The sequence below is a fragment of the Pinus tabuliformis genome, chromosome 3_1 (genome assembly GCF_031772625.1).
Source record: "Pinus tabuliformis cultivar Carrire ecotype Pingquan chromosome 3_1, CPIR1, whole genome shotgun sequence".
Lineage (NCBI taxonomy): Eukaryota > Viridiplantae > Streptophyta > Pinopsida > Pinales > Pinaceae > Pinus > Pinus tabuliformis.
Window position 1 is genome coordinate 705,575,034 of NC_142301.1, and position 144,179 is coordinate 705,719,212.

A 144,179-nucleotide genomic window follows, 5' to 3' on the forward strand; every position below is an offset into this window, starting at 1 on the left:
TAAACCCAACATTCGTATAACCAAATATAAATATTACAAAGACTAAAATAAACATGATTTATTTTCATGGTGAGACAATCCTTGTCAGAATGTGACATTTAACCACGGACGACCATGGTTGACCATGATTGATATTATATACCTAAGGGAATAATAAACCCAAGTGATTGATATTAAAACCCCAAGGGATTATGAACCAAAGGGAATAATATTAAGCTCAATAAACCCAAGGGAATAATATAAACCCAACATTCGTAAACCCAAATATAAATATTACAAACACTAAAATAAACATGGTTTATTTTCATGATGGGACAATCTTTGTCAAAATGTGACATTTGACCATGGGAATAATATTATAAACCCAACATTGGTAAGCCCAAATATAAATACTACAAACACTAAAATAAACATGGTTTATTTCGATAGTGAGACAATTCCTGTCGCAATACAACATTCAACCATGGTTGACCATGTTTGGCTATGATTGACAATGGTTTACCATGATTGATATTATAAACCTAAGGGAATAATAAACCCAAGGGATTGATATTATAAACCCAAATGAATAATAAACCCAAGGGATTAATACTAAAACCCAAGGGATTATGGACCCAAGGGAATAATATTAAACCCAAGGGACTAATATTATAAACCCAACATTTGTAAACCCAAATATAAATATTACAAAGACTAAAATAAACATGATTTATTTTCATGGTGAGACAATCCTTGTCACAATGTGACATTCAACCACGGTTGACCATGATTGATATTATAAACCTAAGGGAATAATAAACCCAAGGGATTGATATTAAAACCCAAATGAATAATAAACCCAAGGGAGTAATACTAAAACCCCAAGGGAGTAATATTAAACCCAAGGGACTAATATTATAGACCCAACATTCATAAACCCAAATGTAAATATTACAAAGACCAAAATAAACATCATTTATTTTCATGGTGAGACAATATTTGTCAAAATGGGACATCCAACCATTGGACTAATATGGTAAACCCAAATATAAATATTACAAACACTAAAATAAACATGGCTTATTTTCATGGTAAGACAATCTTTGTCAAAATGCGACATTCAACCATTGGACTAATATTATAAACGCAACATTGGTATACCCAAATATAAATACTACAAACACTAAATTAAACATGATTTATTTTGATGGTGAGACAATCCTTGTCACAATGCGACATTCAACCATGGTTGACTATGATTGATAATATAAACCTAAGGGAATAATAAACCCAAGGGATTAATACTAAAACCCCAAGGGATTGTGAACCCAAGGGAATAATATTAAACCCAAGGGACTAATATTATAAACCGAGCATTCGTAAACCCAAATATAAATATTACAAAGACTAAAATAAACATGATTTATTTTCATGGGAGACAATCCTTGTCACAATGTGACATTCAGCCATGGTTTACCATGGTTGGCTATGATTGAGGGATTAATATTGAACCCTAAGTTTAATATTATAAACCATATGCTTAATATTAAACTGTAGGAATATAAACCTTATGAACAATATTAGAAACCCTAGGAACAATATTATAAACCTAATGGATTACTAAGCCCATTGGATTAATATTAAAAACCCAAGGGATTAAAAACCGAAGGGAATAACATTAGACCGTGGGATTGATATTATGAACCTTAAGATTATTATGAACCCTAATTTAATATTATGAACCTTAGGATTAATATTATAGACCCAAGATATTATTACTATAAATCCAAGAATTTAATATACATAAAGGATTAATATTATAAACTAAATGGATTATAAAGTGAGGGGAATAATTTTAAACCCAAGGGATTAATATTATAAATCTAAGGGATTAATAAACTCAAAATATCAATATTAAAAATCCAAGTGATCGATAAACCCAAGGGATCGATATTAAACCCTGTGATTAATATTATAAGCCCTACTATCACAAATTAGAAAGCCAATATTAAAAATTTAGTATTATAAACTAAATATTAAAAAGTCCTAATATTATAAACCTTGGCTATGATTGAATATGGTTCGCAATGGTTGCTTTTCATATTAAGACAATCATTGTTAATTAAATATCATTAATATCAATAATTAACATTAAAATTAATATTTATAAATACTAACATTATTAAAAGTAATATACATATACATATTAATTAAATTTAATATCAAATTTTATTAATATTATGGTTAACGTTATTAATAATATTAATATTATTAATTAAAACTAAAATCATAATTTAATTAAAAATCCTATTAATAATTAACATTTTTAATAATGTGATTTAAATGTTATTAATTTTATATATTTAAATTAATTATCTTATACTTATTTATTATATTAATATTATTAATTTTGTAATTGTAAACAATAATTTTATAAATGTATTGTTATTTTTTATATTATGATTAAGTTTTTATTGTTATCATTAATTGTTGACTCAAATTTTTTAAGTTAATGTCAATATTAATAAATATAAATTACACTTAATATTAAAAATTCAATATAACCCAATATTATAAGTTCTAATATTGAAAACATGCAATATTGAAAACATTAAATAATCTAATATTAAATTCTAATAATACAAATCTAAAAATTAAAACATAATAATCTAAACTTAATATAATGTCAAAACATATTAATACCTAATATAACATAGAAAATATTAATATTAAAATAATAATATTTTATAAAATTAGATTTTAATTTTGTTATTAAATGTAGATATTTATATTAATATCATTATGAATATAATTAAGTATAACATTAACAAATGGCAAGTTTATTATCCAATTTAACGAAATAATTAAATGTTGTCAAAATAGAAAATTGTATGTTTTAAGAATATCTTAAATAAAAATATTAATAATATAAATATAAAATTACTCATTTTCTTATACTCATTTGCTTATGGCCCCTCTCAAATTTAACGTTTTCTTTAAGCTACATTTCATGCTACCATTATCTTGGTTTCCTGTTTATGAAAACAAAATATTATATATTTTAAGATTTAGTAAATTAAAACAAAAAAAAATATTTTTCAATTATTATTACCTTATTATATTATTAATCACTTGAATATAAATAAACCGAACATTAAGGAGTAATTGTGAATTGTGGTTGTTTAAATAAGTTTGAAACATAATTTTACATGTTCAAGTTGTAAATTGGTTTAAAATGATTAGTTTTTACCATTTTAAATATTATTATGTATTTGCATTGTTATTTTTTTTATATTTTTAATTTTATAATTAAGTTTATATATTTGTAAGTTTTCATGAATGAATAGATTAAAACATAATAATATAAATTTAAAATGGTTCATTTCATTATTTGTAATTGTGTGGTAATAATTTTTAAAGTACTCGTGTGAATTACTACAAAGATATAATCAGAAGCATTTTGTAAAGGATAAAGGCAGAGGTTTCAAGCACTGTGTAATATTCAAGCAACCTTATTTCAAGTAACCGCTTGATACGGCTTCTGCACAAATTTCTAGGTTTCACCTTTATCGCTAATTGCAATCACCATAGTCTTCGATCACATTAACATCTGGTTCCCATCTCCTCCGACATGCGATTAACCTCAGAACTCAAAACATATTAACTACACCATATAATACCATCGGGTCCGCTCCTTTGTATGTTGGATTACTTCTCTGTCGTTGATCTTCTCCTGAGAGATCCAACCATTCACAGTAGATTTCAGGTTGACAAGGCACACGGGGGTTAACTACCCGATAGAGTGGTTTCCCCACACTCCTCCGCTGCTACGTGTCCTCCAATTTGTGCACTCGGAGCCAAAACTCTTGATATTGCTTACCACTGCGTTGTCGCCAAAATACCACTCGAGGTTGTAAACTCACAAGCAACCTTGTTTCAAGATATTCAAATTATGAATAATATTGATTACTACCCTGTAGCATATTTAATTTATATGTAATTTTATAAATATATGGAAAAATATATACAAATTGATTACTGCCCTGCAGTAATATATCGGCGGGTCCTCAAACTGCGGTGCTGCCAACCCTAAATAGACACATCAAACAATTTTAGAATTAGTAACAAACTATTAGATTAATTTTTATGATGTAATTGGATCAAAATTTAATTTAACCCTGGTCAAGGTATAAATTTCAACCTTACTGAAAATATGACCCTAATATCTGCTTTTTGTTTATTTTTTTCCTTCCATAGTATAAAATCTTACAAGAAAGATGAACGCAAGAGCATATAGAGGCGTACTTTTTGAGAGCAAGAGCATTTGGAGGTGTAAGTTTCTAAGAAAATACTTTAAAGTGAGAAATAAGCTAGAACCCTAACCTGCAACTGAAAATTCTAAAACTTCTCTTGGGAATTAGCAGTGTTGGAAGCCCTATTGCCACTGGTGTCGATCTCCCACCGTTGCAGCTTGCACACGCAGTTAGCAGAAATGTCCATCCATTGTCTTTTTGCAGCCACGATGCACCACCATTGTGAGGTGGAGGGCTAGCCACAACCCATTTCCCCTCCATATTCAAAGTCGAACATAACTATTCTCCCTTGGCAACAAACAACAACGTCAAAGGAAGCCACCGCGTCGCACCATCATAGCAGCAAATATTACACAGATCGAACCAATTCGTTTGCATTTCTAGACTACTTGGGTCATTTTCTAAATTCAACAAAAGAGATAGCCTCTGGATCTATGACAGACCCTTGATTTCCAAGCTCGTAAATTGATTCGTCTATGCCATTCACATGAATCGAATCACATCCTGGATTGGAGAAGAAACCAAAAAAACAATCAGAAATGGTAACCCATTAGGTCAAAACAACAATGAAAAAAGCGGCTAAAACTAAACCCTAATTATTTTCCTGTAGCTCTGCAGCGATTCGTTCATGGCCTCGAGCTGCGCAAGTTGAGTAAATGCTGACGATCCATCCCTACAACTTGGGAAAGCATTCAGAGAACGACAGGGAGGAGCATGCCAGCCAAGGTATCTGTATACATCTTCATATGAAGGGGGAGGAGGAATGGTGAGAATGCCAAAATTCAAGGGTTTCATGATTAAATGATGGGATAACTACATGTTGCTAGGTTGTGCATATGTAAGGAAAATTGTTGTTCCATACTATATTGTTTCATATTCTTTTTATTTTATTTTTTAATATTATTTTTGTTAATCCTTATACGTGGAGATAAATGAGAGGCACAGTAAAATTTTAATCTCATTTGGTAAAAAATTAATTTAAGTAGGGTTTAAACACCCCTTTTAGATATGCAAGGAAGTTATGGCTTTTAATTTCAGTCATTGATCTAGTGGAGACTACAAGAATATACTGGCATCTTTCAATTCAGGCCATTCGATCAAAAAGATTAATTAAGAAAATGATTAAGTTGTCAATTCATATAGGGGGGCCGCCTATCGGCGTAATTATTATTATAAACTAATATAAATTATAAATTATAAATTATAAATATAAATATTTATATTTTTCTAAAAAAAATAAAAAATAATTATTTTTCTAATCAAATAAGTAATTATTAAATTAAATTTTATAAAAGATGAAATAATAAATGATTATTATTACCATTATTTATATTTAATTGAATACTATTATTATTATTATTAATGGTTTGTACCATAGATGAAAATGAAACCTTATACCTATATCAACCATATTTACTAACCTAATTATTTTTATTAAGATGAAAATAAATCATGGTCAACCATGTTTATTTTAGTATTTTTAATATTTATCTTATGGTTTATAGTATTAGTCCCTTGGTTTTAATATTATTCCATTGGGTTTATTATTCCCTTAGGTTTATAATATTAATCATGGTCAAACATTGTCAATCATAGATGTTATCGGGAAATCTAATGTCCATTCAGAGCTGTTGGTCCCACTAAGATGGGTAGCTATCTTAGAAACAAACAAACTAAAGTTACTTATGTTTTCCTTTATGAGAAGTAGATGAGAGAGAAGCAGAGAGTACCAACCTCAGTCTTTTGCTTGGTTCCTTGCTTGTTTCCTCTCCCCTTTGACAGATCTTTTCCGCTCTTTTCTCGCTTGTCCCACTTCAAAGAACACCTATAGAGTCAAAGTAGCATAATACCATCAAAGCATAGAGATCTACAATCATAAGCAATATAGGATCAGATATATATTGACCACACAAATGCATATATCAACTCAAACATATAAGAATGTGGAGGAAAACTCAAATAGCTTTATTGATAGAAAGAGTAGAAGAGATGATTACAACCCATTGATCTGACCCAGTGTCATCCTTCCAGCATGAAAGCCCTTCTTCACCCCATGAAAAAGCTATATCACCCAACACTATGATGTTCCACAAGAAACCAACAACACTTCCTTACAAAATACAAGATTCCAGCCTCTGGATCTTTGGGATGAGGGATCCATATATAGATGTTTGCAGGTGGGTGAGTCAACTTCTGGGATTTTGATTAGTGTTCTCTCTTTGATAGTTCTTGGTTCCACTTGGAGATTCATGATCTCTTACTCATCCCTTGGCGAATTCAGAGAGGCAAGTGTCAAATGGGTAGTTTCTAGAAGATTCTCTGGGTTTCCACCTAGCCAACTGCTTCTGCCATTTGTCTACTCTCGCTCATCGCACCCCACAGAAGGGCTTTCTAGTATGCATTGCACTTTTTGCATGTGGCAAGTGAGATGCATCGCACCCTTAGAACTGAGCAGTCTGTATGGTCCAGTTTTGACCCGTTTTGAGCAGTTTTTCATGGAGAGCTTCTGGGAGATGATGTAATCAGCTGACCTTGCTCCTTTAGGGTATGAAACAGAACTTTTAGGGACTTAGAAGCCCTTGGTTTATGGACATATGTGATTGGGGTTGCAGTTCCCAAATATGTCTATAACAGTTGCCCCCTAAAGCATGAGGTCGTAAATCTTTTAATGTCGGGCGAAATGCTTTATCATGAGGATCCAAGGTTTTTTCAAACTAGAAGGTGACCTGTAATAAGATACAATACAATACATTATCTTCATAATATTTTCATGATCTAGCTGAGGCGGGCATTCCCATGCTCAGCTTTATAAATTCATTCTCATGTACATAGGACAGACAACCGTTTGTGTGGCAGACTGATGATTCTGGTAGAGACATCATCCTTTGGTTTGGATGATTATCTGCGCAGCAATGATGTACATTTGATTTCTTTATTTTCCTGAATATATCGCAGCCTGGATGGATGAAACTAGATCCAGGTCTTCAAACTCATTCAATCTTCGCCCAAAGTACAATTCGATCCATGTGAAAAGATGTTTTGGAGTCGAACATGGAAATACATCACCTGATTACCAGCCAATGATGAAAGCTGTTAACAGGCGTGAGAGGAATCATTGATGATGATAATGACCCTCAAGGTACGATAGTAAAATTTACGTGGTGTGAAAAAGGGACTTGGCGTCGAACACCACGAAAAATCTTTCGGTCGAAGGCCATTGGTGTAAACCTGTCGCCAGAAGTGAGAAACTTGCCATTGAGGCATGCAAGCTTCAAAGTACTGAAAGGGTTGTTCCTAGGTCGACTTCTTGGATAATGAGTTGATGTCAACAAGAAGTGACCCATCGTAGGAGGGCATTAATGAATCCCACATCTATGACACGGAACGGAGCAAATGATTTTGTGGAGGTGAAAACGATCTGATGATACAAGGTTTAGGGTGGTGATCATGAACGAATGAAGCGTGAAGGTATTGCAGCGGATGAGACACAAGCTGGGTCGGTGAATTCTCTGAGCGACTTTTCTTGAACATATCGGTGACACTGAAGTGGATTGGTAGCGTTAACCCCAAAAATGGATGGTACGGTGGACCAATGGTAATATGAACGGTGAAGGGAATAACCCAACCCGACTCAATCATGGTGATGGAGTGAAAGTGTCATGTTCAAGAGCGACTTGCTACCAATAAAGTTTCTTCAATTTTTCTTCCCAATTTTTCCCCGTTCATTGCTGATTAGTACCTCTTTATTTTTGACAAGCTTGAGGAGGATAACATATGCTTGTTCTATAATTTTCCCTTCCTGAAAACCCGTTGCTATGTTTTAATAAGCCTAGCGACAGTGAAACTCGTTCTTGTCTACATGGACAAGTTTGTCGCTATTGGTTTTAACGAGTTTAATGACAAATATAACTCGTTCCCTTTTCAATTTTAGAGAGTCTGAAAAGGGACAGAAAGGAAACTCTAGCAATCCTTTTTCGTTGTATAATCCCTTAAGTCCGAAAAAGTATAAAATAATATGAAAGGGATGAATTTTCGATAGTTTTAACGAGCTGAACAAGACAAGCTCTCAATATTTTTGTGTAATGATCCCTCAGGTCCAAAAAGATTAGAATCTAGAAGAGGGATAGCACTTCCGATCGCTTTAACAAGCTGGAAAGGCCAATTGCTCGGCAATATTTTCATATTTTACGAGTCAGATGAAAAGAGCTTAAAGGAGACTCGTTTTTCGAGGAATGAGTGATATTTTCGAGTAGCAGCTGGTTCCAGGTAAGGTTGAAAATTTTCAATCACGGTAGTGTAAAGAAGATGGCTAACAGAATCACTCATCACAGTTGTTCCTCAAAAGGGGTAAACAATCAAATGGAGGCATATGATTGGCTAAAATAGAGTGGTGGTGATGGTAAGAACACGACCAAGGCTCAAAAGCTAATGATGATGCGATCGCAATAGTTATTTACCGAAGGTGGGTTCATTTCTTAATGAGCTTAAACTCTGGTGGAACATATGCTCATTGCTAGGTTTAATTTTTAATGAGCTCGAACTTTGCGTGAAACTGCTCGTGATAATGGTCATTGATATTCGATTCACTGTTAACACTATGTTCTTTTGACAGTCATACTACCTGTTCAATTGCTGCATCAAACTGATTAGAAATGACAATACATGCTTGAAAAATGAGTTAAAACACTAATACCCTACTTGAATTACGTGAAAAGTAATTTAAAAGTAGTTTTACTCCTCATTTTACCATTTCATTTGAATTTGGGAATGTTGGAGTTCTGGAGGTGTTTTCCCCCTTGATTTTCACCAGCTGATTCCATGAGATTCTCTGAACGATTTTCAGCGCCGTCTGGACTAGGTAGGAGCTAAACCTAAGCTCTTCAAATGCATTCTTTCCTTTTTGAATTCTGAGCATGTTTTCCTGCTTTTCTGAGCCTTTGGGGTTTGAACAATTCATTCTGCCCCCATCACACCTAGTGTAAATCGAAAGGTGCGATGCATACTAGGTTGGCCATTGGCCAGTCAGTATGCATCTCACCCAGTACACAGCTGGGTTGCGATGGGCGCAAGGAGGAAAACTTTTGCACTGATTTTTCATGGAAAGTTTGCCTGTTTTTTGCCAAATCAGGATCCTGATTCTTCTCTTCTTTTTTTTCAGAGATTCATCGGAGCAAAATGGTTGTTACATGGCGAGAATGCAAGAATGAAGAAGAGGACATGGTTGCCTTACATGATCCGGGTACTTTAACTACATTGCGGAACTGTGGTTTGCTCAAGTTCTTCCGCATATCTAGCATGAGGCAACAAATCAACTTGTTGCAATATTTCCTCGATGCATGGGATCCCACCAACCAAGTGTTCCAGATTAGAGGCAAATCCATCCCCTTGACTATTGAGGACATCTACTTCTTGACCAGTTTATCGAGGCATGGTGCCCCTCTCTCATTATTAGGTTCCACCCGTGGGGGCGAATCCGTGAGGGATTATATTCGTCGATACTGTAGAGAAGGATCTCAGCCAAGCAAGGACGGCAAGATCAATATCCAAGATGTCACTAACCAATCCTTGAGGAATATTTTATTCACCTTTGCTAGATTGGCTAGTAGCACGACCCTTCACTTGCCCAACAGGTCCTATATGTAGTATGTCTTGGAATGTCTTGAACCAAAGGTATTCAACTGGTGTGATGCAGTACTTCCGGTGATAAAAGAACAACTTACCAAGGTGAAAAACGGAAGATCCAAGAACTTTGGCTATGGTTCTATTCTCACCGCTTTCGCCTTGGAGAAGATCCCACTGATGCAGCCACAATATGTTTCACTTGGTTTGCCACCACCGACTGAGCCACAGATGCAGAGATGGGTTGACCTTATGGCCCGACATGCTGGTCAGTCGCATGTTTCCTTCTCTGATGCCTTTTTCGAGTTGTTCAACCATCAGCAGATGGTTTATGCCGAGTGTCCGTATGCTGGTATGGATTTCCAGGGTGACTCAGATTTGGCGTTGCTGGCTGGCGAGCAGTGGGGTGTCATAGGTAAAAATCTCTGACCATATCCTCATTTATTGCTTTTATAATGTTCTTGTGATTTCTTTTATCGAGAATAATCAAAACTCATGTGCTCATGCAGATATCGAACCAGTGCAACCAGCAGTGCGCCTGAGAGCAGCAGCTACTGTTCCAGTAGGAGAGGCTGTAGGGAGCGCTGTCCTTCACGACCTGGATGTGGCCGAGACTCTTGTGGTGTTGTAGGATCAGATCGAGGGTCTTCCGGATGTTAGGACTGAGGAGCTACCTCTGAGATTACAATGACATACCACTGGCATGCCAAGCCGATGGACTAGGCTCTTATGCATGATTGCATAGGCAGTGACTTGTTATCACCAACACCATTAGAATAGGGTGCCCCTAGCATTTTGAGTTGTTGGGTCATATGATTGACTTTGCCTTGGACACAGAACACTATGTACAAACTATAAACAATTATATATATATATTTGATTTTCGGAGCTTTATTTTGGTTAAGTTATATGATCCTGATGCAAATATTGATGAAATGATTTTCTTTTATAAATGTTGCAAATGTCTATCTAACACATAATTTGCTAATTAATTGGTTAATGTGTTTAAGTTTTTGGAAATGCATTGATATTAAATAGAATCGAACTATCTTTCCAAAATCTTGACCCTTAGGAACATACGATAGATAGCTGGATTCCGCACGGAATAGATGCCACTAAGTTGTAGAATGATGAGTTTTGAGTCTAGCCTGATGACAAGTCAGCGTATGCCATGCGCGATGGCATTAGGGAGGAGCTCTATAAACGTGTTGTATTCAGCGATGCTGTTCATTGATCGACCGATACATACCCCTCTGAAACTCACTAACTCGCTGCTTGGATCAAAGATGTCCTAGGTCGCAGAAGATAGGTTCCGCGAACTACGACTTCCTCTGTCGGCGTATCCAACAAACGACTCTAATAGGTTCGACATCTGTAACAAATGTAAAAGTGGATTACCTAACTAAAACAATTACTCTTAGCGAAAACAAAAATGTAACAAAAGCATATGAAGAGGTTACTACATTGAGTCAAGCATAGTAACGCATCAGGTACAACCCGTTTCGGGGTTGCAACAGTGGAATCCCATCATAATCCACTAACTCGTGGGCTTCTTTTACTAATACATGCTTAACAATATAGGGGCCCATCCATAAAGACTGGAACTTAACTGCTCCCAATTTATCGGACTCCTGGTCGTAAAGTAAGATTAGGTCTCCTTCTGAGAAGACATGGGGTTTAACATTCTTGTCAAACTGAGCCTTGACTCATTTCTTATATGCTTCGTTAGCCAAGGCGGCATCACGACGGGTTTCATCCAGTTGGATTAATTCCAAGAAACGAGCATCCTCTTCTGAAGTTCTGGGGAGAAGGTGGACCGCGAGCTTGAGGGATGAGATTTCGCATTGAACTGGTAAGATCACTTCCAGGCCATACACCAGCTGAAAAGGGTGTAAACCCGGTCGCATTCCTCACAGATGTCTGGTATGCCCACAAGGCTGAGTACAGGATTAGGTGCCAACTCCGTTTATGGACTCGAATCATCCTTTGCAGCATGCGTTTCAGGACTTTGTTGATTGCCTCAACTTGCCCGTTAGCTTGCGGATAATACAGAGTAGAGTTATAGTGAGACAGTCCTAATTTGGCAACCAACTCAACCATCATGTGATTGTGGAAATGTGATCCATGATATATGACTATAGCTTGTGGAACACCGAATCTGGAGACTACATGATTAAAAAGGAAAATAGTAGTCGTTTCGCCACTGTTGTTTAATGTAGGCATCGCCTCGGCCCATTTCGTAAAATAGTCAACTGTGACTATGATATACCCATGTCCCTCAGCCAAGGTGGGGTTACATGTCATGAAATCTATGCCCCATTTGGCGAATGGCCCAACAGCAACTACTGGCTGCAGAGGTGTGGGTGGTATTCTGGTTTTGCGATCAAAGATTTGACAAGCATGGCAACTTCTAACTGCGGTTATGAAATCCTTAAACATTGTTGGCTAGAAGTATCCTGCTCATAAAATCTTTTGTGTCGTAGCATAACCAGATTGATGCCCCCCACATGCGCTTGAATGACAATCATTCAGGACTTTTTTGGCCTCCTCATGGGTGAGGCACCTTTGCAGAACTATATCGATACCATGACAATAAAGTGTATCACTGATGATCATGTAGTCTTTTGCTTGGTATCGAGTACGTCGTTATTCTAAGCGAGAGGCATTAGACCTATATTTTTGGGTCTGGAGATATATAATTATATCTCCATACCACGGGTCGCTTGAAGATATCAGAAACAAAGATTCATCCACGATTGTTGCTTTAGATGTTGAATTGTTGGACGGCGATGGGAAGTCACATAGTAACTTCGCGAAAACCAGGGCTTTCTTTGATTTGGATTTTACGAATTCCAGATCAAACTCTTGCAAAATCACTATCCATTTCGAATATTTGCCCCCAAGTAACTGTCGCGACAAGATGTAAGTCATGGGGTTGCAATCTAACAAAATGGTAGCTTTTCGAAAGAGGACATAGTATTGAAATCTCTATACTACTTGAACAGCTGCGAGAGCCAACTTTTCAACATAGGAGTACTTGCTTTCTGTATCATTTAAGTTTTGACTTAAATAATAGACAGGATGTTCGATTCCATTGTCTTCTTGAACTAAAACCATTGCGATGGTCGTATCCACTGCAGCCAGATACAGGTTAAAGTCTTTTTGATAATCAGGAGCATACATTAATGATGCTTTTATTAGGGATTCCTTTAGAGCATCAAAGGAAGCTTGCGCAACCTGATCCCAGTTGAAGGGTACTTCTTTTTTCAACAGACGCGTATAACCTTTAGCAAGTTCGGCATAATTTGGAATGAACCTCCTTAAAAAGTTTGCTTTCCCTTGGAGTTTCTGAATCTTAAGAAAATTTGAAGGTGGATGTAGATCGATGATTGTCTGAACCTTAGACGGGTTGAGGCGAATCCCATCCTTTGAGACTACAAAGCCAAGTAAACAACCAGAACCGACATGAAACACACACTTGTGCAGATTGAGTCGTATCTTATAGTGTCGACAACGTAGAAATATTGCTCTCAAATGCCGCAGAGGATCGGTTTGCTTTCGCGAATGAGCTGGAAGATCGTCGAGGTATGGTTGAACGATGTTCTTGATGTCATGGAAGGAATAATTCATTGCCCTTTGAAAGGTTGCCCCTGCGTTCTTTAAACCAAAAGGTAGCTTGCGATATGCGAATGTGCCCCACGGACAAATAAATGCAGTCTTTGACTGGTCCTGTGGGCAGATATTTATTTGATTATACCCGGAAAATCCATCCATAAACAAAAATATTTCGCATTTGGCGCATTCATCAATTATCTGGTCGATAAAGGGTGTAGGGTAGTTGTCCTTTGGACAAGCTTGATTTACATCCCTATAATCGACGCACACTCTAATCGTTCCTTTCTTTTTCATCACAGGAACAATGTTCGATACCCAATCGGTTAGAGGAACTGGGTAAATGAAATCAGCATGGAGAAGTTTTTCAACTTCTGCCTTGATGGCAGTGGCTTTCTTCGGGTGCACCTGCCGAAGCCGTTTTCGTACTGGTTTGACATCTGGATACATCTTAATTTCATGTTCAACTATGCTCGAGTCAATACCTAGCATTTCTTCATATGACCATGTAAAGACATCTCTAAATTTGCGAAAGGGAGCGTAATATACTTCCAGTTCTGAAGAAGAACAAGATTTTTCGACATGAATATTCTCTACAACATCTGGTTTGGTAGAGATATTTATGGCGATAGTTTCTTCAATATTGGGCAAGTTTTGCTTGGAATCCACCATATTTATAGTATTTGATAGGAAATAAAAAACCGAAGGATGATTAAGGTCGTTGGAACAATCTTCTTTGTAATCTGGAAGATGGGAACGATGGTGGTAATCTTCCCATGGTGCCCTTTCTATCATCATTGATTGAACAATTCCTTCATCTATAGAATGTACATGCGACCAAGGATCTGAAGAGGTACCATATTCCTTAGACCTATCTATCCAAACGCTCGATGAGTGTTGATTTGGGTTTGCTTCCCATGTCGAAAACATTGATTGCTACAATATTTCTATTGGGCTTGGAAGCAATACCTAGTGATGATCCATGCTAACATCGTGTTCGGAAATCTTCTGAATAGAAGATGCCATATTCATAGAAATTTTTAGGGGCGAATGTTCGCCCTTTGGCGAAATTAAGGGGTTTTAAATTTTTAGTGGGCGAATATTTTATATCATAGTACATTTTTACAAATCACCTCAAATAGCCCACCTTATTTTAAGGGAGAGGGTAAAAAAGGTAAATTTAGCCCTTGAAATTAGGAGTTACAACCTTCCATTCACCCATTTTCAAGAATAGGTTTTATTTAAGTGAATCCATTCGCCCATTTTCAAGAATAGGTTTTATTTAAGTGAATCCTATGGGCCAAAGGCCCAAATACCATATTTATAAAAGAGGTATGGTAAATTAATAAAAATATAAATAAATGAGAGGTATGATAAATAAATAAAACATTTTTTATATTTACTCCATAAGTCACCTTATATACATGCAAGGGTGTAAACAAATTAAAATATAAGTAAAGTGGAGGTATGGTAAATAAATAAAACGTCTTTTTATACTTACTCAAAAGGTATGGTAAATAAATAAAAATATAAATAAACTAGACACATGGTAAATAAATAAAACCTCCTTTTATATTTGGTCCATAACCCTCGTTCTATTTATGAAGGCTCAAGAAAGAGGTTTTATTTAAGTGAATCCTATGGGCCAAATACCATATTTGTAAAAGAGGTATGGTAAATTAATAAAAGTATAAATAAACTAGAGGTATGGTAAACAAATAAAACATTTTTTTATATTTACTCCATAAGTCACCTTATATTTACGAACACTCAAAAAATGGATTATATTTAGGTGAAACCTATGGGCAAAATACTATGGGACAAATACCATGGACTAGATTGTTATTAATACCATGCAAAAAAACATTATTGACCCTAATATTAGTATTAATAAAAAATAAAAATGACACATGGTATTGACCCATGGTATTCACCAAAATGGCATATGGTATTGACCCATGGTATTCACCTGGAATGTAGCCTATTTAAATGGGAGAATTAAACCAGCATAGATCCATCTTTACTTTGGATCTACTAACCCCTGAGAGGTATCAAATATCGTGATATGCAAACTAGCATAGAGTGAAAAAATATTTGATCCGATCAACAGTAAAAATGGATGTTGTAATTTAATGTATGTTAAACATTTTAGCTTGGTTAAAATATAAAATAAAATAAAAATCAACTATTAATTTTATTAATTTTTATAAATTACTAATAGTAATTTTTAAGCTCCAAGTTTATGATAACCCATGGTATTGACCCATGGTAATACCATGGTATTCATGTGAGCATAGACTATTTAAAGGGGAAATTCTATCATCTTAGATCCATCTTAATTCTGGGTCTACCAAGTGCTCAGAGGGATAACTAGATTTCATCCCCCTAAGAGTGGTAGATGTGGAGTTAAGATGGATATAGGTTGGTTTTTATGATAATGAAGATATTAAATAGACTTAGGAAATTATATTGTAAAAACATCTTAAGGTGAATGGCTAAAGCATAGACATTGGACAAGTATATTTGTATACTTATGTTTTAAATTGAAACAAATCCAGGGCTAAAAGGAATGGATTGATTGCACTAGTCATCCTTCTATAACTTTCCAACATATGTTGGAGTAAACAGATTGTAATTTGGGTAATTTTTCTAATTGCAAACAGGAACACACTTGTGTATTGGAAGGGTGGTTACGAGGTCCCTAGAAGTGATGAATTTGAATTTTTCTTGGTTTTATATATATATATTAGGTTTTTTCTCATGATTTCTGTGAATGGCACGGGTGAATTTTATCCTACACCCACTAGGTTATCGATATGTAATTTCGGTAATTTTGATTTCAAAATATATTTTAAAGAAATGAAATGATTTCATTTGTGTATTCAATAAACACAAGATTTTATAATTGAGTAAAATATTCGCCATCCCTGGTGAGAGATTCGCCAAAAAATTATATATACATATCATATTATTGATAAAATCGCCTTCCATTTTTCCTATATACCATGGAGATTTGCCCATTTATTATACATGTAAATTTAGGGGGGGTTCTTAAAATTTTCCCTGACCATATTGCAGGTCCCCACTGTGTCCACTTCCACTAGATTGTTTGGAGGTCGTAGGGCAAAAGTACCCATCAATGTAGGGTCTTTTAGTAGGCCTACTCCGATATTTTGAAGCAACTGAGAGCTTCCATGGATCATTGGAATGCTTCCCGTAACTTGTGAACTGTTGGGGAGAAATGTTTGTTGGTCGACGATTGTAATTCCTCCTTGGAAGGGAAATGCAATATTTCTGAAGTATGTCAACACAACAGCAACCATAGCATAAATCCAGGGCCTTCCCAGTAGGATGTTGTAATCGAGGTTTCCATCGATAACTTCGACATCAATTTCTACTGTTCTGCCCCCCAGTTCGACTTGCAAGTTACTTAAAATCCTGTATGGATTGTATGTTTGTCCATCAAATGCTTTTAATGTCGTTGAAGATCGCGGCAAGGGTGGTGAGCCTAAAGTTTTCTAGCAACTCATTAACATAATACATGTAGATTCCCCCACATCAATAATTGTTCGATGAACAGTTTTGTTGAGGGCTTTCACTTGAATGAGGAAAGCGAGCTGAGCTGGTAACTGAGGGTCATATCATTTATGATTAAAGGCCACAAGATTGGAATCTGCTGGGTCAATCCCACCTATTGCTAATAATAGAGCCTGCTTCTGAGAGGGGCAATTTTGCAGTACCTCAAGTGTCGACATAGCGGACGGCGATTTGGCTAGGTCCTCTACTATATTATAATTTTGTGCTGCTCTGGCACTAGGATTAAATGTCGATTTATGTACTACTCCCTTTGGCGGCTTTATCGTCAGCTTAGGAATGATGGGTGGCACAACTTCAGTCGAAGTTTTTGTCGAACTACTAGGTTGATCAGTAGCCTTGTTGTTCGACAGCTGTGGATTCCCGTAATCTTTATTCCTTGTCGATATCAAAGCATCATTTTGCTGTTTTGAAATGGACAACATAAGCACTTAGGATGGGGAAGCATTGTCACTAGCAACCAGATTGGTTCCCAAGTTTGGAAACGGATCAATCAATACCGTTGATGTTTTTGAACTCTTAAAGAGTTTCTTAACTTCAGCTTTATGTGGACAATCTCTTGTCCAATGATCCTCATCGCATATCTGACACCCTGAAGGGGGTTTCCTTTGCCCAGAAGGGTTTGCAGAAGATTTTTCAGGAGATGACTCATCCTGCTTCTTCTTTTTCCCTTTCTTTTTCTTCTTTCCTCCTGGTTGCTTCAGTTCTTTGCCTTTGTCAGTCGACACAGCATTAACCTCCGAGGTGAGAAGTTCCTCATTTGCATTTTGACTAAAAAACGTACAGGCTTTCTTTGATGTAGCCTTTACGGTTTTCGTGCTAGTCATACCTATCACGCCATTGCCAGCATGAGAGTATTTGTTTGATTTAGGAGGAGGAGGAATGGAAAAATCCGGTCTAGGAGCATCAAGGATTTTGTCGTAGAGCGTGCCAGACTAAGTATAGATCAAGTCTAGATATTATGCACGAGCAATGACTTGCTCTTCATTGACGACCCTTCCCTTTGCCACATCTTCTGTAATAGAAGGTAACAATGACTTAATAAACCATTCAGCTAGCAGTTGATCAGGAACATATGTTTTTACCATTCTACGATGATGTCGCCACTCATGAATATGATCAGATATGTGAGTGGCAATCCTTTTGCTTGAAATTGGTAAGAAGCTCTGTTCGTATTTCGTACCTTATTGGTAACTGAAAATGGGTTAAAAAGGTTGTGGTAAGGGCGCTGAAGTTATCGAATGAAGCTCTAGGCAATTCAATGTACCATTTTGCTGCCAGACTAGTTAACATTCGCTAAAAAGGACGAAGCCTAATCGAATGATCATTGAGAGTGTTGGACGAACACCACAGATGAAAGGTCATCACATGATTCAATGGGTCTTCACCCAGATTTCCATTAAATTTAGGAATATCTGACAGAAGTTTATGAGGAATTGTCGGCCACCAAGGGGCATAAGCAATTGGATCGTTTGTTAGCCGATTTATATCCGGTAACTCTAAAGTTGCCACGAAGGGCAACTGTTGATTCAGGTTCGGCGAAGCATACCTATGATAAGATGGGATCGCCTGAGAAGTGGGTCTTTGGATACCAGCATAATGTATTTGATGTTGATAACTTTGGTAAGGCTGATGGGCATAACCATTATGATATGATTGATGTTGACCGTTTTGAATATATGGCTGCCCATTACCCTCAAAGCTTTGTTGCTTAGGTCCTTAGTAAGCTTATTGGAATTGCGGTTGTTGATATTGTACCAGCCATGGTTGTGAAGCCACTTGCAGTTGTCCAATACTGGCTGTCTGACCAAGATGAGGGGTAATAGTACCCATTTGAGCCTGGGTTGCTCTGGTTACAGAACCACTAATCGGTGATTGTGGTTGTGTCGTGGAGATAAGAGGCTGTTGTATTACAACCTGAGAAACTTGAGGTTGGCATACAACAGGCAACGCTTGTACTTGCGACACCGTCACAATAGCCGGTGTAGTGGGGATATTTGACACACGTAGACTCGGTTGCATTGAGTATACAATTCTTGGTTGTTGAGGCAGTATTGGCACCCAACCACTGGATGTAATTCCAACATGACCTGAATTCCTTTGTGAACACTCATATGGTTGTTCTCCCGGGGGGAACAATAAAGACACATATTTCCCCCCATATGGCGGTAATCCAGTGTTCAATGGTAAGATTGGCCTCTGGAGACTAAAATGCCCAAATTGATACTGTTGTGAAGGATCAATTTGCTGAGACTCAACATAATAGATTCTAGATATTATTCTAGATGAACAAACAGGGACAGACCATACTGTCGAAACAGTCCCTGGGTGGACTCCATCTAGTGATTCAGAGCTAGTTGGGATAGTTGGTACACCAGCAAACATTGTTGGAGTAGCAACAGGAGGTCCTGCTGCTGCTACGTCAGATGACACAGTCCTAGATGTCAATGGTTTTTCAGACATATCGAGTCTATCCAAAATATTTCCTAGTGATTCTACAGGAACTTGCGATGAAGGGAGACTAACTTCTGACGAAGAAGGATATAGGGTGATCCCAACTCCAAAATGCGATGGAGTACTGGATGGAAGATCTTCCACAATCGCTTCTATAGCAATCAATCCAGGTGGAAGAGGTAGACTGTCAGGTCTGTAAAATATTTCTGGTGCCGAAGAAGGTATAGACTCCACAGCGACAGATGCTGGAGGGATAACACCTTTTGAATTAGCTATAGATGGAGCTAGTTCAGGAATAGAAGTGTTTACCATTACACTAGGATCAGTTCTAATGTCCTCTTGTGACTGCGGAACTTCTTCTGTAAAGGCAGGGATACCAGACATGGTTGGAGTAACCGGAGTCTATGAGGATGTTGGAACCCAAGTTCCAAGCAAACCAGGGGACATTGATCCAGTTAAACGAGTTCAGTTGGTCCGGAATAGTTTCGTTTCTGGAGTCAAAGGCGGTTGACTTGTTAGTCTCCGCGAACGACGGGGTTTCAATTGACTTTCTTCCACGATAGCGGATTACTTTATCAACTCAAAATAAAAGGGGAAAATGTGATTCCGAATTAAGTGAGTTTTCGATGCTTTGACACAGCTTGATTTTTCAATTTTTAAGAGTCGAGAAAAAGCTAAAGATGACTCTAGTCGCCTTCGATTTTTAATGAGCCTGAAGTGACAAGTGCTCAGATGGACCTTTTCCTTTAAGGAGTCTGAAAAGGAATGAAAGAGACTACTCTGGAAATCTAGACAGAGGGATTACCAAACCAATCGCAAAACTGTAGAATACTTTTTACAGTACGGCAGTCAATCTTCGCGAATACTGTGTTTAGTGCATTGCGATCAATAGGGCAGCATACACGGCTTCCTAAGGATAAAGGACATAGCCTATTGTGGTCTCCCAATATATACTCGACGGTACATGGGACCACAAGTCCGTACTCGCACTTGTCGTCTCAAGAGGAGGAATCACCCAACCTACGATGAAAGCGACAGTTACCAGGCTTTACGACACTGGAATACGTCTCTAGCTTAGACTTCTAAATGCTGTGCATTAGGTTCCAAGGCATTTTTATGTTCGTTGAATTTATTTTACAATTGATCTTTCTTAAGAAGTTTGCCTTTAAGGTTCACTGCGTGATGTAGATATACAATTCCTAAATATGCAATCTAAGATGACAAACAGTCATTTACTCTTCTTTTTGCAATGAAAATCCTAGCTACTAAAGAAAGAGAAGCAAGTTTCTTTCAACATAGAGCAGAGAGCACACACTAGATGCACTATCCTAAATCAAAATCAACAAGCAGTCTAAATGCAAATGCAAATGCATCTATTTGTTTTCTGCTTTCTTAATGTGTAAATGAAAAAAAGAATGCTAAGTACAAATCCGAATTATCTTTTCAAAGCGACGGTACTAACAATTTTCTTTCCAAAAAAGGAAAGGAAGAGAAGGACGACACTTTGCGATTTTGAATTGAAAACTTCTTTCGACACTTGAAATACTATTAATTTAAATCAAATACAAGAGTAACAGTGTAATCGACTATCAAAAAGAGGATGATCTTTTTCTTTGACTGAAAACGACACTTACGAAACTTCTAAATCAAAAGACGAGAGTTCGATTAAGCTACTTCTTTGTAAAGGAGAACTGTAAATGGCGAAAAATACCTAAAAACATTCACAATTCTTTGTACAATGGAGGCTGAATAATGCAAAGGAAGGGAGTTTCAACAGTGGTATACTAATCACAGACAGCAAAACTCCTGAATAAAGCTGAAGAGAGTGAAGAAAAACCAAAATCTGGGGGAAGAAATAGTCTTATTTGATCATCGCACCTGTAACACAGGGAAATGGGGATGCATCTCACCTAATGCACATGGGAGGTGCGATGCATCCATATTGCCAAAAGGAGAAGGTGCGATGGTGCAGGGATGAGACTTTAACTTGGTTTTTGGTCACAGTTTGCAGCTTAGTTCAGGGATTTAGGCTGATGATAGTCAGTAAATACAAATCATGGGGGCTGATATAATGAGGTTACTTGAGCCACCACCAGGGAAATTAGGATGTTTACAAATCAATTGTTCAGTTTATAAACAAAACCCGGAGATGGACTGAAGCAGCATTGATCTACTTTGCAGTTGCATAGCAAAAGCACTTCGAAGGCTAGCTGGCTTGACTTCAGGCTCTGTCTGTAGTTGATAAAGCAAACAAATATAGATAAAAAAACAAGCTATTCATTCCCCAGTGGAGTTGCCATTTTGTTATCGGGACATCTAGTGTCCATTCAAAGCTGCTAGTCCCACTAAGATGGGTAGCTATCTTAGAAACAAACAAACTAAAGTTACTTATGTTTTCCTTTATGAGAAGTAGATGAGATAGAAGCAGAGAGTACCAACCTCAGTCTTTCGCTTGGCTCCTTGCTTGTTTCCTCTCCCCTTTGATAGATCTTTGCCGCTCTTTCCTGGCTTGTCCTGCTTAAAAAAACACCTGTAGAGTCAAAGCAGCATAATACCATCAAAGCATAGAGATCTACAATCATAAGCAATATAGGATCAGATATATATTGACCACACAAATCTATATATCAACTCAGACATACAAGAATGTGGAGGAAAACTCAAATAGATTTATTGATAGAAAGAGTAGAAGAGAGGATTACAACGCATTGATCTGACCCAATGTCATCCTCCCAGCATGAAAGCCCTTCTTCACCTCATGAAAAAGCTAGATCACCCAACACTATGATGTTCCACAAGAAACCAACAACACTTCCTTATAAAATACAAGATTCCAGCCTCTGGATCTCTGGGATGAGGGATCCATATATAGATGTTTGCAGGAAAGTGAGTCAGCTTCTGGGATTTTGATTAGTGTCCTCTCTCTGATAGTTCTTCGTTCCACTTGGAGATTCATGATCTCTTACTCATCCCTGGGCGAATTCAAAGAGGCAAGTGTCAAATGGGCAGTTTCTAGAAGATTCTCTGGGTTTCCACCTAGCCAACTACTTCTGCCATTTGTCTTCTCTCACTCATCGCACCCCATAGAAGGGCTTTCCAGTATGCATCACCTTTTTGCATGTGGCAGGTGAGATGCATCGCACCCTTAGCACTGAGTAGTCTGTATGGTCCAGTTTTGACCAGTTTTTCATGGAGAACTTCTGGGAGATGATGTAATCAACTGACCTTGCTCCTTTGGGTATGAAACAACACTTTTAGGGACTTAGAAGCCCTTGGTTTATGGACATATGTGATTGGGGTTGCAGTGCCCAAATATGTCTATAACAATAGCCGACCATGGTCAACCATGATTGAATGTCGCATTGTGACAAAGATTGTCTCACCATGAAAATCAACCATATTTATTGTAGTATTTATAATATTTATTTTAGGATTTATATACCTTAGGTTTTTAATATTAGTCCCTTCGGTTTAATATTATTCCGTTGCATTCATAATCCCTTGGAATATTAGTATTACTGGCTTGAGTTTATTTTTCCCTTGGGTTTATAATATCAATCCCTTGTCTAAATTTACTATTATTATTATGAGTTATTATTATTATTAAATATTTAAATTATATTAAATAATTTAAAATTAAAAAATATTAAATAAAATATTATAGAGTTAATTAATATTATTTTAATATATAATATAATATTAATATAATATTAATATAATAATCATAAATATATAAATATCTAATAATATGGTTGTTATTATTTATATAGCTATCAGTAATCATAAATAGTTGGCTTTTAACAAATTAAACATAATAATTATTAATGTGGTTGATACATGGCTATCGGTGTATATCAACCACTTTGGTAAATGTGATTGTAGATATGCTTCATATACACCTATGGACATATATCAACCACATTGGTAAATGTGGTTGTGCTAGTTTTAGTTAAAACTAACTAAATATGTTTATTCATTTTCCATTTTTATGATAGCCAAACACTGCATGTTTTATTTTTTATATTTAGAGGGACATTGCAAGTTCACATTTATCACAAATTGATCACCCCTGGCTCAATGTTGTAGAATGTGCTTCTCACCCCAATAAAGTTGTGAAAAGTTTTCAATTAGAAAGTGATTTCTTATCGAAACATTATCCTTGCAGTAAATTTTTTTTAACTTTAATTTTTTTAGAGAATTTTTTTTTTTTTGTTATAATAAGATAGAATGTAAAAAAATTTAACATAAATTTATGATTGAAAGATAACTTTTTAATCAAAACTTTATTAATGAAAAATAATTTGATATCAAACCAGCGTACACGAAAGACAAAACTTTGAACATAATTTCCTTGAAAATAAAATATAAAAACTCAAAATGTTAAAAATATATCTTATAAATTGGAATCCAAATTCCAACCGTACTCATGATGATAAATAAATATCATATAAGCTTGACTGAATTGAAAATTTAATATCTTGCCATATGTCGATGATAAGTATAATCTAAATCTATCACTAAATTGAAAAACTAACATTTTTCCATCAAGGATGGAATTAGACCGGAAAATTGGCCTGTCGTAGGGTGATGCCAGTCCAATGTAGTTAAAAGAATATCCTATCTGTCAGTATTAGCTAATAAAAATATAAAATGATCGAAGTTACATAAATCCTTTAATTTAATGACGGTTTTCGATTTGAAATTCTAATGTCCATATTACGTAATAAAATTTTAAAATGATTAAAAGTTACACAAATCCCTAAAACTATAAAACGATTGAAGGTTACATAAATCCTACAAATTTAATTTAAAATTCAAATTTAATTGAAAGTGTTTCACATTTCAAATTTAATTGAAATTCCTACCCTGCATGGAAGCATGCATATAAGTTGAAGATGCGTGAACGTGATTGAAATTCTTATGCTGCATGGATGCATGCATATAAGTTGAAGAGACGTGAACGTGAAGGAGACCGGAAATATGGTTATAAAAGAGGGTTACAGTCTGCATAATTTAACCGAAAGGTGCAATTATTTCAGTGCTGACATAGAACCAGTGTCCGAAATGTGAAATCGATGAAGTTCTCTGCCATGGCGATCGCCTTGCTTGCAATGGCGACGATGAATTTGTATTTTGTATCTGCGGAGCACTGTGGGGAGCAAGCAGGCAGAGCGCTCTGTCGGGATGACTTGTGCTGCAGCAAATGGGGTGGTGTGGCAGTACGGAGGTCTATTGCGGGAGGGTTGCCAAAGCCAATGCAGAGGATCGAGTCCTACGCCGCCCTCACCCACGGCTCCCTCACCGTCTCCTCCCTCACCTTCTACTCACGGTGGACAGGCAATTGAATCTATCATGACTGAAAGCATTTTCAATCAGTTATTGAAGCAGAGAAACGACGACGTTTGCATGGCCCGTGGATTCTACACCTACTCTGCCTTCATTACGGTTGCCAATGATTTTCGCGGCTTCGGCACCACCGGCAATCTCGCTACTCGGAAAAGAGAGCTCGCTGCTTTCTTTGGACAATCCTCCCACGAAACCACAGGTCATATTTCATCTCTACTACTTGTGCTTTCCCTCTGTGATCTTACTTGGCTTTACATCTCATTTGGTATGAAATATTGGTAAACAGGCGGATGGGCGACGGCTCCTGACGGCATGTATGCGTGGGGTTATTGTTTCAAAGAGGAGGTTGGTGATCCTCCCGCTACTGCGAGGAAACCACCCAATGGCCCTGTGCATCTGGAAAGCGCTACTACGGACGAGGGCCCCTTCAATTATCATGGTCACTCGTTTCTATATCTTCCAATTTTAATTCCTTTAATTGTATTCTGCACAGAAGCCCTCAAAAAGTATCGGTATGAAATCTAACCCTCATGAACCATTTGCTCAATTTGATTTGTATTATTAAGGAATTACACCTATGGACCGGCTGGGGAGGCAATCGGATTTGATGGAATAAACAACTCGGACATCATTGCTAACGATCCCACGTCTCGTTCAAGACGGCCGTGTGGTTCTGGATGACCGCCCAGCCTCCAAAGCCTTCCTGCCACGACGAAATATAAACATCATGCGCCATTGACTCAATTTGATTTGTATTATTCAGGCATTACACCTATGGACCAGCCGCGGAGGCAATCGGATTTGATGGCATAAACAACCCGGACATCATTGCTAATGATCCTATGGTCTCGTTCAAGATGGCCATGTGGTTCTGGATGACCGCCCAGCCTCTAAAGCCTTCCTGCCACGACGTGATGACCGGGAAATGGAGTCTGTCCAGCAGCGAGAGCGCCGCCGGGCGATCTGTGGGATATGGAATGGTTACCAACATCATCAACGGTGGGTTGGAGTGCGGTAGAGGTAGCGTCAAGGTCCAGGAGGATCGCATCGGCTTTTACAAAAGATTCTGTTACATTATCGGGGTGAGCTACGGATCAAACCTGGACTGCAACAACCAGAGAGATTTCGGCTCTGCAGTTTAATCTCAACCTAGTCTCATCAAAAAAACTGTGGTTTGAACACTGTTCATAAATCTAAGATTTGGAATCGAAGCAATTCGATTTGTCAGAATAATAATTCCCACTTCTCTCATTCTTAGAAGAATAATTCTCACTCCTGTAAATCTGAGTCTCTTACTATTATCTCTCGAAGTTTGTTTAGGTCTAATTGGATAAGTCTAACTAGATTGTTGAGATATTCTCCTAAGGTTATAGGTCAAAATTAGTTTATCTATTTTTAAACAGCACTTCTTATATGACCAGGAAGTGTATTGCGTGTGGTCAGTATTTCTTTGTCGATCTTCATCTATGTGTCGGTCTGCCACAATAACATGGTGTGGTGTGTACTCGGTATTTGTTGGTCGATCTCCATCTGTGTGCCTGTTTTCACAATAAAAATCCATGTGAATTTACTATAGCATTCGACGAACGTGGCGTACTTTTCTAAGGGTTGAGAATAATGGCGATTTGGTGTTAACCAGGATTAATGATGAAGGATTCATATGCAATGTCCATTGATGTTTCGAGTATGTGAATATGCTTCCGAATTTTATCAATTAAATAATAAAGAGATTTCCCACTTGAATAGGTGTGATGATAATAGGCAAAACGTTATACAACAAACTATATCAAAAGTCCATGACCACGACGGTGTGGCTTGCTTCTGATACTTTGAATTCCGTTAGATATGAAGGATCCATATGCAATGTCCATTGATGTTTCGAGTATGTGAATATGCTTCCGAATTTTATCAATTAAATAATAAAGAAATTTCCCACTTGAATCGGTGTGATGATAATAGGCAAAACGTTATACAACAAACTATATCAAAAGTCCATGACCACGACGGTGTGGCTTGCTTCTTATACTTTGAATTCCGTTAGATATGGATGTTAGTTCAGAGCATATATAACATATAACAGATTTATACTCAAAGATTTAGAGGGCAATATCAAAGAATAATTTCAGAGATAGACAAATGAAGAAACAACAAGATTACTCAATTAAAAACAGTGGAATAGATAAAAGACTTTGGCTTGCATTCCTCGGCTAGAGAAATTACGAATTTATAGAGGCTGAAGAAGGAACTAGAATCCTCCATGGAGATCTAGAAATTAATGGCGGTGTAGTAGGATCTAAAATCTTGCATGTGTTCTAGATGGAGATCTAGAAACTAATGGCGGTGTAGAAGGCTCTAGAATCCTGCATGAATTTGGCTTCACTTAACATTATCTCACTTGAAGCTAAATAAGAGCCATGAATCAAGTCACACCGAGTCTTACCATGCCTCTACATGACTCATGTTTATTTCGTGATAGAATATTAGTGAGCATATCAGCAGGGTTCCTATCTGGATCTTTTCCAAGGATAACTGTTCCTCCTCCAACACATGCTGGATCCAATGGTACCTTAAGTCAATGTGCTTGGTTTTTGAATGAAATGCTGGGTTTTTCGCCAAGTGAATGGCACTCTGACTATCACAATATAACACATATTTGTCCTTCTTTATTCCTATCTCTCCTAGGAATTGCTGCATCCACAACATCTCTTTACAAGCTTCTGTTGCAACTACGTACTCTGATTTTGTTGTAGAGAGGGCTACTATTCATTGTAGCCTTGACACCCAAGACACTGCTGCACTTTCTGGTGTCCATATCTCCAGCGATATCTGCATCTGTAAATCCTTCAAGCACAGCCTCATCATGACCAAAACATAAACAATAATGACTAGTACTGTTGAGATACCTCAAAATCGATTTTACTGCTTGCCAATGTTGTTTGCCTGGATTGGCACAGAACCTAATCACTACTCACACTGAATATGCAATGTTTGGTCGTGTGCATACCATGGCATATATCAAACTGCCAACTGCTGAAGCATAAGGAATCTTGCTCATATCTTCTTTCTCCTTGTCACCACTAGGACATAATTCAATACTTAGCTTGAAGTGGGCTGCAAGGGGTGTACCAACTGGTTTGGCATCCTTCATATTAAACCTGTCAAGCACCTTCTTGATATATTTTTCTTGTGACAGCCACAACCTTTTGCCTTTCCTGTCACCCATAATCCGCATGCCTAATATCTATTATGTTGGTCCCAAATCCTTCATTGCAAATTTGCTACCCAAATCTTTCTTCAACCTATTGATCTTATTCTTATCATGCCCAACAATCAACATATCATCCGCATATAACAATAATATGATACAATTTCCTTGATCATACCTCTTGATATGGACACAATGGTCAACTTCCAACCTCTGAAAACCATGTTCCAACATGAATGAATCAAATTTCTTGTACCATTGTTGAGGTGCTTGTTTCAACCCATAGAGACTCTTCTTCAACCTACAAACAAGGCCTTCTTTGCCTTATGCTATGAAGCCTTCTGGCTGCTCCATATAAATTTCTTCCACGAATTCACCATGAAGGAAAACAATTTTTACATCTAACTATTCACATTCTAAGTTTAAAGCAGCAACTAGACAAAGAATGACTCTAATGGATGACATTTTAACAACAGGTGAGAAAATTTCAGTGAAGTCAGTACCTTGTTTTTTGGGCAAAAACTTTCACCACCAACCTTGCTTTATACCTCTCCTTCTTTTTGTCACCTTCATGCTTAATCTTGTAAACCCATTTGTTTTGTAGAGCCTTTCTACCTTTTGGGAGGTTTACCAACTCCCAAGTTTTATTTTCGAGCAAAGAGTTCATTTCTTCTTCCATTTCTTTCTTCCATTCTTCATTGTGCTCAACTTTACAAGCTTCTTGAAAACAATTAGGCTCACCTTCATTAGTCACCCAAATGTAGTTTGAAGGAGGATACCTTTGTGAAGGCTTATGAGGCCTAGAAGATCTGCGAACCAACTGTGGTGGTGCATTATCAGGTTGAATCTCCTGTAAAGGTTCTTGCAAGATTCCTTCTTCTTGTTCTTCATCATTTTCCACTTGTTGTTCTTCATGCTCTTGAATTTGCTGTTCATTTTTTTGTATTGGTGGTATGTTTTCCTGCTGCTCTTCAAACCTATCAATAACCTTCTTGATCTCCAACTCACCTACAGTCATTTTGAACATTTCTGACTCATTAAATATAACATCCCTGTTTCTAATAATTTTATGTTTGACTGGATCCCATAGATGATAACCAAAATATTCATCTGCATATCCAAAAAAAATGCATTTCATAGATTTATCATCTAGCTTAGTTCTATTTTCTTTGGGAATATGTACAAATGCTTCACATCCAAAGATTTTCAAGTGAGAATAATTCAAATTCTTACCAGTCCAAACTTCTTCAGGGATACCGCCATCCAAGGCTGTAGTTGGAGATCTATTTATGAGGTAGCAAGTGGTCCTGACTGCTTCAGCCCAAAAATTCTTCTCCAAACCGAAATTGGACAACATACTTCGCACATTTTCCATAATGGTATGATTCATCCTTTCTGCGACACCATTCTGTTGAGGAGTACCAGGCACAGTCTTCTCATGCTTTATGCCAAACCTGTTACAATATTCCTTAAATGCATTTGAGCAATATTCTCCACCATTATCTGTTCTTAAACACTTCAACAATTTGTTAGTCTCTCTCTCAACAGAAACATGGAATTTTTGAAATATTCCAAACACTTCACTTTTATTTTCATAGGATATGCCCAAACCTTCCTGGATGCATCATCTATAAATGTTACAAAATATGATGCTCTTCCTAACGATTTGATGTTAACAGGCCCAAACACATCCGAGTGTACTAATTCTAACACATTTTTCTTTCTGTCATGGCCACCTCTAAGGAATGAAACCCTTCTTTGTCTATAATATATACAATATTCACAAAAATCAAGATTGTAGGGTTTCAAACCTGGAAATAAATTTTTATCAACAAGGATTTTTAAGCCTTTCTCGCTCATGTGACCCAAATGCTTATGCCACAGATTTGCTGAATTTCCTTCTTTTGTGACAGTAGCCATAGTAGCCAAATCTGATTTTCCTATCAGTGTTTTCAATGTGTATAATGTTCATGTCTTTGGTCCTTTGGCCACGACCAATGCACATTTGCTAATTTTCTAGCTTCCTTTTTCAAAGCTTGTCAAATAGCTTTCATCATCCAGTCGTCCTATAGAGATTAAACTCATGTGCATTTCTGGTACATGTCTGACCTGTTACAACAATATATCTTGTTCAACTTTCATCTTGATCTAGACATCTCCCACTCCAACAATACTACAAAAATGATTATTCCCTAAATGCACTCTACCATAATCACCAGGATTATATGAAACAAAACTATCTTTGCATGGGGTTACATGGTGAGATGCCCCAGAGTCAAGGATCCAATCAAAGCTACTACTAGATGTATATACACATGCATCCTGTACTGAAATAGTAAACAACACATCACCATCTGTGGCTACAACATTAGTCTCGCCTTCATTTGTGCTGGATGACTTGTGATTTGTATTAGATGGTCTCTGATCCTTTTGTCCTTTCTTCCAAAATCAGCATTCTTTCTTCACGTGCCCAGATTTGCCACAATGAAAGAAGATGATCCTTCCTCTTCTGGATTTTGATCGGCCTCTCGATCTTGATCGCCCTTACCGGCCTCGATCCATTCTCCTACCATGATCAGCTAGAGCTAGAGCTTCTCCTCCTTGGTTTTCCGTAATTGACTTGCGTTGCAGTTCCTCATTCATTAAACTGTTGCTGACATCATCAAACTTCAGGTTCCCTATAGTTGTTGAAGTGCTCATAGCTACAATTAAATTTTCCCAGCTGTTTCGCATAGAAAAAATTAGCAAAATAGCTCTAATTCTAAAATGATTTTAACAGAGGCAAGCTGATTAGTAATAATATTAAATGCATTCAAGTGCTCAGCAATTGAAGCACCCTCCTTCATTTTGAGATTATAAAGCTTCTTCATCAAGAACACTTTGTTTGACGTCGTGTTCTTCTCATATAGATCATGGAGCTTCTTTCATAATCCTTCAGTCGTCTTTTCTCCGGATTCATTGAAATACACATTCTTTGCTAGATATTGGCAGATTGTTGCAATTGTCTTTCTATCTAGTTTATTCTATTTTTCATTTGTCATTAATGAGGGTTTCTTTGTTGTGCCCTCAATCGGCAAATATTGATCTTTCAAAATCAGTATATCCTCCATCTGTGATTTCCATAGGGCAAAATTAGCCCCGCTCAACTTCTCCATATATGTAAGTGCTGTCTCCATTTTTAATATATTGATACCCAAAAACAAAAACTCCACTTAAAAATAAAACTTTAATTATTTTAAAATTTAGTAATAATGACCTTCCTCATTTTTAAAATACCCTTTTCAAAATTAATGCTTCTTTTTAAAATATATTTTTCAAAATTCCAACATATAATTATGTAAATATAAAAACATATATAATATTTTAACCTTTTCACATTTCACACATACATATGTCGCTTTTTATACGTGCAAGCTTGATGAAAAAAAATTACGAACTCACATAAAGCACTTACGCACTCCACATTTTAGGCTTCATGGCACATTTCACCATATGCTCGCGGCCTTTTTATTTCTTGCAACCACTGTCTTAACGTTCCTCAACTAGTCCTTCAGCTATTTCCAGATGCTTTTCCTGGAATCTCTTCTTTGCAACGATTTTCGATGCTTTTCTTGGACTCTCTTCTTTGCAGTGATTTCTGATTTCCTGGATAGATCCTTCAATAGCTCCAGAGGTAACAACCAACGTTTTAATGAACACTGCCAAAGTAATGTGATGGCGCTAAGCCGCTTGCATAGTGGATATTTGACCCTAACTCTCATACCAGTTGTTAGTTCAGAGCATACATAACACACAACACATTTATACTCAGAGACTTAGATGGCAATAGTAAAGAATAATTTGAGAGACAAACAAATGGAGAAACAATAAGATTACTCAATCAAAAGCAACTGAATAGATAAAACAATCACAAACAATAAGATTACTCAATAAAAAACAACTGAATAGATAAAACAATCACTGGAGAACAGAAATCACTTTGCATTACATAATCCTTGGCTTCATTCCTTGGCCAGAGAAATTACAAATTTATAGACAAATTTATAGACGCTGAAGAAGGATTTAGAATACTGCATAAAGATCTAGAAACTAATGGCGGTGTAGATTGATCTAGAATCCTACATGTATTCTAGATAGAAATCTAGAAACTAATGGTGGTGTAAAAGATCTAAAATCCTGCATGAATTTGACTTCACACTCAACAACATAGAGTTCAATTACAAACCATTTCTTTAAAAATACACATGTTTTACTCCTTCGATAAAGACATAGTTATCACTTTATAAAGGCATACTCTCTGTATTATACGTTTTGGACAGCCTACGCCGGACGGGAAACGGAAATATGCATCGGGAGTTAACTTTGGTCGACGCCCAAATGGGGTGCGGTCACGGACGAGAAGTATCGAAAAGCGAAAAAAGCTGTAAACAGGTTTTAAAAGCGTATAATAGAACTTCGCCCTTTATAAACCCTTATCCTTCGAATCCTAAAATAATAGTTCGGTACATATGTTATTTTATAATTAGAAAAAACATAGATATACTTTTTACTACTGTCTTTTGAAACATGGAATACGGTAGCAGGACAACTTTAACACTCTGTAAGTTTATGGCTTTACGTTTCCTATGCTTACAGTGTCAGCGGGGCCGAAAAACAAAAAGCGACATAACCAACTAACATCATTTTTGTATTATGACATTCCATGTTTTCCAGCAACAGAAAGCCGATCTGATAAAAACACAAAGGTATCATGCTTCTTAAGTAATGTAGTTGTAATTAATTTATATTTAATTATAATAATATTAAAGTATAAAAAATTTTAATTTTTAAAAATGTTTTTTGAGAATTTTTCTAGTAGTCAATATGTATTAGTGTGTATTATTGGATGGAATGTTAGCAGTTAATATGTACCAGTGTGTACCGTTGGATGGAATCTTAGATTATTGAAGATCTTTAAGCAGTCAAATTAATAATAGTTATGAGAAAACTAATAATTAGAACAAGTAATAAACAGTTTTAAAAAAGTAATCATACAATTATTTTTGCTAAATGATTTTTTGATACCATCAAATTTTATGACATCTTCCGCAATTTTCCGCTTTTTCAACATATCAGTGAACACATTAAAATCCAAATCTAGATTTGTTTTATATGACATCACGGAATGAGGGTTAACAATGGGAATCTATATCAAGTTGAGATTGGAGAGGAACATAGTGTGGTTCTCAGTGGCGATGGCAGCAACCGCCAACATTTTTATTTTTATTTTTATTTGCCCTTCGGCCATGTTCGCGATCTGGTTACACGTGTGCCTACCTGTGAGAAGAATTCACAGAGAAAACATATATCTGAAGAGAGATGAAACTATGCTTACAGCGATAGCATTAATCTTTATTCATAACTGTCAAATGCAATAATCCGCATGAATTCATGCGGGCATCTGGGGGCTTCGTGATGCTTTGAATTCTGCAGCTCTTGTGTATGAAAGCGATCCATGTAAGTGGGTTTCTCTGCACTGCAATTTTTGTCAATGGCATTTCCGCTCAGTAAAATCATTAGTATTTCATTTGATTCTAGTTTTGGTTGGGATTTGATTTTGGTTTTGATTGGGGATGGGCATTTGGTCATTACATTGTAAGCTATTATGGATTAAAAAATCTGATTTATTTTTAGTTTCTATATGATTGAATTATTTTTTTATATATATTATATTTGTTATTATACATTGAATTATAATATATATATATATATATATATATATATATATATATATATTATTATGCAATATATATTTTTATAAAGAAAAATAATCATTATTATTTCAAAATTTATATATTGGATTAAATTGTTATTTTTTAATATATAATGTTTGCAGTTGCATTGCATTTTCTTTACTATGTAACATATATTTTCAAATAAGTTTTTATTTATAAAATTTATATTTAATTAGTGGAAAAATTATAAATGAAGAATTATAAATCTAAATGCTCATGCGCATTTATTTGGTAAACCTGGGTCTGGTAGGAATATGTTCGACTACCTTTAACTTATGATGAATTTATGAAAGTGCTAGCTCTCTATTTCCTTCCATTCATTTGAGCAATGAGTAATCTATATATATATAAACTTTAGTGATTTAGTAAATTCTCTGGTTGTTAACATTTATTTGTTGATACTTTATTTTAATTAATTGTTGTGAATGAAATGATAATGGGTTTTTCATGATTGGAATAACTAGGATTTTCTACAAACATTGAATAAATTTTGTGTTGCTAATATTTATTTGTTGATACTTTATTTCGATTAATTGTTGTGAATGGAATGATAATGAGTTTTTCATGATTGGAATAACTAGGATTTTCTACAAATATTGAATAAATGTTGTGAGGCTATTCCAAACCGTGGGAAGGTGATAGTTTCAGATATAATTGTCAGGACGAAGATGTTGCTCAAGAAGGGCATTTGACTCATATAGGATTGATGGTTTATATTGATGATAAGGAAAATAAAAATAAAAAACATCATTAAAAAATTAATCCAAAAAAATAAACAAATATAACATAATTTTAGGGAAAAAAAACATAATTTTCTCCAAACTGAAGACTAAGAATCTTCTATTCCACACTACCCTATACATCTCCCTTCAATTTTACTGCATACCATTATAGTTGGTTTAAAATTCTATTTTCTCGACCCTTTTATGCATCTCCCTGAAATTTTACTACATACCGTACAGTTGGCTTAAAATGATGTTTTTTAACCCTTAGATCAATGATCCATTTTATTCCTATGCATGAGGACTAATTCTAACATTTACTTGTAATCTCATGGTCTTGGTCTTAGCAATGTGCACTAATTTTAATATTTACTTGTAATCTAATGGTCTTAGCAATCTAGGGAGAAGGCTCAATACCAATGGTTTTATGCCTTCACGGATAAAGGCTCTTTAGTTTTAATATGTTTTTATAAAAAAGATATCTACATTAAAATTATTATTTTTCAATTTAAATTAAATATTAAAAAAAATCATTTATAATTTAACAAACAACCAAATATAAACTTTATAAAATAAAATTATATTCTAAAAAAATTTATTACATAATAAACAAAATGCAATATACAATTAAAAAAAAAAACGTATATACCTTAAAAATAATGATTTAGTTAGATATATATAACTTGAAAAAATAAAATTTAATATTTTTTTTAATAAATACATTAATTTTTAAATAATAATGATTAATTTTCTTTATAAAAAAATATATATCATATAATAAACAAAATGAAATGTATAATACCAAATATCATAATGGAATCTATACCAAATATAATATATAAAAATAAAAAATCTATAATAGTAAATATAATATATAAAAAATCAATAATTTAATGATATAGATATAATATCAAATATTATATATAAATAAATAATAATGGGATCATATATTTATAAAAGCTAAAAACAAATCAGAATTTTTATGACTATTTTTTTTTTATAATTACAAAGAATTTCTATAATGATGATTAATTATTTTAATAAATATATTGAGAAATAATTTATTTATGAAGTGTTGTTTTAGTGATACAATAATTTTATTTACAAAAGTATGTTTAATATTAATTAGTTTATTAAGTTTCTTTTTTTATGTTTTATAATTTTTAAAAATATATGATTTAAAAAAATGTATATTTAATAAATTTATATTAAATTATTTTATTCTAATAATTTTTTATTTAAAATAATATTTTTTAAATATTTTAATTAATTGATAAAATTATTATTTTTCAATATTTTATTTAATTATTAAATCACCATAAAAATTTGATATACTTATTTTTCTTTTATATTTATGAAACTGATTTATATTGGGAAAACCCTTTTATGTATACTTATTTTTTCTAATTTTTTTTAGATTTAAAAAACTAATTTATATGCATAAAAAGTTTATTTATTTATTTTTACAACCTAACAAAAATATGTATACACAATCACTCATTTAGTATCATAATTGAACATTATCTTTATTTTAGATTTAAGTGTGAGAGAAAGAAAAATATGATGTATAATAATCATTGATCTTCATTGAGATCGAATTTAATTTATTTGATTTTAAAAATGATTTATTTTATATTTTCATAATAATTTTTTCATTTACATTATTATATTTTTAATGAACTATTATATTAAAATTATTTATATCAAAAGAAATATGATAAAATTGCAATGTAATGTGTACATTATTTATATTGATTTTATTTTTGTTTTTTTTATATGTATCATTATTTGTATTTTTGGAAGATATTATTAAAGCTAGAAAATCAAATACCTCATAAAAAAAATAATAAAAGATTTATATATATATATTATTATTTGCAATTTTGGAAGATATTATTAAGCTAGAAAATCAAATACTTCATTAAAAAAAATCAGAAAATATCTTTAAAGCCAAGCCTTTAATGGTCGATATCAAGACATCAAGATAAAAAAAATCAGAAAATATCTTTAAAGCCAGGCCTTTAATGGTCGATATCAAGACATCAAGATAAATAGGTGTCGTCTCCTTTAATAGGTTTTAGGTGCCAGTCAAGACCTCAATTCATCTCCTCAAATGGGTTTTAGGTGCAGGTCAAGACCTCAATTCAACTTTAAGAACAATCTTTACCCTTTTCTGGGTTTAGATGTCGGTCAAGACCTCAATTCAACTTTAAGAACAACCTTTACCCTTTTCTGAATATGGCTGACAGCCATGGTTCTTTTCTGAATATGTTTGATAGCTACGATTCACATGTATGAGTAAGGGGAACATTTTAGAGAGAATTCACTTTCGCAGACTATACTAAATAAGACCATATTCTCTTTTAATTCCACGGACTATAATAAATGTGGCTGAAGGAAGAAGAAGAGGAATTGGGGCATTACTATGCCATGGGTGGTAGAACTAAAAAAGAAAGGAGTGCAATTTGTTGGGAGGTAAAGGTTTTCAATAGAATTTTGCATTGATAGTTGCATTCAATATTGAAATGGAGATGTCATCATATGGTTCTATTTTTTAACCTTCCTACTCCTAATTAAGATTACACTTAATTATTGCGACAATTTTATCAAATAATTTCAACATTTACCTACGGAATAGACAACTTGATTAACAATTAAAGCGCAAAACTAACCATTTTTACCATGAAATTTTAATAATGTCTAATCTAAATGTTATACTATGTCTCAATTTTTTTAATGTTTTTATTGATTTTGAAAAATAACAAGTATTATATCATAGTTTAGTTAGAAGAAATATAATGAATAGTCAAATATAATATCATTATGGACACCATGTCAAAACATAATTACTTATTAAGTGTTAAATATATGCATGCTATTTATAACTAGCAACTACAACAGATGTTGTAAAGGAAAGGTAAAGGAAACTCCACAAGGCGTAAATTCAAGAAGAATAGTGACATATAAAAAATCCTTGAAAATAAAAAATTAGCAACCAAAATGTCATTCAAAGCTAGAAGATATAGAGAAATCACTTACATTATGCAAATTTGAGAGATTTTATAAGCTTTCCAACATAGATTGTCTCTTAATCTTTAAAGATGGTATTTTATGGTGTACAGTGAATGTTGTTTTAGATTTTAAAGATTAGAACATTCTAATCATAAATCTATAAATTTATAGCAAGAATATTCTATTAATTGTAATCATAATTTTATAGATTATTGTATAAATATTCTATTCATTATTATAGAGTAATCTGAGATATTTCATATTTTGGAAAGTGAAAATCATTTACTATATATAGTGATGGTTGTACTTTTTATAAATTTCAATCAATCAAGAGATATTTACACCCAATATGGAAATAAATATTTCAATTATATGATTTTACATTTATATCCTTCCTCGACAAAGAGAAGTGCACCCAAGACAGAAATGACATATTGTTTGATATTTTGGAAAATGAAAATCATTAATTTTATTATATATACTGATTGTTGCACCTTTTTTGAATTTCATTATAAATGTCAATCAATCAATTGATAGTTAGACCCAATATGGAAATGAAGATTCTAATATGATTTTACATGTATACCCTTTCTTCCACATTGAGTGTTGTACACAACATGGAAATGGCGAAGCCATCATATGGTTTTATTTTTTTAACCCACTACCTCTAAGTAAGATTAAGCTTAACTATTTCAACCATTTTCCTAAATAATTTACACATCTAGGTAACCATTAGATAAACTTGATTAACAATTAATGCTCCAAACTAATCATTTTTACCATGAGATCTTAATAATATCTAATCTAAATGTTATACCATGTCTCAATTTTTGTTTAATATTTTATTGATTTTGAAAAATAGCAAGTATTGTACTATAGTTTAGTTACAAGAAATATAATATGATTATGTACATCTTGCCAAAAGATAGTTATTTATAATTAAAGAAAAAATATTTAAATTATATGGAAAGCAATTTCATGTGAAAAATCATCAATTAAGTGTTAACAACATTATAATTAGGTAAATTCATGCTATTTATAATTAGCAATTGCACCAGATGTTGCAAAGGAAACATCCTAAGGCATAAATTCAAGATGAATAGTGACATACAAAAAAATCATTGAAGATAAAAATTAGTAAACAAAATGTCATTCAAAGCTAGAAGATAAAGTGAAATCACTTGCATTATGTCAAATTTAGAGATTTTATAAGATTTCCAATGTAGATATCCCCTTAATCTTTAAAGATGGTATTTTATGGTGCATAGTGAATGTTTGGATTTTAATGGTTACAACACTATAATAGTTCTATAAATTTATTGCAGGGTTATTCTATTAATTGTAATCATGATTTTATAAATTTATTGCATAAATATTCCATTAATTATTATAGAGTAATATGAGATATTTGATATTTTGGAAAGCGAAAATCATTTACTATTTATAATGATGCCTGCACTTTTTTATGAATTTCATTATAAATGTCAATCAAGGAAGAGATAGTTACACCAAATATGGAAATGAAGATTCCAATAGTATCATTTTACATTTATACCCTTCTACCACATAGTGAAATGCACCCAAGATGGAAATGGGATATTGTTTGATATTTTGGAAAATGAAAATCATTAATTTGATCATATATATTGACTGTTGCACCTTTTTTTGAATTTCATCATAAATGCCAATCAATCAATTGATAGTTACACCAAATATGGGAATGAAGATTCCAATATATTGACTGTTGCACCTTTTTTTGAATTTCATCATAAATGCCAATCAATCAATTGATAGTTACACCAAATATGGGAATGAAGATTCCAATATTGTAGCAGCTACTTATGACAACTCATAAAGAACAAAAAAATCAGTTAATTATTATAATTTCTTCACAGTAATTAGATATTTATGGTCCTAAGTACTCTTTCCATTTACTGCTCTTAATTAGATAACACTATAGCCTGAATGACTGTCAGATGGTTTACAGTAGAGACAAACACGTTGATATTGGTTTAACTGCAACTGAATGGTATATTAAACATATTGTACGTCATCCCTCCAGACTCTTCCAATCATATACCCTGTTGATGGACAGGTGTGCGCTCCCTTCACCGTTAATCTTAGGGTTGACCATCCTACGGTTCCAAGGGGATGCGATTGTTTTTTGTCTACCAGCCCTTTGAAACCAAGCTCATTCAGTCACCCGTCCGTTGTGCCAATGGGGAGTCTCTGCTACGCCCCTCAGAAAGGAATCCTCTACAGGTGTGTGAAAATGCTTTTCGTTCTTCCATAGAGATGTTGTTGAGTTGCTGGAACTTGACTGTGCCATCTGTTAGCTAGACTTAAACCTTTACCTTGCACAACCTATTACAGTTTTTGCTGGAGTTGCAAGGATTGATGCTGCCTTAGGGTTTCTCCGAGCTCAAAACCTCTTTGTGGCTTCAAGGTGATCCCTCTTCCATTCTTAAATGTTCTTCCTACAAAATTTCTCCAGCAGGCACTAAACATCCATTCGTTGTTTGTAGTAAATCCTTGTCAAGGATATCTCACTTTGTGAGGATTCTGGTTCCCCATCTGTGTGGTTTCTGTGTATCTCAGCGATGCCACAACTTAAGAAACTCATCTTTTTCATGGGTAACAGATCATCCTTCCCTTCATTCAGGATGTGAGATAGTTGCCATGAATTTTCCTTTGTCTTTTATTCTTGTAAGAAAGCCATTGTTTTTATGCTAGGGACCATAGCGCAGAGGTGGTTTCCCATTGTTTCTCTTCCAAAGGCCCACTATATCTATGGAAGTGGCCATTACTATTTGTGCTCGGCCAGATATGATTTTTATTTTTGTTTTGTCTTTGTTAATAATCAAATGTAAGGTCTAGATCCTGGGAGCCTCAGGAGGCCTATTGTCATAACATTTAGATAGGGAGGGTTTCATAACTAGCTAAAGTTGTAGGAAATTTAACAATTTTAAGGATTATGTAATTTTGTTACCCCGTTTTTCTTTGGGAAAATTCATTTAATGGAATGTAAAAACTTCTGTTTCTTAAGGACTGCAATTAATTAATATAGGGTTTTTATTCTTCTTCCTTTAAATTATATAAAGCTTTTGTTCTACTTTCATTCATTTAGATAATGCAGATATTGATATTGCACATGCTTTCCTTTGATACCCAGATTGATAGTGCAAATTCTGTTAGTATTTTATTGTTAATAAAAAAAATGGGTGAATTTATGTTTTGTTCTTTCCAGCTATTAGATATAAATTCTTCCTTATGTTTTCTATCCTTCTGAACCTGTGTTGCATGAATATGGTGGTTTTAAACTCAGCTTTATAACCTATTATGTTCTCTTAATTGGTGTGGTTAGAACAAGTTAAGCTACCAAACTCATTTACTATTCTCACAAAGAGCTATTCCTATGGTTGTTGGTGAAAATTTAACGCGGAAGTGGCCCTAAATGTAAGAATTCACCTAGAGTTCAAAGTCTCTTATATGAACCCAATAACCTTACTAATTATTAGTTTACACTAGTCGGTTATTCTATTGACATCCTATCATGCCTACTTACCATAATGACAATTATTCCTTTTAAATATCAAAACAACACAATTAATTTCATAAATTGACCCTTCAGTTGTATTCAAACACAACCTAGCACTGCTCTTTCAGCTGTCCCACATGGTCGCGGCCAAAGGGGTAAATCTGGGTAAGAACCCTTTCATTAACCCCACTGATACCAACATGCACTTGTCAGGTTTTTACAGCTAGACAAGGGCTTCCATATTTAACAGTATAAATCTGGGTAAGAACCCTTTCATTAACCCCACTGATACCAACATGCACTTGTCAGGGTTTTACAGCTAGACAAGGGCTTCCATATTTAACAGTAGTTCCACGATTACCAAACATGGTTTTTGTTACTCGCATGAACTGATAATCACTAGTTAATAAATATATATGATGCTTTAGTTTCCAATGCTAAGGCAGAAATAAAATGTTTACACAGGTGCAGACACACAGATACGTCAATACCCTGGTAGTAATTACCACATTCATTTATCAACTAATAATATAAGAAAATCATTACATCAGGCGGTACAATTTACTTAGGCAGCAACAAATATTCTTGTCATACAATTTATACATTAAACACCCACTGTTCATTTATGGGGGAATTTACATTTCTTAAAAAAAACGAGCAACAAGAGTTCTAACTCAATAGGATTGCTAGAAATAAACTTCCAAAATAACATAAATTCTACTTATCTACAATTCTAGAAATAGATTGCGTTAGCATGCCCAAAATGAGACCATTCCACCCTACTAACGGAACTGGCTATTACGTCCAGGTTCGCCCCCAAGCAATTTTTTGACACAGTTGAACATAACGAGTCTCTGTTACTATTCCAGACCTCAAGACACTAGTCCAATCTCGAATCTCAGAAAACAGACTGATTGGAAATATTTCCAATGGCCCTCAACTAGCTCTGGAAATAATTTCGCAGTTCTAATCTATTCTTTTTCCTCAGGTGGTTCCCTCGCTGGTTGTCCCCGCTCCTTAGTCCCTTCGGAGCCTTTTTATCTCTAGGAATTTTGGCAGAAGGAAACTGAATAGTAACTGCCTCCAACTATTTCTAAACTACTTTAGCTTATCATGGAATCATCATTCTGTTCTGACTCTAATCATTTCCCGAAATTACACAACATAACCTCATTATAAATTATTATAACTGTCTATTTTATTCTTTTCAAAATTATAAAAGAAAATGAAAGTAAATATTAACAATAGTAACTTCATTTTTTACTCGCATATCTAGTAGTGGTTACATCTCCCCCCCCTCAAGTGAAACACCGTCCATAGTGTTTTAGTTCTCCAGTCTCTCCTGGAACAGTCTGGGGTGTGCCTCTTGCATAAAGTATTTATCCTCCTAAGTGGTTGCACCTTAACCGGGATGATAGCTTGCCTCCACAATGTTACTTCTCTCTGATCGAGTATGCGCAAGGTCTCTTCCAGAAATTCTCCTATTGGTTCGACCTACCATCATCCAATTGTCACACATTTGACACATCTGAATATATATATACTGAAGATAAAAGAATTACTTACATATATACATATCTTAATATTCTTTTACCTGAATATCTTTCCAATCTATGATGTGTCAAGGATCATATATATATATATATATATATATATATATATATATATATTTATTTAAAAGTGAAACATGAAATACATTATGCACCCGAATATGACTGGGTAACGCAAGTTGATACGCAACCGGTCCTACCCTATCTAAGATTTGGAAGGGACCACAGAACCGAGGGGCCAATTTGGCGCACTTTCCCCATCTAAGAGTACTCCTCTTGGGTTTGATTCTCACATAGACATGGTCTCCTACCTAAAATTCCCGGTAGGTCCTTTTCTTATCCGTATAAAACGTTTTCCTATCCTATGCAGCCTTCAGGTTTTCCCAAACCTTCTTCACTATTCTTTCCATTTCTTCTAACATATCTAGTCCTAGTATTAGTTTATTCTCAGGGTTATTCAAATTTGTAGGATCGGTACACCTTCTCCCATAGAGTAGCTCAAAGGGACTCATCTTTAACGATTCATGATACCCATTATTGTAGGCAAATTCTACTAGGTGAAGATATTCCTCTCATTTCTGAGGTTGTTGCATGCCGTACATGCACAACATATCTTCCACCACTTGATTGACCATTTGGTCTGCCCATCAATCTGAGGATGATAGGAGGTATTGAAGTGAATTTGAGTGCCCAAACTGGAGAAAAATGCTTTCCAAAAAGTAGAAGTGAACTTAACATCATAGTCAGAGATTATGACTCGAGGTATGCCATGTAGCCTAAAGATTTCTCTCATGAATATATCGGCTATTTGAGTGATTTGGTAGGTGGATTTGACAGGAACACACTGAGCTACCTTGCTTAATTTGTTGACCACCACCATTATTGAATCATTCTATCATTTTGATCGAGGTAAACCAGTTATGAAGTCCAACGTTAATGTGTCCCACTTCCACTCCGGGACAGGTAACAGATTGAACAACCCAACAGGATGCTGGTGCTCAACTTTAACCGGCTGACACTCCAAACATTTGGCTAAGTACTCTGCGATGTCCTTCCTCATGCAAGGACAATAATAACCTTTCTTAATTGTAGAAAATAATTTTTGATACCCAGGTTGAGCCGCATACAGACTCCTATGGAATTCATCCAATATAAGTTGTTTCACTGTTAACTGGTTAGAAAAATATATCCTACCTCTAAACATAAACAAGTTCTCAACGTTAACATTGTACTCACCAGCTTTGCCAGTATGATCAACATCTCTAGCTTGCTACCAGGGATATCCATACTCTAGATCCTTCTGAATTGCTTCCTTGATTTGATAAAAAAAGTTAATTTCCACCTAACTAAACAAAATTTCGTAAACATGATGCAATTTTGTGCTCGGTGCATCTGCTACCCGATTCCCCTTTGCCTTTAGGTATTTGATTTCAAATTCAAATTCACTTAAGAATGTAGTCCATCTAGCTTGGTGTGTGTTCAAGGTGGGTTGACTAAAGAAATTTTTCAAGCTGCTGTGATTGGTTCTGACTAAGAATCTCTTTCCCATCAAGTAGTGGCATCATACCTTTAAGGCATGCATGATGATAGTTAACTCCAAGTCATAAGCATAGTACTTCTGTTCATTCTCTTTTAACTTACAAGATTCGTAAGCAACCACTTTACCTTTCTGCATTAAAACTCCCCTAACTCCTTCTTTACAGGCATAAATACAAACTATAAAATCCTCTTCTGTGTTTGCAATTTTTAACATAGGTGCAGTGGTAAGCATTTGTTTCAGCTTTTCAAAACTCGCTTGGCAGTACTTTGTCCATTTAAAATTCGTGCCTTTTTCAGCAAGGAGGTGATTAGATATGCTACCTTGGAGAATACTTTTATAAATAGTCTATAATATCCAGTGAGACCCATGAAAGAGTGTATGTTTGCCACATTTGATGGAACATGCCAGTTCATGATAGTCTGTATTTTCTCCGGATCTACCGCTATACCATCAGACGTAATTATATGCCCCAGGTAATGAATCTAGTCCTTGAAAAAGTCACACTTGCTGAACTTGACGTACAACTAGTTTTTTCTTAGGGTTTGAAATACTATTCATAGATGTTCTTTATGTTCCTCCAGATTCTTGGAATACACCAAGATATCGTCAATGAAAATGTGGACAAATTTATCTAGAAAGGGGTTACAAATCCCATTAATCATCCTCATAAATGTGGTTGAAGCATTAGTGAGTCCAAAGGGAAGAAATACAAACTTGTAATGACTGTAACGGGTCTGAAACATTGTTTTATATATATCCTCATCTTTAATATGGATCTGGCGATAGCCAAACTGTAAATTGACCTTTGAAAATACGACCACACCCTTAACTTGGTCAAATAAATCGTAATTTCGGGGTAAGGGATACTTGTTTTTAACAGTTAATTTATTCACTTGCGTGTGATCTATGCATAACCACATAATACCATCCTTTTTCTTCACAAATAGAACTGGGCCCCCCCAAGAGGACACGCTGGGTCTAATGTAACCCTTGTCCAATAATTCTTGAAGCTACATTTTTAATTCAATTAACTCTGGGACACTCATTATATAAGGAACCTTGGAAACAGGAGCTGCCCTAGGAATCAATTCAATAGTAAAATCTAGGTTCCTTTTGAGTGGCAGTCGTGGAATTTCTTCTAGAAAAACATCCTTATATTCTTGAACAATCAGTATGTTGCCCAAAATAGATAATTTACCTTATGAGTTAGTGTATCCTACCTGGACTTCATAAATTCGACAGCGTTTTCGCATGCTTTTCCCTAACTGATGAGCTGTAATGGGTCTCAATTTAACTTCTCTTTTAACACCCTGAATTTCTACTATGACACCATTATTAGACAGGGAGTTAATGGTCTTTCCATTATAGTCCATTAAGGTCCAATGTCATTCTAACCAGTCCATACCTATCAACACGTCATGGGATCCTAAGGGCACCACATTTAACCAGGCATTAATCTGTTGTCCCACCAAATCAATTACATAGTCATCTATTTTTGCATTGACTCTTCTCTTAGCTCTGGTTGCTAGCTAAACCAACCAAGGATTTTTGAATTTTATACTTGTTAAATGACATAAATCAATAATTCTCAACTTAGGCTTGGACCCAGGTCTATCAAAATGGAAACATGATGGTTGGATATTTTACCTTCCAGCTCCACCATCGATGGTTGATATTCTTCTGTTCGATATTCTAGCGCTGCATTAATCCTTGGTATGTTCCTTGCCAAATCAACAACAATAGAAGCTTATTGAACATTGTAACTGGTTCCGATCTCCCTCGATGGGGACAGTTCTTGTAGTAATGGGGTTCTCCGCAACCCCAACATTACAAAGGGGATTTAGGAATTTGATTAGTTTCCATTTTAGTGGAAGCTTCGCTTTGTTTTACTTCACTGTGGGGCCTATCCCTCTGCTGGCTTTTATTTATGGACCCACCTGGTCCTTTCCGCCCTAGGTACCTGATACTAGCATTCCTCATGCCTTTGCGGGTTGACAAATTCCTTTCTCCCTTCTTACCAATTCAATTTTTGGTACCTTCACGTTTCTGTTTCATCTATTGATAGTAGATCCGAGCCTTCCTAACTACGTCATCCATCATTTTGGGATTGTAAAATTCCAACTTCTCCTTCATATGGCTCAGTAAACTACTGATGAAGCGTTGGACTTTAGCCTTCTCTTCCAAAATATATGGAACATATCTCAATAAAGAGGTGAAATTAGCTATGAACTCATCCATAGATTGTTTTCCTAGTCTCAGATCATGAAACTCTTTTGCCTTGTCATCTTAGAATCAATATCCTTGACTGTTTTAATTTCTTCCCACCACAAGGTGGCCTTACCCTACAACTGATATACTGCTAATTTGGCCTTCAAATTATCCTCATATTCATGTATTTGAAAGTATTTGTTCATGATGATTAACCATGCCTCTGTTGCTTCCTAAGCCTCTCTGTTGTATATTGGTGGTTTGATATTATTAAATTCCCCTTGAAGCTTAGTTTTCTGTATCTTAAATTATTTTTTATCAGGTACATTATCCAAATCTCCTTCATGGCCGGTTCGGCCTCCCTCCAACTCTGGACATTCCTCTTGTTATCTATGTGACTCAATTATGTTTTCCTCATCCTCACTGGGATTAGGATTTGTTTGATTCTACCTATAAGATAGACTTTTCATAATCTTCTCCTGCTCCAATCGTAATATTTCGTTGCCTTCTCATAAATTTAGTATCTCAGCCCGTAATTTCTAGACTGTCACCAGTAGTGCAACATTGGTGTTCTAATGTGGTTCTCCCAGCTATACCCACACCTCTGGGTTATGCCCGGTCGTCGCTCGAGAGGGGGAAGATCCTACTCCTCATCACAAGATGAGTCAGTGTTCTTCCTTTGTGAAACACAATTTACTTTTGTTATACTACAATTACTATTCAGGCCTCAGTGTGGAACCTGAGGCTCTGATACCAATTGTAACAGTGACTTATGACAACTCATAACAGAAAAAATAAAAAATCAATTAATTATTATAATATCTGCACGGTAATTGGATATTTATGTTCCTAAGTACTCTTTCTAGTTACTGCTCTTAATACATAAAAATGTAGCCTATACAGATGTCATATGGTTTACAGTAGAGATGGAGATGGTGATATTGGTTTCACTGTAATTGAATGGTATATTAAACATATTGTACGACGTCCCTCCAGACTCTTCCAATCATATACCCAGCTGATGGATAGGTATCCACTCCCTTCACCGTCGGTCTTGGGGTTGACCATCCTAAGGCTCCAAGGGAATGTGATGGTTTTTGGTCTACCCACCCTTCACAACTAGGCTCATTCAGTCACCCGTCTGCTGCGCTGATGGGGAGGCTCTGCTACTCCCTCCAGCAAGGAATCCTCTCCAGGTCTATGCGAATGCTTTCTATTCTTCCACAGAGTTGTTGGAACTCGACTGCACCATCTGTTAGCTTGAATTACACCTTTATCTTGCAGACTCTATTATAGTTTTCGTTGGAGTTGTAGGGATTGATGCGACCTTGGAGTCTCTCCTAGCTTGAAACCTCTCCTCAGCTTCAAGGTGACCCCTCTTCCATTATTCAATTTTCTTCCTACAAACTTTCTCCAACATGCACTAAACATCCTCTCGTTATTTGCAGTGTATCATTGTTAAGGACATCTCACTTTGCCAGGATTATGGTTCCCCATCCACATGGTTTCCGTGTATCTCAGCAAGGCCACAACTGAAGAACCTCAACATTTTCATGGGTAACAAATCTTCCTTCCCTTTATTCAGGATTTGAGCTAGTCACCATGAATTTTCCTTTGTCTTTTCTGCTTGTAAGAAATTCATTGTTATTATTCTAGGGACCGCAGCGTAGAGGTGGTTTCCCACTACTTCTCTTCGACAGGCCCCTATATCTATGGCAGTAGCCATTACTATTAGTGCTCAGCCAGATGTGGTTTCTATTTTTGTACTCTCTTTATCAATAATCAAATGTAAGGTCTGAATCCTGAGAGCCTTAGGAGACCTATTACCATAACATTTAGAGAGGGAGGGTTTCATAACCAGCTAAAGTCGTAGGCAGATTTAACAATTTTAAGGATTATGTAATTTTGTTACTGAGTTTTGCTTTGGGAAACTTCATTCGATGGAAGGTAAAACCTTATGTTTCTTAATGACTACAATTAATTAATATAAGGGTTTTATTCTGCTTCTTTTAAATCTATTGTTCTACATTCATTCATTTACATAATGCAGATATTGATATTGCATAGGTTTTCCTTTGATACTCAGACTCGTAGTGAAAATTCTGTTAGTATTTTATTGTTAATAAAAAGATGGGTTAATTTCTGTTTTGTTCTTTCCAACTATTAGATATAAAGTCTTCCTTATGTTTACTATACTTTCGAACCTGTGTTGGTTTTTAACTCAGCTTTATAACTTCTTCATTTCTCTTAATTGGCGTGGTTACAATAGGTTAAGCTACCAAACTCATTTAGTATTCTCACAGAGAGTTGTTCCTATGGCTGTCGTTGACAGTTCAACACGGGAATGGCCCTAAATGTAAGCATTCACCTAGAGTTCCAAGTCTGTTATACGAACCCAATAACCTTAATAATTATCAGTTTACACTGATTAGTTATTCTATTAAGAGTCTGTGACGCCTACTTACCATAATGACAATTCTTCCTTTTAGATATCAAAACAGCACAGATAATTTCATAAATTGACCCTTCTGTTGTATTCGAACACAACCCAGAACCACTCTTTCATCTTTCCCACAAGGTCTCGTCTAAAGGGGTAAATCTAGGTAAGAACCCTTATGTTAACCCTACTGATACCAACATGCACTTATCAGGTTTTTATAGCTCGACAAGGGCTTCTAGATTTAACAATAGTTCCACAGTTATCAAACATGGTTTCTGTTAGTCGCATGAACTAATAATCACTAGTTACTAAATATATATGATGCTTTAGTTTCCAATACTAAGGCAAAAATAAAATGTTTACACAGGTGTAGACACAGAGACATGAATACCCTGGCAGTAATTACCACATTCATTTATCAACTAATAATATAAGAAAATCATTACATTACGTGGTACAGTTTAATTAGGCAGCAACAAATATTTCTGTCACACAATTTATCCATTAAGCACCCATTGTTCATTTCTTGGGGAATTTACATTTCTTAAAAAAAAAACGAGCAACAAGAGTTCTAACTCAACACGACTGCTAGAAATAAACTTCCAAAATAACATAAATTCTACTTATCTACAATTATGGAAATATATTGTGTGAGTGTGCCCAGGATGAGACCATTCTACCCTACCAACGGAACTAGCTATTACGTTCAGGTTCCCTCCCGAGCAATTTTTTGACAAATTTGGAGGTAACGAGTCTCGGCTACTCTTCCATACCACAAGAGACTAGTCCAGTCTCGAATCTTATAAAACAATATGATTGGAAAGATTTCCACTATCCCTCAACCAGCTCTAGAAATAATTCCACATTTCTAATCTATCCTTCTTCCTCAAGCGGTTTCTTTGCTGGTTCCCCCTCCCCTGCCCTAGTCCCTCCGGAGCCTTTTTATCTCCAGGAATTTTGGCAAAAGGAAACTGAATAGTAATTGCCTCCCACTGTTTCAAAACTACTTTATCTTATCATGAAATCATCATTATGTTTTGACTCTAATCATTTCCCAAAATTACATAACAAAACCTCATTACTAATTATTATAATTGTCTATTTTATTCTTTTCAAAATTATAAAAGAATATCCGAGGGGTGTTCAGTACCGAATTCATCTTCCTGAACTAACACCATTCCGATGGTGGAATGGGAGGCGGCGAGATACAAGAAGTAGTCCTGGTTGTAGTTGGGAGGATGCAATAACGGTGCATGGGTCAACGAGTGTTTTAGTGCATCAAAAGATTTATCAGCTATCTCATCCCAAAAGAATGGAGTATTCTGTTTCAACAACTGGGTAAAACACTTTGTGATCTCGACGTAATTAGGAATAAATCGACGTAAAACGTTTGCTTTCCCTTGCAAACTTTGGAGTTTGCGAAGACTCGAAGGAGGAGGAAATTTGACAATAGCTTCAACCTTTGAGGGATTGACACGAATGCCGGCTTTCGAAACAAAAAACCACAGTAACCGACCCGTTTCTATACAGAAAACACACTTGTCTGGATTCAACCTAATTCGATAATGCCTACACCTCATAAAGATTGCTCGTAAATGGATGAGATGATCAGCTCGATGTAATGAATGAGCATGTAAGTCATCGAGATAGGGTTGCACAATGTGCCTAATGTCATAAAACACGTAAGACATGGCTCTTTGAAAAGTTGCTCCGGCGTTCTTGAGCCCAAAAGGTAATTTGTAATAAGCAAATGTCCCCCATGGACAAATGAAAGCCATTTTTGGTTGATCAGCAGGTAGAATATTGATTTGATTGTATCCAGAAAAACCATCATGAAGGAGAATATTTCACTGCCGGCACAATCATCAATGATTTGATCGATATAGGGAGTTGGGTAATTGTCTTTTGGACAGGCTTGATTAATTTCCCTAGAATCGATACATATTCTTATTGTCCCTTGTTTTTTGTTAACAGGAACAATATTCGATACCCAATCCGTTAACAGAATCGGATAAATGAAACCTGCTTTAAGTCATTTTTCAACTTCTACTTTAATAGCAGCAGCTTTTCGCGGGTGGATCTGACGCAAACGTTGCCGGACGGGTTTAGCATCCGGGTAAGTTTTGATTTCATGAGCAAGAATTGCTGGGTCAATTCCTGGCATTTCCTCATATGACCAGGCAAACACGTCGCGGAATTCTTGAAATAGGGCCTTATATGTTTGAATTTCATCTTCCGAACAAGAGGTGCCTATATGAATGTTTTCAACAATTCCAGGCTTAACCAAAATATCAATAGGAATAGTTCGAGAAATGTTTCCCAAATTTAACTCTGAATTAGGATTTTTCATTGGATTCTGAGGTTCCTTGACATATTCAGTCGTAAAAATAGATGAAAAATCATTTTCAAAACGATCACTCTCAGGTAAAAACGAAGATCTTCCCATGATAAATCATCGACACATAGGATTTCACGAATTTGCTCATCAGTGTGGACAAGTTTGGAAAACGTTGTTGAATCTGAGTTTGATATTGAAAGTGATTCCTCATGGACCACATTCATTAAGTCAATTTTGGTTGAAGAAGGGTCGGAAAACGACTACACGGCCTGATACGCAATTCCATATGGACTCAAAGGCATAACATCACCAAATGAGTCTATCTCAGATTCGGAAGGTACGATCCAAGGATCATCATAAAAAATAGTGTGTGACGAAATCATATGAATGGTTGCAGTAGAAGATGATGCGTTGATAGGAGGAAAAGGAAAAGTTCCTAGTAAACCAAAATCTTTAACTAGTCCTACTCCAACATCCTTATACGGGATAGTTGTTTTGCCGACATGCTGAATACTTTTAGAAGAGGCTGGGTCGGATGAAAAGTAAGTCAGCTAGTCTATAGTTATGATCTTTCCATTATGAGGGAACTTTATAAGCCGAAAGACCGATGAAACGACAGCTGTCATAGTGTAAGACCAACTACGACCCAAGAGAAGGTTGTAATCTAGAGGGGCATCAACCACCTCCACATCTAGATTAATAGTTTTGCCTTCAACCCCTATACGTAAATCCTGTAGAATTCCAAAAGGATGAAACCCACGGCCATCAAAGGCCTTTAGAATCGTCGGGGATTGATTTAGCGTAGGAGAACCAAGCGATCTCCAACACTGTGTCGACATAATACACGTTGAGGCTCCCTCATCAATCACAATGCTATAACAAGGTCTATTTTTGACTAACACTGGGATCTGGAAAGCCATTTGATGAGGTAAGCGCGGTGTACTATTTTCTAGATAAAAAATTATAAGGTTCGAGTCCTAAACGTCAACAGCTCCTATAGCCGACAATAGTAATTTACGCTGCGCTGGACATGATTGCAACACTTCCAAAGCTGACATTGCTGAAGGTGAAACAACCAAATCTTCAACAATGTTATAGTTCTGAGCCGCTCTCGCATGTGGATTGAAAGCTAACTTTCGAAGTATACCCTTGGCGGGCGGTTTGATTACTAAGTCTGGGTTAGGTTTCTCGATCTGTAGTGTATCGGAACTGGGAGTTGAAGCTGATGGGTTCAAATGAGAAGATTTTTCTTCTTTACCATCAACAGGACTTTTACTTCCATAATCATGCGATCGAGTCGCAATCCTAACATGGGACATCATCATTATGGGTTCTTCGGAGGCATTTGAGGAAGAACCTATCATCTTACTGTCTTGACTAGGAAAAGGATCCTTCAAAACAACAGGCGTTTGGGAACCTTTGATAATTTTCACAACCTTTGCACGATGAGGGTAGTCTCTTGTAAAATGCTCTTCGTCACAAATGAGACAAGGATAACGAGGTTTGCGTTTCTCATCAGTTGATTATGCTTTTTCTGGTTTCTCTTTCGAATTTTTATCTATTTTATTTTTCTTCTTCCATTTCTTCTTACCGCCGGATTTTGATTTGGCTGTAGATGACTCTACAACATGAATATCGGCGGAAATTTCCGCGGAAGAATCTCCTGTTGGGGAATCTTGTAAAGTTATGATAGGAGAAGAAGTCTTGGAAGATTTCTTCTTACTTTTGGTATTAACCGTACCAATCATACCATCAGTGGCATGAGACCCTGAAGGAGCTGCAGCTATTTGACTTTGTTTAGGAAGATCGGGGATTTTCTCGTGTAATGTACTTGACTGCATATAAACTAAGTCAAGGTATTGAGCTTGAGCAATTACTTGCTCTTCAGTAACGACTCCGGCCTTAGCTACATCCTCAGTGATCTTCAGTAATAAAGATTTTACAAACCATTTAGCTAAAATCTGATCCAGAATAAAAACCTTCACTATATGCCATCGACGTCTCCATTCATGAATGTGATGTGAAATGTAAGTGGACCTTGACTACTTTAATGAAGTTAATAATTCCGTGCCATTGTCATATCTGACTGGCAACTAAAAATGAGTTAAAAACGAAGTAGCTAACTGACTAAAGTTATAAAAAGTGGCTCGCCATAACTCAATGTACCACTTGGCCGCAAGACCAATTAGAGTGCACTGGAAAAGCCTTAAACGGATTGAATCATCTAAAATGGAATTAGACGCACACCAGAGGTGATAAGTCATCACATGGTTCGACGGGTCCTCTCCTGATTTTCCTCCAAACTTAGGAATATCACTAGGCAACTTATTCGGCATTGGTAGCCAAAAGGGAAGATAGTTAATGGGATCGTTCGTAAGGCGCGATGAGTCAAGCAAGTCCAAAGTTACGATAAACGGTAACTGATGATTAGGGTCCCTGAAACCTTGGGTCATGAGACCAGCCCCAGGAGGAGGATATCCAGGATAACTAGGAATTGGAATTGCATTTGGGATATTATATCCTCCCGGAAAACCAGGATTAACCGGACCGTACTGGGGTTGTTGAGGTTGCTGATATGTATACCCAGGGTACAGTTGATATTGATAGATTGGTTGTTGCACAGCAGGACCGAATTGGTACTGCCCCTGGTACGGTTGATAAGTAAATTGAGGTTGACTTGTGACAACCGTACTTGGGCCAGGTTGTCCTACAAGAATTTGAACCGAAGTCTAAATTGTGGATCCAGACTGAGGTAAAGATGTCTGAGGAGTTGATACAGGAACAGTAGAAACCGGAGCTGTCGATACTCTAGAAGTAGGTGGGGTAGATTGAACAGATGTTGCAGCAGTTGCAACAGTCGTTTGAGGCGGAGTACGAGGCATACTAGGCCCAGACTGAGAAACTACAGAAGGTGCAGAAGTTTGAATAGTAGACTAGACAGGTTGTTGGGGTGAACCAGAAACCAAGGGTTGTCGAGTTTTAGATGACAACTATACATTCGGTTGCAAGATCTGTTGAGTTTGAGATGGATCCCACACTAAGTTCATTCCGGGGTACGGACCATAACCAGGTTGAGGGTAGGGTTGATAATTCAAAGGTACATTTCCAGCTCCTTGGACATATGATTGACCGGAGGGTGGTTGGAAACCTTGGGTTGGGTACTGACCTTGAGGTTGATAACCTTGAGGCATGTACTGATACTGGGGTTGACCTTGAGGTACATATTGATACTGGGGTTGACCTTGAGGTACATATTGATTCTGGGGTTGACCTTGAGGAACGTACTATCCCGTAGGTATGTACTGTCCTTGAGGTTTCCCCCCAGGCGGAAATTGGGTACCTTGAGGTTGCCCCCCAAGTGATAATTGAGGACTTTGAGGCTGCCCCCCAGGTGGTAGCTGGCCACCTTGAGGTTGAGGATTAGGAATAGTACATGACATCATAATAATATCTTCTACACTCAATGGCTTAGTTCCATTATTTCCAGTTAATAACCCTTGTTCAATAGGTTGAGGAGATGCTCCCGAAAAAGTACCAGTAAGTGACTGATACCTAGAGGGAACATAACGACCACCGTATAAAAAGGTTTCTGGAGATTGAGAAAACATGGATGACTGTCTGGACATATTTAACCGAGGATAGTAACCCCTAGGTGTTGGGTGAAAAGGAATGCGAGGTGGTGAAAAACTTAGTCCTAGGTTTTCCAAAAAATTGGTCAATGAAAGATACCAAGCATTGCTCCTAGGTGGACCGTAAAAGATTGATTCACGCTCCCTAAGTTCTATAACAGGTTGATTTTCAGGGATAGGGATACCTTCTTCTTCTGGAGTAGCAAGTTCTTCAATAGCTATTAGTCCAGAAGGAAGATTCTGGGTAATTATTCTTTCTACCCTGGGTGAACCAGGACCACTAGAAGTTGGAGAGGTGAATCCCAATGTTGGCATAGTAGGAAATTCAGTTTCAGGTTCAGATATATTAGGTTCCTCACCTAAATCACTAGTAGATGAAAAACTACCAGTAACTTCGAAAACAGAAACAGATTGTGGATTATAATCTGCTACTAGAGCTTGATAATTAGGATGTACCACTAGAGAAGACTCTCCTTCTTTAGGTGACCCAAATGTATTGTCTTTAGGAGTTACAAGGGCTCGTAACCCTTTAGGCTAGCTCGGTGAAAACTCAGGAGGTTGGCCCCGAAGTCTAGGGGACTTCCTCGATAATTTAGCCACGATTAAATATTTTAACTACTTCACACGCAAACAAAGAAAAATCTCAATGAAAACCACCTAAAGTCTCTAAAGAACCAAACAATTTTGAATCACGTGCCTAAAGAATCTAGGAGATCAAACCAGACACAAACAGTAACTTTCCGTACTGAAAACACTAGTTGGTGATGAAATCCAACGTCGCAGAGTTCAATACAGAAATGGCGGTTGGAACAGTTACCCAGGCAACCTGCTTAATGAATAGACTGGCACAAGTTTCTCCACTAAACCATCTCGAGTGAAGAGAACCCCCCAGAAAATCCAAGTGAGTCTAGCCAACGTCTGCTCCAGGTACAGTGGGATCTTCCCTCCACCATCACCTTAGGAAAGAATCCTATAGAATATGATCACTATGGTTACCAACGGAAACAAATATACCTGGGGGAACAGTCTACGATCCGATACGCACGCAAGGCTAGAGTAGCAAGCTCAATCCCCTTGAAGGCTCCTTGACATAATCCAAGGTTTACCAACAAGTGACCCCAGGCTCCTCGACAATGGTTAATCTGAGGTTTACCGTTTTTAATACGTGAATATCTGGCGTTGTTCCCAATGAGGAAGGATTGATTCCCACACTGGTTCGGACACGATCTCGTGCTTCTCCTTTAAGAGGAGCTTTCCCAGAGCATAGATGTAACAATTGGATTTTTCTCCTACTGCAAGATACAGCTACTTGTTTGTTTTTCTATCTTGGAGAGTTAATTACTTCCTACTCCAAGATACTAGCCTAAGCTATGTTGGTGTAATAGAGCCCTCGAAATAAAAAGATTACTAGATAGATTTTACTTTAAGCGTTATTTTTATTGGTTTTTCTTTAAGTCAAGAGGTGCGGAGATGAAACTTATGGTGTGAAGACTCGACTTGAAATCACTAAAAAAATGCACTTAAGATGATAAGCAATCTTTTCCCTTCAACGAATTTCTATCTAGGAAAGAGTTGAGAATGCAAATGCTTGTAAAAACAAATCTTTTCCTTAACAAACAAATCAAAAGAAGAGCCTTTTTTTTTTCCAATGCACTAAAAAACGAGACAACTAGTTATGCTCACGAAAATTTCCCTTTTCTTTCAAACACTCAAATACTACAAAAACAAACCTTTTCCAAAAGAGATTTTTTTATTTTTATAAAACACTCAAAACTGTGGAAAAATCTAATCTTGAGATCTATAAATTCTAAGAACTATTTGAAGTAAAAGCTTACAAGATTTCTTTTCAAGGACGTTTTACTTAGCTATAAGCAAACTAAGGACTAATTTGTCCAGAATCACAAATCAGTCAAAAAACAACCAATTTTTGTTTTCTTTTCTAAAAATGAAATCCAAAACTTTTAACACAAGTCTTTTCGAAGTTTCGCAAGAGAAACACAAGATGGATTCCTCAACAAAGGCAGATTTTGCAAATGGTCAGACTCATAAGAAGGCCAGTAAAAACCAAGGTGATCTGAGGCTTCTAAGGCTTGTAAGCTCTGAGCTACTACAAGACCAAAATGAAAATCAAGCCCGACAACCAAAACTTCTAGGAATTTCACCTAAAACCCTAATACCAATGAAATTAACCTAAGAAAATTTCCTGACAAGTCACATGTAGGTCTGGGCAGAGACAAAAACGCCTAAACAAATTCTAAGCTGACTGAAAGAGAAAATCTTAAGTTTTTCAAAAAAATTTGACAGGGTCCGCAGGCCCGCAGTCCACACAGGTGTGGTACCGCTCTGTGTGTAAAGCAAAAGTGAGGACAGGTCCGCACTGTGTTACAAGCAGAGGGTGCGGTCCTTTCCCAAAAGTATGAAAATTAAAAAATAATCCAAGATCTACTAAATCTACCCAATTCCACACACAACAAGCCAAAAACAGAAACAAAAACACAATTTCTCAAGTCAAAGTAAAGCAAATCAAGAAATCAAGTCCCCAGTCTGGTCGCCATTTGTCACACGGAATGAGTCGTCCTTGCGGACAAGACCGACCTCCCAGGGTCCAACAAGAAGTCTCCTCTACTTTGACAAGTTTCACTCTCTTCTTAATGAAGCCAAAAGGTATGTGATCTCTCCTCTCAAGCTTAACTAGGAAGTATCAATTCCACCAGCATTTACCCTAAAAAATGTTCAACTTCTAACCTCCCTAGTAACTAGCCCAATGCCTTAATTTATAGTGCAATGGAGGGAAGTTACTAGGTCCACCTTCAAAGGGATAAAGCCCTCTTTCAAAGGGATAGCTCCTCTCATCAAGGGATTAGCTCTTTCTCTTTTGGGATGCATGAACCACCTAGGAGCGAACCATCCACGTCAAAATTCCTTCTAGAATCATCTAGAATTAACCCAAAGTGAGTTTTTTAGAATAAACTTGTGCCTTTTTGACTTTCACAGGGGTCCACACCCACTCCTTTAGAGACAGAGTGGGCAGGTCCGCAGGTAACATGAATAGGGGGTGCGGGACCGCAGGCAATAGTGAGAGAAAGTGCGGAACCAGAGGTTTATTGATTTTTAAGGTCTTTCTCTCATTTTCAAAGCTTGACATGAAGAGCTGAGGTTTGAGACTTGCTTAGGAGGATAGTATGAATGATGATAGACCCATACTGACTGCAAATAGTCAAGGATAATTTTAGGGGCGAATGTTCGCCCTTTGGTGAAATTAAGGGGTTTTAAATTTTTAGTGGGCGAATATTTTGTATCATAGCACATTTTTACAAATCACCTCAAATAGCCCACCTTATTTTAAGGGAGAGTGTACAAAAGGTAAATTTAGCCCTTGAAATTAGGACTTACAACCTTCCATTCGCCCATTTTCAAGAATAGGTTTTATTTAAGTGAATCCTATGGGCCAAATACCATATTTATAAAAGAGGTATGGTAAATTAATAAAAATATAAATAAATGAGAGGTATGGTAAATAAATATAACATTTTTTATATTTACTCCATAAGTCACCTTATATACATGTAAGGGTGTAAACAAATAAAAATATAAGTAAACTGGAGGTATGGTAAATAAATAAAACGTCTTTTTATACTTACTCAAAAGGTATGGTAAATAAATAAAAATATAAATAAACTAAACGTATAGTAAATAAATAAAACCTCTTTTTATATTTAGTCCATAACCCTCGTTCTATTTATGAAGGCTCAAGAAAGAGGTTTTATTTAAGTGAATCCTATGGGCCAAATACCATATTTGTAAAAGAGGTATGGTAAATTAATAAAAATATAAATAAACCAGAGGTATGGTAAACAAATAAAACATTTTTTTATATTTACTCCATAAGTCACCTTATATTTACGAACACTCAAAAAATGGGTTATATTTAGGTGAAACCTATGGCCAAAATACTATGGGACAAATACCATGGACTAGATTGTTATTAATACCATGCAAAAAACCATTATTAACCCTAATATTAGAATTAATAAAAATAAAAATGGCACATGGTATTGACCCATGGTATTCACCAAAATGGCACATGGTATTGACCCATGGTATTCACCTGGAATGTAGCCTATTTAAATGGGGGAATTAAACCACCATGTAGCCTATGCTAAGATTCACTAGGACTTTACAAAGTTTTATTATTTAGTGAAAGGCTCGCCAAGATCTTACAAGATTTTATAATTGAGTAAAATATTCGCCATGCCTGGTGAGAGATTCGCCAAAAAATTATATATACATATTATATTATTGATAAAATCGCCTTCCATTTTTCCTATATACCATGGAGATTCGCCCATTTATTATATTTATAAATTTAGGGGGGGTTCTTAAAATTTTCCCTGCAAATAGTCATGGTGACAATATTTTGTGTAACAATCGCATTAGATTTTTCAAAAAAATGTTCAGACCTATTGTCTAATGTAATGATGCATATAATGTATAATCAATTTTGATTTTACCAAACAAATTGATATATGGGGTGCTTGATCGAAGTTAACATTGTCCAATGAATTTCGACTATAAATAGACATAGCCATATGAAGTTGGAATTACACATTGATTTATGATCTTAGACGTCAGAGTGAGTAGTCAAAATTATACATTGTAGATTGATTTAAAGATTAGTATTGTGTCTTTTTAATAGTTGGTTACCTTCCTAATATTCTACTTTCTTTTCATTATAAGTATTGTCTTTGATTTTTTATGTAATTGATTATGGTTGTCGTACTAAATTGAATGGTACATTAATGTTTTTAATTTACCATTTTTATATGTTGTTACAATCAATTTCACCCCAATTCTTATCTTCCATTAGCAATATTTTAAAACAATTTCATCTTCCAATGATAAATAGAAATTGTAGATAGAATAGTAAATTCAAAGTTCATACCACACAAGAGATTTTGTAATTTTTATATGAATATTTCTTTTTCGTTCTCTTAGAATTTGTGTTTTAAGTGTCATCTATATTTATTAAGAGAAATTTAAATTTGAATAATTTCAATTTTATCATTTCAAATTTGTTTGGTTCAATTTGGAATTATAATTATTTTTGAAATAAAGTTTTAGCTAAATACAATATATATGACCGATTTATGTTTATTTGAATTTCGAATTCCAAATTCAATTATAATTTTAGCTTTATTATAAAATTTGAATTTAATTTCATCAATTGAGAAATTTAAAGTAATATAAATAGTTTTTAAAAAAGGTAAAAGTTGAGAAATTATTAAAGTCCTATCTTTACAAATCTCATGAAAATTTTCAGAGAAGTGTTTCTCTTTAAGTTCATTCAACAAATTTGAAGGAAACTTTATTTTCACATGGAGTGCTTTGAAAGGAAGATTAGAACCAAGGAGTATGAGCTAACTAATTAGTATCCTTTTTTAAGGATGTTCTATCAGTTAAAGCCTTATTAGTGAAAAGTGAAATCATGAACATTTTTATTTGGAAATGCATTTGAATCTCCAAAGAAACTTTAGTCACTTGTTCATGGGTTGTTTATATCATCAATTGGAAAGGCTTTGGTATCCTAGTCTAGGGTCATAGTCTTTTTCTAAGATTCAATGAATAAATGTTTCCATCTTCATTTTTCAAATTTATCATACTTAGTGTAGATTATGGTAATTTGAGATTTCAACATCCTTGAGTTCAAAAGATTCATATTTTGGATTCAACTTGATATTATTATAATTTATCCAAAATCATTCCATGCAGGTCACTATGATCCGGTCCACATACTAATCAATAACATAATGATACAAATGCTTTCTAGAGTTTCAATTGGGGGAACAATGTAAATGTGATGCAGGAGCATTCAGCTCAACAATATCATTGTATTTTAGTAGACATAGGTGGTCTTGTGTTTTCAAGGAAGTTGGTTTCCTATGTTTTGAATTAATGTAATTATTAAGGTTTTGAGTGGTTTTAATGAGAGAATCTAGAATAGGGATTTAATTAAATATAATAAGGCATGTTAGTAAATATTCTCGAATGTAGGAGATCATGAGAGAATCAAGATAGTTGAGAGATTGAGATATTTGAGAATTAATTGTAAAAGTTAGATAAGGAGTTAGTTCATGATTTTGTGGATTAGAGAGGATCCTTAGAGATAAGGAAGAGACTTTAGGATTTTGTTGAGAAGGTTATGGATCTAAACCAGGAATTGGTTGTAGAATCCTTTTGTATAAATGTAAGCCTAAAGGGCATAGTCAAGGGTTAGCTGGTTAGATAGTCAGGTTGAGAGTTAGATAGGTTTGATTGTAAGTCTACAGCAGGTAGGAAAATAGAGGCCACTGATTAGAAAATCGCGCCAGACAGAGAGAGAGTCTCATTATGTAATCATTTGTTTATATATATATATACACACACACACAGATTCAATTTCTAAACTATGTAAATGTGTGGTTTGAGTATTGAATGATAAATAATGTGTGAATCAGAGGTTCTGCATAGTATATGTACGCATGTGGAGTTCACAAAGAACAAAGAAAGAAGTGAGGAGGAAGGATTGTGTCGGATCGTTAAATCCGATTGAAGGATCAAAGTAAATTTCAGGAGTGACAGTGATTAAAGAGTACACAGAGTTAAGCTCGAGAGAGAGTTGTGTGGTAGAACAACGAAGGACTAGAACACTTAACAAAACTGAAGCCACAGAAGAACATTGAAGAAATGACATAAAAACAAAGTAAAGAGAAGGACGAAGAAATAAGGTGACGATGCAAAGGAGTCGTTGGATCAAAATATCAATGAACGAGGCTGAAGGCGATGGGCGACCAAGATTAAGTCATGCAACATAAGTAAAATAAATAAATGACGGAGATTAAATCCAAGTACTTGCGGAAGGTGAATCATGAGAATCGATTTGGATCGTCAGATCGACAGATTTGGTAGATCAACGGTGATCAGCAACTACGCGGGGTAGAGAGAGAACAAATTTCCTTGATCGTGGCTGAAGTCCCGCACTAAATCCTGGCCATCGATCCCATAGTCAACGCTTACGTCACAGTCAACTACAGGGGTTAGCCTGTTTTTAACCCATGTGCTAATAAAAGCCCCATGAGCCGTAAGATTTGATGACCTTGTATATCCAATGGACATCGGGTCTTAAGATGATTGGATTTTAATCTCAAAACCGGACCCGAACCTTTATAGATTAGGGATTTATAATCCTTATCGGCTCCGTGAGGGTGGTTAAGTGTCGCGCAAGTTTCTTGTGCAATATTGCTATTGACCGTTAGATCAATGTTGTTCAATTGATGTTCAATTGTTGTTCAATTGTTGTCCAATTGTCCTCCTGCATTACTTTTGGTATGGCTTGCGCCTGAGCAGACCTGAAAGTTTATCAACACGAGTTTAAATTTATTTGGGTTATGGAGGATGGATGGAGATCAGGTGATAGTCGTTGATCCTATGGAGTGAAATCAATGATGGAGATTGAATGCGATAAGGTGAGCATCAATAAATGTGCAAAGGCTGAGGGAAGATGAAAAGGTAACGTTAAGTGTGGTTTATGTTATACTTCTATTATATGAGAATTATAATAGAAATAAAGTGAGATTAATGAATTAAAAGGCTAAATCGAGTTTAACCAAGTCTGGGTCCATGGTGTGGTTAACATTGAGTTAAACCGAGACCAGTGTAATAGGGTATGGTTAATATGCGCGGGGCATAAAGATTAAATAAAGTTTATGAAGGTTTGACTAGGCAAGGTAATTGAAATTCTGGGACAAATGAGATTATGCATTTTATATGCATATTGTGGGTATTGCAAGTTTTTCCTGTGTCATTTTAGTATCAGAGCAGAACTGTGGTTGAATCATTTGATATTAAACCACAAAGAAATTCTGTGTGAAATTTTCTTTGAAAATAATTTAGAATAGAGTTATGTTTTGAAGGTGTGTATATAGGTGAATGGTGATGAAAGAAAGCAAGAGGATATCATATTCTAATCTGACAAACAGTAAGCACACAGAGATAAAGTATAGCAAAATATCGGGAGAATTGCAGATGCAAGGGAACATAGGACAGTCCATTCAAAGTGCAGGTGAATGGTAGAACAGGATAGTGCAGAAGTCTTGAAGGTGAGAAGTTTACAACAACATAGAGCAAGGAGTGCTCAATTGATTCCAGAGGAAAGAACCAGAGAAATGCTAACAGGCTGAGCTCAAAAGAGAGAAGCTTAGTGAGGCATATGTAGCAAGAAAGAGACTTGTTAATGCAGAGGTATTGTTGCAAATCACAAGAAGATCATAAGGGCAATTCCACAGAGGATGTGGGTAGAATTACTAAGTAATAAAGGAAGCTAATAAGACTTTCTAAGTGAAAGAAGAGGTGGTCAAAACCAAGTATTTTATTGTGATTGAAATACAGGAGGACAGTTGTGGTATTAGAATATGCAGATGAGTTGAATACTAGAAGGAGCAGAGAGAAGTGCTCAAAAGAGGTTCCAGAAATAGAGAACCAAGGGATTGCCAAAAAGACCAAGTACAGAGGGGAGTTTGGTGAGGTAAGTGGCAGTAGGGAGGACTTTCTGTTGCAGAGGCTTTAATGCATCTCATAGTGAGTGAGTGAGGAACTCATAGAGATGGAGAAGAAAATGACTACTAATAGTTATAACATAGGTTCTGAGGAAGACCACAACAAAAGAAAAGTGAAGAAGGAAGATGCCAAGGCAAATGGCAAGAGAATGAGTAAAGTGGAAATTGACAAAGAAATTGTAGAGATGAAAGAATAACTCAATGTATTAAGGATGATACTTGAGGAATGCCAGAGTCAAGGTTGGGTATTAAGGAAGAAACTAGTAAAGTGGCATTAGTTATAGAGAATGCTTCAACAGAGGCAAGTAAAGTGGTTGATGGAAAAACTCAGAGAAGTTGAGTTGGAAATGGAAGTTTCCATTTGTTAACTAGAATAGGGTGAAGTTCTGGGTGAAGATGAAGAATGGAGATCAGTGAACTATTGGGATGGTTCCGAGTAGCATACTGAAATGATGCCAAAGGAAGAAGAGACATTGAGGCCTTATGTTTTTAATTATAATGATTGTTTTGTGAGTGCAGGTTTTGCAAAGGATTGGTAGCCTTATGAAGTTGTCATAAAACTTGATAAAAATTACCAGAGTTCAGAGGAGAACTTGGATCAGCATACTGATGTACTAACAGAGGATGAAGAGTACCTTTCAGAGGATAAGTATTCTAGAGCAGAGTATGATGAAGAATGCCTCTTAAATGAGGAAAATATTGAATTGTTGCAGCAGAAAGAAATTATTGATGAATTAATATTTGGAATTGTTACAAAACAAGGACAATTCCTTGTGGAAGAAGGAGATGAAGATCAGCCTGAAAAGCTGATATGTGAAACATTAGTTGAGGTTGTTGAGCCTTACATTTTTCAAACTAACAATTGTTGTGTGAATACAAGGATTATAAGTGTTGAATAGGAACTTATTTCTATGGAGATGAATGAGACAGAATTGTCTATGGAAGGCAATCTGATTGAATCATTGGGCAATAGTGACCATGTAAAGGATGAAGCTAGAAATGAAGAGCATTGTGATAAGACACTTGCTAAATGTAAGGAGGAAATTGAATTGTTGGAGAGGTTGATAGGAGGAAATGGAAATAGAAAAGAAGTGGTTACAACAGTACTTAACAATAGCAGAGGGTCCTTAAAAGACATGGAGACAAAAGAGTGTTTTGGTTCATAAACCAATAGTTTGTTTGCAGGAAAAATGCATAGAATGAATAAGTGTGATGTTGTGATCGAAGAAATTGAACAGAAGTTATTTGGAGATGAAATGGAAGTTTAGAAGCAACAAGAAGGTAAGGATATAAGGGTGGCAATAAGGAACTAGTAACTACAAAGTGAAGGTAACCGGCAGAAGATTAAAGGCAAATTTAAAGAAGAGACTATGTTATTTGAAAACATAGTAAACGATCATCATTCCATCATGATGATAGGCACAGTGGAGATAACCAAGGAAGCTGTTGAGGCAGTCAATAAATAAGAAGGACTGAACTCTCAAATGGGAGATAGAATTGGAGCTATTGGAGAAATGGTTGAAAGCACCAGTAGGGAAGAAATAACTTGATGAAGATTGCAAAGGATATGTGAGACAGGAAGAGGAAAGAGTCCAACAAAGAAATGAGTTGGACATAGAAAAGTGTCTCAAAGGGACAAGACAACAGAAGAAAGCAAAGTAGCAACAAGAAAAATGCAACAACAGACTATGAGAGCATAGCTAGTGGGGAAATGCAGCATAAAGTGTGGAGACTTGGAGAACAACAAACAACAGCAGTAACCAAGGACAGACTACAGAACAAAGTATGGGTTCCAGGAGGACGTAAATCAGAAGCATATGATCAGGAGATCAGGATTATTTTCAACCTTGAGAGTCTGATGCAGGAGCATTTAGCTCAACAATATCATTGTATTTTATTAGACATAGGGGGTCTTGTGTTTTCGAGAAAGATGGTTTCCTATGTTTTGAATTAATGTAATTATTAAGGTTTTGAGTGATTTTAATGAGAGAAGCTAGAATAGGGATTTAATTAAGTATAGTAAGGGATATTAGTAAATATTCTCGAATATAGGAGAACATGAAAGAATCAAGATAGTTGAGAGATTTGAGAATTAATTGTAAGACTTATATTAGAAGTTAGTTCATGATTTTGTGGATTAGAGAGGATCCTTAGAGATAAGAAAGAGACTTTAGGATTTTGTTGAGAAGGTTATCGATCCAAACCAGGAATTGGTTGTAGGATCCTTTTGTATAAATATAAGCCTAAAAGGCAAAGTCAGGGGTTAGCTCGTTAGTCAGTCAGGTCGAGAGTTAGATAGGTTTGATTGTAAATATACGACAGGTAGGAAAACAGAGGCCACTGATTATAAAATGAGGCCACAGAAACAGAGAGTCTCATTATGTAATCATTTGTTTATATATATATATATATATATATATATATATATATATATATACAGAGATTCAATTCCTAAACTGTGTAAATGTGTGGTTTGAGTATTGAATGATAAATTATGTGTGAATCAGAGGTTCTGCATAGTATATGTATGCAGGTGGAGTTCGGGCAGAACACAGAAAGAAGTGAGGATGAAGGATCGTGTCGAATCGTTAAATCCGATTGAAGGATCAAAGTAAAGTTCAGGAGTGACAGTGATTAAAGAGTACGCAGAGTTAAGCTCAGGAGAGAGTTGTGTGGCAGAACAACGAAGGACCAGAACCCTGAAGAAAACCGAAACCACAAAAGAACATTGAAGAAACGACATAAAAACAAAGTAAAGAGAAGGACGAAGAAATAAGGTGACGATGCATAGGAGTCGTTGGATCTAAAGATCAACGAACGAGGCTAAAGGCGATGGGCGACCAAGATTAAGTCGTGCAACATAAGTAAAAGAAATGAATGACGGAGATTAAATCCAAGTACTTGCAAAAGGTGAATCACAGGAATCTATCTCGATCGTCAGATCGACAGATCTGGTAGATCGATGGTGATCAACAACTGCGCGGGGTAGAGAGAGAACAAATTTCCTTGATTTTTGCTAAAGTCCTACACTAAATCCCAGCCGTCGATCCCATAGTCAACGCTTACGTCACAATCAACTACAGGGGTTGGCCTATTTTTAACCCATGCTAATAAAAGTCCCACGAGCTGTAAGATTTGATGACCTCGTATATCTAATGGATATCGGGTCTTAGGATGATCAGACGTTAATCTCAAAACCGGACCAGAAGCTTTAGAGATTAAAGATTTATAATCCTTATGGCTCTATAAGGGTGGTTAAGTGTCGTGCAAGTTTCTCGTGCGATATCACTATTGACCGTTAGATTAATGTTGTTCAATTGTTGTTCATTTGACCTCCTACATCATTTTTGGTATGCTTGGGCCTGAGCGGACCTGAAATTTTATCAACACGAGTTTAAATTTATTTGGGTTACGAAGGATGAATGGAGATCACGCGATAGCCATTGATCCTATGGAGTGAAGTCAACAGTGGAGATTGAATGCGATAAGGTGAGAATTGGTAAATGTGCAAAGGCCGAGGGAAGATGAAAAGGTAAGGTTAAGTGTGGTTTATGTTATATTTCTATTATAGGATAATTATAATAGAAATAAAGTGGGATTAATGAATTAAAAGGCTAAATCGAGTTTAACCAAGTCTCGGTCCATGGGGTGGTTAACGTTGAGTTAACCGAGACTAGTGTAATAGGGTATGGTTAATATGCGCGAGGTATAAAGATTAAATAAAGTTTATGAAGGTTTGACTAGGCAAGGTAATTGAAATTCTGGGACAAATGAGATTATGCATTTTATATGCATATTATGGGTATTGTAGGTTTTCCCTGCGTCAAAATGGATCTAAATGAAACCCAACAATAAACAATTTTGCTATAGTTTTAATTGGGGGAACAATGTAAATGGATCTCAATGAAACCCAATAGAGATATATCAATTGCTACAAATCGTGAATCCAAATAAAGTTGGCATATAAAAATAGGGTGTGGATAAATTCCAACCATTCAAGTAGGAAAATACTTCAAAAAAAAGTGTTCCAAGTGCAAATACATATGGATGTTTAACCAAAAGACAAAATCAGGTTCTTTTGGTCAATAATTGCTAAGGATAGAGATATTTGGTATCTCTACAATGAATTCATTGGCAACTACACTACATAACAAAAAAGATAGAACCTTATATTATAGGTACTCTTGTCCCTCTTTAACTAAGATCCAAAACTTTACTTACACCCTTTGGTAACATTTGGTGACACCTTCACTGCCATCATGGAAGAATAACAATTTAATGCTATGAGTAACAATTTAATGCTACTATTTCTTATGGTAAGAGTAACAATTTAATGTTACTCTTTCCTATTCTAGGAGTAAAAATTTAATGCCACTCTTTTCTATGCCAATACATTACGAGGGGTCCTTTGCAACATCTGGTGCAATTGATAATTAATTTATTTTTAAGTAATGTAACAATAGTAAAAATATCTTTCACAGTAATGTAATAGTTATAAATTTTATAAATCATGAAGTTTTAAATATTAAGTAAATTACAAAATGATATAAAACTAAATACTATTTTATTTTTAAATAAAAATAATATTTTAATAAGTCTCACTGGGTAAGCTTAATTATAATATTTTATTTAAAAAAAAATTAGTAAGTCTCGCACGGTAAGCTTAATTAAGTTGTAGGCGAGAGATATATTGATTGGAAATGACTTTTTTCCACAAGAGTACTAGACTAACCCAATTGCCAATTACTCTTGTTAAGTAATTTCATTTCTTAATAATATCCAACAAAATCAATGGAACCTCCTTGATTTCCTTGTGATCTCCCAAGGCTCACAAAATTTTGTAGAGGCACATGGAGCTCATGTGGAGTTTCAGGCCAATTGGGATTTTGTTTCTTCTGATGTTGCTCAAGCACCTAATGTATCTCTTGTTCTATGATGTTGGTTGGTTGTCTATTCATTTTGTATATTTTTCTTAGCTATTTGGTCGACTAATTTATGGTCTTTATGTAAAGCATGGTAAATTTTTCTTACATGTTTGCTTGCTCTCCTAACCAACAAATATAGTGAGATTGAAGTTGAGAGAGAAAAAGTCCTTTATTATCAAATATAATATTTTGCCCTGCTCTCCTAGCCCACAAATCTAATGAAATTTTTGCCCCGCTCTCCTAGCCCACAAATCTAATGAAATTGAGGTCCCGAGAGAAAAAGGTCCTTGATTATCAAATATAATATTTTGCAAATTAATAAGAAAAGATTAACTCACAAAAAAAGATATGATTTTAGTTCTTTAACATTATTTTTTATAAATAAAAATATATATTTTATTTTACGATATAAAATTATATTTATTTATGACTTTTTATTTGAGTTTTAGTTTAACTTCTTTTTTAATATATATATGTTTTACTTTATCTTTAAATTTTATAATTTCAATGATTATTATAAACTTATTAATCCTATTCGGATGATAGAATATGATCCCAAACCTTTTTAAATATTCAGAGGATTATCATTTTAATTTATTATTTTTTAAAATGTATTATTTATAAACAATGATTTATAACTTATTGGTGTCACAAAGATGGATTTTATGGGGAATGCAAATTTGAACTTTATTCCGGAATGGAGAGTTTTTTTTAAACCTACATTTTTTTGTTATAGTGTAATTTGATAATTTTATATTATGGATAGAAAATTAAAATTAAGTTTATATCTTAATTTTATTTTTATTTTTTTCAAATTATTGTTTTTTTTTTCAAATTATTGTATTATATATTTAATGAATTTATCATTTTTTTATTACGCCGTGAAGTGTTATTCTCTAAAATCAACCCCCTCAGCTGCTACTGTGTGCGGTTATGAACCCTCGATTCTCTATGTTAGAAAAAAGAACTATCTTCTGCGGTCAGATTGATACCTCAAGACAGTTAGTAACTCCCAGCAGCTACACTACGAAGATTGATACCTCCACGCAGTTAATAAATCCCGATACCTCCACGCAGTTAATAAATCCCCAGCAATTGCGCGACGAATATTGATACGGTTACATGGAGGCTCCTCTTGTTGTGTATCCTATAGAGCCAGCTGCACAAAGCTCCATGATTCTGCAGAACATTGCTACTGGAATTTTTTTTAAAGGTTTAATTGTTGAATGGATTGAAGGCTGATCAGTCTGAAGATGCACTACTTTCAGCGTTCTTCAGTTTCATGGCCAGACTCTTGTCTCACACAGATACGAAAAGTATTGAATTTACTTTCTCTTCCTCCTAAACCTTAACTTTGATCGTTGTTATGGCTTTTCTTATTCGTAGTGTTGTGGTTTATACTTTAAATGTAGTGTGGAAAAATGTCTACAAAATGAGTTTATGAAGTGCGCATCAGGATAATGATTGTGCCAAGGGGAGCTAAAGCGTTATAGTAGCAGAGAAAATGACAACGTAATGTGAGGCCAATAGTTCTGCACAATGTGAACTGTAGATCTACCTGGAATTGCCTCGACATCTAATGAAAGTTGTTGAGTGTTCTTGGAAATTTTCTCAAACCCAAGGGTTAGTGCCCGAACCGTTTAGAACCATGTGCCAAGGCTTAGATACATGCTGTTATTTTGCAATGTTTCTATTATATTTCTTGTCTTAAAATTTCTAACAGAAATATTAGTAAACATCCCTGCAAACGATGGAAGGGACACCGATTGGAAAAAGGACGTGAATAAATGTTTGGCTATATTCGAATAATGAATGATAATCTCCGTGAAAGACGAAAGGGACGCCCATTGAGAAAAAGGAAAGAATGAAATGTCTGGTTACGTTGTAATGATTAATGATAATCTCTACAAACGACGGAAGGTACGACAATGAGGAAAAAGGCAGGAATGAAATGTATGGCTATATTGCATTGATTAAAAACAAGCCAACTTGATTCCTCGCTGCCAAACGTTATGTAGCAGTAGTATTATAGACATTTTATTTCATATTATAATTTTTTTTGCACATATCTTCTTATGAGTTTGTCCTAAAATTTAGACTAATGGTTTGAGTTGTATTTTTGCACATCTCTTTTTATCAATTTGTTCTAAAATTTAAAGAATGGATTGAACTGTATTTTTGAACATGTCTTTTTATCAGTTTGTTCTAAAATTTGAAGAATGGATTGAGTTGCATCTAATTTAATTTAAATTTTTTTTGTTTTAATTTAAAATTTCAAAATTAGATATATATGTTTTCAAAATAATATGTATATGGGGTTGATATACTGCCAACCTAATTTAATTTAGGTTTTTTGTTTTAATTTAAAATTTTTGCTTAAGTTTAATCGAGAGTGACCACATATTTGAACTTTTTAACAATTTTTTCAACATTATATATAATAATAAATTCATTTTATATATAGGAGTTGTTTTTAGTGCAACTTTTTGGACTTTCCAGTATTAGAATTGCAGAAAAATTTAAGGTGAAATCTTGATTTGTGTTATTTACACTAATTTTTTAACTATATATATGGATTCAGTACCTTGAAAAACCCTTAGGACACTTAGATTGTGTAGGGATTACCCATCAAACTAAGATGAAATTTCCTCAAAACCAAAGGTTAATGCCAAAACCCAACCATATGCCTAAGGCTTGGATACATGTTATTATTTTGCCATGTTTCTATTATATTTCTTTTCCTAAAATTTGTAAGGGAAAGATATTTTCTTAAAACAATGGTGTTTCCTTTCAAATTCAGCCTCAATCGCTGATACTTAGTGAAATGAAACATTTGTATTTATTTCTTTGGTTAAACTTTTATTATATATATGTTTTCCATAAAGTTGCAATGTTTCTTTTAAATATTATCCTCTATGGCTGTTATTTTGTAAAAGTGGTTATTTGTTTTTCATAAATCTATTTCTATTATATTTCTTCTCTTAAAATTTCTAACGTAAAAGTATTTTTAGAAAACAGTGGTGTTTCTGTTTCAAATTCAGCCTCAATAGATGATACTTAGTGAAATGCAACATTTATATTTATTTCTTTGGTTAAACTTTTATTATATATATGTTTTCCATAAAGTTGTAATGTTTCTCTTAAATATTAACCTCTATGGTTGTTATTTTGTAAAAGTGGTTATTTGTTTTTCATAAACCTACACGGTTTCTCTTTTAAGTTTAATCTCCATCCGTGTAATTTTGGTAAATGTAACATTCCAAGTTGATTTCTTTATTTAAATATTTCGCGCAGAAATGTTTCCCTAAAGGTTTTCTCTTATATAAAAGCTTGCTATCTATATTTGTTTTTATGCTAAATCTAAACTTGTATTTAAAATTTCCAGTGGAGAAATGTTTCGAACAATGTTGATTTCTTTGTTTAAATTTTTCTCGGTAGAGATGTTTCTCTAAAACTGATTTTCTTCTCTAAAGTTTAGTCTCTATAGTTGTTTGTTGAATCCAAGCCTGTACTTAAAATTGTCTGTGGATAAATGCTTTTGAACACTGCCATTTGTTTTAATGTTTCTACTATATTTATGTGCTGAAAACATTGTAGAAATGGATATTTTTTATGAAAATGTGCAAATTATCTTAAATTTCATTTTAGATGGTTATCTTAGTTCAAACTTAACTTATCTAAGTCTTTTTTCACAACTTTAAGCCTTAGATGGAAATGAGTTGGGAAGATTCTAGCCACAAAACTTTGCATGTACATATCAGGTATCATAATAGAATAGATGAAAATTAAGAAGATACAAATCCAATCAAGAAAATTATAATAAGTTATTTGCAAATGAAAACTTTGAACACTCAATAAAAATAAGTTACCAAATTCGGGAAAGTAGAACAAATATTATGGACTGTAGTGTACAAGCATGTGCCATAATTTTCCCTTTTCCACTACACACCTAATCATAATGGCACCCAGCACCTCAATCAAACATGCTAGAGCATACATGGCACTAAGCACCCCATTCAAACATGCTAGAGCATACATGCTTTACATAAATAAAAACAATTAAAAGTTAAAAAACGCTTTCCATCAAATGATAAATGTCCCATCAGGCAAATATGTTGAAGTGTATGTGAGTGATAAAAAATTGTAAAGTATGAATTGCTTTACAATAAACAACTACAAAACCGTGATAACAACAAACAAACAAAAAACTTTCTCTCTCACATATGAATACATTCCGATAACAACAAACAAACAAAAAACTTTCTCTCTCACATATGGATACATTCCACCGACAATACACTGAATGACCAAAAAGAGAGAATTTTCACTGACATCATGGAAGAGTAAAAAATTTAATGCACTCTTTCCTGCACTACTACCTTACGAAGTTTCCTTTGCAACATCTAGTGCAATTTCTAGTTTAAAAGGTTTAAATTATTTATTAATAAAAGTTGCTTGAGATGGAAATAATAATATTATGTGCATAATCAAATAATTATTTAATGATTATAAATGTATATAAAATAAATAAAGGGGTTATTTGTATAATGAATTAGTTAAGTTGATTAACATGTAGATGTTAATATGCAAACTCATTTTCTTTTCACTTCTAAATATAAGGGAAGAGAAAATATCATGACAAGGAAGTAGAATAAAATTCAATTTGTACATTAGCTTGAATCTTAGAAGGGTCATGAATATTATTTAACAAATTAATGCACTTCTTACTTAAATCTTTTATCTTCTATAAGGATTGATTTTTGTTCTTGACATTTCTAAGACCAATGGAGTCGGTGTTTTCTCCTAACCAAACATATTTATGAAAATATCATTAAAAATAATCCAATTAGTTATTGAACCAAATACTAATCCAAATTACCATCTTGATGTATTTCGATTAGATTTATAAGGGAACAGCCTACATGCGACATATTCATACTCAACATTCCTAGGGCTACATTCTAGCATAAAGTTATTAACATGACCTTATGGGGATTATTTATTGCGAGGATCATACTTAGGAAATATTTTCTCAGGACTTCCAGGAAGATCATGCTAGAGACCAAGAATATTAAATACTCCAAGATTTACCCAAGGTCTCCTTGGTAGACTAGCTATATTTGGTTATCGAGGTGTTCTTTCTAAATATCTTAAAGAGATGAAAGGAATAAGTTAATAAGAAGGACTCTCAAGAGGCGTAAATTCAGAAGGAGCTAAGAGTTCAAGATCTAAGTTGAGATCTTCTTGCTCTCTCTTTCAAAATGGAGGATTGTGAATAACCTTATAAGAAGTACTATGAGATTTTTTGACCTTTATGCCTTTTCAGTTTAGTACATGTAATAAATTTAGGTGGTTCTTGGATATTGTTTCTTCTATTTTATCGTGTCAATACTCGTAGGTTTTGAAACTAAGGGGAAAGATTTTATTCAATTGGTTGAGAAAATTTAGTTTCTTTTAAGTATTCTAACTCTTTACAAACTTCTTCACTAACTTCAAGAGGTGGATCAAGCTATGAGGTATGAGGTTTAGTGATCTCTTTGTAGTTTTTAACTCTATACAAAAATTACATGCATACAAATTCTAAGAACATGAAATAAACAATAGTGAGAACATAAAACGTAAAACAGATATTTTCCCCTGGATACCAAAACCAAGACTACTAGATTGATTTTTCATTATGTTCCTTTCAATGTTGCAATACATATATATACATAATGAAGCATTCATAGACTTCAATCCATTAACGCTGGATTAGAACATAACCGTACTTTCTTTTACGATATCTACAAGATAACATGGGTAGAAAACCATGGCCAAAACCATGTCCAAAACCCATGTACAAAACCATAGGTAGGTCTGCCCAGCTAATATAGGGTCCAAAACAAATATCCCAGGGCGGTGTCGCCTCTCCTTTAACCCCCCACTTTGTGCATGAGGCTAGTCGTGGATAGAATATAACACCCAACCAATGTTCTCCCACTTGTTGTTTTCTTTCCACACAGGGGATCACACGAGAGCTTAGACATTGGTCCAACCCTGCATCACCCATTGTTTATGTACACCAAGAAAAATTCTTAGTGCTCACAAACTTCGTCAATGCATTTGTAGTAGTCTTCAAACTGTCCACCTTTACATACAACACTTTTTCTTCCTCAACCATATCCCTCACAAAGTGACACTAAACATCAATGTGATTTTTCTTTGAATGATAAGCAGGGTTGTTTTCCAAGAAAATTTCACTTTCGCTGTCATAGTCTATCCTTATAGCTCGTTGTACTAAACCCATACTAAAGTGCTTCCTTGCTTGCATGTGTGGTTTCCATGTATTCTGCCTCTTTAGTTGAAGGTGCTGTGGAGTACTAAAGAAGGTATGTTTTTGATGATTATTTCAACATCTTTTCATTAAAACTTATAAACCTTTTCCATCATGAACTAGGTAGATGATAAGGAATTATAATAAAACCTGTAAGATTAATGTGAAAAATGAAAACACTGACAATTGTCATTTTCTTATGCAGGAAGAAGGAAAAACGAAAGACTGCCGTTCCAAAGGAAAGGACAAGGCCGGGTTAACCGTTGTCCCTTTGACGGGGAACCGTATGCAAACAAGGCAAAGCAAATCAAAGCGTATCAGCCCTGGAAAGGAAATGGAGATATTGGCTTGGCGCAAGAAAGTAAAGAGATTTATGAGGACCAACGGTTCGGCGAATTGCTGCTTTGACTATTTTTGCACCTAGACATCTCTGCCTTCACCATTATAAAAAGGGGCAGCATTGTTAGCCCAGGGAGTCTGTTGTTATATTTTTATGTAATTTCTCTTAAAGTTAAGACTTTGATCATCGACTCTCGATTGAGAAGTGATCCTCTGTAATTTTGTCTTATGCATTAATACAAACTCGGTTGATATTTCATCTTCGATTCTGGAATAACTTCAAGCGGTGTACCCCTAGAGGCTAAGGGCCCAGCCCTGGAGGAACACTTGCTCCTGTACTATTACTTTTGGTTTATGTGTGGTTTGCTTATCAGCGTTATTTGGTAATCTGATATGTTCTGTTATTTTACATCACAAGCTCTGTTATGTTTGATTTATTGAGTAATATCATTTTTGAAGACAGAACCATTGTATTAACTTTGCAACGTATTACTGTTCCTTTAAGTGCTGATATAATATTGCCGGTCTTTACAGAATACTATTGCTGTTCAATTACAGAGTATCTGTGTGTACACTTATTCATTGGTATTACTGAACTCATCATAGGGATTATGTTCCTTGCGATTTTTGAATCTATAGACATTGTTGTTCCATTCTGAAATGCAGTCGTATTCTTTATAACTAAGATTGACAATCGGATTACTAGAATCAGATTACTATAAAGGTGTGACGTGTGCATGTATGAGTAGCTTTCAAGCATTGTTCTATAGTCTATTATTAATCGGTGCTATTCCATTTCTGTGTGTTGTTCGATTCATCCTTAAAAGTGGAGGACTGCCATTTGATTCCTGTAGGAAACGATTATTGCATTTGATCTTGTAGGCTAAGGTGTTGTTATTTATTAGACTTAATTGCTGTTACGGTTTCCTATTTGTTGTTCCATTTCAGGTTTGTTGTTCCATTTCTTATCTGTCGTTCCATTTCCTGTCATTTGCATTATTGTTACTTTGGTGTGAAGAACAATCTAAGACTGTAGCGGGTGTTGACATTTACTGTCCGGCCCCCAAATCAACGATCTGTTCCTTGATTTCCTTTGGCCCATCAATTTACAAAGGGATGAGTTACTGCTACTGAACCCTTGACTGATAAATTGCTTAGTTTTCTGAGTGTATGGTTTAGTTTTCCATAGTTTGCTGTAAACAAGCATCCGTTTACTCTTGTATTTTTGAGCACTGTACTACTAGCATTACTCTGGCAAATGATAGCCTCAGACTGAGACACTCTTTGAAATAACAAAACGTTCCTGGATTGACAAACTAATGTGAGGTAATTAGAGGTGAAAGAGACCCTTTTTATAGCTCGACATTTTGGCGTCGTTGCCGGGGAAAGAGTGTAGCCATTTGTTTCTTTTCAGAGTAGTGTAAGATCCTGCTAGGGAAGAATTGGGTTTTAAAAACGGAAGGTAAGAACCTACGTGTGGAGCACGTAACAGCCCTACTCCTCTGCCCGCTTTCCTGCAGATTTGTCATTGTTTTGTTTGGGTAGAACCTAGCAGTTGATTTGTGTGCATGACTAAGTAGAAAAAGCCAGAAAAGAATTCCAAACCTCTACCCAAGCCAGAAAAAGCTAAGGGGCCAGTGACCCTTGGCTAATCAACCTTTATAGATGAAATTTTCAAGAAACCAGAATCTCAGCCTTCAGTAGGACCTAGAAACGTTATTTCCAGACAACCTACTAGTTCCCTTCAGGCCACAGGATCACCATCTGTAGCCTTTGCTGAGGTGCATAGTCAAACTAAAGAACAAAATTTTCAAGAAATTGAAAATTCTACTCCATAACTATTGCAAGAAGGGAATTTCAGCAATCTTTGTGAAGGAAGAGGAGAGACAGGGAAAATTGAGGAACCAAGGTCTCCTCTCGGGACAACTCAGCCATTGAACAACCCAGATAAGCGAAGTGCCGCAAAGATAATTTTTGAGGAAACCCAATCTCCTCAGACATTAGGCACTCTCATTATCCCAGATAGAGGAAGCACTATTAAAACCATTCCTGTTAAAGCCATTCGCTCTCAACCTAGGAATACCCTCCTAGATATCCCAGAAGGTTATTGGCATATATTTGACCAAATGGCTCAAAACCAGCCAAACACCCAAATCTCTACATTGCAATACCCTAAGCGAATGCACCTATGAAAGCAATTCCTCTTCAGCATATCCCTACATTCCATGGTCTTACATCAGAGGATCCGGATGCATTCCTATTTGAATTCAATGTGTTGTGCAGGGGTTATGACTACACAACCGACCCCCAGAAACTGAAATTATTCCCCTCTACATTAAAAGGGGCTGCTTTGAGATGGTTCATGGGATTAGGTGGCGGAGTTATAAATAACTAGGATCAAATGAAAGAATCTTTTTTAAAAAAATATCAAGACTATTGCAAGTCTAGAGAACTAAAAGATGAAATATTCCAGATGGTAGCTAGATCAAATGAAACATTAGAGGAGTATGTGGAACATTTTCAGTATAATCTTCAAAGATCTCCTTACGCATCACTACCTTTACCTGATAATGTGTTAAAAACAACATTAATTAGGGGTATGAAGGAACAATGGATTGAAACATTAAACATTATGGGAAAAGGAGATATTTATCAGGAAAATTTTGCTGACATTATTGATTTATGTATCAGGAGCTCGAAACGCAGCACAAGATTAAAACCGGTAGAACATGATCGGTTTGTAAGAGATAATAAAATTTCGACAGAAGGAGTAACGTGTGCAGAAATTGGAAATTTATTGGAAAATTTCAAAACTGATATACTAGGGACGCTAACTACACAACTTGATATTATGCAGGCCAAACAAAAGCAAATGGAGGTAGAACAGAACTTCGCAATCTTCTGTCCCCGATGTAGGAAGAAACATAGGCATAAGAAGTGTCCACTAGATGCAATCCAAACATGCGCCATTTGCACAAAAGACCACCTTATGGAGAGATGTCCCTCATTTCCCGGATTAAAAGCAATATACAAGGAAGAAAAAGAAGAACCAGAGTCGACGTATTTGCTCAATCAGCGCCATCAGTGGCAGCCGCGACAGTCTGGTAAGTTTTCAGACCCAACTTCTTCTTTTCAGCCTCCACAGTATAATGGTCAACAATATAATATGTGGCAAAATCAACCCCCCCTTCCAAATTGGTCACCACAGTCATTTTCTTCATCAACCCCGTGGCCGAATCGAGCAGGCCAATCCAATTGGCCGAATTTTCCCTATGCCTCACCATATTAGCAAAGTAATGCATACCCAGCACAATGGACCCCTCTTACTTCACAAAATCAAGCCTGGCAAACAAATTGGCAAAGACCGATGCATCAGCCAGTAGGAACTATTCCGCGCCCTCAACCTACACTGCTAGCCTTACAACAAAATCCCCAGTCTAATCTGAGACCGCAACTCCCAACCCAACCCAACCCTAACCCAAATAACAGACTGGTACAATCTAGCCAAATAGTAGAAACACCAGAAATAGGAGCCGATCTGAGAGAGTGTAATGATCTTCAGCTAAGATCTGTGCATATTATCGAAACCGAGGGAGATAAGACAGTTCATGTTGGAAATTCGTTATCTAGAGAACAATCATCATAAGAAGAGGATGTGAACAAACAAAAAACTCCTAACCAAGCAACCACATCCTCTCCCCCATTCCCAGAATGATTAATCATACCTCGACCTACACAATATCCTGATTTTGACATTCTGGGAGAATTACAAAATTTGTACATAAAAATTCCATTCCTCCAAGCCATTCAAGACATCCCGATATATGCAAAGACTATCAAAGAATTGTGTGTAAAGAAACCACGGAGGAATATAGCAAACAGCCCAAGAGTCCAAGTAGTTGGTACTCTATCTGACTTATTATCAGGAAAAGAAACACCCATTAAATACGAAGACCCAGGAAATCCAATAGTAACCGTACAAATTTATGGTCAAACCTTCCCCAATGCCTTAGTTGATCTAGGAGCTGCAATCAACATCTTAACAACTACTACTTGCCAAAAGCTAGGCATTACATCTGTAGAACCCACCTCTACCTTACTAGAACTGGCTGACCGATCTGTGGTTAGGCCAGAGGGCACACTACATGATGTCATGGTATCTGTTGACTCCTGGGAATATCCGACCGATTTTCTGATAATAAATCCCAAAAACCGACTTGATGGACACCCATTGATTTTAGGTAGACCTTGGCTTGCAACTGTCGATGCCTATATTGGCTGCCGACAAGGCAATATGACCATAACCAGAGGAGTGAATATCAAAAACTTAGCTTTATATCCTCTAGCACAGCCAAGTGTCACAATAATCAAAACTAATAAGCACCCTGTATCATACCTTACTAATAACATTAGATCTCCATTAACTATACAAGAGGCACTTGATTTCAAAGACCAAACAGAGGACGATGCCATTAATAATTTTATTAGTCAAACTGAACTCACATCCCGCACACAATGTCACATGATAGAGGCAACATTCGATAACGAATGAGAAGAAGACCCTCTTAAAGATACACATGATCAAACAATACCTGTTACCTTTGTTGCAAATAGTAAAGTTGTGGAAATTGAACCGGGAAAAACCTTAAACATTAATGCCAACCTCACCTCTGTGTTATAGACATTTTTGTGCCTTACAACTCCAAGCATGAAATGTCCATAAACCAAGGGCTCCTAAGTCCCTAAAATTGTTGTTCTAACCCCTAAAGGAACAAGGTCAACAGATTACAGCTTCTCCCAGAAGTTCTCCACCAGAAACTGCTCAGAATTGGTCAAAACAGGATCATTTCAGCTACTCCACTGGCTAAGTGCATTGCATTGCACCTAAATACATTGTGAGGGTGTGTTGCATTTCAAAACTTCCTTCTGTAGGGTGCGATGGGCGAGAAATGACAAATGGCAGTGTCATTCCGCGAGGTGGAGAGGCAATGGAAGCTTCCAGAATCTTCTCTCGTGACACTTGCCTCACTGAATTCGACCAAAGATGAGTAAGAGGCCCTCAGTCTCCAAGTGGAAGAAAGAACTGACAGAGAGAAGACACTAATCAAATCACCAGCTGACTCATCCTCCTTACACATATCTATATATGGATCACTCATCCCAGAGATCTAGAGGCTGGAATTTTGCATATTGTAAGGAATTGCTGTTGGTTTCTAGAGACATACATCAGATTGTTGGGTGATTTATGCTTTGTTTGAGGTGAAGAGGGGCTTCTTTGCTGGGTCGGAACCACTGGTTGTAACTCCTCCTGGATCTTTTCTTGCTTATCAATAAAAACTATTTGAGTTTTCCTCCATGCTTTTGTATCATTGATGCTTGTTACATTTTGTGTGGTTAACTTAAATATGATCCTAAGTTGTTTATGAATATAGATCCTTGTCTTTGTATAGTGCTCTTCTTCTGTGATCTTACAGGTACTTTGTGACGCTGGGCAAGCAAGGGAGCAGGTAGCTGGAGACTATCAAAGAAGAGAGGGATTGAATCAAAGGATTAGCGCAAGACACAGGTTGGTTCTTTCTATTCCTCTCTGTCTATAATTCATAAAGGAAATACAAAAGTAGTTTTTCTCTGTTTGTTTCTAAGGCAGCTGTCACACCTTAGTGGGATAGAGCAGTTCTAAATAGACACTTTTCCCTGTAACAAAATGGCGACTCCACTGGGGAATGTCTAATTAGTTTGTTTGTGTATCATTCTTTGTTGTTTGTTTCGTAAACTTATAAGTAGCTCTCGAATTGAATTTGCCATAACAAATGCAAAGTAGATAACTGTTGCTTCAATCCATTCACTGGATCTGTTTATGATTTAAACAGCTGATTCACAGACTATCTGATTGCCCTTGTGATAGCTCTTAGATCCTCCTTAGATCTACCCCTGATTGTTGCATTACTGATTGCTTTTTACTCGGCCAAAAACCAAGGACTGAACTGCAAACTGTGACCCAGAACCCGGACAGAGTCTCGTTTCTGGCCCAGCGCAGGTACTGTTTAGAGATCCTAAATTTCAGCGCACTTCCCGAAGGGACAACCTGCGCTGCATTTCAGATTCTCTGTGTTACAGGTGCGCTGATCAGACTAGCTTTGTGCAGCTGTGGTTCCTGTGCTTCATTCTTTCCAGTTCTATCCCTAAATTTTGCTGCTTGTGGTCAGTATATGTCTGTTTGAAGCCTCTTTTCCTTGCTGTTATTCCGCCTCCTTTGTACAAAATAATTGTAGATGTTTTTGTGTGTTTGTTGAGTCATTTACAGTTTTCCATTGCAAAAGTAGGATAGTCGTACTGTCGTCCTTTGATTTGAATATGTCGCAAGTGTCGATTTCTATCATAGGAGAAAGTTTGCTTGCTGTTGATGGTCGATTATACTGTTACTATTGCTTTTTGTCTGAATTTGTGATTTTCTAGTGTCAAGAACAAGTGTTCATTTCAAAATCATAAGGTGTCGTAATCATCTCTGTTTTTTGATTTCGAAAAAGAGCTTGTTTATATTTGTCGCTTGAAAAGAAATTCAGATTTGTACATCAACTTTCTTTTTAGCATCAATACTAAGAAAGTCGAAAACAAGTACATGCATGTGCATTTGCATATAGACAGTCTGTTTGGCTTGATTTAGGAAAGTGCATTTACTGTGTGCTCTTTGCTCTTTGTGAAAAGATTGTGTCTTTCTTTTCCCCTAGTAGCTAGGATTTTCATTGCACAAAAGAGATAAAAGTTTGTTTATCATCTTTAGATTGCATTTTAGGAATTACATCTACATCTCGTGGTGAAACCGAAAGGCAAACTTCATAAACAAGATCAACTTAAAATAAATTCAATGAATCTAACAACGCTTTGGAACTTAACGCACAACATTTAGAGGTCTAGGCTAGAGACGTATTCCGGCGTCGTAAAGCCTGGTAACTGTTGTCCTCACTGATGGTTGGGTGATTCCTCCACTTTGAGACGATAAGTGCCAGTACGGACTTGTGCTCCCACGTACCGTCGAGTATATTTTGGGAGACCCCTATAGGCTTAAATCCTTTATCCTTAGGAAGCCGTGTTTGCCGCCCTATCGATCGCAATGCACTGAACACAACATTCGGGAAGATTGACTGCCGTACCGTAAAAAGTATTCTGCAATTTTGCGATTGGTTTGGTACTCTCTCTACCTAGATCTCCAGAGTAGTCCCTTTCGTTCCTTTTCAGACTCCTTAACGGAAAAGGTCCATCTGAGCACTTGTCACTTCAGGCTCATTAAAAATCGAAGGCGACTAGAGTCATCTTTTGTTTTTTCTCGACTCTTAAAAACTGAAAAAACAAGTTGTGTCAAAGCGTCTAAAAATTTATTTTAAACAGAATATTCATTACCCCTTTCCTACGTTGATCTTGAGTTGAGAAAATGGAGTCTACCAACCAAGGAATTCCCCTTGGAGGAAATCCTAGTCCCTTCTCCTCATGGGGAGATGTTGGTGCACCCCATATGGCCACATTGTCGCTTCCAGGACTGACGATTGGTTTGCCTATATGGCTCTTCTCAACCTCTGTCGTTCAGAACACCACTATTCCTGAACAATCGAATCAGCAATTAGACGAGTCCAGAGTTACCCACCAACCTTCTACTTCCTCTAATTCTTCCTCTCCTCCTTCCTCTTCGCTTGATGGGGCTGGTAAAGCCAAAAGTCAAGTTCCTAAGGAGAAGAAAGAAAAGAAGAAGAAAGAGAAGAAGAAGAAGGAGCCAAAAGCGAATGGGGGCAAACGAGTGTCGTCTAACGAAAATCCACACACTGCACCGACCAGGCCTAAATCGCCATGTGTCATTTGCAAAGGAGACCATTTTCACAGAGATTGTCCCTGCATCCCTCGGATCTTAAGGGACTGGTCTCCTCATTTGCACAACCCGGTGTTGTCAACCTCTGATGATCATGTTGAAAACACACCGTCAACTAGTGAAAGTGAAGCCCCAGGACAAAAAGGAAAATATAGATTTCCTTGTAAACTGTGTGAAGGCAATCATGCCGTCCACTGTTGTCCCTTCTTAGATGAAGCTAAAAGAGTTTTGGATGATCATCCGGTTTCACCGTTACGACTTACCCCTGCATATAAAAAACTCTTGCCGAGTCCGTCACTAGTTGAAAATCCGGTTGACCCGCTCAGGTGGTCGGCCGAAGCATCTGTCATTGAAGATGAACCATCTGAATCCATACCAGACGAAAGTCAAAAGGTCGAGGTAGCAGTTGACCCGGTCTTGCCTTCAGAGGTTCCATCTTTAGATGATACAATCACTGACGACAACAAGGATGACACCGTCCAAATTATTTTCATAAGCACAGACTCCAACAGACATGGGGACAATTTACCCGTTCCTTTACCGCAGGAAGGAAGTTCGTCAGAGTCGTACCCGGCCGTCTATTCAGTCCCACCTCCAAGCAACCTAGTTGTCTCCTTCGACTGGAATCATCTAGGCAGACCCCGTTTACCAGCCAGTATACCATTCCGGATTATTGTTCAGATATATAGAATGGTTATGGCTGGTACCATCATAGATGAGGGGGCTTCTGTGAGTATCCTTTCCTCAACTGCTTGGAAAGCGCTTGGTTCGCCATCGCTTTTGCCTGAGATGAGAAATCTAACAGGCTTTGATAAAGGAACCAGTCGACCGTTAGGGATCCTTCCCGATGTGCCCATAACATTGAGAGGGAAAACCGTTCACATGAATGTAATGGTGGTTCAAGGACCCCTGGATTACAATCTACTCCTTGGACGAGACTATATTTATTGCATGAGAGCCATTGTCTCATCACTCTTTAGAGTGATGTGTTTTCCGCATGAAGGAAGAGTGGTCAAGCTCGTGGACCAGCTTTCATTTCCCGGATCACGCATAGCAAATAGTCATATACCATCCCTGAATGGTCTTTTCACGCAAGAAATGTCTCAATCTCCAGTCCGTCCTCCCGATGAGCACGAGTGATTCGGAGGGACATGACTGAAACCCAGGGGGCATGCACCCTGGTCTGCTTTGGCAGGAAAACTTCGGGTATAGGGTAGGTTTCCGCGGGAGAATATGACTAGTCTGTACCCCCGTCCGTGATTGGAAGAGGGGGTTATTCTAGAACAAGATTCTCTTGTCAAAGTTATGTGAGTTGGCGGGCATCGTCGCTCACCTTTGTTTATTTCGGTAGACATCGCCAAAGAAGTGTTTTGTTTACGCCGTAAATAGAACTATCTTTGGTAACCTGTAAGAGGTAGGCCTCTCTCGCTAAAACAAATGTTTTATCGGAAAGAAGTAGGGGTAACCTTGAAACTCTATTTTATACCTGGGGGCATGCAAACCTTTTGGAGTGCAAGCGAAGAGCGACTATTTATTTTTTAAATTTTTAGGACCTCTAACCCTTTAAACTCGTAGGATTGGTTGTTTCCTAACTTGCATAAAGAAAGGATGTGGGGCAAAACTCTAAAAGTTGCCGTTTTATATGGGACATTCTTATCATAAGACTGGATTAATCGAGTAGTTTTAGCACATAGTTAAATCTCGTTAAAAAATAAACATAAGACATGAGAAAATGTTTCTGCTCGCGTTTAAGCTCATTAAAAAATGAACTATTCCCCGGTAAATAACCATCGTGAATGTAGTACTTCAGCCGTTAAAGCCTTGGTCGTGTTTGCACCATCACCTCCACTTTTCATTGGCCGATCATTCACCTCCATTTGATTGTTTACCCATTTTGAGGAACAGCTGCGAAGAGTGATCTCACTAGCCATCCTTGTAACACTGCCGTGATTGGAAAATTCCAAACCTTACCTGGAATCAGTTGCTACCCGTTTTATCACTCGTTCCTCAAAAGACGAGTCTCCTTTAAGCTCTTTTCAACTGACTCGTAAAATATGAAAAGATTGTCGAGCCATTGGCCTCTCCAGCTCGTTAAAGGGACAGGAAGTGCTATCCCTCCTCTAGATTTTAATATTTTTGGACCTGAGGGATTATTACACAAAAAGATCGAGCGCGTGTTTTGTTCGGCTCGTTAAAACTATCGAAAATTCATCCCTTCTGTATTGTTTTATAATTTTACGGACTTAAGGGATTAGATGACGAAAAAGGAATTTTGGAGTTACCTTTACGTTCCTTTTCAGACTCTCTAAAATTGAAAAGGACCGAGTTATCTTTGTCGTTAAACTCGTTAAAAAGATTAATAGCGACAAACTTGTCTTTAGACGAGAACGAGTTTCACTATCGCTAGGCTCGTTAAAACATAGCGATGGGTTTGCCCGAAGGGCAAATTATAGAACAAGCATATGTTATCCTCCTCAAGCTTGACAAAAATAAAGAGGTACTGGTCAGCAATGACTGGGGAAAAATTGGGAAGAAAACTCAAAGCAACTTTGTTGGTAGCAAGTCGATCTTGAACATGACACTTCCACTCCGTGTCCGAGTCGGGTTGGGTTGTTTCATTCACCGGTCACATCACCATGGTCACGCCATACCATCCACATTTGGGGTTAATGCTACCAATCCATCACATCAGTGTCGCCAATATGTTCAAGAGAAGTCATCCAGAGAAGTCACCTGTGTCTCACCCACTACCATACATTATACTCCATTCTTTCATGACCGCCACCCTGAACATTATATCATCAGATTGTTTTCACCTCCATCAAAATCATTTGCTCTATTCTGTGTCATTGATGTGGGATTCATTAAGGCCCTCCTGTGATGGATCACTTCTTGTCGACATCAGCTCATTATCCAAGAAGTTGATCTAGGAACACCCCATTCAGTACTTTGAAGCTTGCATGCCTCAATGGCAAGTTTCTCACTTCCGGCGACAGGTTTACATCAATGGCCTTCGACCGAAAGATTTTGCGTGGTGTTCGACGCCAAGTCCTTTATTCACACCACATGAATTGTACTGCAGTACCTTGAGGATCATTATCATTATCGGTGATTCCTCTTGCGCTTGTTAACAGTTTACATCATTGACTGGTAATCAAGCGATGTCTTTCCGTGTTCGGCTTCAAAACATTTCTCACATGGATCGACTTGTACTTCGAGTGAAGATCGGACGAGATTGAAGACCCTGGATCTAGTTTCATCCATCCGGGCTGCGATATATATTCAGGGAAATAAAGACATTAAATGTACAGCATTGCAGCACAGATAATCATCCTACCAAAAGGATGATGGCTCTATCAGAATCATCAGTCTACACTCAGACGATTGTCTGTCCTATGTACATGAAAATGAATTTATAAAGCTGAGCATGGGAATGCCCGCCTCAGCTAGATCATGAAAACAGTATGAAGATAATGTATTGTATTGTATCTTATTACAGGTCTCCTCCCAGCATTGAAAGAACTTCGGATCCTCATAATAAAGCATTTCACCCGACACCAAAAGGTTAACGACCTCATACTTTAGGGGGCAACTGTTATAGACGTTTTTGTGCCTTACAACTCCAAGCATGAAATTTCCATAAACCAAGGGCTCCTAAGTCCCTAAAAGTGTTGTTCTAACCCCTAAAGGAACAAGGTCAACAGATTACAGCTTCTCCCAGAAGTTCTCCACCAGAAACTGCTCAGAATTGGTCAAAACAGGATCATTTCAGCTACTCCACTAGTTAAGTGCGTTGCATTACACCTAAATACACTGTGAGGGTGCGTTGCATTTCAAAAATCCCTTCTGTAGGGTGCGATGGGCGAGAAATGACAAATGGCAGTGTCATTCTGCGAGGTGGAGAGGAAATGGAAGCTTCTAGAATCTTCTCCTGTGACACTTGCCTCACTGAATTCGACCAAAGATGAGTAAGAGGCCCTCAGTCTCCAAGTGGAAGCAAGAACTGACAGAGAGAAGACACTAATCAAATCACAAGCTGACTCATCCTCCTTACACATATCCATATATGGATCCCTCATCCCAGAGATCCAGAGGCTGGAATTTTGCATATTGTAAGGAATTGTTGTTGGTTTCTAGAGACATTCATCAGATTGTTGGGTGATTTATGCTTTGTTTGAGGTGAAGAGGGGCTTCTTTGCTGGGAGGTTGATGCTGGGTCGGAACCACTGGTTGTAACTCCTCCTGGATCTTTTCTTGCTTATCAATAAAAACTATTTGAGTTTTCCTCCATGCTTTTGTATCATTGATGCTTGTTACATTTTGTGTGGTTAACTTAAATATGATCCTAAGTTGTTTATGAATATAGATCCTTGTCTTTGTATAGTGCTCTTCTTCTGTGATCTTACAGGTACTTTGTGAAGCTGGGCAAGCAAGGGAGCAGGTCGCTGGAGACTATCAAAGAAGAGAGGGATTGAATCAAAGGATTAGCGTAAGACACAGGTTGGTTCTTTCTATTCCTCTCTGTCTATAATTCATAAAGGAAATACAAAAGTAGTTTTTCTCTGTTTGTTTCTAAGGCAGCTGTCACACCTTAGTGGGATAGAGCAGTTCTAAATAGACCCTTTTCCCTGTAACACTCCGAACAAAAAACAAAGCTCATTTATTTATTGAGGAGATATAAGAAGCATTTGCATGGGACTACCCTGATATGAAAGGAATTGATCCCCAATTATGTACACACCACATTTACATAGAAAAAGAAGCGAGACCTGTTCGCCAGCCTCAAAGGAGACTTAATCCTCATCTAAAAGATGTGGTAAAAGCTGAACTTCAAAAACTTTTAGATGTCCATTTCATCTATCCCATATCCGATAGTAAATGGGTCTCTCCGCTTGTGGTGGTACCAAAAAAGAATGGGAAATGGAGAATTTGTGTGGACTACAGAGAACTAAATAAAGCAACACAAAAAGACCACTTCCCTCTCCCATTCATTGATCAAGTATTAGACACTTTGGCAAGAAAGAAATTCTTTTCTTTCCTAGATGGCTTCAGTGGATATAATCAGATCCAGATTGCCCCTGAAGACCAAGACAAAACCACTTTTACTTTTCCTTGGGGAATATTTGCCTACAGAGTTCTACCTTTTGGCTTATGCAATAACAATGTAAACTTTGAAATGGGAACTGATACTGTTACCCGTTTCGTAGAGATAGCTAAAAAGTGACCTGATTTTGAAAAGGGGTGATGCAGAACACACATGTTTTTTTTAGAGCATAGTTTTTGGCACTTTAGTTTTTTTTATGTACATCACGTTTTAGAATGGTAGTGATTTTCATGCTGATTTAAAAAAGTGAGCATTCTGCATGACACTCCTTTTTTAAAAGCCCTATTTTTTGGCTTTAAATTTTTTAATGTATAAAAAGTAAATAATTATTTAGTAAATTTGATAATTTTTGAAGTGGTCGTTTTCTTCACATTTTCTTGTTTTTTATTATAATTTTAAAAAAAAATTCCGTGAGGTTTTTACTGTTTTGCATTTTTAAATTAGAAGATCGATATTTAGACTTTTCGATATTCTACATATTTATACATCCTTAATTAATTTTTCGATCGACATGAAATACTTGTTTCTAAAAAACAATATTTTTTAACAATGGACATAAAAATAACAATTTTTAACATAAATATAACTAAAAAACTAGACGTTTTGATAATTTTTTGTTAGAATTGACATGTCAAAATCACAATTTTTATATGATAATTTTAACTAAAAATGGTTAAATAATAGATTTTTCTATGAATTTCATGTCAAAAAAATAATAAAAATCACTTCTTTTTTTTTCAAAAAATAATGATTAACTTAAAAATCAATGCAAAAATCGCATATTACCAATATTGAACGTATAACAACCCTAATTGAGTGTTTATTCTTCTCATAAAATGTCAAAGTCAAAAAATTGCAAAGCTTGATTTACAAGCACAACTTAAATTTAATCAACAATGTCACGTAATCCAAACTCTTCGTCCTCTAGAGTTTCATCATTGTCCTCTTCCACAATATTTTCTGTTTCATTTTGCTCATTTTCCTCTTCTAATGGGTCTTTGATGTCTGCGAAACTCCCAATGTATGTCTTTCCAAACATTCCATGTAATGGTGGTTGGGGTTCCTTTGCCTTTTTTGCCACACGTGATTCACTAAAGTCCCCTTTCTTCAACCCAATTTCTTGCATTTCATCTAGAAGAAATTGAAGAGCATTAATTCTTTGCTGAATGAAATTGCACTATACTGGATCTTTTTCAATTGCAATGCAATTTCTTCCTTTTTGAAGGCAACATGCTAGTGTTGTACCTAATTTTCAAGCACAAAAGAAATAATGAACTAAATTAGTGCAATGACATATTAATTAAAAAAATAACATATTGAAATTCAATCCCATATAATAAAACTTACCTGAGCCAGAAAATAAATCCAAAACCCAATCTCCTTCATTTGAACAAATGTCTATAAGATAGTTAATCAATAATTGTGGTTTTTTATAAATGTTAACTATCTCTCCTTTTGCTTCTTTGTCTTCATATGTTAGTTTTCTCACAACAACATCATAACTCAGTATTTGGCTATGACTTTTTCTATCTACCTGATCAAAAATCATAGACATATGGCTATCATCTTTTGCCCAACTATCAATATGAATGAACTCACAATCATTTATAAATTGTTGATCTTCATTGTGAAGAAGATTTGACTTTTCCCTGTAATATGAAATAGTAAAAGTTAAATTAACTTGTACGTAAATAAAATTTTCAACATTAATCAAATATACATTTTAAACGTCTTACCATGTAAGCTGCATCCTTGAATTTGTTTTCCCCTTGAAGCTTGACAATATCATTGCCAATTGTGTGTCTGAATGAAATGTCACAAATCTCCATAATGGTGATGACGTGACTTCTACAAAGCCCGCAACCACTTTACTAAAAGTTTGATAAGTATAAGGGTCACTATCATAGTCAATGTTTGGAATATTGAAACCATGGGGAATATCTGCAATGACTAGGGCATAATCCCTTTTAGGTATGAGTTTAGCAATGTCTTCACAGTCGCCTTGTATTACTTGATATTGAGTAGTGTCTAGCCCATTCCAAATGAAATGATTAAGAGTTGGATCAAGTTGAATATCCTTAATACGTTGCTTCCTCAGTCTTTCGATCTTTATTTTTTCGATAAAGGTTTTGAAACTATCTAGCACTCCATTATCATCCTTCCTCATCTTTTATAAAATAAACAAATATATGTGTAAGTTATAAATTAAAAATAGTACACAGATGAATAAAAATGAATGTATAAATCAAGATACTTTTTTAAATGCAAGATAAAAAGCTTTTAATGTTGATATAGAACTTGAATCTGGATAGTTGCGTACGACATCATCCCAACTATCTTCATTCAACAATCTAACCATTTGTTCTTGAATTTTCATGTAAACTTTGTGACTACATAGATAAAGTAACAAAAAGTTAATATAATGATATGTATAACAAATACTACCAAGAACAACATGTTTTATTTAAAATATAATTATAATCTAGAAATAAATAAAAATATTTCAAGAAACTTACTTTTGAAATTCTTCAGACATTTCCTCCAATGATAATTCCCCTGACCTCACATGAGATAATATTGTTTTGACAATTTTTTCATCTTTTACTCCTTGCATCGCCCTCCAAGGTGTGATAGTCATATCTTCTGGAAGATGCTTCATTTCAGGAGCTAATTTATTGTTGCCACATATGAATGGCTTAGACTTTTTGACCTTCTGGTTTTTAATGGCAATGTCTTCCCACATGCCAAAAATCTCATCAATCAACCTCCAAACATCTCCAGTTCTAAATGCCAATTGGAAAATGTTATCAACACCTCTAAATAAATCACTATGTTTGCTGCCCTTTCCACCTTTTGAATTGGTTTTCTCTTCAATTTGATATCCTATTTCCATACAACATTCCTTTCGGAACTCTGCAGTAACTTTTGTCCTATCCCCACCACATTTTTCTTCAAATTCACTATGAATAAATCTAACCCTTTGGATGAAAGTCATAGACATCCTATATTCATTATCTGAATTATGATCCCATGCCACTAACTTTGCTTCTGTATCAGATAAACCAGCGTAAATGATACATTTCATTGTTTCAAAACGTGGGTTATTAGGATATTCCTCCATCAATTGTCTTTGAGCTTCTACAGAATGGTTCCCCCAAAGCACATAATAATTGTATTCAAAACATTTTTACTTATCAAATGCTTCTTTGTTGGGAACTTGAAGTGGATCAACAAGAAGCACATAACTAACCACATGAGCATATGGAATGTACCTCATCAATGTCTTCAAGTTGTGAACATGCAGATGATGTGGCTTTCTAACTTGATAGTGACATTGTTCTTCACTTGCTTTATAGGTTTGCCTGACATTAAGCTGAAATGTGCGACCACCATCAATTAAGTTTCTTTTGTCAAATTCTCTCGAATGACATTTTGTTTTGTTTTGATAATGCCATCTTCTAAATCAGCTCCTGGTGTAATGATTTCTCTTCTTTCTTTTGAAGTTTCACTAGGTTCTTGACTGCTGGTAATGACTGATTCAAAATCATCAACTCTACTTTTCTTGGTCATAACATTCCCACCAGAGTTATTCTTGGGCATTGTTACTTTTGGATTTTTATGGCTCTTCTCAGTTCCAATGTCATCTTCAGTAATGACAACATATGTTTCATCGTCAATTTCAACTTCATCGTTCTCAAAAGTAACTTGTTTACCCTTGCTATATTTATCCACCAAATACCTTTTTTTCTGATTCTTTGGATGTAGTTTTGTAGCATTATCAATTACTTCATTTTGCCTATTTTCCATATTTTCTTCTGAGACTGAGTAAAAACTGCTGACAACTTTCATGATATCATTCTCAATGAAATGAATGCCTCCCAACCTAATTGAACAACTTTCAACGAAATTTTGCCAAACAAAATATCATATGTCAATAAAAAACAAAGTTAAAAAATATAGTGAGACACTTTCAAAAACGCAAAATATAAATATAAATAATAATACTTACGATGTTTTGTCTCATCTCATTTACGATTTGACTACACAACTTTGTAGATACCTCTCTCGTGTCATACAATGAATATGATAGTTGGTAATTAACCCTTTCATGTGACTTGGGAGCTTTTGTAAGTTCGTAAACAACTTCAGTGTCCAGTATCGAACACATATCTACGACTCTTCCCATCACCTCAAAAATTCCATTATCATTCGGTATATCGATATATAGATATATATTCGCATTTGCACTTTCTCTTTCTTTCACATACCACATTCTTGATGAAAATTTCACCTCTTTCGAATTCTTCCACTCTGAAATCATCTTGTTATCACTTGAGGCACTTGAAAGAATTGTAGTCATGAGCTCAGGTGGAGTTCGTTCACCAATGTTTCTTTTAGATGCACCTTTATGAGTCTTTGGTCCAGAAAGATTCACTGAAATTCTCTTTGATGCCATTTTCCTAAAAAATAGAAACACATAAATCAGTAAATAATAAAAACATATTAACTTAAATTAACAACGAAAATATATCATAAATTTTAATCAACAATCGCCCCACCCACCGCCCCTCATATTCCAAAAGGACATGCATTAACATTCCAGTGTAAAAAAGTAAATCACGAATAAAACATTTTGCTTGGGCGCCCTCACCCACCCCCCCCCCCCCCCCCCCGCATGGCATGGGCGCCCTCACCCACCCCGCATGGCATGGGCGCCCTCACCCACCCCCCCCCCCCGCACGGCATGGGTGCCCTCACCCACCCACCCCCCCAAGCATCCCAACCCCCCCACCCCGACGGCCTAGGTACCCTCACCCGCCCCACTGCCCGGGTGCCCCGGCCCAACCCCCACAACCCTCTCCGGCCCGGGCGCCTTCACCCTCCCGCCCGCCCGCCCCAACTCTCTCCCTACTCTGCCCCCGCCCCACCCGCCCGCCCGCTCGCCCGACCCATCGACCCAGGCGCCCTCACCCACCCCTCCGGGCGCCCTCCCTACCTCTCCCCCAACCCGCGTGCCCCGCACCCCCTCACCCGCCTGCTCCAATCCTCCCGGCGCCCCACCCCTCCGGGCGCCCTCGCCCGCCCGCCCGCCCCACCCCTCCGGGCGCCCTCACCCGGCCCCCCGCCCGGCGCCATCACTCAACCGCCCGCCTCACCCAAACCCCACTTCGCCCGGGCTCCCTACCTCTCCCCACACCCGCCCACCCCGCACCCCCTCACCCGCCCGCTCCAACCCTCCCGGCGCCCTCGCCCGCCCGTCCGCCCGGCGCCCTCACCCACCAGCCCACCCGCCTCAACCGAACCCCCCTCCACCCGAGCTCCCTACCTCTCCCCCAACCCGCCCAACCCTGACCCCCTCACGCACCCCTCACCCACCCGCTCCAACCCTCCCGGCGCCCTCACCCCTTCGGGCGCCCTCGACCGCCCCCCCCTGCCCGGCGCCCTCACCCACCTGCCTACCTCACCCGAACCCCCCTCCGCCCGAGCTCCCCACTGCACCCCCTCACACCGCACCCTTTCACCCTTTCACCCCGCACCCCCTCACCCGCCCGCCCCGCCCCTTCAGGCGCCCTCGCCCGCCCGCCCGCCCCACACCTCCGGGCGCCTTCACCCGCCCCCCCGCCCGGCGCCCTCACCTGCCCCCCCGCCCGACGCCCTCACCCACCCGCCCGCTTCACCCGAACCGTCCTCCGCCTGGGCGCCCTCGTGCAGGGGCCACCCGCGCCCTCGCCCAGCAGGCAGGGCGACCCTGCCTGTCGGGCGAGGGCACGGGCGGCCTGGGCAGTGCCTGCACGACGACGCCCTCCCTCGTGCAGGCGCCACCCGGGCCGCCCGCGCCCTTGCCCGGCAGGCAGTGTAAGGACCTCCGGAACCGCAGTGCGATGAGCGCCGGGCGAGTCGTGCACGAGGGCGCGGGCGGGCGCGCGGGCGCGCGGGCGGGCGAACGCACACGGAAATGCGACGTTCGTGCGAGTTCCTTGCGACGAAAACAGAAACAGCGAAACGACACTTGGGTAAATGCGACTAAGTGTTGAGCTTTATATAACGATTGGAAAGGAGACTTGTATTGAGGCAAGCCGACTTGTAAACGATGCATATGGGCACATATGATGGATGGTTTTGGGGTCGTCCATGGGGCTGCACACCCCATGTAAACCCATGTACATTGCATATATATAACACATGAGGAGAGCTCATTTGGAACAACAAGACATTCGCTCATAACATCTTCGCAAGGAAGACAAGAGGAGTGCGCAGTTTTGGTGAAGGAAATGCGCATTAGTCTTGGAGATTGCGCAGACTTGTATCTTAGTTGATGGTTGGCAAGGTGTGCCATGTATTGGGTGAATTCTGGTGTACGGTTCTTGGTGTAAGGCTTGGCAAGGATTCTTGGTGGCTCGGGTGAGCATCGTCCTTTGTGCAAGAGATGCACAAGATGTTTTAAAAGGTAGGTTGCCTATCTATTGTAAAATTTGGTTAAGTGTGAGACTTGGTTCGGCCAAGACACATTGGTGTATTGTAATCTGATATTCTTAATAAAATTGTTGGGCAGACTCACATTACGGGGAGTTGCCCCTCCCCTTTATACTTGTTGCAATTGTTATTGTTCTTGGTATAATTGCATGATGATAATGAATGAGTATGGGCTTCATTAAGTATAAAGGATAATTGCTTTTACTTAGTTGTGAAACACAAGCTAAGTATGTTAATGTGAAAGTAGGCGTAGTCTATGGATGTTAGTATTGGTGAAAAGAACGTGTTCGGTGGTGCCGCACCTTGCTACAAGCGGTTGGAAGACTACCGCAGGTGTAGGGGCGTGACAGTTGGTATCAGAGCTCGGTTGGAGCTGGTGAGCAAGGTTTGCTCGTGAAGGTTTGAAGTTGATGACAGGTGATATTGAGACTTGAACAAGGTTAAGGTGTTGAAGCATTTGAAGGTAGTTTCAAGACTCGGTTTGAGCAGGGTTGCTCGTGACAGTGGAAGCAGGTTTAGCAGAGGTGAAGCTTAGTGCTTGGGCCAAGTTGAATGACAAGGCATGGCAAGTTTGGGAGAAGGTGAAGGGAAGCTCTTGCTTACCTTATACAGGTTGAAGAGGTTGAAGGAAGAAAAGCCCCGGATCCGAAAGGAACTTGAAGTCTTGGAAAGGAATGTTGAAGATGAACTTCTTCAACTTGGTTGGACAATGGAGCAAGGTGAAGTTGCAGATTGTGCTATCAAGGAAGAGGAAGTGATGATGATTGAAGATGTTGCAGACATAACCGTGATGGAGGATGAACTTGAGGATGATCAAGTTGGACCAGGATCATGCAGTTTGCAGACATGGATGAATGAGGAAGAGCCTCATGATGATGAAGTAAGTATTGGTACTTGTGTTTCATTTGGGCATTTGGTAGATGGACCGTATGCAGGGAAGGGCAATGCCAGTTTGTCTATGCTATGGAGAATCTTGCCATGGATGTCTATGATGAGACTTTGTATGGAGAAGCAAGGATTGTTGATTGTTGCAGGACTTGTTGGGGTTGTTTGTGACCTTACGTTAGAAGGTACCAAGGCCCTTGACAAGGGAGGAACATAATGATCATTGTGGAGGATTGGGTCATGCTTTAGCCACATGGCTAAGTGCCCGGCATGACTCATGGACAATTGAGGAGGGCACACTCTTGGGTGGAATTCTCATGGCCGAGACCAAGAGATAGTCTTGGTGGACACTTTGGTGGAGGAGCTGTGATGGAGGGACTCATGACATGATGATATGGTTGGGTGACCGAGTTAACTAAACCAAAGATAGCAGCTTGGATGAGGATGACCGATCATTGTGATGAGTCTACTTGGTTGGACTACATGGACAACATAGTCATGGACATTAGGTTGGAGGCATGGAGCATGGCAGTCCTATGCAGGGACATTATGTGGGAGCACTTGTAGAGGTGTCATGGAAATCCAATGAGGAGTGCCAAGGCAGGGATGTTGTGCAGATGGATTTGCTGGTGTGACATGGAGACTTATTACTTATAAGCCTATGGAGAGGTTGTACACTCATGTGCAACAAGACCATGGACTTGGATGGAGTTGTGAGCAGACTATGGAGCATTCCTACTACATGGAGATGTTGGTTGGAGATGACTCATGGAGCTCATGATGACATGAGATTGTTGTGACTTTTAGGGACTTCATATATGGTGGACTTAGAAGATTTGATACATTGAGGAGCTGAGGTCAAGGGACTTTGATGCAATATGGGATGCATACTTTCAAAGTACATGTATGGGCATGGCTTGGAAGAGTGACTTGATGTGGAGGATCGATATGAGACATTTTAAAGTGATGGAGTTACAATGATGATGGTGATGCCTTGGTGGCTGCACTTGGGCATGGGTTGAGCCGAGACTCAACTACTTTGACACATGGATAGATGAGACAAGTGCATACTTGTTTCTATGGCAGACTTGAGGGATGACACATTGTAGATATGATGGAGATTGCTTCATGGACCTAGATGTGGCACATCGAGAGTCGGTTTGAGGAGATGATCTCTTCATATGAAGGAGACACACACATGATGATGTTGGATAGATGTGGCTGATTTCATATAGCACATTGACACCAAACATCATGGACAACATGTTGCAGATGAGGTGGATGGAGTTCCATGGACCTGAGCATGGATTATGGAGATAGATTCTTGATGAGTCAAGGATGTGGCAGAATGTTTTGAGAAACGACTGATGGTGGCATGAGGATGTTCACTCTCATGGTTTGAGCGTGGCAGTTGGACTGGCCATCCAACTAGTTTAGGCATGAGGTCCAGAAGTCTACAGAGATGTGTTAGCATTATGTTGGAGTATCATGGCAGCAGTTCACATGAGGACACATGATGAAGACAGGAGGTCAGTAATCATGGATCGAGATGACATCTGATGGAGTGCATACCGTGGAGGTGCATACCTTGGTATGGTGAGCTTGGTGGCAGTTGGTCACTAAGTCGAGGCATGATGGAGATGAGGCTCTACACATGTGCGAGGATGTTGCTTTGTGTGGAGGAGTCAACATCATGGATGATGATGATCTTGGTGGATGGCTACCGAGATGGTATGTTGTCGAGGACGACAACGATTTCAGGTGGAGGAGGATGTAAGGACCTCCGGAACCGCAATGCGATGAGCACTGGGTGAGTCATGCACGAGGGCGCGGGCGGCCGTGCAGACGGGCGCACGGGCGCGCGAACGCACATGGAAATGCGATGTTCGTGCGAGTTCCTTGCGACGAAAACAGAAACAGTGAAACGACACTTGGGTAAATGCGACTAAGTGTTGAGCTTTATATAACGATTGGAAAGGAGACTTGTATTGAGGCAAGCCGACTTGTAAACGATGCATATGGGCACGTATGATGGATGGTTTTGGGGTCGGCCATGGGGCTGCACACCCCATGTAAACCCATGTACATTGCATATATTTAACACGTGAGGAGAGCTCATTTGAAACAACAAGACATTCACTCATAACATCTTCGCGAGGAAGACAAGAGGAGTGCGCAGTTTTGGTGAAGGAAATGCGCATATCTCATGCGCATTAGTCTTGGAGATTGCGCAGACTTGTATCTTAGTTGATGGTTGGCAAGGTGTGCCATGTATTGGGTGAATTCTGGTGTACGGTTCTTGGTGTAAGACTTGGCAAGGATTCTTGGTGGCTCGGGTGAGCACCGTCCTTTGTGCAAGAGATGCACAAGATGTTGTAAAAGGCAGGTTGCCTATCTATTGTAAAATTTGGTTAAGTGTGAGACTTGGTTCGGCCAAGACACACTCGTGTATTGTAATCTGATATTCTTAATAAAATTGTCAGGCAGACTCACATTACGGGGAGTTGCCCCTCCCCTTTATACTTGTTGCAATTGTTATTGTTCTTGGTATAATTGCATGATGATAATGAATGAGTATGGGCTTCATTAAGTATAAAGGATAATTGCTTTTACTTAGGCGAAACACAAGCTAAGTATGTTAATGTGAAAGTAGGCGTAGTCCACGGATGTTAGTATTGGTGAAAATAACGCGTTCGGTGGCGCCGCACCTTGGTACAAGCGGTTGGAAGACTACCGCAGGTGTAGGGGCGTGACAGGCAGGGTCGCCCTGCCTGCCGGGCAAGGGCGCAGGCAACCCGGGTGGCACCTGCACGAGGGCGCCCAACCTCGTGCAGGCACCACCCGAGCTGCCCGCGCCCTCGCCTGACAGGCAGGGCGATTCCGGGAATCGCCTTGCTTGCCGGGCGAGCGCACGGGCGGCGCGGGTGGCGCCTGCACGAGGGCGCCCCCCCACGTGCAGGCGCCACCCGGGCCGCCGGCACCCTCGCTCAGCAGGCAGGGCGATCCCTCGCTCGGCAGGCAGGGCGATTCCAGGAATTGCCCTGCCTACCGGGCGTGGGCGCGGGCGGCTCGGGTGGCGCCTGCACGAGGGCGGGTGATTCCAGGAATCACCCTGCCTACCGGGCAAGGGCGCGGGCGGCTCGGGTGGCGCCTGCACGAGGGCGGCCCCCCTCGTGCAGGGGCCACCCGGGCCGCCCGCGCCCTCGCCTAATAGGCAGGGCGATTCCGGGAATCACCCTGCCTGCCGGGCGAGGGAGCGGGCGGCCCAGGTGGCGCCTGCACGCGGGTGCCCCCCCTCGTGCAGGCACCACCCGGGCCGCTCGCGCCCTCGCCTGGTAGGCAGGGTGATTTCAGGAATCGCCCTGCTTGCTGGGAGAGGGCGCGTGCAGCCCGGGTGGCGCCTGCACGAGGGCCCCCCCCCCTCGTGCAGGCGCCACCGGGGCCGCCCGCGCCCTCGCCTGGCAGGTAGGGTCGCCCCGCACCCCGCACCCCTTCACCCGCAACCCTTCACTCGCACACCCCGCACCCCGTCACCCGCCCGCCCCGCACTCCCTCACCCTGCACCCCTTCACCCGCACCCACTCACCCGCCCACCCAGCACCTTCAGGCGCCTTCGCCCGCCCGCCCGCCCGACACCTCCGGGCGTCTTCACCTGCCCCCCCGCCCGGCGGCCTCACGCGCCCCCCCGCCCGGCGCCCTCACCCACCCGCCCGCTTCACCCGAACCGCCCTCCGCCTGGGCGCCCTCATGCAGGCGCCACCCAAGCCGCCCATGCCCTCGCCCAGCAGGCAGGGCGACCCTGCCTGCCAGGCGAGGGCGCGGGCGGCTTGGGTGGCGCCTGCAGGAGGGCGCCCTCCCTCGTGCAGGCGCCACCCGGGCCGCCCGAGTCCTCGCCCGGCAGGCAGGGCGACCCTGCCTGTCGGGCGAGGGTGCGGGCGGCTGGGGTGGTGCCTACAAGAGGGGGGGCGCCCCCGTGTAGGCGCCACTCGGGCCGCCCGCGCCCTCGCCCGACAGGTAGTGTCACACCCCTACACCCGCGGTAGTCTTCCAACAACTTGTAGCAAGGTGCGGCACCACCGAACGCGTTCTTTTCACCAATACTAACATTCGTGGACTACACCTACTTTCACATTAACATACTTAGCTTGTGTTTCGCAACTAAGTAAAAGCAATTATCCTTTATACTTAATGAAGCCCATACTCATTCATTATCATCATGCAATTATACCAAGAACAACAACAATTGCAACAAGTATAAAGGGGAGGGGCAACTCCCCGTAATGTGAGTCTGCCCGACAATATATTAAGAATATCAGATTACAATTCATGCGTGTCTTGGCCGAACCAAGTCTCACACTTAACCAAATTTACAAGATAAGCAACCTGCTTTACAATCATGTGCACCCTTGCACAAAGAGAAGTGCTCACCCGAGCCACTTATCCTCTTTACCAAGTCCCACACATACAACCCGAACCTCGGCACGCTTGCCTACACTTCAACTGGCATAAGAAACTCCAAAATCTGCACTTAGATAACCTACGCATGAGATATGCGTAGTCCTTTACCCCTTGCGTAGGTTTTACCTCTCTTCTATGTGCGTAGAAGTGATGATTCGTTGGTTTTCAAATGAGCTCAAGCTCCTTACATTTATATGAAACTTACGTGGGTTTACATGGGGGTGTGCAGCCCCATGGCCAACCCCCAAAGCTACTAACACACGCCCATATGCTTCATTAATCAAGTCGGATTTCATACTTTCCAACTTTGCATATAAAGGTGCTCACGTCCAACACTTAGTCGCATTAAGTGTTCACCTCATCATCGCTTTTAACGCTGCATTCCATCCGCAGAAGTGTCGCAACTTCGTCGCATTTCCGTTGTTCAGCGCGCCCACGCACCCGCCCATGTGCCCGCCCGCGCCCGCGTGCACGACCTCGCCCGGCGCCCGTCACACCGCAACTCAGAGGCCTTACATCCTCCTCCACCTGAAATCGTTGTCGTCCTCGACAACATACCATCCCGGTAGCCATCCACCAAGATCATCACTCATCCGTGATGTGAACTCCTCTTCGTAAGGCAAACATCCTTGCAACATATGTAGAGACTCTTCTCCACTATGTCCCGGCTCAATGACCAGCTACCACCAAGCTCACCATACCAAGGCATGCACCTCCACGGTATGCTCTCCATCAGATATCTTCTTGATCCATGATTGCTGACCTCTTGTCTTCATCATGTGTCCCTCCTCCATGTAGTCTCCCTGTCAGATGCCAACACATATGTGTCACCATGTCTCGACTAATGCCAACATATCTCTGCACATTGGTACCCCTCATGACTCGAACTTGTCGGGTGATCCGTCCAACCATACGCCCAAATCATAAGAATGCACATCCTTATGCCATCACAAGTCTTTCTCTGACTTCTGCTACATCTCGGACTCATCAAGAATCTATCTCCATAATCCATGCTCAAGTCCGTAGAAACTCCATCCATCTCATCTGCAACATGTTGTCCATGATCTTTGGTGTCAATGTGCTACATGAAATCAGCCACATCTATCCCAACATCATCATGTGTGTGTGTGTCTCCTCCATATGAAGAGATCATCTCCTCAAACCGACTCTCGATGTGCCACATCTAGGTCCATGAAGCAATCTCCATCATATCTACAATGTGTCATCCCTCAAGTCTGCCATAGAAACAAGTATGCACTTGTCTCATCTATCCATGTGCCAAAAGTAGTTGAGTCTCGGCTCAACCCATGCCCAAGTGCAGCCACCAAGGCATCATCATCATCATTGTAACTCCATCACTCCAAAGTGTCTCATATCGATCCTCCACATCAAGTCACTCTTCCAAGCCATGCCCATACATGTACTTTGGAAGTATGCATCCCATACTGCATCAAAGTCTCCTGACCTCAGCTCCTCAATGCATCAAATCCTCTAAGTCCACCATGTATGAAGTCCCTAAAAGTCACAACAATCTCATGTCATCATGAGCTCCATGAGTCATCTCCAACCAACATCTCCATGTAGTAGGAATGCTCCATAATCTGCTCATAACTCCATCCAAGTCCATGGTCTTGTTGTACAAGAGTGTACAACCTCTCCATCGACTCATAAGTAATAAGTCTCCATGTCACACTAGAAAATCCACCTGCACAACATCCTTTCCTTGGCACTCCTCATTGGATGTCCATGGCACCTCTACAAGTGCCCCCACACAATGTCCCTGCATAAGACTGCCATGCTCCATGCCTCCAACCTGATGTCCATGACTAAGTTGTCCATGTAGTCCAACCAAGTAGACTCATCACAACCATCGGTCATCCTCATCCAAGCTGCAATCTTTGGTCTAGTGAACTCGGTCACCCAAGCATACCATCATGTCATGAGTCCCTCCATCATAGCTCCTCCACCAAAGTGTCCACCAAGACTATCTCTTGGTCTCGGCCATGAGAAGTCCACCCAAGCATCACAAATGTGTGCCCTCCTCAACTGTCCATGAGTCATGCCGGGCACTTAGCCAAATCTCCATGTGGCTAAAGCATGACCCAATCATCCGCAACGATTATCAAGTTCCACCCTTGTCAAGGGCCTTTGCGCCTTCTACCATAAGGTCACAAGCAACCCCAACAAGTCCTACAACAATCAACAATCCTTGCTTCTCCATACAAGGTCTCATCATAGACATCCATGGCAAGATCCTCCATAGTATCAGAAAACTGGCTTTGCCCTTCCCTGCATATGGTCCATCCACCAAATGCCCAAATGAAACACAAGTATCAACAGTACTTACATCATCATCATGAGGCTCTTCCTCATTCATCCATGTTTGCAAACTGCACGATCCTGGTCCAACTTGATCATCCTCAAGTTCATCCTCCATCATGGTCATGTTTGTAACATCTTCATCCATCACAGCTTACTCTTCCTTGATAGCACAATCTGCAACTTCACCTTGCTCCATTGTCCAACCAAGTCGAAGAAGCTCTTCTTCAACATTCTTCTCCAAGGCTTCAAGTTCCTCATGGATCCGGGGATTCTCTTCCTTCAACCTTTTCAACCTGTCCAAGGTAAGCAAGAGCTTCCTCCCACCTTCTCCCAAACTTGCCATGCCTTATCGTTTGGCTTGGTCCAAGCACCGAGCTTCACCTCTCCTAAACCTGCTTCCACTGTCACGAGCAACCCTGCTCTAACACCAGCTCCAACCGAGCTCTGATACCAACTATCACGCCCCTACACCTGCGGTAGTCTTCCAACCGCTTGTAGCAAGGTGCGGCAGCACCGAACGCGTTCTTTTCACCAATACTAACATTCGTGGACTACGCCTACTTTCACATTAACATACTTAGATTGTGTTTCGCAACTAAGTAAAAGCAATTATCCTTTATACTTAATGAAGCCCATACTCATTCATTATCATCATGCAACACCAAGAACAACAACAATTGCAACAAGTATAAAGGGGAGGGGCAACTCCCCGTAATGTGAGTCTGCCCGACAATATATTAAGAATATCAGATTACAATACAAGCGTGTCTTGGCCGAACCAAGTCTCACACTTAACCAAATTTACAAGATAAGCAACCTGCTTTACAATTATGTGCACCCTTGCACAAAGAGAAGTGCTCACCCGAGCCACTTATCCTCTTTACCAAGTCCTGCACATACAACCCAAACCTCGGCACGCTTGCCTACACTTGAACCGGCATAAGAAACTCCAAAATCTGCACTTAGATAACCTACACATGAGATATGTGCAGTCCTTTACCCCTTGCGCAGGTTTTACCTCTCTTCTATGTGCGTAGAACTGATGATTCGTTGGTTTTCAAATGGGCTCAAGCTCCTTACATTTATATGAAACTTACATGGGTTCACATGGGGGTGTGCAGCCCCATGGCCGACCCCCAAAGCTACTAAGACATGCCCATATGCTTCATTAATCAAGTCGTATTTCATAGTTTCCAACTTCGAATATAAAGGTGCTCACTTCCAACACTTAGTCGCATTAAGTTTTCACCTCATCGTCGCATTCCATCTGCAGAAGTGTCGCAACTTCGTCGTATTTCCGTTGTTCAGTGTGCCCGCATGCCCACCCGCGCGCCCGCCCACGCCCGCGTGCACAACCTCGCCCGGCGCCCGTCGCACCGCAACTCAGAGGCCTTACAGGTAGGGTCGCCCTGCCTGCCGGGCGAGGGCGCAGGCGGCCCAGGTGGTGCCTGCACAAGGGCGCCGCCCCTCGTGCAGGCGCCACCCGGGCCGCCCGTGCCCTCGCCCGGCAGGCAGGGTCGCCCTACCTGCCGGGCGAGGGCGAGGGCGGCCCGGGTGGAGCCTGCACGAGGGCGCCCAACCTCGTGCAGGTGCCACCCGGGCTACCCGCGCCCCCACCCGGCAGGCAGGGCGATCCCGGGAATCGCCCTGCCTGCCGGGCAAGGCCGGGGGCGGCCCGGGCGGCGCCTGCACAAGGACGCCCCCCCTCGTGCAGGCACCACCAGGGCCGCCCGCGCCCTCGCCTGGTAGGCAGGGTGATTTCGGGAATCGCCCTGCCTGCCGGGCGAGGGCACGTGCGGCGTGGCTGGCGCCTGCACGAGGGCGCCCCCCTCGTGCAGACGCCACCCGGGCCGCTCGCGCCCTCGCTCGGCAGGTAGGGTGATTCCCGGAATCGCCCTGCCTGCCGGGCGAGGGCGCGGGCGGCCCGGGTGGCGCCTGCACGAGGGCGCCTGTCACGCCCCTACACCTGCGGTAGTCTTCCAACCGCTTGTAGCAAGGTGCGGCACCACCAAACGCGTTCTTTTCACCAATACTAACATTCGTGGACTACACCTACTTTCACATTAACATACTTAGCTTGTGTTTCGAAACTAAGTAAAAGCAATTATCCTTTATACTTAATGAAGCCCATACTCATTCATTATCATCATGCAATTATACCAAGAACAACAACAATTGCAACAAGTATAAAGGGGAGGGGCAACTCCCCGTAATGTGAGTCTACCCGACAATATATTAAGAATATCAGATTACAATACAAGCCTGTCTTGGCCGAACCAAGTCTCACACTTAACCAAATTTACAAGATAAGTAACCTGCTTTACAATCATGTGCACCCTTGCACAAAGAGAAGTGCTCACCCGAGCCACTTATCCTCTTTACCAAGTCCTGCACATACAACCCGAACCTCGGCACGCTTGCCTACACTTCAACCGGCATAAGAAACTCCAAAATCTGCACTTAGATAACCTACGCATGAGATATGCGCAGTCCTTTACCCCTTGCGCAGGGTTTACCTCTCTTCTATGTGCGTAGAAGTGATGATTCGTTGGTGTACAAATGAGCTCAAGCTCCACTCATATATACCATTATCAACGTGGGTTTACATGGGGATGTGCAGCCCCATGACCGACCCCCAAAGCCACTAACACATGCCCATATGCTTCATTAATCAAGTCGGCTTTCATACTTTCCAACTTCGCATATAAAGGTGCTCACGTCCAACACTTAGTCGCATTAAGTGTTCACCTCATCGTCGCTTTTAACTTTGCATTCCATCCGCTGAAGTGTCACAACTTCGTCGCATTTTCGTTGTTCAGCGCGCCCGCGCACCCGCCCGCCCGCGCCCGCGTGCACGACCTCGCCCGGCTCCCGTCGCACCGCAACTCGGAGGCCTTACATCCTCCTCCACCTGAAATCTTTGTCGTCCTCGACAACATACCATCCCGGTAGCCATCCACCAAGATCATCACTCATCCGTGATGTGAACTCCTCTTCGTAAGGCAAACATCCTTGCAACATATGTAGAGACTCTTCTCCACTATGTCCCGGCTCAATGACCAGCTGCCACCAAGCTCACCATACCAAGGCATGCACCTCCACGGTATGCTCTCCATCAACTATTTTCTTGATCCATGATTGCTGACCTCTTGCCTTCATCATGTGTCCCTCCTCCATGTAGTCTCCCTGTCAGATGCCAACACATATGTGTCACCATGTCTCGACTAATGCCAACATATCTCTGCACATTGGTACCCCTCATGACTCAAACTAGTTGGGTGATCAGTCCAACCATACGCCCAAATCATAAGAATGCACATCCTTATGCCATCACAAGTCTTTCCCTGACTTCTGATACATCTCGGACTCATCAAGAATCTATCTCCATAATCCATGCTCAGGTCCATAGAAACTCCATCCATCTCATCTGCAACATGTTGTCCATGATGTTTGGTGTCAATGTGTTACATGAAATCAGCCACATCTATCCCAACATCATCATGTGTGTGTGTGTCTCCTCCATATGAAGAGATCATCTCCTCAAACCGACTCTCGATGTGGCACATCTAGGTCCATGAAGCAATCTCCATCATATCTACAATGTGTCATCCCTCAAGTCTGCCATAGAAACAAGTATGCACTTGCCTCATCTATCCATGTGCTAAAAGTAGTTGATTCTCGGCTCAACCCATGACCAAGTGCAGCCACCAAGGCATCACCATCATCATTGTAACTCCATCACTTCAAAGTGTCTCATATCGATCATCCACATCAAGTCACTCTTCCAAGCCATGCCCATACATGTACTTTGGAAGTATGCATCCCATACTGCATCAAAGTCTCCGGACCTCAGCTCCTCAATGCATCAAATCCTCTAAGTCCACCATGTATGAAGTCCCTAAAAGTCACAACAATCTCATGTCATCATGAGCTCCATGAGTCATCTCCAACCAACATCTCCATGTAGTAGGAATGCTCCATAATCTGCTCATAACTCCATCCAAGTCCATGGTCTTGTTGTACAAGAGTGTACAACCTCTCCATCGACTCATAAGTAATAAGTCTCCATGTCACACTAGCAAATCCACCTGCACCACATCCTTGCCTTGGCACTCCTCATTGGATGTCCATGACACCTCTACAAGTGCCCCCACACAATGTCCCTGCATAAGACTGCCATGCTCCATGCCTCCAACCTGATGTCCATGTAGTCCAACCAAGTAGACTCATCACAACCATCAGTCATCCTCATCCAAGCTGCAATCTTTGGCCTAGTGAACTCGGTCACCCAACCATACCATCATGTCATGAGTCCCTCCATCATAGCTCCTCCACCAAAGTGTCCACCAAGACTATCTGTTGGTCTCAGCCATGAGAAGTCCACCCAAGCATCACAAATGTGTGCCCTCCTCAACTGTCCATGAGCCATGCCGGGCACTTAGCCAAATCTCCATGTGGCTAAAGCATGACCCAATCATCCGCAACGATCATCAAGTTCCACCCTTGTCAAGGGCCTTTGTGCCTTATACCATAAGGTCACAAGCAGCCCCAACAATTCCTGCAACAATCAACAATCCTTGCTTCTCCATACAAGGTCTCATCATAGACATCCATGGAAAGATCCTCCATAGCATCGAAAAAATGGCTTTGCCCTTCCCTGCATACGATCCATCCACCAAATGCCCAAATGAAACACAAGTATCAACGGTACTTACATCATCATCATGAGGCTCTTCCTCATTCATCCATGTCTGCAAACTGCATGATCCTAGTCCAACTTGATCATCCTCAAGTTCATCCTCCATCATGGTCATGTCTGCAACATCTTCATCCATCATAGCTTCCTCTTCCTTGATAGCACAATCTGCAACTTCACCTTGCTCCATTGTCCAACCAAGTCGAAGAAGCTCTTCTTCAACATTCTTCTCCAAGGCTTCAAGTTCCTCATGGATCCGGGGCTTCTCTTCCTTCAACCTTTTCAACCTGTCCAAGGTAAGCAAGAGCTTCCTCCCACCTTCTCCCAAACTTGCCATGCCTTATTGTTTGGCTTGGTCCAAGCACCGAGCTTCACCTCTGCTAAACCTGCTTCCACTGTCACAAGAAACCCTGCTCTAACACCAGCTCCAACCGAGCTCTGATACCAACTGTCACGCCCCTACACCTGCGGTAGTCTTCCAACCGCTTGTAGCAAGGTGCGGTAGCACCGAACGCGTTCTTTTCACCAATACTAACATTCGTGGACTACGCCTACTTTCACATTAACATACTTAGCTTGTGTTTCGCAACTAAGTAAAAGCAATTATCCTTTATACTTAATGAAGCCCATACTCATTCATTATCATCATGCAATTATACCAAGAACAACAACAATTGCAACAAGTATAAAGGGGAGGGGCAACTCCTCGTAATGTGAATCTGCCCGACAATATATTAAGAATATCAGATTACAATAAAAGCGTGTCTTGGCCGAACCAAGTCTCACACTTAACCAAATTTACAAGATAAGCAACCTGCTTTACAATCATGTGCACCCTTGCACAAAGAGAAGTGCTCACCCGAGCCACTTATCTTCTTTACCAAGTCCTGCACATACAACCCGAACCTCAGCACGCTTGCCTACACTTCAACCGGCATAAGAAACTCCAAAATCTGCACTTAGATAACCTACGCATGAGATATGCGCAATCCTTTACCCCTTGCGCAGGTTTTACCTCTTTTCTATGTGCGTAGAAGTGATGATTCATTGGTTTTCAAATGAGCTCAAGCTCCTTACATTTATATGAAACTTACGTGGGTTTACATGGGGGTATGTAGCCCCATGGCCGACCCCCCAAGCTACTAACACACACCCATATGCTTCATTAATCAAGTCGGCTTTCATACTTTCCAACTTCGAATATAAAGGTGCTCACGTCCAACACTTAGTCGTATTAAGTGTTCACCTCATCGTCGCTTTTAACGTCGCATTCCATCCGCAGAAGTGTCGCAACTTCGTCGCATTTCCGTTGTTCGGCGCGCCAGCGTGCCCGCCCGCGCCCGCGTGCACGACCTCGCCCGGTGCCCGTCGCACCACAACTCGGAGGCCTTACAAGTAGGGTCGCCCTCCCTGTCGGGCGAGGGTGCGGGCAGCTCGGGTGGCGCCTGCACGAGGGCGCCCAACCTCGTGCAGGCACCATCTGGGCCACCCGTGCCCTCGCCCGGCAGGCAGGGCGATCCCGCGAATCGCCCTTCCTGCCGTGCGAGGGCGCGAGTGGCCCAGGTGGCGCCTGCACGAGGGCGACCCCCCTCGTGCAGGCGCCACCCGGGCCGCCCACGCCCTCGCCCGACAGGCAGCGCGATTCCGGGAATCACCCTGCCTGCCGGGCGAGGGTGCGGGGGACTCGTGTGGCGCCTGCACAAGGGTGCCCCCCCTCGTGCAGGCGCCACCCAGGCGCCCGTGCCCTCGCCCGGCAGCCACGGCGATTCCAGAAATCGCCCTCCCTACCGGGCGAGGGCACGGGCGGCCCGGGTGGCACGTGCACGAGGGTGCCCCCCCTCATGCAGGCGCCACCCGGGCCGCCCGCGCCCTCACCTGGTAGGCAGGGCAATTTCAAGAATCGCCCTGCCTGCCAGGCGAGGGTGCGTGCAGCCCGGGTTGTGCCTGCACGAGGGCAGAAAGGGCAATTTCGGGAATCGCCCTGCCTGCTGGGCGAGGGTGCGTGCGGCCCGGGTGGCGCCTGCACGAGGGCGCCCCCCCTCATCCATGCGCCACTCGGGCCGCCCGCGCCCTCGCCCGGCAAGCAGGGTGATTCCCGGAATAGCCCTGCCTGCCGGGCGAGGGCGCGGGCGGCCCGGGTGTTGCCTGCACGAGGGCGCCTGTAAGGTCTTCACAAACTCGAGCGGTTGAGCGTCGGGTGCGACGGGTGCACGGGCATGCCGGGCGCACATCGGTGCGATGGGTGGGCAGACTTGCGACAGGCTGGCGCTCCACATGCGATGAAAATGTGACGAAGGATAAACATATGCGACAACACTTGGAGAGGATACAATATATATGCGTTGGTGTAATGACTTGCAATCCGACTTGCAAGAGTCATCCAATGGGCATGTTATCATATGTTTGGGGGTCGGCCTTAAGGCGTGCACACCCCATACGTTAAGGCAACCTTGTGTATATATTGTGAAGGCGCAAGGTTCATTTGTAAACAAGCAATCAACTCGCACTTTCTTCTACGCATTGGACAAGGGGTAAAGAAGTGCGCAGAAAAGAGGAGTGCGCATATCTCATGCGCTCCACTTGTGAAGTGCGCAGTTTACCGGGAGTAAGTCGTAGGTTGAACAAGGGTGTTCGAGGTGCGGTATAGTTGCAGATTTGTGCAGAGCTTAAGGTGGAGTTCTAGGTGTCTCGGGTGAGCACCCTCCTACCGTGTGAAGTTGGCACAAGTATTGTAAAGGCTGTTCTATGCCTTGATTGTAAAATTATTCTAAGTATAGACTTGGAGTTTTGCCAAGTATACTTGATGATGTACTATTGAAGAAACTGTTATAATATATTGTTGGGCAGACTGTTCGGGAGTTGCCCCTCCCTTTATACTTGTTTGCAATTGTTGATGTTCTTGGTTAATTGCATATGGATAATGAATGAGTATGGGCTTCATTAAGTATAAAGGATAAATGCATTTTACTTGGTTGCGAAAAACAAACTAAGTAAGGACAAGTGAATTAGGCGTAGTCCACGAAGGTGAGTATTGGTGAAAAGAAAGCGTTCGGTGGTGCCGCACCTCGCTATAAGCAGTTGAAAGACTACCGCAGTTGTAGGGGTGTGACAGTGCCTGTCACGCCCCTACACCTGCGGTAGTCTTCCAACCGCTTGTAGCAAGGTGCGGCACCACCGAACGCGTTCTTTTCACCAATACTAACATTCGTGGACTACACCTACTTTCACATTAACATACTTAGCTTGTGTTTCGCAACTAAGTAAAAGCAATTATCCTTTATACTTAATGAAGCCCATACTCATTCATTATCATCATGAAATTATACCAAGAACAACAACAATTGCAACAAGTATAAAGGGGAGGGGCAACTCCCCGTAATGTGAGTCTGCCCGACAATATATTAAGAATATCAGATTACAATACAAGTGTGTCTTGGCCGAACCAAGTCTCACACTTAATCAAATTTACAAGATAAGTAACCTGCTTTACAATCATGTGCACCCTTGCACAAAGAGAAGTGCTCACCCGAGCCACTTATCCTCTTTACCAAGTCCTGCACATACAACCCGAACCTCGGCATGCTTGCCTACACTTCAACCGGCATAAGAAACTCCAAAATCTGCACTTAGATAACCTACGCATGAGATATGCGCAGTCCTTTGCCCCTTGCGCATGTTTTACCTCTCTTCTATGTGCGTAGAAGTGATGATTCGTTGGTGTACAAATGAGCTCAAGCTCCACTCATATATACCATTATCAACGTGGGTTTACATGGGGGTGTGCAGCCCCATGGCCGACCCCCAAAGCCACTAACACACGCCCATATGCTTCATTAATCAAGTCGGCTTTCATACTTTCCAACTTCGCATATAAAGGTGCTCACGTCCAACATTTAGTCGCATTAAGTGTTCACCTCATCGTCACTTTTAACATCGCATTCCATCCGCAGAAGTGTCGCAACTTCGTCGCATTTCCGTCGTTCGGCGCGCCCGCGTGCATGACCTCGCCCGGCGCCCGTCGCACCGCAACTCGGAGGCCTTACAGCGCCGCCCCTCGTGTAGGCGCCACCTGGGCCGCCCGCGCACTCGCCCGGCAGGCAAGGTGATTCCGGGAATCACGCTGCCTGCTGGGCGAGGGCGCGGGCGGCCCGGGTGGCGCCTGCAAGAGGGGGGGCGCCCTCGTGCAGGCGCCGCCAGGGCCGCCCACGCTGTCGCCCGGCAGGCATGGCGATTCCCAAAATCGCCCTGCCTACCAGGCGAGGGTGCGGGTGGCCTGGGTGGCACCTGCACGAGGGGGGGTGTAAGGCCTTCGCAAACTTGGCACGGTTGGGCGCCGGGTGCGACGGGCGCGCGGGCACGGCGGGTGCGCATTGGTGCAACGGGCGTGCAAAAATGCGACGAAAGGGCACCACCATGCAACAAGAAATGCGACAATCCTACATGCGACATAAAATGCGACAATAATGTAAAATCATAATACGACTAAGTATTATGTGGACGCACATATTATATGTAATATGGAGGTTATATACGCATGGAATAATAAAACAATAAAATATAAATCAAGCCGACATGTAATAAGATATGTGGAGCATACGACAAAATAATATGAGGTCGGCCATGGGTTAACACCATGTAACATCACATATGGAAGCTCACGTAAGTTTGGTATAAGTAAAGGAGCATGAGGCTCATTTGAAGACCATCGAATCATTCGCTCTTAAATCAGCGCAAAGGGGTAAAAGACTACGCAAGGGTAAAGGGGAATACACATGTCTTATCTGTAGTTCTCCCCTTGTGTGGAGATGGAATTTTGACCCGGGTTGATGTGAAGGTTCGGTTATGCAGGCAATTGTGTGCAGAATTTGGCAAGGTGAATATGGAGGCTCGGGTGAGTGTTTCACTTTGTGCAAAGGTGCACATAATTTGTAAGAAGGCTGTTCTATGCCTTGATGTAAAAATATTCTAAGTGTTGGCTTGAAGTTTGTCAAGCACACTTGTATTGTAAAATTGAAGAAGCTGTTATATATATTGTTGGGCAGACTTTACCAGGAGTTGCCCCTCCCTTTATACTTGTGCATTGTTCTCGGTTTATTGTACATGGTTAATGATTGAGAATATTCTTTGTTAAAGTATAAAGGATAACACTTTATTCAGTTATAAGAACACAAGTTAAGTATGTTCATGTTGGAATAGGCGTAGCCCATAAACGTTAGTATTGTTAAAAAGAAAGCATTCAGTGGTGCCGTACCTCGCTACAAGCGGTTGGAAGATCACCGCAGGTGTAGGAGTGTGACAGTTGCTATCAGAGCAAAGGTTGCTCGAGGCAGAGATAAGGGTACTTGCAGGTGAAGGAAATCATTTCACACGAAGTGGAACAAGGGTTGGTTCAGGTTGCAGGATACTCGGTGGAGTTTTTGTATGGTCGAGACTAGATCACAAAGGAAGAAGAAGCTGGTCGAGATGGCAGCCGGGTCTAGTCATGGTGGCAAAGAAACTCCTATGGAGTTCATGGAAAGGGTGTTGGTAAGGTTTGAAGATATGGAGATTTCTTTTGAAGAGAAACTCGATGGACTTCAAATGCGGTATGATGAGCTCAAGACACAAAATGAGTACACTGAATATAGGTGTGCACAACTCGAACAAAGGGTCAGAGAAGTCGAGGAATCAAGGGACCAAGGTCTTGCAGAAATTGAGAACTTGAAGAAGACTCTTGAAGACACAAAGAATGAGCTTACAATTGTGAAGAAGGCCGTGGGGCATAACTCAGGTGGAGGAGTGCCTCATGTGAAGGTCAAGGAACCAGAATCTTATGATGGAACGAGGAAGGCAGCAATTCTTGGCAACTTCTTGTGGGACGTGGAGCAGTACTTGGAGCGGTTGAACCTAGTTGATGGTGAGACACAAGTCAAGGTAGCTACTCAGTTCTTGACAAAGGATGCTAAGATGTGGTGGCGAAGGAGAGTGGACCAGATTGCCAATGGCAGTGCTGATGACATCACTTCGTGGAAAGACTTGAAGAAGGCTTTGCAGACCCACTTCAGTCCTCAAGATGACACATGGGAAGCAAGGACCAAACTCAAGTACATAAAGCAAACAGGAAGCCTACAAGCATACCAGCAAGAGTATTCAAGTGCAGCTCTAGAACTTCATGACATGGCAGAAAAGGACAAGGTGTTCAACTTCATTATGGGATTGAAGCCTTGGGCACGCAATGAAGTAAGGAGGCAGAAGATTAACACACTTGAAGAAGCTTTTGCTGTAGTTGATAGGATGGTGGATCACTTTGAGGAAACTTCTGATGACAAGAAGAAGTCCGAAAAGCCAAAAGAGAAGAAGAAAGATGATACTCCAAAATCAGATGATGGTGCAAAGATGAAGAAACCTTTGAAGTGTTGGTTATGTGAAGGACCACACACGGTGAAGAATTGTCCCTCTAAACAAAAGGTGGCTACGGTTGCACAATCTGATGATGAGGATAATGATGCTTCTATGGGGATGATGCAGATACTTGGTGCTTCTGCTACTACAAAAGCAGTCTCTAAGGACGATCTAGAAAGAAACAAGTTAGAGTACGTTCGAATGAAGATTGGAGATACTAATGTGCTCACTATGGTAGATAGTAGAGCTTCTCACAACTTCATGGGAGAAGATACTGCAAGAAGAATTGGGCTGAAATTTGTACCGGCAAGGGCACAAATGAAGATAGTGAATTCTCCTCCTATGAACATCCTTGGTATAGCTGAGAAGGTGGACACTACACTTGGTGAATGGACCGGGAAGGTGAACTTCACTATAGTCCGGATTGATGACTATGAGGCCGTATTGGGGATGGAGTTTATGAAGCAGTTTGATGCTATGATTGTACCACATTTGAAGAAGCTCTACATTTATGATGGAAGGGAAGATGTACCTATTGGTGTGCCTACCATTGGTGCAACAAGGCCTCATTGTAAAGTGGGAGAAATGCAAATGGAGGATAAGGAAAAGGAGAATAAGCGGTTGTCTACTGTTGAGGCAAAGCATGTGGAACAATCATTGGTCATTAGATCACTTTCAGATAGCATCGTGGATTTGACAAGAAGGCTAGAGATAATGGAAGATGATGATGATGATGATGAGGTACATGTCAGGCCGGATGTCCAGAAGGAAGACTGGGTTGCTTATCTACAAATGATGGAGACCGAAAATCCTGATAAATGGATTGAATTGATTACTGAGGGAGAGCCTTCAGGCTCTACTCCCTCTACACCTTCTTAGATGAGTAAGAAGATGGGCTCATTGTTAGCTGCTCATGGCAGTGAGCCCTCAAGCACATGGAGCAGGTATGATTGATGGTGGCACATTGCAGATGATGAAGAGGACTTCATGGACCTGAATGGGACACATCGAGAGTTGGTTTGATGATATGATCTCTTCACTTTGGTGGAGACACACACATGGACAGCATAGTGCAGATGACAGTGGTTCTACATATGTTGCAGTGATGTTTGCCTTATGTGGAGGAGACAACATCATGGATGATGGTATGTTGTCAAGGACGACAACGACTTCAGGTGGAGGAGAATGTAAGGCCTTCGCAAACTTGGCACGGTTGGGCGCCGGGTGCGACGGGCGCGCGGGCACGGCGGGCGCGCGTTGGTGCGACGGGCATGCAAAAATGCGACAAAAGGGCGCCACCATGTGACAAGAAATGTGACAATCCTACATGCGACATAAAATGCGACAATAATGTAAAATCATAATACGACTAAGTATTACGTGGACGCACATATTATATGTAATATGGAGGTTATATACTCATGGAATAATAAAACAATAAAATATAAATCAAGCCGACATGTAATAAGATATGTGGAGCATACGACAAAATAATATGAGGCCGGCCATGGGTTAACACCATGCAACATCACATATGGAAGCTCACGTAAGTTTGGTATAAGTAAAGAAGCATGAGGCTCATTTGAAGACCATCGAATCATTCGCTCTTAAATCAGCACAAAGGGGTAAAAGACTACGCAAGGGTAAAGGGGAATACACATGTCTTATGTGTAGTTCTCACCTTGTGTGGAGATGGAATTTTGACCCGGGTTGATGTGAAGGTTCGGTTATGCAGGCAATTGTGTGCAGGATTTGGCAAGGTGAATTAGGAGGCTCGGGTGAGTGCTTCACTTTGTGAAAAGGTGCACATAATTTGTAAGAAGGCTATTCTATGCCTTGATGTAAAAATATTCTAAGTGTTGGCTTGAAGTTTGTCAAGCACACTTGTATTGTAAAATTGAAGAAGCTGTTATATATATTGTTGGGCAGACTTTACCGGGAGTTGCCCCTCCCTTTATACTTGTGCATTGTTCTCGGTTTATTGTACATGGTTAATGATTGAGAATGTTCTTTGTTAAAGTATAAAGGATAACACTTTATTCGGTTATAAGAACACAAGTTAAGTATGTTCATGTTGGAATAGGCATAGCCCATAAACATTAGTATTGTTAAAAAGAAAACGTTCGGTGGTGCCGCACCTCGCTACAAGCGGTTGGAAGATCACCGCAGGTGTAGGGGCGTGACAGGGGGTGCCCTCGTGCAGGCGCCACCCGGGCCACCCGCACCCTCGCCCGGCAGGCAGGGCGATTCCTGGAATCGCTCTCCCTCCCGGGCGAGGGCACGGGCGCCCCGGGTGGCGCCTGCACGAGGGGGGGCACCCTCGTGCAGACGCCACCCGGGCCGCCCGAGCCCTCGCCCGGCAAGTAGGGTGATTCGTGGAATCGCTCTGCCTGACGGGCGAGGGCACGGGCGGCCCAGGTGGCGCGTGCACGAGGGGGGGCACCCTCGTGTAGGCGCCACCCGGGCCGCCCGCGCCCTCGATCGGCAGGCAGGGCGACTCTCGGAATCGCCCTGCCTGGCGGGGGAGGGCGCGGGCGGCCCGGGTGGCACCTACACGAGGGGGGGGCGCCCTCGTGCAGGCGCCACCCGGGCTGCCCGCGCCCTCGCCCGGCAGGCAGGGTGATTTCGGGAAACACCTTGCCTGCCGGGCGAGGGCGCGGACGGCCCGGGTGGCGCTTGCACGAGGGGGGGCGCCCTCGTGCAGGCGCCACCAGGGCCGCCCGCGCCCTCGCCTGGCAGGCAAGGCGATTCTGGGAATCGCCCTCCCTGCCGGGCGAGGGCACAGGCGGCCCGGGTGGCACCTGCACGAGGGGGGCGCCCTCGTGCAGGCGCCACCCGGGCCGCCCAAGCCCTCCCCCGGCAGGCAGGGTGATTCCCGGAATCGCCCTGCCTGTTGGGCAAGGGCGTGGGCGGCCCGGGTGGCGCCTGCACAAGGGGGGGCGCCCTCGTGCAGGTGCCACCCGGGCCGCCCGCGCCCTCGCCCGGCAGGCAGGGTGACTCCTGGAATCGCCCTGCCTGCCGGGCGAGGGCGCGGGCGGCTCGGGTGGCGCCTGCACGAGGGGGGGCACCCTCATGCAGGCACCACCCGGGCTGCCTGTGCCCTCGCCCGGCAGGCAGGGCGACCCTACCTACCAGGCGAGGGCGCGAGAGGCCCGAGTGGTGCCTGGACTAGGGCGCCACCCGGGCCGCCCGCACCCTCGCCCGGCAGGCAGGGTCGCCCTGCCTGTCGGGCGAGGGCGCGGGCGACCCGGCTAGCGCCTGCACGAGGGCGCCCAACCTCGTGCAGGCGCCACCCAGGCCGCCCGCGCCCTCGCCCGGCAGGCAGGGCGATGGCCCTGCACGAGGGCGCCCCCTCTCGTGCAGGCGCCACCCGGGCCTGCAAGAGGGCACCCCCGCTCATGCAGGCGGCACCCGGGCCGCCCGCGCCCTCGCCCGGCAGGCAGGGTGATTCCCGGAATCGCCCTGCCTGCCGGGCGAGGGGGCGGGCAGCCCGGGTGGCGCCTGCACAAGGGTGCCCCCCCTCGTGCAGGCACCACCCAGGCTACCCGCGCCCTCGCGCGGCAGGCAGTGTAAGGTCCTTGGTTACGGACACGTTCGGGCGCCGGGCAAAGTCACCGTGCACAGGCGCACGGGCGGGCGCGGGCGCACGGGCGGGCGCGGGCTGCACGACCGGCGGGCAGGTCTGCACGACAGGCGGGCGAGGCTGCACGGCGGGTGGGCAAGGCTGCACAGCGGGTGGGTCTGCACGACGGGCGGGTGAGTGCACACGGAAATGCGACGAAACCGTGCACGACAATGCGACGATAAGTGCAACACTTAGAAATTTGACTAAGTGTTGGGCGAACTTATATGCAACGAATTAAAGGATGAAAGCCGACTTGTTTAAAGGTGCATATGGGCATGTATGATGAGTTTATGGGGTCGGCCATGGGGCTGCACACCCCATGTAAAACCCATGTACATCTCATATATATATGACATATGAAGAGGCTCATTCCAACATAAGTCTTTCGCTCATATCTTCATAAGGCAAAGAGGAGTGCGCAGTTTGGTTAAGGGAATGCGCATACCTCATGCGCATTAGACTTGGGAAGTTGTGCAGGTTTTGTCTTATGTGATGGGTTGCAAAGAGTGCCATGTGTGAGTGGATTTTTGTACACGGTTTTATGCAGGACTTGGCTAAGGGATCTTGGGTGGCTCGAGTGAGCACCTCCCTTCGTGCAAGGGTGCAGAACATGTTGTAAAAGGCAGGTGGCCTCTCTTTTGTAAAATTTGACTAAGTGTAGACTTGGTTTGGCAAGGCACACTAGTCTGTTGTAAACTGATATTTTGATAATATATATATTGATTGGGCAGACTTTCTGGGAGTTGCCCCTCCCTTTGTACTTGATTATTGTTGATGTTCTCAGTTTATTTTACATGGTTAATAATAGAGAATGGTCTTCACTAAAGTATAAAGGATAATTCTTTATTTGGTTGCAAAAACATAAACTAAGTATGTTCATGTTGAAGTAGGCGTAGTCCACAGATGTTAGTATTGTTAAAAAGAAAGCGCTCGGTGGTGCCGCACCTCGCTACAAGCGGTTGGAAGATCACCGCAGGTGTAGGGGCGTGACAGTTGATATCAGAGCTCGGTCAGGAGCTGGTGGAGCAAGTGTGAGGACACTTGGAAATTGATGACAGGTGAAGCCGATGCAGATAAGGTTATGGAGAAATCATGGATGAATAGTCTTGGTTTCGTAGACTTGATGGTTCATGGCAAGACCATTCAAGCTCTGGTAGACACAGGTGCTACACATAAGTTTATGACAACACGGTTAGCAAAAGAGGCTGGGCTGACATCTAATATGGAGGTCAAGGCAGTAAACTCTAGAGCTAAGGTGGCAGGTTTGGTACACGATGTACCTGTACAGATGAAAGAATGGAAGAGTCAATTGGACTTCATAGTGATGGAGATGAATGACTTCGATGTGATACTTGGACAAGAATTCTTGAAGGGCAACAAGGCTATTGTTGTCCCCTTCTATGATGAAGATGTTGCAGACATGACTACGATGAAGGATGAACTTGAGGCTGATCAAGTTGAACCAGGATCGTGCAGTTTGTCAACATGTATGGATGAGGTCACTCACATGGAGGAGCCTCATGATGATGAAGTAAGTGATGATACTTGTGTTTCATTTGGGCATTTGGGAGATGGACCATGTGCAGAAAAGGGCAAATCCAGTTTGCCAAGGCAAGAGGACATCTTACCATGGATGACTATGATGGAACCTTGTATGGAGACACAAGGATTGTCGATTGTTGCAGGGCTTGTTGGGGTTACTTGTGACCTTATGATGAAAGGTGCAAGGACCCGTGACAAGGGAGGAACATGATGATCGTTGTGGAGGATTGGGTCATGCTTTAGCCACATGGAGAATTGGCTAAGTGCCCGGCATGACTCATGGACAGGTTGAGGAGGGCACACACTTGTGATGTTTTGGGTGGACTTCTCATGGCCGAGACCAAGAGCGAGTCTTAATGGACACTTTGGTGGAGGAGCTATGATGAAGGGACTCATGACATAATGATGAGATGGTTGGGTGACCGAGTTCACTAAACCGAAGATCGAAGACTTGGATGAGATGGCCAGATGTTGTGATGTGTCTACTTGGTTGGACTACATGGGCAGCTTAGTCATGGACATCAGGTTGGAGACTTGAAGACATGGAGCATGGCAGACCTATGCAAGGACATTGTGTGGAAGCACTTGTAGAGATGTCAAGGGACATCCAAAGAGGAGTGCTAGGGCATGAATGTTATGCAGGAGGACTTGCTAGTGTGACATGGGGACTTGAGGATGGCACATTGCAGATGATGAAGAGGACTTCATGGAACTGAATGGGGCACATCAAGAGTTGATAAGATTGAAGACTTGGATGGACTTGTGAGTAGCTATGGAGCATTCCTATTACATGGGGATGGGTTATGGAGCTCATGAGGACATGAGATTGTTGTGACTTTTAGGGACTTCATGTATGGTGGACTTAGAGATCTAATACATTGAGGAGCTAAAGTCAAGTGACTTTGATGCAGTATGGGATGCATACTTTCAAAGTGCATGTATGGGCATGGCTTGGAAGAGTGACTTGATGTAGAGGATCGATAAGAGGCACTTTGAGGTGATGAAGTTACAATGATGATGATGATGCTTTGGTGATACACTTGAGCATGGGTTGAGCCGAGACTCAACGACTTTTATACATGAGAGCTGATTTGATCGAGGATCATGGGCAACACATGGATAGGTGAGACAAGTGCATACTTGTTTCTATGAAGACTTGAGGATGGCACATTACAGATGATGGAGAGGGCTTCATGGACCTGAATGGGGCACATCGAGAGTCGGTTTGATGAGATGATCTCTTCACTTTGGAGGAGACACACACCTGGATAACATATTGCAGATGACAGTGGTTCTACATATGTTGCAAGGATGTTTGCCTTGTGTAGAAAGGTCGACATCATGGATGATGATGATCTTGGTGGAGAGCTACCGGGATGGTATGTTGTTGAGGACGACAACGATTTCAGGTGGAGGAGGATGTAAGGTCCTTGGTTACGGACGCGTTTGGGCGCCGAGCGAAGTCACCGTGCATGGGCGCACGGGCGGGCGCGGGCACACGGGCGAGCGCGAGTGCAAGGGCGGGCGCGGGCGCACGGGCGGGCGCGGGCTGCACGACGGCGGGCGGGTCTGCACGACAGGCGGGCGAGGCTACACGACGGGCGGGCAAGGCTGCACGGCAGGTGGGTCTGCACGACGGGCGGGTGAGCGCACACGGGCGGGTGAGCGCACATGGAAATGCGACGAAACCGTGCACGACAATGCGACGATAAGTGCAACACTTAGAAATTCGACTAAGTGTTGGGCAAACTTATATGCGACGGATTACAGGATGAAAGCCGACTTGTTTAATGGTGCATATGGGCATGTATGATGGGTTTATGGGGTCGGCCATGGGGCTGCACACCCCATGTAAAACCCATGTACATTGCATATATATATGACATGTGAGGAGGCTCATTTGAACATAAGTCTTTCGCTCATATACCTTCGTAAGGCAAAGAGGAGTGCGTAGTTTGGTTAAGGAAATGCGCATACCTCATGCGCATTAGACTTGGGAAGTTGTGCAGGTTTTGTCTTATGTGATGGTTGGCAAAGAGTGCCATGTGTGAGTGGATTTTTGTACACGGTTTTATGCAGGACTTGGCTAAGGGATCTTGGGTGGCTCGGGTGAGCACCTCCCTTCGTGCGAGGGTGCAGAACATGTTGTAAAAGGTAGGTGGCCTGTATTTTGTAAAATTTGACTAAGTGTAGACTTGGTTTGGCAAGGCACACTAGTCTGTTGTAAACTGATATTTTGATAATATATATATTGATTGGGCAGACTTTCTGGGAGTTACCCCTCCCTTTGTACTTGATTATTGTTGATGTTCTCGGTTTTCTTGTACATGGTTAATAATAGAGAATGGTCTTCACTAAAGTATAAAGGACAATGCTTTATTCGGTTGCAAAAACATAAACTAAGTATAGAGAAAGATTTTGGCGAAAATCACATGGAATGTCATTTGCCGACGCGTTTCGAACCAACCAGTGTGGTTCATCGTCAGGACAAGTTGAAGAAACAGATCTAGCTTAGCATGTTATATAGACCGAGCAGAGCCTCCAATGGCTAGTTTGACCAACCGCTAATATTGACCAAAGGACCAGGATCAAAATAAGGATCTAGTTATTTATTTTTATTATTTTTATTATTATTATTTTATTTCATTTTTATTTTATTTATTTTTATTTTATTCGTTTGTGTATTTATTTTATTATTTTTATTTCGGGTTTTATATCTATTTATTTATTTAATTTGTTATTATTATTTTATTTTTATTCAGTTAGTTATTTCATTCACTTTTAACTCTTATTCTCACTTAATTTATTCTTAGAAGCGGTCTGTTGCAACTAATTTTCTTTTAAAAAATAATTGACCTTTAATTTTGATTATTTATTAATAAACTATTATTTTGATCCTGGTCCTTTGGTCAATATTAGCGGTTGGTCAAACTAGCCATTGGAGGCTCTGCTCGGTCTATATAACATGCTAAGCTAGATCTGTTTCTTCAACTTGTCCTGACGATGAACCACACAGGTTGGTTCGAAACGCGTCGACAAATGACATTCCATGTGATTTTCGCCGAAATCTTTCTCTAACTTAATATGGATGATAGAAGCCTAAACTCTATTATAAACTAAGTATGTTCATGTTGAAGTAGGCGTAGTCCACGGGTGTTAGTATTGTTAAAAAGAAAGCGCTCGGTGGTGCCGCACCTCGCTACAAGCGGTTGGAAGATCACCGCAGGTGTCGGGGCGTGACAAGCAGGGTCGCCCTGCCTGCTGGGTCACGACGGGGGGCGCCCTCGTGCAGGCGCCACCCGGGCCGCCCGTGCCCTCGCCCCGCAGGCAGGGTGATTCCCGGAATCGCCCTGCCTGCCGGGTGAGGGCACGGGCGGCCCGGGTGGCGCCTGCATGACGGGGGGCGCCCTCGTGCAGGCGCCGCCCGGGCCGCCCGTGCCCTCGCCCGGCAGGCAGGGCGATTCCCGGAATCGCCCTGCCTGCCAGGCGGGGGCGCGGGGGGCCCGGGTGCATCTGCACGAGCCCCGCTCATGGGGCTGAGGGAGGGTGGGTGAGGCCAAGGGCGGAGGGTGGGTGAGGCGGGCGGGTGGGGCTGAGGGAGGGTCGGTAGGGCGGGCGGGCGGGTGAGGGCGCCCGGGGGTGGGTGGTTCGGGCGGGTGAGGGCACCCGGGCCGGGCGGGCGGGTGGGTGATGGCGCCCGCGAGTGGGTGGGGCGGGCGGGTTAGGGTCCCCGGGCTGGGCGGGCGGGTCAGGGCGCCCACGGGTGGGTGGGGCGGGCGGGTGAGGGTGCCCGTGCCGAGCGGGCGGGCGGGTGAGGGCGCCCGTGCTGGGCGGGCGGGCGGGTGAGGGCACCCGGGGGTGGGTGGGGCGTGCCGGTGAGGGCGCCCGGGGGTGGGTGGCCCGCCCGGAGGGGTGAGGCGCCCGGGTGAGAGCGCCGGGAGGGGTTGGGCGGGCGGGTGAGGGAGCCCGGGCCGGGCGAGCGGGTGAAGGGGGCGTGGGTGGTTCGCCCGGAGGGGTGGGGCGGGTGGGTTAGGGCGCCCGGGCCGGGCCGGGCATGCGGGTGAGGGGGGACGGGGTGGGTGGGCCGGGCAGGTGAGGGGCCCCAGGCCGGGCAAGCGGGTGAGGGGGGGCTGTTAGGGTGCCCGGAGGGGCCGGGCAGGCGGGTGAGGGGGGGGCGTTGTTAAGGCGCTCGGAGGGGCCGGCCGGGTGGGCGGGCGAGGGGGGTTGGGCGCACCCACGGGGGTTAAGAAAATGAGGTTGACCGGGCCCACCATGTTCACGATTTTTCATTAAATTAATTTAATATAAAAGTTTTCAAGAAAAAAAATTTAACTTACCTTTTAATTGCGAGAATTCTTCGTTGATTATGTTGTTGATAGCGATTTAGCTGCTCCACAAATTCACGACTCTTTCAACGATTTTCAGAAAGCCTGGATGTGATGTTAGTAATAGTGATAATGAAATTTTAATATGTAAGTGAAGTTACAAGGATGTTTTACTGTACGGTTAATATGGGATAATTTGTTTTACAATATTATAAAGTGAATATTATAAATTTGTTTTACAACGGGTTGAATGTGGGATAATTTGTTTTAAAATATTATAAAGTGAATATTGTAGTATTGGAAAGCGAATATTATATGGTTTAACTATTATAATAATTAATGTAGAAGTTGTAGTGTACAATTTTAATTATGATTTCATAAAAAAAAATCAGTTTACATTTTCCAATAAATTGTAGAACAAAGTAATAAAGGTAAATAAATTTAACAAACTTTTTGGAGGGAAATATTTTTGCGAAACCTTTTGGAGGGAAATATTTTCGTGAAATTTTTTGGAGGGAAAATTTCATTCTTTAAGCTATATAATAACTTTAGGAGACTCTCCATTTGTATCATTCAACATCTTCTATTTGAAAGGGATGGATTGTTTTGATAGTGAAGTTTCGATTTATATACCATCAACTTCTTCATCGCGTAACAACTCTATTCATATTGATGAACATAGCGGGAATTCTTCCACTATGAATAGAAAGTCACTTCTTCCACTTAGTCCTGATTCTAAGGACTATGAGAGCAGCACTGATGAAAGAGGGGATGGAGAATTTCAAATAAATAAAGAGTCACAGATTCCACTTAGTCCTACTTCTAAGGACTATGAAAGCCGCAGTGATGAAGAGCATGATGGTGAAGTTCAAAAGAACGGAGTGTCACGATGTCCTCTTAGTCCTAATTCTAAGGACTATGAGAGCAGCAGTTTTGAAGAGCATGATGGTGAAGTTCAAAAGAATGGAGGGTCACGGTGTCCACTTAGTCCTAATTCTGAGGACTATGAGAGCAGTAGTTTTGATGAGCATGTTGGTGAAGTTCAAATGGAGTGTCACAGTGTCCACTTAGTCCTAATTCCGAGGACTATGAGAGCAGCAGTTTTGAAGAGCATAATGGCGAAGTTCAAAAGAAGGGAGTGTCACGGTGTCCACTTAGTCCTAATTCTGAGGACTATGAGAGCAGCAGTTTTGAAGAGCATAATGGTGAAGTTCAAAAGAAGGGAGTGTCACGGTGTCCACTTAGTCCTAATTCTGAGGACTATGAGAGCAATAGTTTTGAAGCGCATGATGGCAAATTTCAAAAGAATGGAGTGTCACAGTGTCCACTTAGTCCTAATTCTGAAGACTATGAGAGCAGCAGTGATGAAAAGCATGATGTTGATTTTCAAAAGTATGGAGTGTCAAAGTGTCCACTTAGTCCTAATTCTAAGGACTATGAGAGCAGTAGTGATGAAAAGCATGATGTTGATTTTCAAAAGTATGGAGTGTCACAGTGTCCAGTTAGTCCAAATTCTAAGGACTATGAGAGCAGCAGTGATGAAGAGTGGGATGATGAATTTCAAAAGATTGGAGTACCACAGTGTCCACTTCGTCCTAATTTTGCGGACTATGAGAGCAGTAGTTATGAAGAGCGTGATGATGAATTTCAAAATAATAGAGTGTCACTGTGTCCTCTTAGTCCTAATTCTGCGGACTATGAGAGCAGCAGTGATGAAGGACAAGATGATGCACTTAGTCCTAATTCTAATGAGTATAAAGGTAGCAGTGACAAATGACGGGATGTAGCATCTTCAATAAGTAAACAGTCACATTTTCAACGTAGTCCTAATTCTATGGACTATGAGAGTAGCACTGGCAATGCATATGAGGAAGAATATCCATTAAACATCGAGTCAGATTTTCCATTCAGTCCGAATTCTAAGGACTACGACAATAGCACTGAAGAAGCAGAAGATGAAGAATATCCTCCAAGTCAATATTTGAAAAGCAGAGCTGATCATAGTGTGGATAACATTCCTCTTAATGATGATGAAAAGCCTTATACAAATGATGATCAAATGATGGAGATGTTGCCAAGAAACATTGTATCAAGGAGTAGGAGCAGACCTTTTCGTATCAATGCAAGTTGTTCTAGTTATACAAGGGGTAGAGCAGAATATCTGACGAGAAGAAGTTCTATTAGTGCTCTCATTTCAAGTGAATGTTGCCAAAAAGATTGCTTGAAACATATGGATTTCAAATTTGCGTTAGAAAGCAGGAAGAGATATTTGTCAATGAATAAAAGCATGCAAAATTCATATTTAGTTGGGTGCATGCAATCTACATTGTCAGGTTATGATTATCATATTGGGAATTTTTTTATCTGTAGAAAAGGTTTCAAAATGTTTCATTCGATTGGGAATTTTCGTCTCTTGAGAATTCAATAAAATTTGGGAAAGGATCCCACATTTTATTCATAAGTATGTCATAAAAGACAGTTTGGTCCATTATCAAATACTACAATGTCATGGATGAAATATTTCTTTTCAAAGCATGGAGAGTGTATGCCAAATGGAGAGACAATACATATTCCAGATAATTTTTCAAGACGAGAAATCTACAACTTATACAAAGAATATGCAGAAGGTGCTGAGGGACATGGCCAGTTTATTACATATCAATATTTTGTGAAGGTATGGAAGAAAGAATTCAACAATGTCTGTATTCCTAAGAAGACAAGGATGGGGATTTGCAGTACATGTGCTTCTCTTAAATAAAAAAGGGACAAATGTGAAGGCTCAGAAAGAGGTAAGCGTTCATAACTTTAACTTTTAAAATTGTATAGTCATCAACTATGAAAACATATTTCTTAATGAATCTCTTTTATGTTGTGTAGATTTAATTGTCAAACAACTTCAGGAGCATCGTGAACAACAAACAAACGAAAGGAAGAAGTTGTACAAACATCGAAAGAAGTGTTATGATAATCCGAATAAATATTTGGGTTTGATAATTGATGGTATGGACCAGAAGAAAACACTTTTACCACATTTTGTTTGCACACCCAAAAATTTACAGGAGGAAAACTTTATTCAATTTCACTTGGTCGGTTGTATGGTCTTCAATGGGAAAATGTTGCCAAGGGTGTACTTCACAGCTCCAAATATTCATAATGATGCAAATCTGACCATAACCATAATTCATGATGTGATTTCTCATTGGTCTGGTAATCTTCCTGAAGTTTTGTATCTACAATTGGACAACACTTGCCGTGAAAACAAAAATCAAGTTGTTTTTGGATATCTAAACATGCTTGTTGAATTGGGAATTTTTCATAAGGTAAAGGTTGGTTTCCTTCTTGTTGGGCACACTCATGACCATATTGATAAGATGTTTAGTTGTTTTTCAGTCACATTGAGGAGGAAGGAAGTTGGGAGCTTGCCATCACTAATTGAATGTATTAAGAAATCATACATGCCAGAGCCTACTTTTGATGTGTTGGAAGAAACTATTGACATGCGAAGGTTTATTCTGGGATCATATGGTGAGGGGAAATGCATTGAAAAACTTAATGAAATTAGCTTCCAACATCAATTTCATATCAAAAAAATTGATGGGAAACACTAATATGGGGAAAGAAGTATTCAACTAGTACAGAATGGGCACCGTCATCAGGATTGCAATTTTTGAAGTTCATTCCAGATCATCCAATATTTGCATAAAAAATATTGTTATTACAATCAGTTGCTGAAGTTCAGAATGCACATAGACAGAACAGGGCTATAAATTATTCTGATTGCCTGGAAGAAATTAAAAAATGTATTAGATATACATATGAGTACTTTGACATTGCTGATTCAGTTTGGTGGGAGTCGTTTTTCAATAATCAAAGTGATATCATTTCGACAACAATAAATGAAGATATACCTTTGAAAAATCCATTTATTTGGCCACATAATGTGTCGAATGAACATGAGGAAGTAAACATTGTTGAACAGCAACAATCTCAAGGTATTATTAATTCTTCACAGGCAGAGGAAAGAGAGATGTATATTGGTTCCAGAAGATCTCGTGCACAACATGAAGCCATGGAAGACCTTTATAGGGGTTCAGTACAGGATATTAAGGAGGGTTTCATGATTGCAGTGCTAGCAGATGGAGATCCCAATGGCTATCCATTTTGGGTTGCTAAAGTTATAAAGGTCTTTACAGAAAATGAGGATGTTACAAGTGTTGAACTACATTGGTATGCCACAAATACACACCCATTCAATGGTGTGTATAAGCCAGAGATGGTAGTTGACAAAAAAATGGCGGAAAAAGAAAAAGAAAGGGTACAAATGTAAATCGCCGCCGCACAGACATATTAAAATTGGAGGATGTAGACATACTTGTTTATGACTTCAATTTAACAAAGAGAGGAACTCTTCGCTTCAAGACGATAGAGATTCTGAAAAGGTTGTTACCAGAAGGAACAGTGTTGACATGGGAGTCACCTGAAACCAGTCGTAGATCTAGAAGAATTTTGAAACCTGAAATGTTGGGCATGCATGTGGACTCAGATGGGGCACTAGTTGATGAAAGAGAAGAATATGGAACATCTTCGTCAGCATCCAATCACTCATCTGAAGATGTGAATTCTGATGGTGTGCCAGAAAACATGAGTGATTTTGAATAATTGTTTAAGACAGTTTATATAACTGATGTATGCATTGTATCTTCAGATAAAATTAATGTTTTCCATATGGTGTTAAATGAGAAGTTATGAGGCATTTTTATGTTGTTGGATTATATGTCTTAATTATGATAAATTTTATTGTTTAAAATATCTACAATGCAATATTAAATTAGAGATATAAAATATGTTTTATTCAATATACAAATAATGACTTTTGAATGCATTTAGTGATGTAATTTGTTCATAATGTCATGGTTTTTTTTGTTTTATAGTTGAAAAAATTTCAATTTTTTTTGTATCTAGCATGTTATGGTTGAAAACGTGTTAAATTTATACTTAGGAAAGAAAAATGATATTCTACCAAACACATTAGTGTGTTTTTTCCCACATAAACAACTTTGTTTGACACATAGAAATTTGGTTTTATTAGCATTTTTTTTAAATACTGAAAATTGACCCTAAAAAAAAAAATCATTGTTCCAGTGTCATCACTTTCATTTTGAAGCTATATTTTGCATGAAAATTTCATAGTAAATTTTGTAGTCACTGCCAATTTTAAAACATGTTCAAAATTGATGCCTAAAAAATAAAAACATCGTTCCAGTATACACACTTTTCATTTTGAGCACTGTTTTGGATGTTTTTTTGGGGTTTTTTGGCCAAAGTTCCCGTTTTGAGTTTATAGTTCCCATTTCAAAGTTTACATTGTTCAAAGCTAAAAACACAACCAGAGGTGGACTCATGGTCTATACCATCGCCAACCCAATCAGAATCTGTGTACCCAATCAGTGAAAGTGGGCAATTTGCAGCATAAAAGGTACCAGAACTGGAAGTACCTTTCACATATCTAAGGATTCTCTTTGTAGCTTTCTAGTGAAGCTCATGGGGCTCCTTCATATATCTGGAACAAACTCCTACTACAAAATATATATCAGGTCGAGTGTGAGTAAGATACAACAAACTCCCAACCAATTGTCGATATAGTGTACTGTCCATCAACAGTGTAGTACCCACATCCTCAAATCTGATCCCCGAAAGACAGGGAGATGTTGTTGGCTTGCATTCTATCATTTGAAAGCGGTCAAGTAGATCTGATGGATAATTAGACTGTGCCATCTTGATCCCTGAAGTAGATTGAGAAACTTCAAGACCAAGAAAGTAGTGAAACAATCCAAAAACTGTCATGGAAAATCGATCGTGCAATGTTGATTTTGCCAAATCAATAGCTGAAGTAAGGTTCCTTGTCATCAATAAATCATCTACATAAAGTACTATTAAAAAAAGGGAATCATCATGTTGCAACAAATAAACATTCGAATCAAATTTTCATTGAATGAATCCAATGGAAAGTAGGAAAGAATCCATCTTTGCATACCACGCTCTGGGAGCCTGTTTTAGGCCATAAAAAGATTTCTTTAATCTGCAAATGAGGGAAGAGTTCTGAATGTATCCCTGTGGCTGCTCCATATATATCTCCTCCTTGAGATATCCATGAAGAAATGCACTCTTCACATCCATGCGATGAACTTCCCATATGTGAGAAGCAGCAATGACTAAAACTAGTCGAATGAAGTCCATTTTTGCAATAGGCGCAAATGTCTCGGTGTAGTCTATGCCATGTACTTGTGAGTATCATTTTGCAACAAGTCGAGATTTGTACTTGTTGATCTCACCATCTGCAACAATATTTGTTCGATATATCGACTGAAATCAAACAAGATTTCTTCCTTTCGGAAGTGGAACCAAGTCCCATGTGTTGTTTTCCATGAGAGCAGAGCACTTTTCATCCATGGCAGCCTCCCAAAGTGGGTTTCCAGTAGCCTCAAAGTGTGACTATGGATTTTAACTAAGTGTCATATAGCAATGTATGGGAAGAAATGGTTTGGTGACAGCTAGGGCTTGAGGAGCCCCAAAAAAATGTGATCTAGTGCTTCTCGCATCCACAAGATCACTGACTAGTTCACCCGCATCTTGCAGGGTTTTCTCTGCCAAAGTTGGCAGCTGAGTTGGAGCAGCCATGACTTTCTCCTCATCCTCTAAATGAAACCCAAGAGGCTTCTCTAATGGCTTCTCTGAAGTGCTCGAAGAAGTTTCAGACTCCTCCTCATCAGTGGCAACAAGCGGTTCCTCGGCAGGGTTTGCTGAAAAATCATGTAGTGATTCTTCTTCAAACTTCACACTTCGAGCTACAAGGAACTTTTCAGTGTGAGAGTCCAACAATCTATATCCTTTAACACTGTCAGGATATCCAACAAAGTTACATTCAACACTTTGAGGCTCCAAAGCGTTCCTCTTATCTATCAGAATGTGAGCCCATGCTCGTGAACCAAAAATGTGAAAGTGCAACACTTTCGGTTTCTTATCGGTCCAACATTCAAATGGAGTGGTGCCTTTGAGTGCTTTGTGAGGAATGCAGTTCTGAATTTATGCTACACAATTAATAGCTTTAGCTCATAGCTTAGGAGCTAATGATTTGGACTGTAGCATATAATTTGCCATCTCTTTTAATGACTGGTTTTTCTCTTCGCGACACCATTCTATTGTGATGTATATGGCACTGTGTGTTGTAGCTATATACCTGCATCAATACAAAGTTGTTGCACATATTTGTTGAAATACTCCCCCCCATTATCAGTATGGAGTATCTTAATCTTACACCTAGACTCATTCTCAGAAAGTTCTTTAAATTCTATAAGGCATTCAAATGCTTCTGATTTTAATTTCAGAAAAAATACCCAAGTAAAGCGAGAGAAATCAACTATGAAGTGAGTACATATCGAGCCTTACCGATTGAAGGCTGTGGGATGGGCCCATGATGTCACTGTGAATCAGCCCAAGAGGTGAAGAAGCTCTCTGTGGCTTCCCTTTGTCAAACTTTTGCTCTGGATGCTTGCCAAGAATGCATCCTTGACATACACTGCTTGTGAATTTAATAGCCGAAAATCCTTCTACCATGTTTTCCTTGCTAAGTTGATGCAAGTACTTATAGTTTAGATGGCCAAATATTTCATGCCATAACCTGCTGATATCATTAGATTGTGACGGAAATACAATGCTAATAGATTTAGGAACAAAGTAGGAGAAGAAATACAAACAAGAACCATGATCTGCAATTCCATGTGTAAGTTGTGACCCCGTGAAAATGTCGGTAATCACTGCGGAGTCCGAAGTGAACTCCACCTTGGACTTCCAAAGCTAGAATGAGTGATCTGATATATTGAGAGAAGATTTGCGACCAGCAAGGGAACATGACGAATTTTTTTGAAGAAACCCCCTTCAAGGTCTAGAATTCCTTCTCCGCACACCTTTGCGGGTGTGGCATCTCCCAAGTAAATTAGGGATCTGCTGCTTTCTTTGATGGAGGAAAATTCATCTTTTTATGTAGCCATATGGTCCGATGCATCTGAATCAAGGATCCAAGTCAATGGAGTGGGTGTGAGAGCCATTAAAGCATGACCATCTCATGCTCTCCCTCTCCCATCTCCCGTTCTGTTATCATCCTTCTTCTTTGCATTCTCAGGCACGGTGAGATTGCGCTGCTACAATTGCTCAGCCATCTCATCGATTGTTTTCCTCATGCAATTTTCTTCGAGATGAAAACCTTTGGACCAATAGCTACAAAGTGTTCTTTCATTCTTCTTCTTACCCTTAGGCAAAGAAGAGCTCTCTGAAGATTGTACGAGTCTCTCCTTCTTCGATTCATTAAATTTACCCTTCCATTTTTCCTTGTCTCTTCCACTGCTCTTTAGAGCATCAGTAGCTACAAATGCTTGGTTCTTTGAACGCTTGATGGCACCCATTTGGAATAACTTAGCTTGCTCTTGAGTCAATGTTGCAATGAAGTCATTCAATGGAGGAATTTTCCATTTTTCCTGAGTCAATTTAGAAGCTTGAAAAGATGATACAAATACGGACTATTCAGGGCCTAATTTCGAGAGAATCGAAAGGATGAGTTGATCTTCGTCTTTCTTGATTCCACATGCATCAAGTTCAACGAGGAGGGATTTAAACTTGGTGAAGTATTCTTGCAGGTTACTGAAATGAGTTATACTGAGGGATATGAGTTCATTCTCCAGTTGATTCACTCTCATTTCATCCTACTTGCCCCATAGTCCTTCTAATGTGGTCCAAACCACATCGGGAGTAGTGGCTCCGCTGACATGAAAGAGGAGTTCTCTGGAAATTGATAAGCATATTAGCCCAATTGCTTCATCTAACTTATTGAAATACTTGATCTTCTCCACTGTAGAAGTCGGTTCAGTCTCCGTTCCCATTGTGACCCTGTAAAGCCCTTTGCTGCGAAGGAGCAGAGTGATCTCTATCTTCCATTCAAAGTAATTGAAAGGATTTAGAACGGGTTTTTGGGCTGAGAGAGATGATCCATTGTTGCTTGCTGCACCTCCTGATGATCTATACCAGCAAATAAAACCTAGCACAATCCACTAGATACGAAATAGCTCCAATACCATGTAGAATTCCTGCAGAAACTTCGATAGATCTAGAATTCTAGTTAAATTAAACACAAGTAATTTGTTGATATTCAAGAGAGGAGAGAAAGAATTTGCTCCATAAAATCAATGTATTAAATTAATGAACAATAGTAATACATGAGCAACCAAACCTCTAATCCCAAAGGGAGGTGGTTATATAAAAATTTCTGAATCTAGAAAACTAGGAAAAAACTGGTAAAAAGCTAGAAAAGGCTAAGAAAAGCTAAAGGGAGGCCTAAAATAGAAACAATGACTCAAGACAACCTATGCCAACTATCAGCCACAAGGAAAGAATGAGAAGGGGAGCATTTCCCAAGGAAGGCAACTTTAACACATGCTAAAATGGTCTGAGGGACCAAATCCCTTGATTTAAGGGGGAATCTTCATGTGGGGCGCCAATCCTCAAGTAACTCAAGTGGATGAGGTGTGGTTAGGTGTGAACATGCACTTAGATGTCTAAATGGTTTAGGAAAGTGGTTGGACCAATATTTCCATAATATTAAGCCTTTAAAGGAAAAAAACAAGGGAAAGTTGGTCCACCGAGCTAGTTTACCAAAAGCCAAGTGTGAACATGATTTTTAGTGCATGTGGCTAAGTCAAGGATACTTAGGCTAAAAAATAAATGTAGATGTTAGATTTATATTCCAACAGAAAGACGCTTGGTGATACTCACAGTACCATATAAGCATCAATGTTGACCACCAAGTTTCCATATTTCATCTTTATAGAGTAACAACAGCTTAACATCCATCACAGGCATGTAGGGTAACTACACTCAACTGCTAGCCCAATGTGAAGAGTAACTATGCCCTTCATCCACCCATACATGTAAAATAATTACCCTTGGCTACCAACCAATGCATGTAAAGAAATCACACTCAAGTTCCTACCCTAACATGGAGAGTAACCCACTCAATTTCCATCACACGCATGTAAAGTAATCACACCCAATTCCAATTCACACATCCAAAATAATCATACTGAGCATCCAACTAACACATACAAGAGCACCTGCATCCAGCTTCAAGCATGCATTCACACTAGAATGACCACAACCATTCCCTAAAAACTAGTCATAGCCCTTAGCATGCACCACTTCAATGATCTAATGGAAAACCCCATACGCTATGCATAGTAGTAAACTCTCCTCCATATTTAGCCATATCATTCACCGACCCAAACTCAAATGCCACATCAACATGCTGCCTCTTCAACTTGCATGCATGGAATACAATTTTAAACGCTTCAATGTCCTTTTCGTGCCCTAATGACTAAGCTGAGACAAGGGAAACATCCATAATACATACTGCCTTGAAAATATCTGGGCCTGAGACTCAATGTTATTTCTGTTCTGTCCATAGTTTATATCTGTTGTTCAGATTGTGGAATTTGCAGGTATCGTGTGTTTCTCCAGACTATATAGTTGTTGCATTCCTTCTCTTGTGCTAACTTTTGTAGCAACAATTATTGAAAGCCTGTTGCACTACACATGCTGAATTTATTGTTGTAGACCAAGCTATATTTGTTATGTTAATTCAGTAAGAACATATTAGAGTTTTAAAAATACACTCATGACACTGGTATCAGAGCATTAACTTGGCCTCATGGCCAGATATCATTATTCCCTTGTGTTTGTTGGCCCCTTCCCAAATTTGACCGAAGCATTAATTTGAATGCTTCGGGCAAATGATCAACGGTTTCTGAGTGCCTGAAAGATGCTTATAAGGATGATCTAGACTTCAGAGCAACTTATGGCACTTGAAAGAACAATTTTGGACAGATAAAAGACTCAAACTATTGGAAGAACATAATTATTGGCCACACATGGCTAAAAAGGTGGCTTGGTATGTGGATAGATGTCACATTTGTCAAGTTTCCCAGGGAAAGCACCAAATATTGGAAAATACTCACCCTTACCAGTACCAAAGAAACTGTGGCAACAAATAATTATGGACTCAGAGTCGGATGCAGTGCAAATTCAATGGGGCAATAACCTATACTTTGCTTTTGAATGCTTTTCTAAAATGGTGCGTTCCAAAGATTGAAACAAGCATGCAGATGCATCACACATTGCAAGTCTTTTCTTCTAACCACTGGTTTGATTACAAGGATTGCCTCTGTCTCTCTTTCATAGAGACACCTAATTCCTACGACATTTTTTACGAACACTATGGAGATGTCAGGGACACAGCTTCAATTTAGTTCTACTTATCAGTCTCAAACTGATGGTCAGATCAAACCAGTTAACTGAACTGTGGAATTTACTGCATTTTTTAGTACATGATCAAAAAGGACAATGAAACTTGATTTACCTCAAACTGAGGTTCTTCTTAACAATTCTGTGAATTGTACCATTACTTATTCAGCTTACAAGTTAGTGTATTGATATTCTCAAAAAAAAGTGTTAGAATTAAGACATACACCTTTATATGCTAATAAATTTGTTGATGCCAAGCAATCCATGGAAGGGATGATCGACTTATTTATGAATATTAAGGAAAATATTGGATAGCGTGATGAAGTCTACAAGGATAGAGCTGGCATGAAGAAAAGAGAAGAACATTATCAAATAGTTTTATGGTTATGGTGCATAAAAATTAGTTTCCCCAAAAGCCAATATAACAAATCAAAAATGAATTAGATTGGTCACTGTTGATTTTTGATAAATGCTTATCTTTTGGATACGCCAACAAAAACAAGGGAATATTCTTCCGCAGGTCCGTTGTGACAGAAAATGACCTTGGGAGACAATAAAGAGCATTCAGGATACTTTCTAAAGCTCAAAAACTGTTTTATGTAAAGTGGTTTCAATGATATTGTGATAGAAAAATCACTGGAAGCGATCCTTTATAACGTTCGATTATCTTAAAAAATTTACTTTAACTTAATATGTTAATATTCACAGGTCGAAGAGGAAGATAGAAAAAGAGGCTTCTCGCATTGAGAGGTTAAATTTACAGCTTTTTCAACGGAATCAGTCCATTTTGGAAGAAAATGCTCAGCTGAGGAAACAAGATTTACAACTAACCGAGGAGAATCAACTTCTACAGCAGAAGCTGCAAGAGCAACTTAGGTGTCCAGACTCTGTCTTGGGAGCCTAATCAATAGTTATCATTGTTTCTTGGAATCTTGGGTTTCTGTACACTGTATGTCATGAGAGCAACGTGGATAAATGATGTACAGTTGCAAAATCAATTTTGTTAGATTTTCCTCATTAAGTGGTATTCTAATTATTTGAATTGTGTCATAACTTATAAAATCTAATATCTTCTCAAATTTCTGTTCTTGTGATTGCATGGTGCATTTACTGGATTGCATGTCACACAATTTGGTTTTTTTGTAACTCGACATGGAAATTGAATTTTATCCAAGCTACTAGCACTGAATTATTCATGGCCCAAAAACCATGCAAGCCTTGAAACATAATCCGCTGTACTAAGACATGAAATCTCGTATCTAAGATTAATATTTTTATAACTATGGTTTAATTTACCTAACACCTTAGCGCGCACAGGAGGCAGGGATTCATCACCGTGAGCGGGAGCAGTGTATGCTCGAGGGTTGCAGAGGACCTGCGAGGTGAGCCACGAGAGTGCGAATGGATCGAACATAAACTGAAAATGAAACTTTGGCATGAGCTTTCGGTTTGAAAATGTACTAGCATGTCGGGTGCTAGCTCAGAGATGGTGGGTCACCCGCTCTCGGAGAAATTTTGACGCGATGTGGTCCGGGCTCCCGAAGAAATGCACGATGCGGGATGTAAATTCACATGGAAGAGCATGGTAAAGAGGGACTCCAACATGCATTTAATTTTTTTATGGGAGGCTGGTTAGCTCTTGCTTAAATATATGGGAATGAATATTTTTCGAGAAAGATTCTGAAGGAAAAGACATGGTAATGTGGTTGATTTAACCTCCTGGAATATATGGGAATGAATATTTTTCGAGGAAGATTCTGAAGAAAAAGACATTCCCATGAATATTTTTCGAGGAAGATTCTGCGGCAAAAAGACATTCCCATGTAATATTAATGTGGTTGATCTATTTAACCTCCTGGAAAGTTTGGTTGGTAGTAAGTTGAGTTGTAATGTCAGTGGCTATAATAGCATTACCGTGTATTGTAGCGGAAAGCCTATGCGAAAGTGTGTATTTTTGAAGATCTTATCCAGCAATCCTAAGATTGCATAACTTTATTCCCCGTGGGATGTTATGGTTCTCTGTAATCTTGAAGTTATGGAATTTTTATTGGGTTTTTCAATTTTTTGTAAATTATTGTTGAAGTTATCAAAATTTTACTATATGTGTTGAAGAGATTAGTAGTTTTAGTTTTCTGCATATTTAGAAATGTTATTGAAATTACATAAATATTATAATATATTATTATGAAATTTTCTTTTTTCATTTTTAATAATTTGTTATTAAAATAATTTTTATATTTTAAGACATTATTTTTATGAATTATTAATTTTTTAAGAAAGAAAAAATATAATGTAAATTTTTTGTATTATTTTTATGATTAAAAAGAAAGGTAAATTTTTAAATAAAAGTAATAAAAAAGAGAAATCTAAATTTCCAGTTCATTTTTAGCCTGAGGTTAAATGTTATTATAAAATTAAACGATTTTAATATATTATGGTGAGATAAAATTGTGTTTTCAGAATAAGATGGGCCAAGTACTTAAGGTTTATGTGTGGAATAACACATGGTTCCATTACTTAAATAAAGATAAAGTTACTTTTTGGTTTTTGGGGTAAGATTTAAAATTACTTTTAACTAAAAGTTTGGCTTTCCAAAATGTAAATAAATTAATTAAATATAATTATTTTTTTTAATTTTGGAGTAAATAACATTTAGAATTACCTTTAGTTGATTAAAAATTTGGATTTTAAGAAGGTAAATAAATAATTTATTACTAAAAACATAAGAAAATGTAAATATTTACTTCATATATATATAACTGTTTTTATGGTTAATTAATAAATTAAATAAATATGTAAATGAAAAACCTAAAAAATTTATAGATAAATATTTTTATAAAACTTTAAATAATATATTTATGTATATAAATTGAAAATTATATATAATATATTTATAAATAAAATTTTAGAACGTTGCCATTCTACTTCACTATTGCGAAGTGGTGAAGAGAGGTGTGTCAAGACCTGTGGATAGGTGTAAAATTTGATTTTTTAATTTAAAAAAGAGAATATTTTTAGTTAGACTGCTATTTTTAAATAGATATGATATATTTAATATTTTTTTAAGTCAATTTATATAAGTACATTTGGTGTAGAATACACACTGATGGTGTGTACTATTAAGACATTACTTGATGTGAAGGTCATGGGTTCAAAATTTAATGGGCAACAATCTACCCAAGTTAAGGGTTGGTGTGGCCAGCCCTGAGTGTGATCCTTCTCAAGCCAAAGGTCGAGTGTGCCGTCATTTTAGGACTCACGCAATTTAGCAAACAAATAAAATATATAAATTTAATAATCTAAATTTATTTTTCTAATAGCTGTTGAGCTAAATTTAATAAATAAATAAATGAATATTTATGCTTAATTAAAATAAAAATATAAAATATTTACATTGGATTATTTATCAAAGTTGTAGAAACTTTTGTGTCTTTGAGAATGTGATATAGAATTTTTGGTAAAATTATCAATTTTATTTATTTGTTTAAAATATGTTTTTAGATATATAAAAATATTTAACACCTACTTATAAAACAATCGAATTATACAAATTATATAGATTAAAAACATAAAACTTAGCATTCCAAAAAACTCCAAAAAGGTTCATAAAATTGAAAGAAAAAACTACCACAAAAGTCAAAATGAAATAGATGATCGATGTAATGGTATTGGTTTATACTTTAATCTTGGATTTCAAGATTATTTTCCATATATTCCTACTAGATTATTAGCGGTATTGGTTTATACTTCAAATTTGGATTTCAAGATTATTTTCCATATATTCCTACTAAATCATTAGCTTTTGACGTGTTTTGGAATAAGGCTTTTTGGGATCAAGACACACAGAATTACTCGTCATGAATAAGTTCATTTTTCTAACCTTGTATACAATCCTAGTGAATAAAAGGTGCTTCGATGTATTGAATGGTAGTAAACTAAAGGTAGTAGAGATACAATCATTAAGATGTTTTTAATAAAAATCAACTAATAAAAATTTTGAATTCTTATTTATAAATATCATTTTGCTACAGCAATATGTATTTTTCATAAATTTAGGGTTGTTTTTCATTTTCTTTTAAGAAACAAAGTAATATATATTTATCATGTTTGATTGAGATTAAAATATAATTATGTTAGGTAAAAGATTTAATTTTAAGTTATTTATAATTTGTATAATTATTATATAAATTTCTATTAAAAAATTAAAGTTTAAAATTTATATTTTATAAAAAAAAATAAACTAAAATTAATATATAATAAAATTATTGAAATTTACTTAGTAATTTTAAATAATAATATATGTTTAAATGATTAAATAATAATATAAGTTTAAATGATTTCTAATTAATGATACAAAATTTAAAAATATTTATATTTTTTCAAATTAATTTTTTATATTGTATTAAAAATTCTTAGCTTTGGTAAATTTGATATGAAAATGAAATCTAAGGTTTTGTAGAAAATTCCTAAATGCAAGTGGGTGCGTCCAATATCTCCATAGAGATGTCAAAATTCTGAAAAATGTTGCATATAAAAATATATATATAGATGTCTAAATTTTGAAAAACAATATTTTAAAATTCATGCACACATACCTCAATTTTCGAAAGCCCCATTTAGTGCCATGGAATTTGAACACTATAAGAAACTTAACCTTGGAAAATTCCTTGTTTTTTTCCAAGGAAAAAAGCGAACTCTTTTTATAAGCAATAAAAAAAGTTACAAAGCACATGAGTTAACATTCTGCCACAGAACCGCCTGGGGAAGGCAAGAAACTCCTCTGAGGAGGATCAACGAACACCCCATCCAAGTGCTGATCAAAGAAACATACTGTTCGCTGCCAGGGCAGCCTTATCCTGAGATAGTCATCATAACAAAAACTAAAACAGTCACATGGGCCTCCTTACATAAGGAAAACAGCCCACGCAAAGAGTGATGTAAAAACATATACTGCTCTTCAAAACGGAGCATCCAGAGTGTTTAGTGTATCAGAAGAAAAAACCAGTACTACATATGCCACCTGTTATCATATAGCCAGATAAAACAGTGCATATGACGTGAAACCAAAAAGAAACAGAGTTTATCCATATGGGGGAAGATCCGACACACGGATCTGGTCCATCTGCTGTTCAGTTATCCTCCAAGTACCCACAGCTTGTTGCAAACCTGTTTTAGAAAGCCCATCTGCTTCTTCATTGAATTCCCTGTATATATGATCAATATAAAATACATTAAACTGTTGAATTAAAGTTTGTATCTCTTCTATTAAAGGTAACAAAATGTAGTGCTGGCATCTAAATTTCCCAGTAACCCAGTTAACCGCATTCATAGAGTCTCCAAAAATCTGAACTGTGAGGATATTTTTGTGAATTAACCAACAAAGAAGAAACTTTAGAGCAGAGAGTTCCGCAAAATTGTTTGTGCCCACTCCGATTCCTACTGAAGCCTTTAGAGAGTGCGATGCATTTATGTGAATACTAATCCCTGCCCCCGTGATATTGTCTTGCGCTGCACCGTCGAAAAAAGCCCATGGTACCCCATCTCTGATTCGGAATTCCTTCCTCCGGTTTTTACTAGATTGATCTTCCTTTAATGGGATACTATCCAGAATGGCTTTGCTCTGGATGGCGATAGCAGCCTCAGAATTCTTTGATTCTCTGAAAATACTTCTATTTCTGGCTAGCCAGATCCCCCAGCAAATGATAGGCGGCAAATTCCTCAGGTTCTTCTCTTGAAATTGCTTCCACCAATATTCCCATGCAGTGGATAGGTTATCTCCTTCCCATTTTAATTTAACCGCTATCAACCTTTCCACTTCCAGCCATACTTGTCTTGTGAATGGGCATGAGAGAAAAAGGTGGGATATGGATTCAGAGGCCGCACAACACAGCGGACATCTACCAGGTCCCTGCTTAAAACGGGATTGAAGAACATCCCAGGTAGGAATCTTTTGATTTAAAGCACACCAGAAGAAAATTCTAGCTTTTTTCGGACACTTTAATTTGAACAGAGGTTTCGACCACCAGACCGGAGGAGTCCAACCTTTGTTTTTCATCAAGAAATTGTATCCTGCCTTTGGAGAGTAGTTCCCTGTTTCCGCATGTGCCCACACCAAAGTATCCGGCCTGTCCAGCAATCTAACGTTTGATCTTCTCAATTCTTGAATAAATCTTTGCCAATCTTCTCTCCACAAGATATTTATTCCAAGCTCCTCTTCTGACTTCCAAGCTTGCCCCCAAATAGTAGTTCGCTCCATACATGCAATCTGCCTTAAACTTCTGATTCCTATTTCATCCAAATGAAGGAGCAAACCGGGAGAGAGAGCAAAGTCATCACTGCACCCCACCCACGGGTCCCTGCCAATCCTCATGCTTTCACCGTTACCAACCCGCCATGCCAGTCCTTGTTCAATTATCTTGAAGGCCTCTGTGGTGGCTTTCCAGATCACCGAACAATTCCTTCCTTTTTTAAGTGGGGATCTTATCCATTCTTCTAGTGGAGTGGGATCGATGTACTTCCTCCTAACCACCCTTGTCCAGAGATTCTCCATAGAAATAATTCGCCAACCTGACTTGGCCGCTAATGCTTGACTAAAATCAGTGAGAATTTTTAAGCCCCATCCCCCCCAATCTTTTGGCCTTGCTATTTTATCCCACGCCACCCATGGAAGAACTGAGTCCTCCTTTGATCCTGACCACAAAAATCTGCTACATATCTGTCTTATTTTGTGCAAGATCCCTTTTGGTATCCAGGTCAAGGCTGCCCAGAAGACCGGGGTAGCCTGAAGAACTGAGTTTATCAAAGTAAGTCTCCCTGCCCTAGACAGCCACTTGTAGCTCCAGTGAGATATTTTCTGCTCAATCTTCGCTACCAGCCAATTCCAATCCTGCTTTCTGTATGAGGATGGCTTGAGCCAAAACCCAAGGTATTTGAAAGGCTGTTCCATGCTACAGGTTCCAAAAGGCAGCTGTGCAGTAATTGAAGCCTCCTCTTGTCTACTGAAACCTTCAAAAATTAGTTGAGATTTCCTATCATTTATTTGGAGTCCTGTTGCTTTCAGGAATTGATCTAAAATGAGTTTAATTTCAACAATTTCATCTACATTCCCATTGGTAAACAACAGAATGTCATCAACAAAAAGCAGATGAGTAATAAATAAGTTAACAGCCACTTCCAAACCTTTGACCAAACCTGAACGTTTTGCCTTTAGGATGAGCCTGCTTAAGCCTTCTGCTGCTAGAAGAAATAGCAAAGGGGAGAGTGGACACCCCTGGCGCAGACCTCTTTGGCTTTTGAAGAAATGTGAGGCCGCTCCATTTATCAGAACAACAAAATTTACATTGGTTATGCACCCCATGATCCATTTAATAAAGCCCACCTGGAAACCAAGGTGTGTCAGGAGCATCTTTAGATAAGTCCAGCTGACCCTATCATATGCTTTGGATAGATCAATTTTGAGCACTGCCCCCTTCTTGTTTGCCTGCCTAAGGCTGTGAATAGTTTCTTGAGCTACTCCGATAGCTTCATGAATTTGCCTCCCGTCCAGAAACCCAAATTGTTCCTTTGAAATACAGCTTGATAAGCTTGGTTTCAAACGGACTGCAATGACCTTTGCTATGATCTTGTAGATGGTATTGCACAACGAAATAGGCCTGAAGTCTTCAAAGGATTCGGGATCTTCTTTTTTTGGAATCAGAGCAATGAAGGTTGCATTGAACGGGCCATAGATTTCACCTTTTGTTCTAGACTCCTCTACAACCTCAGTCAGTTCTGGTCCTATGGAATCAAAGAAGTGTGTGAAAAGTTCTATGGTCCAACCATCGGGCCCAGGGCTTTTTTCTTTTGCCATTGACTTTATAACACCTTCCACTTCCTCCTTTGTCACTTCTCTGAAGAGATCTTCCGCCTCCTCCTCCTCCACAAAGTGAGGAAAAGCCTGAGCAGTTCGATCCTTGGAAAATTCCTTTTTATGGCTTCTTCTAGTTTGCTTTTATCATTTTTACGCTTGCTTCCCACTTCTGCACCTTCAAAAATTCTTACGAAGGGATCAATATTTTTAATTCTCTTGCTAATTTCCAATTTGCAAATGTTTGGTTGATAATCTACGACAATTTGAGTCCATATGAATGATTGTCATAGTGAACAAGCTTCCCTCTCTGCAAATGTTGGCATCACTGTAGAGCAAGATGCACATTCTGAGGAAAATATCAATATCAAACACTCGAAATTATAGGCAAGAACAAAGCATATTATTTTCTGAAGCAACCAACTTTCATATATTTTGGCACTAGACCATACTTGTGAGTACCCTATTGTTCCTCGTTGCAATTTGTCCTTCTCTATTCATTGATCTGCAAAAAATCCAAAGCTTGACATCAAACACTCGATAGACCCTAATCTCACTATTCCGAACCCAGGACTACCCTCATAAAAAACCATTCCAAATCACCCACAAGAACCCTGAATCTCAGAGAATCTTGATCTCTTGCCGCTAAAGGTGCCAACAGTACTGGAGATTCCACCAAGCCTTGATGCTTCGTGGCCTACAAAGGTCCCCAGTGTAAATCACACTCCCCAACTGAAAACTTTTCCTCTGGCCTGGATACCACCAACCCTATTCCCCCACAAGTGCTAGAGCCTTTGATATCTATAATTTTGAGTATAGATCATATTGTGAAGTTTAAAGTCCTTAACTCTAGTAAGGTTGTGGAAGGAGTGAGAGAGGTGTTATCAGGGATGGAGCTAAGGTCAATTCTTAAAGCATGCATCTTAGAGACAAAGCCAATCCAATATGCATTAACACTTAGAAAAGGAAAAAATTGTATTAGATATAGAAAGGACAAGGTGAAACTAGTGCTCAAACTTGATGTAGTATGGATAGGGTCGAAGTTTTAATGAACTGACCCTTGATCAACAATATTATTAGAAAACTGGAAAAGGAAGACTCTCTGATACTTTGGTTAGAAGCAATATGGTGAAAGATTTGTGGATATCCCCCCCAATATAAGTTGGAAGTCATGGGATGTATATCCTTTAAATTCAATAGAGCAAAGGATAATACTATAATATTTAAATATGACTAGTTGTAGGGGCCTTCCACTAGTATTGTATAGTTGGAAGCTAGGGTTTGACCCCCATCATGAACTAATGAATATCCAACATGTTTAGATACTTCTTCTTAAAATAACACTAGAATTATGTAATGAAGTGGTTTTACAACTAATTGGAGGTAACATTGGGTGTTTCATTATGGTTGGAAATCTCTAGGACTCCTTTGACAAATGAGTGGAGAAAGTGCTCATCAAAGTTGATATTACATATTAGTTGTCAACATCAATTGAATTTTTTTTGGGGGAATCATTACTAATTTAATCATTAGACTACTAGAATTGTTTCATCACTTCATGTGTCATTGGGGAGACCCTTTTGTGGAGAGAGTGTAGCATTTGAAGACCTTAATGGTAGCCTAAGAATAAGTGATGGATTAGAAAGTAATATGTCCTTAATTATTAGACTCCATTGGATCAAGAAGAACCAAAAGGAAGAATGCTACCCATTCAGGGGGTTGACATCAACCTAGCTCTCCCTAATTAGAGACAAGACTTCTCAATTGAAAAGGGGGAGTCTCATAAGGAGTCAACTTTTGTTGGTGCATATAAAGGTAAGGAGTCTCTTTCTTTGGATTCACAACCTCTTCTTTTTTTTTAATGAAGAGCCCCTATCACCTAAAGGAGAGATTTTGGAGGGGAAGCTTCAAATAGATTTTATACCGAGTGTTATTTCATTAATGGAAGCTGGAGAATTGTCAATTTTTTAGTGTGGTTTCAAATGCCCTTCTTCAGTTGCATTAAGGGCGACCACTCAATAATGTTGAGAAATTTTATCTCCTATGTCATTTTTCCTGTAGGAAATATAGCTTGGAAAATGAAGGAGAAAGGATCAAGGTTTCTTTAGGTTTGATGCACTATAAACTGGATCCAATTAGGATAAAACTATATATCTCAAAATAAAAATTGAAGGCCTTAAGGGAGTTAAAAGCCAGAAAATAATTGACCATACAAGGGATACTTAGAGTACAGAACCCTAGGAAGGTTGCTACATCATGATTTATTTTTCCTCTAA

At 39.4% G+C, this 144,179-nt stretch overlaps 1 pseudogene; it reads left to right on the forward strand.

Annotated features, from left to right (window-relative positions):
* Window positions 1-24,661: 24,661 nt before the first annotated feature.
* On the forward strand, window positions 24,662-26,059 carry LOC149189117 (endochitinase-like; annotated as a pseudogene).
* Window positions 26,060-144,179: the final 118,120 nt, after the last annotated feature.